The sequence below is a fragment of the Pyrgilauda ruficollis genome, unplaced genomic scaffold (assembly GCF_017590135.1).
Source record: "Pyrgilauda ruficollis isolate IOZ18807 unplaced genomic scaffold, ASM1759013v1 scaffold67, whole genome shotgun sequence".
Taxonomy (NCBI): domain Eukaryota; kingdom Metazoa; phylum Chordata; class Aves; order Passeriformes; family Passeridae; genus Pyrgilauda; species Pyrgilauda ruficollis.
The window spans coordinates 2,640,697-2,783,224 of NW_024528488.1; the positions used below are offsets into that span (position 1 = coordinate 2,640,697).

The window sequence follows — 142,528 nt, forward strand, 5'->3', positions numbered from 1 at the left end:
TCTTTGCATTTAAAGGCATCAGGAAAAATTTCTGCTTCTGGTGGTGAGAGATGTCATGAGAGGCAGGGAGACTTAGGGTTGTAATCTGGTTCCCACTGAACTCCATGGAAAAAGCAATTTTCTGGAACAAGGGGGTATCTTTGCAGAAGGAAGGGAATTGCAGAACGTTACAAAGTCGGTTATTTCCTCATACTGTGCTCAGCCAGGCATTGTTAGTAAATAAGATCTAGAGCACTTAAAAGAAGGATCCAATCACAAATTCAATTGGTCCATTAACTGCATGTAATATTATTTACCTAAGTGGCCCTTCTGGACTGTTTCATAGCTCAGGTTTATAACCTTTTTTAAAAAGATCAATAGTACTGAGCAGGCAGTGTGTGAGCACCATGAAAGTCAGGCCATTTTCACAGTTACAGGCCGTGATTTCCAGACCTGGAGTCCAGATTAGAATTGCAAAATGAGGAAAATGCTCTCCCTGAAACACTAAAAAGAAGAAAACATCCTTGGCAAGAAGGATGGGGGGAAGCAGTGAAGCAAGATGTGTTGTAGGAGATCAATTCTTTGATGGGGCTGATACAGCTGGAAAATGCAGGTGGCTTTTGCAGCACATAAACCCTGCTCAGGTCTGAGAGAAGGTGCAGTGGCATTTAACACGGAGTTTTGCTGGTGTGAGGGAACACCCGGCCGTGCTCTGAGCAGCCTGCCAGCTGGGGGGCTTTGCTGGCTGCTCCCAGGTGTGATACAGAGTCCCAGCAAGTGGGAAAGGTAACTGTTTGCTGTTGGTCTCGTGTCCAAAGTCAGTGTTTGATCAGTTCCTCAGGCTGTCAGATGTCAGCTGGCAGCCAAATTCAATACCCCCAGAGTCTCTGTGCCTCCGTTGCAGAGGCAGCTCAGCCATCAGGAGCAATGGTGCTTTTCCACCTCTGAATCAGCTTCATCATGATGATCAAAGCAAATAAAATCCAGGAAGGTCCTGTTTTATAATGGGCTTAGTGATACATGGCTGTAAACTGGCTCTGGCTGCCTCCCCTCCGGTTCTGCTCATCCCATTTCATCCAGGTCACCCTGACTCTCCTGAGACAGGGCTGTGTGGGAGTGTGTGGTGTGTGTAACATGGGAACTGAGGGATGGCTCAACTCCTAACAGACCCTAAAAGCTTTTTGTACTGACAGCTCATGGAATTCTTAGTGGCAAAAGGCCAGAAACTTTCCTTCCCCAAACCAGGCCAGCAGTTCCTGCCAGGTATGGCTGCTTTTCAGGGGCTAAAACTCTGATTTCTTCACCACAGAAGTGGTGTCAGGCTGAAAAGGCTTGGAGATTTGGACTAATAATTCAGGGAGAAGGGCATCTCTGCTGGAGAGAGGTGGTAGAGTCCAAACTGAGCGCTAAGTCCTGCCTGTATCTTGAGTAGTTTGTTATATTTCTCTCGTTATCGTTCTCCTGTTTCTCTCTGCCTGTTTGTGGTGCAGGTATCCCCACTGCTTTAGCCAGTCACTGCATATTGTCTGAGGCATCTGCAGTCAGGCATAGGCTGGAAGAATTTTCCTTGCCCCAAACAGTAACCCAAGTAGCAGAAAATTCCTCTCTGTGAGGAGAATTCATACGGAAAACACGTGTTTTCAGGCTCTCTCCACTGATTCCCAAATTTTAGTGTGAGTGTGTTCCTATTTTTGCTACCTTTCAGGAATATCCCTGCTGCTTCTCTCTAGGCAGCACCTGTGCATTTACTCTCCCTTCTCTTACCTGGATTGCATCAATATTTTTGTAATTTTGGAGTGTTAAACAGGAGACGGGACCAGTCTGGGAAACACAAGTGTGTAGGGCCTACCAGAATTGTCTGCTGCACCAAGAGATGCTCCCCTGGGAGCCTGGTGGTGCTGGGAGGTGGCAGCTGGAGCAGGGATCTTGTGCTCATTCATTCCACCCACAGGTGTGGCTGATGCTTTGTTAAATAAATTTGATTGACAAAGACATAGGGTCTGTAAATTGTGCTGAATCTCTGGCTGAGGGGAAACTCAACAGATAAAGGTTTTGCTGAAGTCTTCCATGAACTCCAGGCAGACATTTTTATTATTTTCTTTTAATCCTGTCTGCTGTTATTTCCAAACCCAGTCAGCAGCATGTGTTTGTCAGGCTATGCAGGTGTTGGCATGAGAGGAATTCAGGAAGATCATTAATTTTGTGAGTCCTTCCTGTTTGGTTTTATTGCAGCTTCCTATGTGCTTGAGGTATTAACATTATTACCTTTCTTTGGGCTGGAGTTCTACTGAGAGATGAGATCTCCCTGAGGAGTTAAGATATTTGAAGCTTTCTTTTCTTTCTACAAAACTGTTGGGAAGGAAAGGGATCCAGTGCTGGCATGATGCTTCATAAGGTGACATTTGTTATAACTCATTGCAAATGTTACTCACCATCTACAAAAGTCCAATTAAACTAAAGAGCAGTGAAAAATATCCAATTCCACTTTAGCAGCAGCACTTGTTGCCAGAATCCCTCATGTTTTTTGGAGCCAACAGATTCCCCCAGGAGACCTTTGCATGGTGACTACTGTCCTCTGGCACCAGTCCCACTGGTTGGTGTTCCCTGCTCCCATCAGCCAGACTGTCACACAAGGACAACATTTCCCTTCCCATTTGGGTTTCTCCTTACTTTCCCAAAGATCTCTTTGGTCCTTAGTTGATACCAGACCTGTGTGCATCCTTCTGTCTCCTGTCAGTGCTTCAGTGGGAAGTAGCTGGATCCCAGAGGAATAACGTTTTCAAAAACAAAAATTGAAAATGACCTGTGATCCTTGATGCCTTTCAAAATCAGAGTAGTTGGTTCTACAGGCAGTTTATTGAAGCTTCTGAGTCACTGAGAGTCTTCCTTAGTTCTAAAAGCTTTAGTGGCACAAAGTTCCTGTAGAAAATCAGCCAATATATTTATATTTTCTGTTCAGATTATGGGTCCTTTTGCCTCCCGTGCCTTTTTGTGTGTCTTGAGGTTGAACCACTGGATTCTGTGGTTCTGCCTGTGCAGAGAGACACATATGAGCGCTGTGCCAGCATCTCTGGCTATGTAACAAACACAAACTTCTCTGGCACTTGGAGGAGAGTGGGATCCTGAGCGAGCACATTCCCCGAGGTGCCAACGGGGCTGGTACAGATCCCTGGCTCCCCAGGAAGTTCTCAGATGCAGCTTTGCTGTCTGCTACAGCCACCCACTGTTCTGCAGTGTCAGCTGGGCTGGAGCTCAGTTCCACCCACTCTGGAAAGGCAGAAATGCAGCCGGGCTGCCCGGGGTGGCACCTGCAGAGCCCCGGGTCCCCCTGCAGCCACCACAGCCTCCTCCTCATCATCTTCCATCAGCACCTCCTTTTCCCCCAGGACAGGGCACTACAATGGACCAAAACTCCAGCTAATTGGCTGCAGGAAGGTGTTGGGCAAGGAGCTGGAATAAGTCACCCAATTAGCTACAGCTGATGGTGGCCCTGGTGCTGGCCTGGTGTCGTTTGTCAAAGCCAAGCAGAGGTAGAAAGCCTGGTTCCTTTTTTCCTTACCTGTGAATACCCAGCCCGTGTTTCCTGTGACTCCAGCCACCTGCTGGGATCTTTGAGGCGTGGGAAGGAACCTCAATTCATTCAGTTTGCTGCACTTTTTCAAAGGCAGGATTTACTTCTCGTTTTCCTAGACCACAAAACAACATCACTGCCTTTGGAGAGCAAGGGTGGGAGCTTTCTACATCAGCCTGTCTTTAGGTCCTATTTATAAATGAGGAGAGTGAGAAAAAATGTTTAAAAACATGCAAGCTTTAAAAATAAAACCATGACCTAGTAGAAGAGTAAACACTAAGGAAAAATAAAAGACTGTTTTAAGAGACGGGAGCAGAGAAGCAGCAGCAAAAATGCTCAAAATGAATCTATTACTGTAAAGAGGAGGGTGTAAATCAGCAGCTCCCATCACTGACAGTTCAGAGATGCTGAGGACCAGCTTAGCAGTGGGATAGGAGGAAATAAAAGGAACTTTGAGTGGGAAATAAAGCAAAGATGATAAATCCACCTATTTGCATGTGATAGATTACCCATAAACATCAAGATCACGCTTCTGACCAGACAAAAAACATCAATGGCATAGTGTTTAAACAAGATGAAAAATTATACTGAGTTTCTGTCATTGTGAGTGGTGGTGCCACCTTTATGCTTTCAGGTAGCCCTTTGAGGTGGGTTTGCTCGGGGGGTGTTACGAATACAGCATCTTAAAAAGGGACAGGGAGTGTCACTGTTAGGTCGGACGTGACAGACACACACGTGATCAGGGTCTAAGAAGAGAAAGTTTTTTATTCTGCATGTTCTCTAGCTTATATACTCTTAACAAAGCGTGATCTTAAGTCATTAACTACATCACAATAACTTATTATATTCATTGGTGCAAAGCAATTAGCATCAATATAACTGGCAAAAGTTTTACAGAAATTTAATAAGGCACGTGTACACATCTACTTATGCACATAGCCTAGCTTACAAAAATGTTCATGTATCTTTTCTAATCTGTTTCCATGCTGATGGCCTTGTCTTCTTCCTTGCTATGGATACACTCAAAAATCATCAATTGTTATTTCTTCTATTAACTCAGCTTTGCTTGCAGGCCAGCTGTCAAGCCCCTCCACACTTCCCCTTTTTCGTATTTGAGCGACAAACATAGCTGACAAGGATTTTTTTTTGCCGTGATGGCCCTTTGGATGTTTGTCCCCTGTGGGGCTGTGCTGTCACTGACGCGTGGTTCTCCTCCCTCACAGGTTGCCTGGTCACTATGAACCATGGCCCAGCTATACTACAAAAAGGTCAACTTCTCCCCGTACCGAGACCGGATCCCACTCCAGATCGTGCGAGCGGAGGCAGAGCTCTCGTCAGAAGAGAAAGCCTACCTCAGTGCTGTGGAGAAGGGGGACTATGCCAGCGTGAAACATGCCTTGCAGGAGGCAGAGATCTACTACAACATCAACATTAACTGCATGGATCCTCTGGGTCGCAGTGCCCTGCTAATAGCCATAGAGAATGAGAACCTGGAGATCATGGAGCTGCTGCTGAGCCACAGCGTCTACGTGGGGGATGCTCTGCTCTACGCCATACGGAAGGAGGTGGTGGGAGCTGTGGAGCTGCTGCTCAATTACAGGAAGCCCAGTGGTGAAAAACAGGTTGGTTGAGTGTTCCTGTTCGGTTTTGAGCTGTTATCCTGCCTCAGGAAAGTGCTGCTGCTCGGAGTCCTTGATGTTGGTCCATGGCTTCAAATGCCCAGAGCAAACGTGGGTATTGTAAACAAGGGATGCCCTGACAATGGCAGGAATGATGCAACTGACTCCATGTTCTCAGAAGGCTACCTGTTTGGATGGTAATCTCCAGCCTGAGTAAACATGTTCTGCCTGACTTAAACACTCAGTTTTTCCTCTTTCACTCAGTGTTCTTTCCAGCCCCACAGTGTTTGTGGACACACTGATTTATAGGTTGATTTATAGATGAGCACTTTCTAAAGGAATTTGTGGCTCTCTGAAATTATATTACAATCTGTAAATATGAACTATTGCCACGCTGTTGTGCTGATATTAAGTGCAATTGCTTTTCATAAGTAAATCCTGAAAGCACACAAGCTTATTTACAGCTGCAAGCAAGCAAACAGTCTGCTGGGTTTCAGTCCTTTGCTGTAGTGCAGACAGATCATCTTGGTCTCCCTCTCCAGAGAGCTCCAGTGCAGAAATGCTGAGGCAGGACATAACTTACAGCAGTGACTGGTAGGAAGGATCCTGAGCTGCAAATCCATCCCTGAGTTACATAAGGGTCTTGTGGAAAAACCACCAAATTTGAATCCTGTCACTTCAAGTGTCACCTATTGTCACCAGCTGGTGTTTTTTTTCTGGTTTTCTTCTCTTCTCATTTGCAAGCATTACTGCCAATATCTAGAATAACGTATGTACATTGCTGTCCACTGATAATTTTTTTGTATTCACTGCTTAGAAAGGAACATCCAAAACTTGGATAATCCTTATATATCCAGCCTCCTTTTGAAGGGAACATATCCCTCTGTGTGTGAAAGATATATTAAAGTCAGTCACAGAAGAAAATGTTTTCAGTGCATAGGCCCCTTGGCACATAGTTTTTCAACAGTAATTTCATGTAGCCAAACAAACAATAAGGATCAACCTTGGCAGAATTCAAGAGTGCTCAGCTTTATTATTTAGAAATGTCAGCATTGTGCATACTTGTAGCAATGTGATTCTAATGTGTGGTTTAAAAACTAGAGAGATAACTAAACTCTTCTATCTGACCTAAAAATTGAACTAGTTAGTATTGAGTTTTAGTCTGACAAAATGTAAGTAGCAAAGTACAGATCATCAATTAAGAATGAGCCATTTTTTCCTTGGTCTTCTAGAAATTTGAGCATCCTGCATCTCAACAGGACAGAAAGCAGAACAGAAAAGTTTTTTTCAGCAACATGAGGAATTGCCACTGATTATAGCAGGCTAATGACAAGTTTCTCCTGAAATGTCATGCAAAGCAAGTGATGGGATTCATGTGGATTTCTGTAACATTCCTTGAATACCAAAACTTGCGTCCACTCAAATCCCCAGCCCTGCTGGCTTAACTGGACAGAGACAGAGGTCCATGAAATGAGGTTGATACATTACAGCTGAAATTCAGCTCCAGTGTCTCCAGTTCAGTGATCCATTTCATAGTAGGCCTGTTCCATTTTTCGTTATCTCTGTGCCAGCTCTCCTTCTGTAGCTAGAATTGTATCTGCTGCAGGGTTTACAACTTGGAGGAGAGCTTGTGTGGGGGAGAAAAGATGCAGTGCCAGTTTCAGCTTTATTTACAAGGTTTGTTACAAGAGCAGATTTTGTCAGTGTATTTTAAACTAGCACTGGCTTGGTGCAAGATTCTATGAACAAACTTGGATTAACTTCCCTGGCTGGGGTTCAGGCTCTTCTGGAGACTGCAGGAAGAGTTTGCTGGTAGAGGGCTGTAGGACTGGACTTCCCTTTCAGCTCTTTCACTGACTGCTCATGCAGTGATGGTGATGAACATTTATTCCTTGTGTGGTGATAGGACAAGCTGGGCCAAAGTTGGTTATTTGGTCAAATCCCAAAGCTGTTACAGGGGGGGTTTCTGAACAGGAGCTCCTGATGCTAATTCCACAGCATTATCAATATACATTCATTAATTGTCCTTGCTGGACCCTTTCTCAGAAGGTCCTTTGGGAGCCCCACACCTAATTGCTTTCACAAAAAGCACCTGATAAAGCAGATTAGCACAGCTTTGTCCTCATCAGCTACTTAGATGTTCTAAAACACGTAGAAGCTGTTTTTTAGTTCCAGTAGTAACAAAAAAAATCACACCTCACAGGAAGGTTTCTGTCTGGCTGTGAAATTTGTAAGATGCTATCACTGCACTTCTTATATATTAGGTTTAGTATAATCTGTTAATTAAATATACAGAGGGTTCAGTTTGCCTGCACAAGCCTGTGTGGGGACAGCTTCTTGGCTCGTGTGGCAGCCTGTTTGCCATCAGGGACTGGCTGTCTCTGCTGCACTCTGGGCAGAGGTGCAGGAGCAGCATCCTCTGATTGCTCCGTAGTGAATGTTCATTCACCTGACCCCGGGCTCTGGGAGAACCTGCTGGTTCCCTTTTCCTGCTGCCTGCCTCTTCTGAGCAGGTTATTTGCCTCTCTCCCCGAGCCTGGTGTCTCTCTGGGCACGAAGAGCTGTTCCTATTTGCGTCTGTTCACGTCAGCCCGGTTAATTGTTGTCTTTGCATCTCAAAAGCAGCTGAGCAGCATCATTCAGCATAATCCATTTCATGGGTGTGTATCTTCAGCCTTATCACTGTGCCACAATTCTGACAGCAGCTCTTAGAGCTGCTTCATTCCAGCCTCTTGTGGAGTTGCAGTGGCTGGATGTGGTTAGGACAAGGGACACCCAAAACAAGGTGGAAAGCCGTGGCCTTTCTCAGGCTGGACCTGCAAAGGCAGGTTCACTCAGCAGCCCGAGTCTCCAAGAGGAGAGCTCCAGCCCCGGCTCTGAGAGCTGCCCGAGGGAAAGAGCTCCGCTTTTCCACCTGTAGGATGACCTTTTCAGGGAGCAGAAGTTAAAAACCTTTCAAACACACGTAGTGACCTTTGCTGTGCTCCTTATGTAAGAGAAGCAGGGTCTCATTGATGATGTAAGGCCCGGGGGGGATGGATGAAGGGGTTGGGCGGCGCAGAGGCTGGGATCCTGTTATTAAGTGGATTTTTATGAGTCATTATTCTGCAAACCTTTGCTAGACTGCTGTTTAAGCGCCATTTACTGCGAATGCCGTGACAATGGCAGGGGTAAGTCACAGCCAGTAACTATAACAACCCAGCGCAGGAGCAAATTGCTCTGTTTACATGGGGAGCCTGGAGAGCCACCTCGCTCCAGAGGATGCTGCAGAGCACAGCAGAGATTAGCAGTGATGTGCTCGAGTAGATGTGCTTCTTTTTAGGTTTATCTCCAAGCGAGGTTTGTGGGCTATTTTAAGATCTTAGCATTTCTACTCAAATCTGTGCTGCCCACTCCAGACAACAAGGAATGGTCAGCAGGAGCAGGGAGGTCACTCTGCCCCTGTCCCTGCACTGGCGGGTAGAGCTGTGGTTTTGGGTACTGAGCTGTGAGTCTGCTGGAGGAGCTGGGGAGGAGGCTTCGCCAGCTACAGGCAGGATAATGCTAATAAACTTAGAGCTGTCTGGAAAGATGCGGTGGGAGATGTTTGGGTCAGTGACAAAGTCATCATGTGCAACCATGGGAAGAGCATAGAGATCTTCTGATGTGCTTCACTCCCAGCAGAGAATAAAGCCCAGGCTTGAACGACCCATCCTCCTCTTCAGTAACCAAAGAGCTTTCCTAATTTTCTGATTTTTACAGGTTAACTTGTAATTTCCAAGGGTTACATAATTTACTCCAATTACTCCTCGAAGCTTTTTATAAACCATAGCTCTCTTTGACCAGTCACACAGCTGGGCACTTAAACCATAGCATAGCTTGTTTTTTCCCAAACTCATGGCAGGCATTTGGAAATCAAGCAAGCTATTCATGAATATTAAGAGGAACAACAAAACAAACTAATATTCCTGGAACCTGGAGGGTGTGCAAGTGTCGCTTTTCCTGCAGAGGATTGTAGTCAGCAAACATGCATTTTTCAGGAAATAAAAGTGAGCCTGATCTGGTGCTGTGATAGTTATTGTTTGATTTTCTGGGTTGATGTTGTACTGCATAGTGGCAGAGGAGGAATATAGGTGTACTTGTCATGGCAATCCATCCTGAGTGATGAGTGTCATGTTATTTAAATAAGACAACAAACCACTGAATAACCAAGAGAAAGAGCAGGGATAGGTTTGAAATAGAAAAACTGAGCACCTGCAGATGCAGTATCGACTCTGGGCCAGGCTTTTCTCTTTGGGGTGGAAATGTCAAAATGCAAAGTTGTCTGTGCATGGGACAGGTCCAGTAAATGCAATGGCAAAACGAGGCACGCAGCAAAAACAGAGATCTGGCTGGCATCCTATGGGGTTGAAATTAACAGGGAACTTCAAAATATTGGGTTTTTTCTTAATTCAGAACTACTGTACGAGCAAAGGAATGTATATATGAAGCCTGTGGAATGAATTCTCCTTCCCTGTAAAATCTTCGGTCTCTCAGCCTATTTGATATTTTTGAGTTTTGCTGGGTTTTTTTTCCCTAAAAGTGCTATCAGGTGTTTTTTTTTTTTTTTTTACTATACAAACATCGATACAGTGGGCTATGCTTTCAGTCAAGCTGGAGACTGCACCTAACCTTCTCCAGCAAAGAGCAGGAAATTCATGTCTGAAAACTCCCATTTCCCCCGTATTTGATTCGCCCTCAATTTACCAGTAATAGCTGTATTTCCTGACACTCGGAAACCTGTTGAAATCAGTACAAATTTTCCAGATGAGGTGTTCAGGGGCCCATTTTTTGGAGCTGCTTGTGTGAATGGTGTGGAGCGGTGGCAGCAGCCCCCTGAAGGTGCGTCACAGCTCTCAGATCTCGCCTGCCTCGCTGCCCTCCTGCCGGGCTGCGCTTGCAGCACGCCAGACACGGTCTGTGCTGCCTGCTGAGCCCTCCTTCCTTCTTTGAGGAGCTGTAATCAGCCATCTGAATTACTCCAGGTCCGTGAGCACCTCCACGGTGGCTGTTTTCTTCACAACAATCAGAGCTGACATCAGCTGTTTACATAAGGAGGGTACCAGCATCTCTCTGCTATCTGCCAAACTTAGCGATTTGCTCTCGTGGCAGATGGCTCCAAATTAAGCTGGTTCACAGATGGGACTACAAATGCAGTTCCTCAATAATGAAGATAAAAAGAAAAAGGGATCTTAGGGTTTGTGGCTGTGATTTGGTTTGTTCTGACGGTCCAAAGGCCTTCTGAATCCATGTAGTCCATATGTATTCCGAAAGAAGGAGTTTGCAGGTACAGCCTCTGGAAGAGTATGGCTGTGAAGAGGAAACTGTAGAGAATAAAAGGCAAGTTTTCAGTCTTAGTTGCTAATCATCAGATTGGTAGAAGATTGCTGCACTGGATAGTGTTAGTGAACCTAAAATTTGACCTCAAAAATCCTCTTTTATGTGAGCTGATGAGTGAAAATCCACTTTAATCTTTGTTCAGATCCCACAGATGAACAGCATAGAGACAGCCTTTTGTGAAACAGAAAATGAAGGTTGCATTAAACCATTTTAGTCTTACCCAAATGTAGTAATTTTCTTGAGACAATGTGATTTAGCTTAATTTCCCTACTCACACAGGGTTTTTGCCCTGTGTGCAGAAACCAGGGTAAAGTTTAGCCCTTACTGCTGGCAGCCCTTGATTTTGGACTTGCTGGTACAAGCTCATTGCCAGCCCTGTGCTACCACTGATGAGACCACTTCAGTCAAATAAACAGTTCAGTTCTCAAAAATCTCACAATATAAAATCCAGATTATGCAGTCAGTTGGAAACAGGAGACGTTTAGGAGCAGCATCTGTATGAAGGGATTCTGTGGCAGTTCTGAATGGTGGCTGTGGGGCACTGGAACACAGAGGGGAACAGGCTGATGGGTGTGACTCAAACCAGTCATTTCCACGTTAACAGGAGGGGGGACAAAGTGAAAAGGAAAGGCAGAACCTGGTTAGAAACACTCCTGAGCAAGAGGAGGTTCTGAAGCATAGAACCAGTTAAGAAAAGTATGGCCACAAGTTCTCAGTGTGGGAATATTTGAAAGTAACAATAAGGAAGAAGGATCATGTCTGAAAACAGAGAAGCAGCTTCAAAGCCTAATGGCTCCATTAGCACCCAAGCTTTTCATTATTTTTATTGATGCAGTAATAATTCACAGTTATAGTTAGCATGCCTTTGACACTGGTGGCTGCCTTCAAAATGAATTCCATCTAATTAAACTAAACAACAGAGAAATCAAAGATCACTTCAGCTAATGATTACATCTAACTGTGAAATTCTTTCTTCCCTCCCCATTGCCTCAGTCCCCAGATAATCTTAAATCTAGGTGAAAAAGAACTGAGTGAAACATCTCCTGGACTCAGTAAGTAGCATCAAGATGAAGGCAGTGACAGATACCAGATTTCTGACAGTGCCAATAAGGCTCCTTCTCCAGGATCAGCATAAAGTCTGTTATTATTTCCTAGGATGCTGGTGGGGGTCAAGCCAAGAACTGCATCATAGCATGCACAAACATGCCATGCTTGTAATTGAATGTATAGATAGGTGAGAAGTCAGGAATTATTCATGCTGCTTCCCAGAGAATTGTCTTTACTGGTCTGTAGGAGGGTTCTTAGCACTTGCCTGCTCTGGGCACACTGTACAGTGAATTTTCAGTCAGGTGTGATGGGTTCTCAGGATTCAGCTGGCTGGATGAACTATTATAGGGCAAAAAAAAATCCTGCTTGTGCTGCTACACAAGTCAACTTCAGAGCTCTCTGTAGATCTGTTGATTAAGGAGCTTAGTTTCAAAAAAACCATATTATCTACCCATCATCCATGGATGTGCCTACTGTACCCACCTCCCTTTGCTCCTAAGCCCCCATTGCAGCATCCCCTGACATCACCCAACACGTGTTTGCCTCTGGTCTGTCTGAAACCCCAAACCCAGAAGTTTGACATGGCTGTTTAGATTCCCTGGTACAGATTTGTGGGAGACTCTTCCTGGTGCAATAGTTATAAGACATTTTTTTCCAAGGGAAGCTTCTCTCTGTGGGAAAAGTGAATATAACAAATTACAAGCTCCTGCAAAACAAAGCTCTAGGATCTATAAAGATCTGTGAAGAACTGCAGGGCAGCTTAGCAGGAGTCCCTCAGCCTTACCTGGCTGTTGAATAGAGCTGTGCTGGGCTGGCAAAGTCACATTTATGGCTTGTTTATCCCTGTAGGAGCAGTATTTTGCTATCCCATGGCAAAATACAGCCTGGTGGGGCAGCACTTTGGTGGCAGTGGTGGTGGAATATCAAAGAGGCATTGACTGGGAGCAGTATTTCTTGTCTCTGAATTGCTGCAGTGAGGGAACGCTGTGATCCAAGGTCTTTGCTCTGTCATTGCCTTGGGAGGATGCTGGAAAACTGCTGAGAGGCTCAGGGCCATGTGAATTGTTGGTGTTTAGTTGATGGCAGTGAGAGAGGGCTGGTGTGCTCCAAGTGCTCCTCAGGCATTTGGAGATGATGAGGCAGTGCCAGGCTCTGCAGCATCAGGGGCACAGCATTACCTGCAGGCTTTCGACTTGCTAGCACTGGGGATATCAGAGGAAGTCACTGCCTGGGAGGGAATAAAGGAAGATCACAACCACACAGATCTTCTTTTCTTCTCTCTTGTGCAAGCCCCTGACACCTGTCTAGGTTGTCATTTCTTTGCTGTTGCAAACTCTGGGGTCTTTTCAGAAGCCACAGCATCTTCCTGAACAGTGCCAATGATGCCTTGAGCAGGCTGACCTAGAGCAGAGGCTGGACAGAGTTAAAGAATAAAGCAGGGATTTATTAGAAGCCCTCAGTGGCTCCACCTTGGGCAACACCAGAGCCCAGCCAGGGCTACACCCAAGATGAATGGTCACAAAAAATCCCCAAATGGTTACTAAAATCCCCAGCTGGTCATGGGGTCTCTCAGTTTTATAAGTTCTGCTCCATTTGCATATTGGAGTTAATTGTCCAATTCCAGCTCCAGCCCATGCAGTCCCATCCTTCTTGTTTTTCTCTCTTCAGCCCACATTGTTTGTGCTCTTGGGGCTGAGATTTGGATCATTTGTCCTTGGTCCCCAGTTAGAGCAGGAATTGTTTTGTCTCCCTGCTCTGTGCACAGAGCTCATCGTCCCCTAATATGAAGCTCAGACCCACACGCTAAAGCAGCACAGAATCTGAAAAATAGAAATGCTAAAGCCTGAGGCATCACCAAAAGCACAGCTTAGTAGTCAAAATGGGGAATAATGAACCTCCTGGTCTCTGAGCGTCAGGATGTTTTTTGCGCAGCATCAGGCAGTGCTGGGCTGGTGCCAGATGCAGTAACTCACTCCTCTCCATGACACTGTCTCATGATCTGATTTAATTTTTTTTGTAAAGGAATGTGATTGAATATGAATGCAACCCAAGGAAAAAGCTCTCCCTTATTGTATTTGCAGGGGATGTCCTGACGAAGGCAGGAATGATGAATCTGACTCCATGTTCTCAGAAGGCTAATTTACTACTTTATTATACTGTATGGTACTTAAGAATACTATACTGTAATAAACTAAAGAATGCAGAAAGGATACAGACAGAAGGCTAAAAAGATAATAATGAAAACTCGTGACTCTCTCCAGAGTCCTGACACAGCTTGGCACTGATTGACCAAAGAGTGAAAACAACTCACACCAGAAACCAATGGAACAATCACCTGTGGGTAAACAATCTCCAAACACATTCCAAAGGAGCAAAACACAGGAGAAGCACATGAGATAAGAATTGTTTTCCTTTTCTCTGAGGCTTCTCAGCTTCCCAGGAGAAAAATCCTGGGCAAAGGGAATTTTTCAGAGAATGTGAATGCCACACTCCCTCTTCAAGCCCTGTCAGCAACATAATACCTCACCTAAACTTAATGAAACATCTCTCATCCACACAAGGTGATAAATTACAGGAAGAAGGGATGTTTTATATACAAAGATGATATAAAAGGCTGTAGATAGCATGATTATTAACCTATATTAGCACATCTTGTCCTTGTTACCACTAAGAATGGATAATACAAAGACCAAGAAAAATGAATCAAAAAGCTGGACAGCTCTCTCTCCCAGAATAAAGCCTGAAAAATATTAGAAAAATAGTAACTGTAATAAAGAAAGATTACCTTGAAGACAGAGCCTGCAAATTTCCAGATAACCATGGGCTGTCTTTGTTTCAGTTGTTTTTGTGGTCAGGGGAAAGCTTATCCATAAAATGAAAAAATATCTCAGATGCAGCAACATTCCAAGGTTCTTAGAGTAGTTAAGAAATTTATAGGACTGCATTAAGCAAGCTCTTTAATAAAATTAATTACAAATCTTAAAAACAGCATTAAAAATAAAATATAAACCCTAATAACTTTTACTCAGAACAGCTGCTCCTGTCACAGAGTAACTCTTAAAATGGTAATGAAGAAGGGTGTAAAAAGCCCAAACAAACAGCATTTTGTGTTTCCAAATGAGGGGGAAAAACCCCAACCATCAGGAATAAGCCAGCTAGTCTGCCTGTCCAGTCTTGAGGAGATCATTCAGTTCACTCCCATGTCAGTAATTCTGGATTTACACCTGTTTTGGTGTCACAGTCTCAGGAAAAAGCTCCAGCAAGCAACCAGGGAACCTCTGCATTTTGGGAAGATCCAGATTATTGCATTTTTGGTAGACCCATAACACGCTGTGAGCCAGGTCCCCATGTCACTTGGGCCACTTCAGCAGCTTCATTATTGTCTGGATTTGTGACAGTCCTGAACTTTTGTGCCATGTTTGTTCTGCCTGGACAAGTGTCCCTGTCACCATTATATTTTCTGGAAAAATCCCTTCGCCAGGATTTCTTTCCTGGGAAGCTGAGAAGCCTCAGAGACAAAGGAAAACAATATTATCTCATTTGCTTCTCCTGTGTTTTGCTGCTTTGGAATGTGGTTTTTGAGATTGTTTATCCAACAGGTGATTGTTTCATTGGTTTAATGTGAATTGTTTTTATTCATTGGCCAATCAGGGGCAATCTGTGTTGAGACTCTGGAAAGAGTCACGAGTTTTCATTATTATCTTTTTAGCCTTCTGTCTGTATCCTTTCTGTATTCTTTAGTATAGTTTAGTTTCGTTTTCTTTAATATAATATAGATCATAAAATAATAAATTAGCCTTCTAAGAACATGGAGTCAGAATCATCATTCCTCCCTTCATCGAGGTCACAGCAAATACGAGATGTCTCCACTCAGTGAGCCCCAGACCATGCAGGGCTATGATGGAACCACGGTTCCCTGGAGATATAATCACATAATGTGAGATAAATTAGGACTACAACAGGCTTGTAAAGCCTTCCTGCACAGAGGAGAAGCCATGGCCAGGAGAGGCTGCAGCTCCTGGTGGCACAGCACCTCTCTGAGCAGGGGTGGGCACTCCCAGCCCATCTCCCTGCTGGACTCAGCGGCTCTGAAGTGCATCAAGGCACAGGAATTCAAGGCAAAGTGTGTTCAGGTTGCACTCCAGCTCAGCACAAGAGGTTCAAACGCGGGGTAACTCTTGTCAGCATCCCTCTGTGACTCGCAGAGTCAGCCACAGTGACTGCACTCTTCCTTCATTCCATCATCGAGTGCCTGATCTCATCTCCTGCACACGCAGGGAAAGGAGAGGGCTCGGGAGAGAGACACACACACAGAGAAGGGACTCTGGCTGCAGGAACTTGCCACAGGCCATTCAAATGCATATTTGCAAAATCCTTTCCTCCCAAAGGCTCCTCTCCAGAGTCCCTCTTTTTTTTTTAATCCCCAGCAGAAGTTATTACGTAGCATCAGCCACAAATGGTGACATCTTTTGACAATCTTTCTGGCTGTGCTGCATTTCCTGCACACATGGCTGAGCACAAGCTCTGATGCAGTTCTGCCACTGTCAAGTGCACTGGGTTTCAGTTCAGCTCTGAGAACTAATCCCTTGGGCCTACCTCCATTTTTAAACACATGGATAAGAAGCCAAATTAAAACTGGAAGGATCTAGACTGGGTCTATTGTATTTTACTTCTGTTTACTGGTTGTAGAGAAGGATATTTGGTTATACAGATATCACAGACCTACTTTTTCACCTTCTTTCATGCATTACATTAATTAACAATTATTAGCAGTTCCTTGATTCTATAGCATGCTTTTTTAAATTCAGAGATACCTATTTTTGTGTTAATGTGCACCATCTGGTAACCTTGTATCAGCATTTGGCTTGCTACAAGGCACTAAAAGGTACTAATTGTCACTGCTTTGCAGTATCAGTCTGAGGAGTAGAGATTTTATTTGGCTTTACAGGCACATTCGTAAGTCACTGAGGAGATTTTAGATCAGGAAGAGCCTTTTCTTCAGCTGGATATTCTGGGGCAGCTGTATTGGAACCAGTGGAACACTTCAATAACAGCAGAGTTTTCCCATAAATACATCTACAACAACGTGTGCCATATGCCAAAGTTACAAAGATTGTGAATAACCAGCACAAAAGCCCTTAAACTACATGACGTTTTTAGATAGCACTTTGTGTTGTTCATGATATTTCATTAACCAAATGACATCATTTCAGTCAATGAATTGCTCTTGAGAGAAAAACCACAAACTCCCTATTAATATAAATTCTGGCATCACTCTGATACCAGTCATCTCTCAAGGCATCTCTGGTTAAGATGCTGAGTCAGTGAAGCCCACAGCACTGAATCACCTAAAACAAATGCTGAAATTTGTACAGCCACGTACCACCTTCCCAGGGTCCCACATAAGGCTGCTTCCAGTGCCTAAAGGGAGCTTACAAGAAAGCTGTGTTATATTTGTAGCTTTCCAGTGAGGCTTGCACAAGTTTGTGTTGGCAATCAGAAAATCTTCTATAAAACACAGCTGAGTCAAAAAGTTGTACAAGCTGAAAATAATGCAGATTAATGTATTTACAGTTTGTCATGGTTATACTTACAATTTATTGCTCTGATCCAGGGGAGATGATGGTTTATGAAATGCAGATGGCTTGGAAACAGGGCAATTCCAAATGTTACAGGTAAAAGCACTGTGAGTTATTTACAGACAAAATATTATTATCCATAAAAGGCAAAAGGTACATTTCCATTCCTCTGTTAGTTTGGCTGAGGAGAATGTTTTTGAGCTGCATCTCCTTAGTTTTCCCATTTATTGCAGCGTGGTTCACATTGCTGAGCAGTCTTGGAGGCTGGGTTGCATTTACACAACACTAAACCAGAGGAGATGCTCCAGAGAGAGATACCAAACTAGTTAAATTCAAAGTAAAACTCCTAAAAGACCTACAACAGGGCCACCAGATCTTCAGTGCCAGCTTCTTTCTTTTTTTTTTTTCCCTTCTGTAGTTTGATTCCTCTTACACTGTGCTCCTGACTAAGAGCAGAGATTCCTGCTCTCTTTCTATCCAGAGCTCCTTTCCAGCAGTGCACTATTTTGCTGGAAAACTTATTTTTCCATTCAGAGGAGAGCTTAGCTGTACTGAACAGTGCTTTTATGTGAGCTAATCCTTCTCCTTTAATGAATTAAGCTTGTTTCTTCACCCTCCTTTTCAAATAAAGGGGATTTTTCACTCACTGCAACATCTTTTAGAGCAGCAGTGGTACAGGGGTAAGCAGGCCACCTTATGGGGATTAAATCTAGGCAGATGATAACAAGCATTCCGTCACTTGTTGTTAACAGTAGCATTAATTTCTCAAATGAAAAGAACCCAGATGAAATGCAGACAAGGTGTTTGCTCCTGTGCAGGTGGTGGCAGTGAGGTTCTGAAGGACTGGGGTTAACAGCTGGTGTCAGGTGATGAGGTTAATGGAAAAGAATTTTGTTTTTCAGGTCACTTAATGAAAGTAACCCTGGAAGAGCTCAGCAGAGCCCTTGGGGTAGAATAAATTATTCCTTTTCTGCTTCCATCACTGCAGGTTAACGCAAGACACAGCAGAAGCTGATCTAAACATGAACTCAAATGGGCAGAGCAGCGCAGGAGGAACATCAGTGCTGTTGTAATCTCTGCTGCCCTTCCAGTGACAGAACACAGCCCTTAAGCAAAGGCTTTGCATAGCCACAGCTTGAAAATAGACAGTTTATTATGCAGGTTATCAAAAAACACTGTGTGAGAAGACAACAAAAATATTTATCACAAGACAGGCAATTTTGGGCCAGTCCATGGCCTTTGGGTCAGGCAGACACAGAAAAGAGGTTACAGCAGCCCCTGGTCACACTGTCCCTGTTCTGTGTTGTGCTGGTTTGCTTTGCTGCTCAGAAATAGCTCCAGCTCCTGTGGCTGGACCCTCGCACTGATCTGCTCCTCGGAGCCTCTGTGTCCCTGTTCCACCACTTCCTTCTTTATCCCTTTATTTAAGTACTGTGAGGTGCCCAGGAGAACACACCTTCCCTACCCCTGCTCCAGTCCTCATGAGGCAGTGCTCTCTTTTGGGGGTGAGGGCTTGTGATCCCAGCCAGAACAAGGGATGAGAGATCACTTCATTCCATCCCCAACCTTGGGAAAGCCATTCTGAGTGCTCCAGATCCGTATTTAGACAGCCTCTGGAGCAGACAGGATTAGCACTATCCCCACCTGTAACATCACTGCCTTCTCCTCCAGTGCCCATTTCATATTCTGATCAACATGAATTCCTCATCTGTGTAAAGCTGAAAATCCTTCTCGCAGCCCTGGGTACAATAACTTCCATATAGAAAAACAAGATTAAACTTGACAGTAATAGAAGTGATAGAGGAGGAAAAGCGTTCTTCCTTTGAGGCACAGGCTCTGAACACAGCAGCCAGTCACTGATTGAAAAAGGGCAAGAAGAAAGATAAATGTAGTTATAGTCAAGCATCAGGTCTTAAAAAAAAACCCCAAAAAACAGCTTCTAAGAAAGAGGAAAAAGAAAACCCCACACCTTTCTCTTGACATTTAAGAAACTGCCTAAACAAGCTAAGCAAAGGGAAAGGAAGAGAGTGCAAGACCTTACACAGAGAGCTGCTTTCAGCCATTTGTTACTGGGTCTCTTAAACTGCATTTATCCAGCCTTGCTGAGAGCCACCAAGCCCTCCATGACCCACAGCAAATCCTCAGGACTGTTTTCCCTCTGTGGAGACCTGTTTAGCAAAGCCTCTCCACACCTGCGTGCCTGCAGGCTGCCAGGGATTTAACCCCTCACGTGCCACATCCAGGGGAGCAGATTTGCTCCCCAAGATGCCTGCAGGCTCCTGTGACTGACCCTGCTCCTCAGTATGGTGAGCACCTTCGGAGCGTGTTGTGTGCTGTGAACAGTCCCTGTCACGCTGTTATGTGTAAGGATTTATTGATCAGCTTTGGCTCTTTAGTGCTCTACAGGCTCTTAACTCCCAGGCAGCTGAGATTCCGAGGCTGGAGGTCTCATCACCAGCCTTAGGTGTGTCCTGCAGAGGGATTTCTTACCTCGCTCCTCCATCACTGCTTTGCTTTTGGCTTTAGGCAGGCTGAGGAACATTTCCTGCCATTAGGACTCCTTGGCAGCAGTTCCTCCAAGACATCTTTGATATCTGCAAAGGGAACAGACCCCCTGCTCCCCCAGCCCAGCCGTGCCCCCTGCAGCTGCAGGATGTGCCAGGGCAGGAGTGGTGGGCACGGGGAGAACAGTGTTGGGCACTGATGAACACACAACAAAGCGAGCTGCCTGCCTGCAAATGGAAGCACACTGGGTGCTTGCATGTAGCAGCATTCCATCTAATTTTACACTCTGCATATAGTAATAAGCCACAACAGGGTGTGCATTAAGCTCATCTTTGGAGAAGTGCAGTAGTAGCTGGATAATGCACACCCTGGAGTGGCTTATTTGTAGTGGACTATGGCTCATTAATTTTACATTCAATTTTTTTCAAATCCGTTTTTAAAAAAACCCCACAAGTCTATTCTGAGGGCAGTTATGTTATGCATTCTTACACTGAAAAATATTTTCAAATAAAAACAGTAGGCAAAAGCGAAAAAGAGTTTTGCCCAGGGTTTGGAGTGTGCAGGACCTGCTTCAAGCAGGTTCTTGGCCTGCTGATGCAGATATATAGTGCAGATAATGGTAGGTATGGAAATGTATTCAGTGCTCACTCTTTTCTAGACTTTTCTTTCTTTTTGTGTAATTACCTGGGCCTTTTTTCTTCCTTTTTTCCCCCCTCCTTTTTTTTTAATCATTTGATATATGAGCCAAAACCCGTTTCAGACCAGATTCACATATAAAGCATTTGGATGGGGATGACTTTTACACCAGACTGGGAAGGAGTGGTCAGGAGGCAGATTTGCAGGACGGGTTTTGCCAGAATAGCAGTGTGTGGCTAAGCCTGCCTTCAACAGCATTTACAGCACAGAGGGTGCCATAAAACCCGTTTTGTTATGATGTCAGTCCAAAAGTATGAATGAGGGACTGCTGAATTCTGCTGCTCCATGTGAGATGTGACTTTTCCCCTCATGGTGTGGCATTCATATTTTCTGAAAAATCCCTTCACGCAGGATTTTGCTCCTGGGAAACTGAGAAACCTCCAAGAAAAAGGAAAACAATACTATCTCATTGCTTCTCCTGTGTTTTGCTGCATTAGAATGTGTTTAAAAATTGTTTATCCAACAAGTAATTGTTTCATTAGTTTCTGCTGTAAATTGTTTTAACTTAACCAAAGTCGAGCTGTGTTGGGGCTCTAAAAAAAAGTCACAAATTTTTCATTAATATCTTTTTAACCTTCTGTAAATATCCTTTCTATATTCTTTAATATAATAAAATTAAGTATTCTTCAATATAATATAATGTCTTAAAATAATCAATTAACCTTCTCAAAACATAAATTCATCATTCCTTCCTTCATCAGGGCACCCTGCAAATACAGTATTGTGGTGTATCCCTCCTTGCAGGTTCCAACGCTGATGATGGACACGCAGTTTTCGGAGTTCACCCCGGATATCACGCCCATCATGCTGGCGGCTCACACCAACAACTATGAGATCATCAAACTGCTTGTCCAAAGACGGGTGACAATCCCACGCCCGCACCAGATCAGGTGCAACTGTGTGGAATGTGTCTCCAGCTCCGAGGTGGACAGCCTGAGGCACTCCAGGTCCAGGCTGAACATCTACAAAGCCTTAGCCAGCCCCTCGTTGATTGCCTTATCCAGCGAGGATCCCATCCTGACCGCCTTCCGGCTGGGCTGGGAGCTGAAGGAGCTGAGCAAGGTGGAAAATGAGTTCAAGGCTGAGTATGAAGAGCTTTCACAGCAGTGCAAGCGTTTTGCTAAGGACCTTTTGGACCAAGCACGGAGCTCCCGGGAGCTGGAGATCATTCTCAATCACAGGGATGATCAGAGTGAAGAGCTGGATCCCCAGAAGTGTCACGATTTGGCAAAGCTAAAGGTAGCAATAAAGTATCACCAGAAAGAGGTAAGAGTCACCTAAATGTGAAGGTATTGGGTAAAAGAATTAATTTCTTGAGTTGCTGTGGGTTTGTTCAGTGCTGGCTCTCAGGTGGGATTTTTTGATGTGCACAGGGATTAGTCACAAACCAGGTGGCTCAGGGCACCTTGGTGACAGCGTGAATCTGGTGACAGTTGAGGGGAACAGGACTGGGACTTGCTGCAGTGGGCTGTGGCTTCTACAGCAGCAATAATTTCTGTCTCAGAGTTACTTGAATCCCACCTCATTGTGCCCTTGCCAAGAACAGCCTTCAGACATTTTCTGATCTCTCTGTAAGCTTTTCCCAGTGGCTGCTTTTGTACAGGAACCCAAAGCTAGAAGGGGTTGCCTGGCTCCTGAAGACTGGCTCCCTCATGGAGTGCAGGAAATAGTACAGCACACAGTTCTCTTCCTGCAGCCACCAAGCACTTCCAGGCACCCATTCAGCTCTAACTCCAAAGGGCCAGAGATGTGACAGCAGCTAAAGAGAGCAGGAGAGGTTGGGAGCACTCCCAGAGTCCCAGGTCTGCAAGGTACCAGCAGTCTTGTGAAAACACTCATGTGGTGCAACTATTTCTTCACACCTGAGGCACCTCTTGATCCTCAGTCCTCGACCCATCTCTGTTTTAGGAGAAGCAATTCCCAGAAATTCAAACTCTCGCCCCAAGTTCCAGAGAGGGAAGCCATAGTACAGCTAAAGGGCCTTTCAGAAGCCCTCAGATCCACAGATTTATAAGTTGATTCAATAAAGGCCACAAACCCCGGGAGAATGCTGACAGCAGTTTCATTAGTTGGCTCTGGATTTCCTTTCTCTTTCCAAATCCAGACAGAATTTAGGAGATGATATATTGCTGTTGGCCAGCGATGTTCCAGGTTATCTGAAGGAGGAATTTTGTTGCTTGGTGGAGGAGCTGAATTTCAATGTGCATTACATTCTTCTGTGTCTGGAGGGTCACCTGAGTGGCAGAAGATCCTGTCACATTCCTCTTTTCACTGTCTTCCCCACATCCAGCACTGACCCAGCGTGGTGTGATCCATTTCACATCCTGAAGGGCTGCACGTGTCATCTGAGGTGCAAACAGCCAAGAGGTGAAAGATGCAGATTTCCTTTCATGTTGTGCCCCCCAGTGCCAGCCCCTCGATGCAATAAGCTGGAGCCAAAGTCTCAAACTTCCTGGGATCCAGCAATTGGCAGCTCCCTGCTCTTGCTGGGCTGCTCCAGGGGCATGTCAGCTCGCTGGTGTCATGTCAGGTTGTTTTTTGCTCTGTGACAGGGTTGGGTAACACCACAAGTGCTCTAGGGACATGGACAAGTAGTGAAGAGTTCCTCTGGAGAAGGGCAACCCAGGTAATCAGGCCAGTGTTCATTGGATCTAAGAAGGAGCAGAGATTCTACTTCTGGATTTCCCCCGGCCTGGCAGGCCCAGGCTCTGCAGCCACAAGCTCAGGTCACCAGCACTGCTGTGTGCAGGTCCCGCTGTGTCACTGGTGACATCCAGCTGTGAGCCTCTGCCTGGTCTTGTCTTGTGTTCAGGCTCAGAAGCTGCAAGTCTGAAGCAGCTCGCTGTGCTTGAAACGTGGTGCTGAACAGTGCTGGAGCTTTTTTAATTTTAAATTTTTTAATCGTTGCCTGCTTTCTTGACAGTTTTTATCTTTTTTTTTTTTAGGCGTATTTGACTGAATTCCAAGCATATGGACAAATTCCATGTTTTGTGACATATTCATGACAGTTCCAGCCTAAAAATGATAGCAAATATGCTCTGTGTTGCCAGCTAAAGTCAGTGCTGTTTTCAGGTGGAATACTGGTGGGCAGGGGCAGAATGAATGAGGCTGGGAAAGCAGCTGCTGAGCCCTACCATCCCACCTGGTTATTCACTAAACCCTGAAGCATCCTGCAGGCTGGCTGGCGTTTTCTTGCCATAATAATTAGGCCGTCTTACCGTGGTAATTAGCACAACACAAAACATCAAGCAAGATACAAACATCCTTGCCAGCTTCTGAAAAAATGAGTAGGAACCTTTGCCAGGGAGACACTGGGAAATGTTTTTTAATCCTGACTATCAGACTGAGAGGATTTTTGTGGGGACAGGAAGGAAAATAGAAGCGAGTTTGGTTTTCATGAAAGAAGGTTCTGCAGAGAAAAACAGCAGACTTTTAAAAGTAGATCATCTTGTTCTGCTGAAGCTTTTTGTGTCCTAACGTTAAATGGGATTGGATTGGATGGAGAAGATTTTTACACCTTAACATTGACAAAGATAAAAGTCAAATCTCTGGTAGCCTAAGAGAAGAATCCAATGTGGACTTTGTGTATTTTCTGGGGTGTCAATTGTTACTGCAGTTTTTAGTTCTCTATATTCTGCACAAGGAATGTGCAATTTCATATTGATTTCAGACAAATTTCCTGCAGCTTTTTTATTTTGAGTGAAATGAACCTGAACCTGAAAATTTCTCCCCAAAATATGAACTGGTCCCATTTCAGCTTAATCAGGCAGACAAGGTCAACTTCAAGATTCTTCTCAGAGAAGCTATCAAGGGGAGATGGGTGAAGAGATCGTGGGGTTTGTCTTTACAAAGGCTAGAAAAATCTCCCATTATGTTTTGTTGGGGTTTTTTTTCCCCAAGACCCCCTTGGAATGTACAAATTTTGATTACTCCCAAACATGACACATGCTAAATATTTTATAAACTGAGAAACATGTTGCTCATGAGGAAGAAGACCATTCTTCTTTGCAGGAGGGCCAAAACAATGGAGAATAAATTTGTTTCTTTTCCTGTTTGTTTTTAATAAGCCCGTAAATCCTAGAAGGTAAATTACTGTTTACACAGAAGGGGGAAAAAAAATCAATTACACAGGAAAGATTAGAATGTGCCCTAAGGTAGCTTTGTAGTTTATTTTATGGCAGTAAATGGTAAAAACATGCTGTGCAATGTTCTCAAGCTCCCTCTCCCTTCTCATGTGAAGTGTAGAATGTCTGTGTACTCAGTTCCAAATTACTGTGATAATTTCTCTAGAAGGTGGGAAGGACTTAATAGTTGTGATATCTGATTGCATGGCAGTCACAAAATCTGAGCCAAAAATGAGGACAGCACAAAACACTGTGGAACATGATGAGTTAAACCCATCATGGACACATCAGTTCTCTGAGTCTTCTGTTAAAGAAATTATTTTCCAAGGATCACAGTAATTAAGGTCTAAGAGACCAGCAGCTTTTCATAAACGCTCTGTAGTGTGTGGCATTTGTCTTCATATTATTCCTTTTCTAGTTCTTTTATTCATGACTAATTTTGGAAGGAGAAAGGGACTGAGGGCCTAATAGGAAAAGGCACAGCTCAGCTGTTGAGGATCAGTCTTCACTGTGCTCTCCTGGCACCAAATTAGCTCTGCATTTGTTAATGTGTTTGCATTTCTAAGAAAAGATAGGGAAAAGTCATCTCTTAGGATCTTGCCAGTCCTGCAAAGCACAGTTGTGTATTCAGGGTGTGTGGCTGGTTTAGGGGATCAGAGCAGAGGCAGCAGGCAAAGAAAATTTTGATGTCCTCCAAGTTTTTTTTTTCCTTTGGCAATAATGTAAAACATCCACAGTGTAGCAGTGAGTCAGGTCTAAAAGGGCAGATTTCTGCTCATATTTAACATTCTGCTGAGCCACAAGAACCGCAATACACATTCAGCTTATTCCTGCTCTCCTGCTCTCCATCACAGGTCATTCCCATCTCCAAAACGAAGTGAAACATCACAGTAGTGGGGGTTTTAATGCATTTTTCTGGTGCTGGCAAATAGCTGGGCAGGTTTAGTTTATGTGTCTGTAAGAGGTCTGCACAATGCAAGGCACTCAGAAAAAAACCATTATTTTATCTATGACTCTATTGCTTAGCACTTCCACAGAATTAGATCAAAGGAGTGCACAGAGAAATTCCTTCTCAAAAACCCTTAACCTCCATATCTCTTCCTCACTGTGCTCTAATCAATGGCAGGAAAGGACAGAAGCAAAATTGTTTGCTTTTCTAATTCAAAAACAGTGTTCTTTGCCATTTTTCTCTGAAGGATGAAGCTTCAACAGCTTCAGTCCTTTTTTTATTTTTTTTCCCAGGACATTTACATAGACAAGCACCTCCTGAGATGCAGTTCTGAAGTGAATGAATAATCATTCCTGCCATGCCGCATATTTTTCCGCTGTGTCTTGACTCTTGTCAGCTGTGTGGCTGCAGTCAGAAGCACAGCATCCCTCTCCAGGGAGCATGCATAAACCTGGGAAATTTCTGAGGGCACTTCACTTAGTGTATAAAAAGAGCTTATAAAAATATCAGAGATGCATGAAGAATGAAGTGTGAGGTCTGTGAAAATCAAAGCTCCTCGCCTGCACCTTGTTTACCCGATTTGAAAGCCATTCAGGTATCTTGATGGATGGCCACAGATCTTTCTTTGCTTGCAGGCAAAGCTCAGTTATTCTCCTGTGGGTTTGTCTGTTTTCTTGCCATGCTGCCTGGAGGAATAATGATAGAGGGCTGAATATTTGTATTGTGCTCTTTAAAGGCACAATGAAAAGTCTTGCTTGAGCCTGCACAGCTCAGAGGAGTAATAAAGAGGCTTTTACTTCCAGATTTCTAGAAGAAAATCAGGTCGTGAAAAGATCTTTATTAGGACTAGGTGAAGGAAGCAGAGCTGCTCCCTGTGGAAGCTTTTCTTGGTTTCTAGTGATCTGGAACATTCATATTTCGTAGTGTGTTCCATGGTGAGGGTGCTGTGGTCTGTCCTGTGCCACAAACCTGAATGTAAGCAAATTTAGAGATTTCAAAAGCACTGAGTGTCCAAATGTGACCTTCCCTTTTCCAACAGCCATCCTTTCATTTGTTCATTGTTGTCTGCAGCAATGTTCCCATCTGGTGTGTGAGCAGTGGCCTGTGCTAAATGAAGCTGTTTTCTCTCAAGCTCCATCCCAGCAGCACTTGACCACCTTGGAAAATCTTGTGTGAACGTGGCACTAGCTGAGCTGTTATCAGCAGCCTCAGAGGCAGAATTTGGGGTGGCAGGTGGGGAGATTTGTCTATATTTGCACCCTTAAAAGAGCCATCCCTGCTGATCACTGGTGGTGCATGACTCAGAGCCCCTCCTCTACGGGCTTGTGCAGTTGCCAAATCTCTTTGTTCAGTTTGGGAAATTGTCACAGAAATTGAACCTGTGCGGCTGCATCATCGTGTTACAAAAATCAGGACAAGTGGCACTTAAATCTTAACTCCTCTCTGAACTTGGAAGAAGAAATAATATTTGGAGGGCTGATGGTTCAGTGGTCTGACAAAGTGGACTGGAATGCTGATTGGAGGGAGCAGCATTATTTGGTACATCGTTCACGTAACGCCGAAACGTTCTCGCTTGATGAAGGCTAGCCACATATTGCAGCTGTCACAGAACAGAGCTGCAGAACACTGTCTTTTGACAGCAAAATCATCTCTGACTAATCTTGTCATGCACCAATTTGAAAAAGCACCCTAAGATTGGTATGTAGGTCAAGGACAAGGACTTGGATTGCATTATGGTGATGTGTAGTGGGCAGAAAATGCCAGGATCATTCTTTAAGTCATTTTTGGTGTCTTGTGCCTCTTACTTAATGATCTGCTGGATAAAGATGGGAAATATGTTGAAAGCTGAAGAGGTTGCCACTGTTTTAACAGCATTCAAGAATGATTTAGTGAGTTTGACAGTTCCCTAGACTTCATGTTTCCCATCAGTCTCCTTGCCAGCCAGAGATGAGGCTTGGGAAGCCAAAGCCAAAGTACAGGACATGATTGATGGGCTTTCTGTAGACAGCAGGAACTGGAGAGGACAAGTGATGCCTTGTGTGTGGTAACAGCCAAGTGTTTGGTGTGCCCACATCTGAAGGGCTGAAGTGTATTTAGAGTCAGCTTTATGTCAGTGGAGAAGAGTAAATCATGTTATTTCTTACTTTGAATGACACTCTGAATTAATAAACTCTGGGGGAAAACTGTGGGCCTGGATTCTCTCATTCGGATTTAGAAGTGATCATTGTTATTTACCTGATTTCTGAGAATTTCAACTTCACTCCGTGGCTAGAGAAGAGAGTTATGAAGCTCCTTTCAGAAAAGAGCTGACATTGCACACTCCTCTCACCTCGTGTACAAATCAGGTCCATCGCCATCTCAGTGGTGACTGCTCTCAGTCACCACCTCACAGGTGGCTCCAGGAGAAGTGAGATGAATCAATGGGTTTGTCATGACACCCCCCAAACTGAGCTCTTGTGCAGACTGACATTTAAAAGCTGTGACTGCAGTTTTTGTTCTTAATTCTCTCCAAACCCAGCTGGCTGAGCAAACTTCCCTCAGCAAAGTATGTTCTGCCAGGGTGGTACAGCTCAGGAGCAGGGGCAGCCTTTGGGGGTTCCCAAGGAGGTGAGGAGTGTTTGTAGTGTGCTACTCTGCTCTTTTGTAGATATTGGAATAAATTTACTCATTCAGGAGAAGGTAAGGCAGAAAGGAAAAGGAATCCAAAATTACACAGTTTCTGTGTAAATGTGTCTCAGGTCAGAAAGGAAGCCAAGGAAAATTAATTTTGGGACTTTTTATTAACACTAATCGGGTAAAGTAAGTATGTATTTTAAAATACTCGTAAATGGCTTTTAAAATTTTCATGTTTGCTTTGCTTATCACTCATTTAATGTAAATGTTAGTAATTCACTAGAGAATGAGCCCAGCCTTTTACTTAAAAGTCAATACCTTCCCCACTTCTGCTCTAGCCCCTGAGAGCTCCCAGTATTCACTGCCAAAATCTGTAACTCCTGAAGTGCTGCCTGAAAGAGCACTCAGGAAATGCTGATAGGTTTGTCTCTAAACACTTTTTAGTGTTTTTCCAGTGCTTCTGTGTCTGATATCCCCTGTTCAGCTCAGGTATGTGTTGGAATTAACTCCCTGTGGCTCCCATTCAGCACTTCGGCACTATGCCTTTGGGAACCCAGCCCAGACCTCCTGCGTCTTTGTAAGAGAGCTGGATCCTGGGATGTTTGCTGGGATACATCCCTCAGGAGCTTATTTATCAACTGCAGCTGTCTGCTTGAGTAACTGCTGGAAAGTTGTGGTTCTGTTGGGCTCTTGCTCAGCTCTGGCCCAGAGGAACCTGTTCTGCTGGGGTGTCTGCTCCAGGAGCAGCCTTCAGCACCTTGCCTTGGTTCAGAGCAGAATTAATGCACCTAAATCCTGCTGACACAGGCCACAAATACAAACCTACAGCTAAACACACATTTAAGCACTCGGGGTAGAGATGGATTTAATTTCAAGCTTAAAGACTTTATAATTGCTTCTTCCATGGGTTGGTATCCAGGATTTGCAAGCATCTGTCTTTGTCCTAGGATATGTGGGACCTTTTAATTTAAATATTGAAGCCAATCCAACTTGAAGGTGTTAAACCCATGAATTTTGATGGAACAGTGGCAGGATTTTAGAGGTTATTCACTCTTTCCTTTTGTCAGCATCCACCTCACTGCTGAATTTCCAGTTGCTACCACTTAAGCTGAGATCATGTCTGCTACCACCAGAGAGATCTGTTATGGATAGGAGACCTTTAGTTGAGATTCATGTGTCATCATAATTGAAAATATTTTAAGAACAGATTAAACTAAATTCTTGTCTAATTTGAGGCCATATGTTCATCTGTGGAGGATCTGGAGTTTGTTTTATTCACCAGCTGAGGGTTTGAGCAGTTTGGGTAGCACCTGGTTTTCTTGAAGGGCTGGTCCAGCTCAGCTGTGTGATCTCCTTCATGGCAGGAATGCTGCCATTTGAATTTTCATCAGTGCTTCACTGCTGCTACTCACAGCTGTGGTTTTGGTAGGATATTCATCCTGCAAAAAAACTGTTATCTCTTGGAAGTGTCTGATGAGGAATGTTGAGTTGTGTAGTCCCTTTCTCCCACATTTCACAGCCCCCCTCCAACTGCTTTGTCTCATTTCGCCTTATTTATTTTTTTTTCTGTTGCAGAAAGTACTTAATTAACAGGGTGAACAGCCATTAGGTGTTTACCCTCTGCAGCTCACACTTCGGCAGCAGAATGTAAATAACTTTGCAGCCATTAACAAGGTTGAACTTTAAAAAGAAATGTGCTACAAAAGAGGGTTTTCTTATTCATCTCACTGTTTGCAACACTGCAAACTTGAGGAGGCTGGCATTTCTTCTCTGGAATATGTGGTCTCACAGGGCTCACTGGCTCTCTGCTTCAGGCATCAAATTAGGCCACACAGAGTTTCTCTCTCCTGTCTTGGGCTAATTTAGAAATGAGGCTCTTTGACTGTTGCCCACTGGAATTTCCCTGAAGAGCAATCAGCCTGCTGCAACCACCACATTTCCGTTCTTCCTCAGAAGATCTTGTTGGTAAAAATGGAGGCAGAGGGCTTGGTGTGGCCCTGGAAGTGTGTGGTGCTGCTTGAGTGGAGAATGGCAGTGGCATTTCTCCTTTTCATGGGAAACAGGGATTCACAGGGAATCTGCATTCCTCACAGACCTCTCTGAGATTTGCTGCTGCATCAGACACTGCACACAGGCTGCAAAATCTAGCTCTCTTCTGGGAAAATCTGCCTTTCCAAAGCCTGAATAGCTTTAATTGTGGAGGGCAGCACCATGCAGTGTCACCCAGTAGCCTTGCAGGTTTGAGATGCTCTGGGCTACGGGGATGTTGGTGAGCTCTGACCTTTGAAAGGAGTGTCAGGCAGGAACCAAAGGGAATTTCATGGCTCCCAGGCCGTGTTTGGCTCTCACTGGTGACCTCTGTGGGAGCAGCCGGAGCTGACTGATAGAAGAACTCGGTCCTGCTGATTAAGACAGAGCTCTGCAGTTCCAAATTAGTGGTTATTCATCTATGAAGAGGATTCGCCCTCACCATCCGCAGCAAGAGCACAGACAGAACTCCAGCAAACTCCAAACAAGAGGCTGTTGGCAGCAGCCAGATAATCAGAATAAAGGCAGAGGGATGCTGTGCTCAGCCCCTGTGATGTCTATCAGGGAGCTATTTCAGTTGCTCCCTGAGGCATTCACATCTCAACCCATCTGTGTCTGATCCTAAATTACTTATGACTGCGAGAGATCAGGGATTTCCCCATAGATGAGGGGAGGGGGGTGGAACATAATTTCTGTGTTTGACAGCATGCAGAAAGCATTTAATTCCCAAGAAGTGGAATTTAGGTGACTTAAAAATATCAGTAAAGATTAGTTATTAAGGAAAAGACACTCCATCCAGCAGTTGCTTTTTTTCCCCTTAAAAATATCCCCCTTGGTATAGGATTAGGTGGCAATGAGCGTGATGAACATTGAAAATGAAATTCTCTAACAGCACAATCCACCTGCAAGCCAAATGTTGCACAAAGACCCTGGAAAGGCTGAGAGAAGAAGAAGAGAATATAAAAGACTTTGTACTGCAGTAATCTCTAGAGTGCTTCCCAACTGTGACTGGAGTTGCTGATCTCATTTCTTGGAAAGGAAAAGATATTTATCCCCATTTTCAAAAGCCAGGAGACTGAGCACCTTGCTCACAGGTATCACAGGGGTGTTGTGCTCACAAGGAGGGACTCCGAGTGGCATCTTATCTCCCTGTGAACTGTATCTTCAGCTAGGGACGTGTTTTGCTCAACAGCTAATGGACAAGGAGGTTGTTTTTGGGATTAGATCCTCCAGAAATGCGTCTGCAGGTGGGGACCCCCCTGGGCAGTGTTTTGTACAACCACAGGCTTCAGTGCTTCTGTGGTGACTTAACTCCAGCCAGCAGCTCAGCCCCAGGAGCCACTCGCCCACTCCTGCAGTGGGATGGGGGAGAGAACTGGAAGAGGAAAGTGAGAAAAGCCGTGGGCTGACATAAAGACAGTTTGAGCAGGTGCAGCAAAAGCCATGTGTGCAGGCAAAGCAAAACCAGGAATTCATTCACCATGTCCCTGGGCAGGCAGGAGCTCAGCCATCCCCAGGGCTCCATCACTGTCACAGTGACTGGGGAAGACAAACCCCGAATGTTCCCCCTTCCTCCTTCTCCCCCAGCTTTGTGTGCTGAGGGTGATGCCATAAGGTCGGGGATATCCCTGGGGTCAGCTGGGATCAGCTGTCCTGGCTGTGTCCCCCCAGCTCCTCCCTGGTGAGGGTGAGGAGCAGGACAGGCCCTGGCTGTGTGCAATCCCTGCTCAGGGAGAGCTCAAACACCCCTGGGTTATCAGCCCTGTTCCCAGCACAAAACCAAACCCAGCTGCTGGGAGGAAAATTAACTCTAGCCCAGCCAAGCCCTGCACAGCATCAGATGTTCAGTTCCTGCATGCACTGAACTGAGCATAAATGCCACCTCTTGGTGACATTTCTTTTCACTGATGCAGCTGTCAGAACATTCTCCATCCTGTCTGTGGGGTGATGCCTTGTGCTGCTGTTTGTGCTTGAGACTGGAGGCTCCTGTAATGCAGCAGTCTGGATAAAATGCTTGTCAAGCGTTGGAGAAATAGTGTTTGATAGTCATATGTTCTCTGAGCAGAGCTTCTGGTGCAGTGCATCTGCCTGTGACTCTGGCCCATCCACAAAACTGGGACAAAATGCAGGTTTTTCCCTGCTTTTTGTTGTGCAGAAACTTTAACCGGTGCCAAATCCTGTCACACACGGTACATTCATGTGCAATGATAAAAGGCTGTGATATACACAGGCACTGTTTCAGGCTGTGGCACATGAAAGGCTTTGCAAAAATGTGGAAAAAAAACACATTTGGGGTTACTTACGTGGAAAATTAACTTTTGCTCAGGAAAAACCTTGGTAAAAGTGATGTTGAAGATGTCAAGTTGCTTTTCCAGTTCTCTGCTCTGCTATTTGCAAAGTAGAAATTTCTTTAACATAATGGAGAAATTTAAAATTATGGAGGATAACAAAAATTCCACAATATTATCAGAATTTCAGGGTTCTTCACGCCTGAAAGAATATATTTTTGTATTTTGTGTGAATTGATTTAGCACTGTGACTCCTGGGCAATCTTTAATAAGTTGAGCATTCAATGGTTTAGTCTGGTCAATGAATTTGGGGATTTAGTTTAGTTAACAACACCTAGAAGCAAACTCACCAAAAACCAATAAATTCTTTAGGCAGCACACCAATGGCTTGGTTTCCTTCCTCATTATAATTCAGAATTCCAACGCTGGAAGTTTTGTTTTTCAGCCAACTGCACTACTGGAGATAAAAGCATCAGTGATGCTTACTGATTTCAAATCTGTGATTAATAAGTTGGACTAATACAAGTTAGCAAAAGTCAACTTTGGTAAGTGCTTGGCCTTACCTTTAATAAACACAGCATTTGGTGGTTTATGACATTAGGGAGTCTCTTTGTGTGGTGTGCTTAAATTTCCCTTGAGCAATTTTCATTGAGGTTGGGACCAGCTTGATTGGAAAATTTAATGGCTTTTTCCATTTCCATTCCTTTTTGCCAATCTGCTCTTTAAAGCTGCTCTTTCATGATGTGTGAATTTGTCTCCATTTGAAGAACTAACATCAGATACAACTGAGAAAGCAGATTTCAGAAATGAGCTATTAGGCAGAGAAGAGGCACTTTTAAGATGCTTGCAAGTTGCACAGCAACCAGAGGAACATACAGTCATTTGATTTCTCAAATGACTTTGACTTTGACTCAAGGGAAAAACAGTTTTATTCTCCCCTCAGAGCCTTCTATCATATGTGATAAAGAGAAAATGTGTTTATTACATTTTCTCCCTCAAAAAAAAAATTAAAAAAAGAAAAAGTTGTGCCTCATCTCAGAGAAGCAGCAGCATCTCTTGCCCTGTGAGTCACTGCAGAACAGATCCAGTAACAGCTCCTGAGCAGGATCTTGAGAAAACAGAGTAGTGTAACTTTCTGTTTCCTCCAGGTTTTAAACACAAAGCACTGACCCTTCTGAAATCAGAGTCAAAACACAGCCAAACACCAATCAGTGCTTGGAGGTTTTCCAGTTTCTGCGCAATTGTTTCTCTTACCTGCCCAGAGCAGCTGTGGCTGCCCCTGGATCCCTGGCAGTGCCCAAGGCCAGGCTGGACAGGGCTTGGAGCAGCCTGGGACAGTGGAAGGTGTCCCTGCCATGGCAGGGGGTGGGATGAGATGAGCTTTAAGGTCCCTCCCAGCCCAAACCATTCTGGGATTCTGTGACTCTATGATCATTCTCCCCATATATGGAATTTTACAATAATATTTTCTCATCACTACCAACAGCAGGTCTTGGCTTTTTCTGGAGACCATCACCCCATGAGCTATGGCCCATTTTCAGCTGCTGCATGTGCTGGTTGATTCCAAATCACACACTCTTCTGATAATATTTTCCCAAGCCCTCTGGAGCAGAATGTCTGCAGTTATGTGCCAATGCAGAAGTAATCAGAAGCTTATTGTTGTAATAACACATCAAAATCCAGCTTCATAAATGCCATATAGTTCCCTTGGAGAGCTTATTTTCTGTGCTAGTTTGGGTCATTCCATAGATTTGAACTACCCAGTCCAAAAATGGTCTGATTCTGATGTAAACAGCCTGTTAAGACATATAAAATATATTACCAAAATCTAAAAATACTTACAGAAGTGAATGACTTAATCAGAACAAGCAACTAATTTCTCCTTTTGTTGACCTTGGATTAGTCATTTTGAACATGGCAATGACAGTACTCTGCTTGTTTAGAGCACTCTGAGAACTGTGCTTAGAAGTCCTCCCAATACTGGGCAGTTTTTTCACTGTATTTAAAAGATTTGGGTGTGGGCTAAAGATTTTTTAAGAAAAACAGAGTTGTCTTGGTCTTGCACACATCTCTGGTTAGTTCTGGGTCGGGAAAGGCTTGAAAACCATGGGGCTGTCCAGGTATAATCAGGAGCATGAAGCCTTCTGGCACTGAGCAGAAATACCATGGCTTGGTTTGAAATCCCAAAGGTTGTTTGGGATGAGAGCAGCCTGAAGGAGTTGTTGCCCCCTGAGCACGTGTGGTGTGGTGTGGGTGAGATGCACTAAATCACCACCACAGTGCTGATTTTTACAGAGTGAAAGTGAACTGTCAGATGTCGCCTGGATTCCTTTTGGCCTCTCCTTAATCCCTTGTGTTTTACAGCTGCTCCCTTGCTGAGCAGCCAGGCAGGGTTCCAAATGTGCTGTCCTGCTTCCCACCAGGTGCCACCTGGCCACACCTGGTGCTGCTGCTGGCTGTCTCATGCCAGCCCAGCCCACACACACATTGCAGCGCTCCCCACACTGCGGGCGACCTTCTCCCTCTCACACACACTCTCAGAGCTTTGCACCTTTTCCCTCCTGCCTCATCCTTGACTCACTTCTTTAAGATGCTGACAGTGACTTGTTCCAGGCGGTCCAAACCTGAAACATTGTGAGAAGGAACGTGCTCCAGCACATGGGGAGAGAAACAGCTTGTAGTAATTCTCGTGGTGCTGCTTTGGCACGAGGCTGTGTGTGTGGTGAGTGGCTGATCTGCAGAAGGATGCTGCAAGTAGAAAAACATTTCTCCCATGAGAAGGAATCTTAAATCCTACATAGAAAAAGAAGAGTGAAACTTCCCTCGTTTTTTCCCTTTATCTCCAAATGCTTTTCCAGCCCATAGCTGGCCCCAGAAGTAATCTGAGGGGGCTCTAACACGTAAGTGAGGGGGAGTGCATGTGCAGTACCAGTCAGTAATAATTTAATAGTTTTTCTTTCTTTCTTCCTCTCCAGTTTGTTGCTCAGCCAAACTGCCAGCAGCTACTAGCAACGCTTTGGTACGATGGCTTTCCAGGATGGAGGAGGAAACACTGGGCAGTGAAACTCCTGACCTGTGTCACCATTGGACTGCTGTTCCCTGTGCTATCCGTGGCATACCTGATTGCACCCAAGAGCAGGCTGGGACTGTTCATTAAAAAGCCATTTATCAAGTTTATCTGCCACACTGGCTCCTACCTGACTTTCCTGTTCATGCTCCTGCTGGCGTCGCAGCACATCGTCAGGACTGACCTCCACATGCAGGGACCACCTCCCACCATCGTGGAGTGGATGATCTTGCCCTGGGTTCTAGGTAAATCCCACACCTGATCCTGTAAATCCCACACCTGGTCCTACACTGGGTTCTAGGTACATCCCATAAATCCCACACCCAATCCTGCCCTGTGTTCTAGGTAAATCCCACACCTGATCCTGTAAATCCCAGACCCAATCCTGCCCTGGGTTCTGGGCAAATCCCACACCCAGTCCTGCTCTGGGTTCTGGGCAAATCCCACACCCCAATCCCCTGGGGTTCTAGGCAAATCCCACACGCAGTCCTGCCCTGGGTTCTAGGTAGATCCCATAAATCCCACACCCAGGAGCGCTGAGCTACAGGGCCTGACTCACACCCACAGCAGCCATGTGGGGACTCATTCCCGGGCCAGCATGTGAAGAGGTTTGGCATCCAGCTGCAGAGGCTGCACAGAACAGCTGGGCTCCTTCTGGAGCAGCAGCTCCTGTTGGCCCAGGGCTGCTCTGCTCTTCTGTGCCATCTGATGTGCCTTTGGACATGAGCCAGGTGCGCCACGGCAGATGCATGGTGCTCTCCCTCCTGCCTCCCCATGCCGGGTGAGGTGAGAGGAGCAGGTTGGGAATGAGCTCCTGGGTCACACACAGTGTCCCTGCTGCTGCTGCTGCCTCTGTCCTGTGCCTGCTGCAGGGCCAGGCAGTGCCCAGAGCCTGGCTCTGCTCTCCCTGCTCCCTGACCTGCTCCCAGCCTGGTTTATTCCTCCCAGATAAGCTGCAGGAATGCAGGAGAGGGGAGAGAAGGCTCACTCTCTGCTGGTAATCACTGACCACATCAGCATCAAGTGCTCTGGTATCAGCAGGAGAAGGAGGAGTGTTGATTGTCTGAAGTTACATGTGAGGCTCTGATTCCACTCTGGCTTGGGCAGCCAGAGCTGGGAGAGGAGCAGCTGTCTGTGTGCTGAGGATGTTCAGGTGAGGCACTGTGGTGGCATGAGGTGGGAGGAGAACAGAGGAGCCAGATGGGTGTATTTTTGATGAGAGAGGACTATTTACCCTTCCAAACTGAGCTGCAGCACAGCAGCAGTGGAAGCCTGTGAGCTCCATCAGGATCCTGATCAGCTCCCATGTCCCTGGCTGTGTCACCAGCACGTGGTACCCCTGGGAGCTGGGAATGTCACAGGCACTTTGCTCATGGGCAGTGGTTTCCACACCTTCCTCCTGCTTTCCCACACCTTTCTGGCTCTCCTGCTTCCTCGCACCTGTCCTGGTGGCACCAGGACTCTGCTCCTTGTTTCTGTGGTGGCTCTGTGTCAGGCTGGCTCTGTGCTGACCAAACCCAGCTGTTCCTGTGCCAAACCCAAAACTGCTGATGGAAAATGAGGAAGGAAAGTAAGAGCTGCAAACATGTTCACAAATCACTTTGGATGGTGACCCAGGGCACTGTGCTCCTTGCACTGTTCCATCACCAGCCTCATTATCTGATGGAGCTGATTTATGCACTGAAATGCAAGTGTTGGAAGAAACTTCACAGTAAGCTCAGGGGGTTAAATGTCTTTTCTGAGCTTAGGTCATATCTTCACTTTATCTTTAAATTCATGTTAAAATTGAGGGAAATGGTAGGCATTTCAGTAAAATTGATTTGCAGATGAAAGAAGGATAATCCATTTTAAAAAACCTTTCAAAAGCACAATCCTTTCAAAAAACCTTTTTTACAGCTGTCTGTTCTTGAGTTCCTTTGTTTCAGATAAATAGAGATATTGTATGACTGTTTATTAAATAGAGAAATTAGAACAGTTTCACCAGATTAAAGGTTATTACTTACAAAATATTTTCCACTATAGAAGGAGAGAGAGCAGGCACACACAGCATTGCTGTAGCTATAGTAACCAGCAAGGATAACTCACTATAAATGCAGTGTGTGAGTTCTTCAACAGGCTCCTCTCCATTGATTTATTTTATTTTATGGGTTTGCATGCGTGCAGAGACGTGGAGGCAGCTGTAATGGGATTACCTGGCTGGCCTTGACATTGTGCTTGTGTGGCCATTGACCTGCAGGCTGGCAGCTGAGCAGCTCACATTGATGTTTGGGGACGTGCAGCAGTTCATTGCAGCTTTGCTGCTCTTCAGATTGAACATCCAGGTCCTTAAAGTTGAGTTGCAGGCAGCACATCAGTGGCCACTGCAATACCCTGTGGTTAGGCAGGGGTAGCAGTTTGGGTAATTACATTGATGCACCTGAAGGTGTACTTGCTTTTGTTTTGTTTTGTGTCATTTTGTTTTGTGTCCTCTTCACACATTTTCAGTTTTCATTCAAGGATAATGTCAAGTGAGTAATTCAAAATACCTGGGGCTCTAAAGACATTTTTCAGAAACATCCAGGGCATGAAGGAGCTGCCATTTGCTTTTTGATGGGACTTAGCCTTTCAGAAATACTTAAACAGTTCTGCAAGAAAGGACATAGAAGTTACTTGTAATTAGAACTGTGTCAGTTGGGTTTAGCAGTCTGGGGATGAATTTCAGAAGCTGCCCTTCACCCTTTCAGCTGCAAGGAGGCATAGTGAGCATTAGCAAGTGCCAAAAATGATCACCAGAAGGCATTTCAGGGTTGAGCTGATGGGCTCTGGCCGTATCCTTGGGAACAAACAGCTCACACACCCCACAGCCATATCTGACATGAGGTGAGTCACTGCCAGGCTGCAGTGCCCTGCTTCCTGCTGAGTCTTACCTTTCCTCACAAATAATCCCTGTGGGCTTTCTCTACGGTAAGATGCATCAATGCAGGGGCTGAGCAGAGAATGGATCTGTTCCTTCCTTCTTTGGGGTGATATTTCCAGGTCAGGGAGGAGCTGTGCTGGCATGCAGAAGCTGGTTCTGGTGCTGCTAGAGAAAGTCAGGGAAAATCAGTGCTGTCCAACAGAGCAATGAATTGCTCACAGTGTCTGTGAGAGCAGACAATCTATTAGAAACTATACCAAATACAGCTGCTTGAAGAGTTTATTCACGTAGAACAAATTTCAGCTGAGCCAATTCACTCGTCCTGGTTATAAATAACATGTGTTTCAGGCAGTCTCCTCATGTGCATATCTGGAGCCCTGGGTAGGAAACCAAGGTCTTTTTCAGCTCTCTCCAGACTGCATTCCCCACAAACTTGTAAAATGTCTCATAATCAGCAGCACTTTGTACTTTGTAGAAAGGAGGAGGGATGAGGTATTTTTTCCAAGCTGTTAATTTCAAATTGTCTGCTATTACATCATATGTATATACACAGACTTTTAATGGCAAATAATGCCTTGTCATGGTAATGAACTCCCTTTCTTTCTACAGGTTTCATCTGGGGAGAAATCAAGGAAATGTGGGATGGTGGATTCAATGAGTATGTACATGACTGGTGGAATCTGATGGATTTTGCAATGAACTCCCTCTATCTTGCAACTATCTCCCTTAAAATTGTTGCCTATGTCAAGGTACAGTAACTTGGGAGAGGGAATCTGTAATGTGCTGGTGAGAGCTGTGGTACACAGGGTACAAACTGTTCAAATCAAAATCACAAAGCAAAGAAAATAGCAGCTTTTCAAGCAGTCCAATTTTGAAAATTCACCTGGAAAGCTATTTTGTTTGGAGAATGAACATCCTGCTCATTCCAACTCTTTGATTAAAAGTTAAATAGATTGCTTGGGCACTGGGGAGAAATTCCTCCACTTTCTGTGCCTTTTGTAGCTACTCAGTTGCCGAGGCACTTTTTGTTTTCTGTGCTGGCACTGGACCTCCTTCAACAATGCATAGTGAAAATGTGGCTTTCAAATAAAATGGTAAAGGGAAAACAACAACAGAGTTACCTGCAAACTTCTAGAGCCAAGCTTTATAATCTGTATGATCCTACAGATCTGGAGATTAGTGATCAAAAGTTTGTGACAGGTCTAATGAGAAGAGCAAGACTGTTATTAGGAGGCTTCTCTCTGATAACCTGATATAAAAGGGTCAACTCACTCTTGAGTATGTAACCTGTGGGCAGGGAAGTGACAAAGGAGCAAGCTGGGGCTTTAACACCCTGTAGGTTCTTCCCTGTCATGTTCCATTTGTGGTGAGAGCCCACATCAGAGCTCATCCTCAAAAGCACCTTCCACATTTATAAACTTCTGATGCTCCAAATTAGCATATGCACAGGGTTTGAAGCCAGGGGATGGCCTGAAGCACTTTCCTTCTGTCTCCCTTTTTCAAAGACAAGACACAAAAGTAAAATTCCTTATGCAACAGCTCTCTTTGGCTTCGGCTGGAGCTTCGTGCTTGGCCTACTTCTTCCCTTGCTGTGAATCAGCAGCAGCTTCACTGCAGTCAGTGAAATTACTCAGGTGTAAATCAAGCAACTGGGATCTGCTCCTTGGCCACTCCTGCTCTTCCCAGCTTTGCAGGGTTTCCACTTCTGGCAGCCCAGCTCCCAATAACCAGGACAAGCCCTTCCCCAGAGCAGCCTTGTTTAGTCCTGCCCAGCAGGCAGAGGGGGAGAGAGGAGAAAATTTCACCAAGCCCATTGAGTCCAGAATGCAAACAGCCCTGCTATGGGGCCTTTGTTAAATCCTGAAGGCTGCAGTCGTGGTGAGTCAGATTTTCAAAGGGAAAAGCTTTTAAGCTGGTTGCTGCTCCCTGAAGAGGCAGCTCTGTAACAGCATCAAAGCAGGAACAGATTACGTCTTTTATTCTCCCAACATTCGGAACCAGGGAGGAAATTACAGACTTGAAAGGTTGGTCTTTAAACAGCAAGCAAAAAAAAAAAAAAAAAAAAAACCTGGAAATGGTAAAATGCGTGGACAAAACTTAAAATGTTACCAATCTGGTTCTTCCTGACACACAAATTACTAGAGGAGCTGTGCATCGCGGGTTTGTGCAGTCACACCCTGGGATTTGTGACTAAAGCCAAAGACAGGTCCAGAGAGGTGCAGCTCTTTGTGTTCCCTGTAAGAGCCACAGAAATGTGCAGGTCAGCCCCAAACCCCATGGGCCAGCACACAAAGGAGGTTTGGCTGGAACAGATCTCTTTGAGCCCAGATCAAACCCTCTTGGGTTAAACCTGGCCCATCTCAGGTCAGCTCCTGATGAGGGCCAGTGTCAGGCAATTCTGAGAGGTGCAGAAAATCTTCTGTGGGAAACACGTGGTCACAGAAGTTCCCTCTGCCCTGTGTCACTCCGGGGTTGCAGTGTGCTCTGAAATGTGGGGGTTTCTAACGTTGATAACGGCTTCAAAACATTTTGCAACAGATTTGTTATTTATAGAACAGCCCTGAGCTGGAAGAGGCTGGGATATATGCCAATATACCATATTCTAACACTTCTTAGAACTTCAAAGGATTACATGGACATTTAACTTTCTGCCAAATAGCACAAAAAAATAAATTGCATACTGACACTAAATGCTTTCCATCCTTGTTTTTATGTGTTTTTACATTTTTTTTCCTTGATTTGACTGGTTCCAAGACCTGGCTCTAATATTGTCTGATACCAATGGAATCTTCAGGCTAATTATAGGTAGAAATACTTTCTTAATAAGTTTTCATTTGCTGCATTGAATTATCATGTAATGAGGAAGGGTAAATGTGACAGCACGGTGTAATTTATTTGTACTATTCTATGTACATCTCTGCTGTGTTTCATCTTTTGAACAGACACCAAACCAAACTACTCCAGCCTTCCCAGATACCTCATTAGATAACTCTGAAATCTGCTGTTTTCTGTTACCTGTGATGCCAGGTTGCTCTGAAGATTCCATTTGCCAAGTGAGGAGATACCATCAGTTCATAAAGGACTAAAATATGACCTTAATGTCCTAAATATTGCTTTATTTATTGCTTTATTTATTTATTGCTTTAAATATTGCACAGAAGAGGGTCCCACACCTCTTTTTCAAGCAATATTTTAAAGTATTAAATACCTTTAAAAATATTAATACCTTTAAAAAAGGTATTTTCCCTGTACTTTTATGTGCAATCTGTGCTAAACCTTAGCAGAGAGCTCTGGGCTGCTGCGTCCAGCCAGCCTGCAGAAGAGAATTGGGAATAACTGAGCAAATCTGCTGTCCAGGCTTCCCAATTCCCACCCCCCCCATTGCTGGATATCCACAAAAAGTTCACCTCTCTGCCTGTTTGTAGGCATTTTAAGACCCATCTTCAGATCAAGTTAACAGGCTCAGGCCATGATGTCCATGCAATAAGGAACAGTTTGGAAATGTCAGAAGCAATCCGAGGTCATGCTGAAATGCCTTTGTATCATGTCTCATCTCCTTCATGCAGAGGCATAGTTTGAAATATCAACCTGCTTTTTGCTGAGCCCTTGAAAAAATAGGGAGCTTGTGTATTGGACCTTCAGGTTTAAATAGAAAGTCTCTGCAATCTCGTCTGTCAGTGTGATATTGGTACCATTTCCTTCTCAAAGGTACCAGAAATATTTTAGGAGCCCTAAACACGCTGGTTATAGTTTTAGCTGAGTGCAGTTCTGCCTTTTTATGCATGCTAAATGAGCGGAGACAAATGTTAAAAGGACAATTATTCCTTGATGTTAAATGTCTTTGACTCCATTCTCTGTGCCACTGTCGTTAAGCCAGAGCAGTTACATTTTTGCATTTCACAGAACCAGAGCAGTTACATTTTACAGAACCAATCTTTTGCGTTACCTGCTCGCATCTGGCCGCGCTTTGCTCAGAAAATGCTTCTGCTTTTACAGCTACATTACAAACCCAGTTAATGTTGTAATTGATGCACTCAACTGTACCCAGTGTTTCAGCTGTAATTAAGACCTCTGCTTTAGCAACTCTCCTAAAATTGCCATGACAAATTAACTAATAAGAAAATTAATACGAAAAAAGCCTTTTGGTTCTGGGCTGCCTGCTCTTTTTTTTGAGATTACATGGGAAGGAAAGCATGCAATAGTTCACTGCTTTTCTTCTTCCCTTCATTCTCCCTGCCTCCCATTGTTCCTGGAATGTGCAGTGTTTATAATGTGCAGTCATATTTAGGAGGAAGAAGAACAAAAGGAATTGGAAATTTATATCTGGAACCTGCTAAAATCTGAACCCCTTTAAATGTTGAAAGAGAAGCAGGTTGTGTGTGGACCCATGGACATAAGGAACCCACAGAGTGTGAACTCAAAAGTAAAACAAATTTTTTAAAATCCTAATTTTTCAGTTTAGGCTAAGAACAGCCAACACACCCAAAGCCTCTAAAGAAAACCTGGTCCCACATCTCTCACCATCAGGGGATCATAATGTAGTAGGGAGAATTCATAAAAAAGCATCATTAAACCTTCATCTCTGCTCTCATCAAGTCACCTCAGTCCTGAATCCTGACTGTGAGTCTGACTGCATGTGGGGTGTAAGGGGTTAAATGTGGCCTCAGAGAAGAAGAAAAAACAATTGTTATCTCTGTTCACTGCTCCTGGTTTTGCACATGTGGAATGTGTTATGGAGATTGTTTACCCAAAGTGATTAACCCATGTTAATTGGACATGGGTGAAAGTTGTTTTGAGTGATTTGCCAGTCACTCAAAGCTGTGCCCTGGCTGTCTCAGACAGTCATGGGTTTTTTTTTAGTATCTTCAGCACAGTATAGTATTTCTTTAGTATAGTTTTAATACAGTATTAGTGTAGTATAGTATAGTTTTAATACAGCAATTGTTCAGCCTTCTGAATCATGGAGTCAGAGCACATTATTCCCAGCATCAAGCCCTTTTTGTGCCGCAGTACCTGGTTAGGATTTAGCTGTGAAGGGTTGGATCAGTGGCTGTGACCTTGCAGTTACCCCAGAGTCATTACACCCCATCTCACTTTTGTACCCTTGTTCTTCCTTCCTTCCTCCCAGTACAACGGCTCTCGCCCGAGGGAGGAGTGGGAGATGTGGCACCCGACCCTGATTGCAGAAGCCCTCTTTGCAGAGAGCACATTATTCCCAGCATCGGGGGGTCCTTGCAAGGATAGCTAAAAGCCCTTTTTGTGCCGCAGTACCTGGTTAGGATTTAGCTGTGAAGGCTTGGATCAGTGGCTGTGACCTTGCAGTTACCCCAGAGTCATTACACCCCATCTCACTTTTGTACCCTTGTTCTTCCTTCCTTCCTCCCAGTACAACGGCTCTCGCCCGAGGGAGGAGTGGGAGATGTGGCACCCGACCCTGATTGCAGAAGCCCTCTTTGCAATATCCAACATCCTGAGTTCCCTGCGCCTCATCTCCCTGTTTACAGCCAACTCACACCTGGGACCCCTGCAGATTTCTCTGGGACGCATGCTGCTAGACATCCTCAAGTTCCTTTTTATCTACTGCCTGGTGCTTCTGGCTTTTGCCAATGGACTGAACCAGCTTTATTTTTATTATGAGACCAGTGCCTCGGAGGAACCCAACAACTGCAAGGGGATCCGATGTGAGAAACAGAACAATGCCTTCTCCACGTAAGACATCCTATCTTTCTGCTTCTGAGGCTGCTTCCCCTGTCCCTGCCTCCCCTGCTGCCTGTCACTGCCCTGACAGGGCCTTTATTTATTCATTTGCAAGTGCCAGGTGAGGTGGTTGGCTCTGCAGGACAGGTGGGAGTTAAGTGGGGCAGACATTGTGCTGAGCTCTGCTGTCACAAACACTCTCACTTAGGTCTGCCACTGGGAGACTTTTTAGTTCTGGACCAAGGAGTTTCCCTACATGATCCTACAACTTAAATCTTACTATGACTATGCACAGTTTCAGTAGATTTGAGAAAGGAAGTGTTCTTTTGCCACAGTAATTGTTTTGCCTAGTTATTGAAGAAAGGAGGAGAACCTGAATGAAATGAAGAAAATAAGGGATAAATCTGTTAAAAACAGGGATTAATAAATAATGTGCCTGCAGCAACAACAACAGTGTCACCTAGACCATTTTTGTGGATGCATGGTCTTGCAGGCTTCTCTGATTTCCTTGCAGACTAAAATCCCAGCAGAACCTTTTTTTTTGCTGGCAATTCTGGTACTTTACTGAGATGCTGGCATGGAAATTGCTGTGAGGACAGCTGGCGGAGCTGAAAGAGAGAGCACATGCTGAAAAATGACATGAATTGTCTTGCTGATGTATTTGTTTTAATTACTAATAGTAGAAATAATTATAATAATCAGCCCCCACCCGATTGTTCTTGCTGCTTGCACAGTACTTAACTCACAATGGCAGGAGAAATAAATAAAGCACGGTCTAGAAAAAGGCCCACACCCTGCAAACAAGCAAAACAAAACTGTTGTCCACCACTTTATGCTAAATTAAATAAAACTTGTCATGATGCCCAATAATTCTCCTCCCTCTGTCAGCTGAAGGTTTGGGGTTAAGAAAGGATTTGGGATGTATTTGCGCTGTTATCAAAAACAGATGATGGCTCAGGCCACATGACTTGGTTGGGAGTGGAGAGGTTCCAGCTTTGTCCTGTGGGCTCTCTCCTAAAAGAAATATGGAATTTTCATGGGATAGAGCCCGTCCTTCCAGAGCAGCATGACTGGGTAGACCAGACATGTGCCATTTCCCACCGCAGAGCAGGAACACCACGGGCTTGATTAATTTTCTCATGAAACCCATCTCTGTCTGAGGGAAGTGAATGGACCTGCACTGTGCTAATGAGAAACAGAATTAAAGATTTCAGACCTTTTTCTGTTTCAGTTGCCTCACATACCTCAGAAATGTGTCGTGCTGCCCTGGCAAAGGAATTAAATAACAAATTTATTCCTTGATCTGCGTCCATATTGATGCAGCAGCCAGAGGGAGGAAAGTTTGGCAAGCACGGTGTGTGTTAAGGGGTAAATTCTGCCTCAGGAAGGGTCAAGCCTTCAAAATCCAGTACCAAACCCTGCCTTTCTCTGGAGCTGTGGTGAGAACAGATGTGTTCAGTTCTAGTTTGGGCCTGCCAGCACTGCACACTGGTTTTTTTTTTACAGACTTGATTGTGTCAGGTAAGTGGAGAAAGGAATAGCAGGATTTGACTGAAGAAAAAGAATATTGGGCCAGCAGGAAAAAAAAAAAAAAAAAAACCCCAACAAAAACAACAAAACAAGCAAGCAAGCAAGCAACCATCCTGAAGTCTGTAAGAAGGTGTAATGTCTTGGGAGCTAAAAATTATACAAGAAGCACTTAGCAGAAAGTGTGTCGATCAGCTTAAATACAAACCACAATTTCTGCCACCCTAACATTCATTTAAACCCCCTGCCAAGGGAATGTAGCACAGAAAGGAAATTGAGGGGGCTCAGCCTTTGTGGCAGAGGTTTGTGTAAAACAAAATCCCAGTGGGAGGGGATCCATTAGGAGTGAGGTCTCCTGGCAGGGGACAGAACACTCTGCAGGTAGTTTTTGTTTGAGGCTCGCTTAAGAAATTTATTTAACGTGTTCTTAAAAGTTTAAATGGTCTTTATTAACACCCCCAGCACAAGCTGACATTTGGCTGGGGAGCAGATGCACAGCATGGGGCAGTGGCTGGGAAGGAGCAGCTGCAAATACAAATATTATTTTAGGGGGGAAGCGAAGGAGGCTGGAGCCAGTCCAGCCAGGGCTGGGGACCCTGACTTTGCTGATGGCTCATTCCTTATGAAGGAATAAATCTGCAAAGCTCTGAATCAGTGCACTTTGGTTCCCACCAGCATTCCTGGGCTCACACAATGAGCTCTGATTCTGCAAGGGGAGCAAAGAGGACGCCCCTCGTGCGTGTGCAGCTTGTGTCAAGTGTGACACCTATTTACTGGCACTTTATTTCCTATTACTCTCAGAGGGTGGGTTTAACGTTTTTCTTGGCGAGGAAATGTTCTGCATTGCACACAGATCATGGAAAAGTAATATTCCTTTGTGACAGCAACGAGGGGAAGTAATGAATAATTTAAGGTTTTCTGCTTTGGCCTTGCCATCCCTCAGAAAGCAGAGTGCCTGCTGCTTAGGCAGATGATTGGAAAATATGTTTGTAGCTGTGATGCTGGCAACTGAAGGAGGGAGAGGAGCATGAGGAAGAGGAGGAGGGGATGGAGGCAGTCACATCTCCCTGCCTGCTCTGTCCTTCTCTCTCGAGGGTCACACTGCCATTCCCCTGGGCACAGGTTCCTGTGGCAGAGGGGGCACTTGCTCTCTCTAAGCCACCATGGAGAGTGGTGGAGCTTTGAGAATTCTTCTGTTTGATTAGGATTCAAAATACACTCAGCAGGACATGAGAGCCTCTCAATCACAATTTCCAAAACTGTTTCTTTATTGCTGCTTCTTCAAAGTAGTGTGAGCCCCCCTGAAACATGGGCTGTGAAAAGAGGCTGTGGACCTGTCCTGGCATTAAACACTGAGGACACAGCCCCTGAGCCTCGCTGCTCTGACAGCTGCAGGAACCACTGGCTGTCTTTGTCATGCCCACATGTGAGTGTTTGCCTTAGTCTGGGCCCAGATTACACACCTGGGTAATTCTGTGCATCCAGAACAACACACTGATCACTTCTAAAACTGATTTCAGTTCAATTATTAGAATCCCTGTCTCTCTTGTACCTACAGCCCAAGTAGCATTTCTACTGTTAATAGTAAAAATATTATAAATATTTTAAAAGACAGCTAGCACTCCACCACTTCCAGTAAAGAAATGCTTGGCATTCTTTGGTTAATCTGTATTTTACTACCTTGGTTATTTAATAAGCCTAAGAAACAGCTTGAACTTTGGGAGAAAGGTTTTTTGCTTTAAAGTGTCCTTATGATTTTGTCCAGTGAAAAACATAAGCTACATTCCCAAAGTATAAACAAAATCCTCATATAAGGCATGGGGGTACATGTGAACAATGCCTGGAGGTGATGGGAGAACAGATTCCTGGTATGTCAAGTAAAGTATCTGAATTATTCATATTGATGTGTCTAGTAGTCACATTTGAAATCATCTGCTGACCTCAGGCCAAAATGGGAACTCTTAAACAGGCATATAAATGTCATTTTTGGATGATATAAATGCCACATTTTGGAAAGCCAAAACAAAGATGCCCAAATAGAGCAATTACTGAGATTGCTGATTACGCATCTGACGTGACTGTGAAAGGTCACTTGAAGCAGAGGGACCTGGGATGATCTCATCAGCTCAGAGGGGTCAGGTCTGGTTCCTCTGTGGAAGGAAGCCTTCCAAAGAAGAGAAACTCTTGAGCTGAATTAATGTGATTACTCTCTTTCATCTGAGTCATTACTGAGCAGTGGTTGCAGGGTTTGGCCAGGGACTCTGCCCGAGGTGGGTGGGAGCTGCTGCTCCAACCACTCAGAGCCACCAGCATTTTGGGCAGGTGCACTGCAAACAGAGCAGCGTTTTGGGCAGGTGTATTCCAAACAGAGCAGCATTTTGGGCAGGTGTATTGCAAACAGAGCAGCATTTTGAGCAGGTGCACTGCTAACAGAGAGTGTTTTTGGGCAGGTGTATTCCAAATACAGCAGCACTTTGGGCAGGTGCACTGCAAACAGAGCAGCATTTTAGACAGGTGTATTGCAAACACAGCAGTGTTTTGGGCAGGTGTATTGCAAACAGAGCACTGCAAATTAGAGCAAAAGGTGCAAGTGCTGTGATTTCTGCCGTCTCCCACCTCGTGGTGCCTTGTTGTTGTGCACTGTTAACTGCTGCAGTCACTCTGCATATGGGGATGGGTTCCCTGAGCATTTATCCTGCAGACATGTTAATGATGCAGGCACTGATTAAACAGGAGAGTTTATGGATAGCAGCAGCATCGCAGCGTGGCAATTTTAATTAAATGGAATATATTGTGGCTGTTCTGTGCAATGTACAGAGTGGGACAGAGAGCCTTGGGTTCCTCGGGGAAGTTGTGCTGGCTGCATCTCACAAGGATGTGGACTGGGCTCTTGGACAGACAGCAAATGCTGTTGGTGGGACAGCTCTCACACGCATTGGCTGGTGGGTCACTGTGGCTGAGCACAGGCTGTCCCCAGGGAGGGATAAAAGGCTGTGCTGAGTGGCTGCTCTGTGGTGTCTCCCAATATCTGTGTATTCCCTACCTGAAGATCATTTTCCACCCCCCAGCATCAGGTAGACTGCTAAAAATCCGTTTCCTTTGCAGACTTTTCGAGACCCTCCAGTCACTTTTCTGGTCTGTGTTTGGGCTGCTGAACCTCTACGTCACCAACGTGAAAGCCAGACACGAGTTCACAGAGTTTGTTGGGGCCACGATGTTTGGGACCTACAACGTCATCTCCCTCGTTGTGCTGCTGAACATGCTCATAGCCATGATGAACAACTCCTACCAGCTCATTGCTGTGAGTTACCCCTTCTCTTTTTGCTGGGATTTCTCCCTGGGTGCCTCATTTGTCTGACTTGCAGCAGTTGGGTCCCTTCTCGGCTGCTGGAGACTGCTGCCCCCAGTTTCTGCCAGCAGGTAGTTTGGATTTCTGCTCACCAGCCTGAATCATGCCTGTGGAGGAGGTTTTGCTCTGTTTGTAAAGCTTCTTAGCTGGAAAAGGCTCATGGGCTGTGATCTGCCCCTGTCTCCTCCTGTGGGATAACCTTGCTGACCACCTTGGGTGTATAAAGGGAAGCCTTCCCACTGCTTCCTGATGTTTGGTTAGAACTGGGGGGTGGGTGTTGTGGTATATTTTTTTATCCTATTTCTGTTTTCTCATGTGAAACCATGTGTGTCAGGAGCCCAGTCCTGCAATTTCTTTTTACACAGTCTTCCCACTTGAAATTAGATCATGTCCATCTGTAATACCAGAGTCTCCTGGCTGTATAACCATGTGAGATTCCTGAGTAATCCCAGTGCAGGATGGATCTGAGCTGAGGCAGCTCGGGGCTGTGGAGCCCTTATCAAACTGAACTTTCATTTGAATGTTCAAAACTGTTTTCTCCACTGTAATCTCATTCTGTGTACCCAAAAGCCAATCTGTACCTTGATGATTAAATTTGTCAACAGACTGAAAGCTAAAGCAGCATGGCTCTGCATTTTAAGGCTCTTTAGGTTAGGAACAGTATGGAAGGAAGCAAAATCTTGTCTGCACAGCACTTCAGATAAACCAGTGGGCACTTAGTCTCCATTCTGACCACTGGCATGATAGGTTTGGAGACAGTGAGGTGCTGAACTGCTGCAGCATCTGGGAGCAAAACAGGAGTGGGGGGAGCTGTTTGTGCCCCTGGCTTGTCACTCGGTACAGAGTAGAGGCTTCCTCTGCTTTGGGTGACTCTTGTTTTATTCTAGAAGATAAACCAGGGCAAAAACAGAACAGAAGCATTTTCTCCTACTATTTCCATTTCCAAACTCCTGGACAAGTCTCCGAGGATGTGTTTGGGTGAGTTCCTTTCCTGGTAAAGCACAGAGGGGAGTATTGAGTTGTTTTCTTGAACAGGTTCCGCAATTGTTGTTGATTATCTGCTGATTCAAGTGGCTGCTAAATTCACTTGGTCAAATTGCTGATTCTTTTGGACATCTGATCTTTATCATGGTAAAAAGTTTGAGAAAAACTGGACCACTGACCTTCCAGATGAGCAGAAAAGCAGTTTATCACAAAGGCATTTATCAGTCTGTTTCAATGCTTGAAGTGCTTTCTCTTTGTTCACTGCTACTCCTCACATTCCAGGGAGGCTGAAATGAGGGACAGAAAACAAAGATTCTCTCCTTGGCCATTTTCTCCAATTCCCTTTCCTTTATTGTCATCGAACAGGCTTGTCACTAAGACAAAGCCCAAGCCTAAGACTGGCACAAGAATAGCAGAATTTGCTATTCACTGGGCCACAAACCACTCATCATTCTTTCCCCTGAATAATTTGAGTGATGCAATGCCACATTACACACAATCCCGCATGAATTAGAGGGACCCATCATAACAATTAACTGAAGAGAAGGGTCCAGAGAGGGCTGTTGTGTTAATGGTTTTGTGTTTGGAGCAGCTGGCACCGGGCACTGGCCCCATCAGAAACTCTGCCCTTGACAGACCCGGGGCTGGAGGACTGAGCTCTCCAGATAACTGAGGTAAAGCATGGGCTTCAGCGAGCAGTATGAGCTCCTGCCTGGGAAAATGACACTGGAAATGCTACAGGGGACTTTGCTGTCACTGAAACTGTCTGGCTGCAGGTGATACCCAGAGCAGTGACAATTCCCGGGAAGGCAAGAGGCAGGAACTTCCCATCTCTGCCTGCCGTGCAGTGCATGCAGCTGGGCTCTGCAAGCTGCATTCCTGCATGCTTCCTCTCAGGGACAAGTTTCCTTCTCAGGGAATTTGTGTCTTCTCAGGGCAAACATGAATTAATCTCTCCCCCGAAGAAAACAAGTCGTTAATAAACGTTGACCTTTACAAATGTGGGGCATTAATTAACCTCCTGTAATCAGGTTCACCCCCTGCTGAATGACAGCAGGCTGGGTGTTAGACCGGGCATTTCTTCCTCCTGGTATTTCTGTTGCAGTGGATCCACATGGAATGACAGCATTCCCGGGGGAAGGAGGGGAAAGGAGTCCTTGGGGTGGGGTGGAGGTCTTCTGCATCAGCAGGAAATCCTGTGCCTGAGCATCACTGCAGAGCAATAAAACAGATGTGGGGGATGAGAGGAGAGTGCATCTCTGCCTGCTGACTCCCCTGCAGTGGAGTGCTGAGGACATCTTCATTAATCCCGTTTGTTAATGAGCCCCAGGCACTGCTGCAATGCAAACAGGCTTTCTCCTCTCCTCTCCTGCAGGGACAAATACACCTAATGCATTTGTTAGGAAAATCCACAAACACCAGAGGTTTATGTCCAAAAAGGAGACAGAGGAGTCCTTTGTGACTTTATTCGGATAAAGGGAGAGGCCATGGGGCATTCCCCTGGGATATCTCCAATTTTTGGAGGACACAGCCTCCTTTTTATCCCAATTTCCAGCCACATTTCCCTTCTCTCTTTCCCCATTGGCTGAGGTACTTGAGAAGTACAGACTTCCTGATACACCTGATACCGAAGAATTCCCTCTAATCTATAACCCTCCCTTTAATTTTTAATTATTACAGAATTTAGGGGTTTTTCTTCCCCATTGTTTCTTTCATCTTTCAGTGTCTAATTTCATTTATCAGCAAACCTAAAGTTTATTTGTAAAAGCAAATATCTTCTTCCATTCATCAATCAGTGGAATCCTTCCCATTGTTTCTTTTATCTCCCAGTGCTAGTTTTATCTACCAGCAGACCCACAGCTTGTTTGTAAAGACAAATCTGCTGTTCCTCTCACATTTGTAGCAGTTATTCTTCAGGTCAGCTTTTCTCCTGTACTCACATGTGAGTTTCTGCTGTGAGGTTTGAGAAAGGAGAACCTGGGCTGCTCCTCCTTGGCCCTTCCTTGTGTGTCCCCAGTCTGGGGATTAGGGCTTGGTGCTTAATTAGGCACTGCAGGCACACAGCATGAAAGCACCAGTGGCTGTGGAAGGCAGAGCAAGGCAGCAAAGAGTAAAACCTCTGCTTCAAGTGGATCCTGACTCAGAGAAGGAAGAACTTTTCTGCCATAATTTTGTTGGTTTTTTCCTCAGCTGTTTCAGACTTCAATAAATACATACTTCCAGGAGTGCCCTGAAGCAGTCTCAATATCGATTATTTCCAGACAGCCCATTTTTCTCCTTTGCCAGTCCATAGTTTGGTTGTGGCAGGCACCATCTTTCACCAAGAAAGCAAACAAAATCCAAATGCAATCCCCCAAATTTCCATACCTCTCGTGCTGTTTCAATATGGGGAGATCAGAATATTTTATACAAGCAACACAGGATGCAGTGGGATGTTATGCACTGCCAGCTCCCTCATCTCAATACCTTCCAGACCGTGGCAGAAATACCATCAGAGGATGGGAAGGGGAATTTGTCACAATCACAAGAGGAAGGACAAGGGAATGATGTGAGAGTGGCCAGGTGGCTGCATCATTTGAAAGTAACTGAGTGGGTGATGAGGACGCTTTGTGTGATGGGCTGTTTCTCATCAAGTCATACAATCCTCCTGCCAGATGCCAGTTTTTCAGAGTAAGGGGGATAGTTGGTGTTCCCGAGGGTGCAGTGCATTTTGGCCCTGGGGGTGCCCTCGGGTGCAGGGACACTTGCAGGGATTTCAGGTGTATTTTCTGACAGCCTGTTCCTTGTGGCCGCACCTGTGATTAGTCTGGGGAGTCAGGCAGGAATGAGTCACTGGAGCTGCACCAAGAGTTGTGACTCTGCGGCAGCAGGAGCAGTGTCAGTGGAAGAGCAGCAGCCAAGGGCTGAGCTGGGTGGAAACCACGGGCTGGGGCTGCTGGGCAGAGCTGCAGGTGAGTTAGGGTGGTAAATGGTGCACAACAGCTCTGCACCCACCAGCACAATAAAGAGAGATGTGAGCCCTCACTGCCTTCAGATGTTCTAGCATAAAAGCACAAAGATGCTTAAATACCTCAGGGATTACTGACACCAAAGTGAGCCTGAGAAAGATTCCCTCTAACTCCCAGGGGTGAAGGTGTTGCAGCCTCGAGTGTGTGATGCAGTGTCCTCGTGTGATGTTGCAATAATGACTTCAGCAGTGAGCATAAGGTTACAAAATTGTTCTGCCTATTGCATTTTGTATCCTCCTGTTGGTTGGTATGTCTGTTATTTCAAGCTAGCATATCTCAGACAGCTGTTCCTCCAAAAGGCTGAAGTCTTAAAAAAAAAAAAAAAGAAAAATCTAAGCGTGTCTCTGAGGGTAGTGTATGTTTAAATAGGAATAGTTGCCAGTGGGTTGCACAAGTCAGGGCATCGGGCACCAACCTCAGGATGCAGTTTTAGATGATGAAATTAAATGGAGTGGATTAATACAAGTAGTTAAGGATGAGAATGAAGAAAAGAAATATTTTGCATAGCAAAACAAAAGCTGTACACTAAACAGAAATGGCATGTGCAGCTAAAAAATAAATAAAACTTTGACTATAAGTATAGGGATATGAGATATGCAATTTTCTCAATTTTTGCAGGCTAGAGAGCAAATTGTTCTGCCTATTTTGTATCCTCCTGTTGGTTGGTATGTCTGTTATTTCAAGCTAGCATATCTCAGACAGCTGTTCCTCCAAAAGGCTGAAGTCTTAAAAAAAAAAATAAAAATCTAAGTGTGTCTCTGAGAGTAGTGTATGTTTAAATAGGAATAGTTGCCAGTGGGTTGCACAAGTCAGGGCATCGGGCACCAACCTCAGGATGCAGTTTTAGATGATGAAATTAAATGGAGTGGATTAATACAAGTAGTTAAGGATGAGAATGAAGAAAAGAAATATTTTGCATAGCAAAACAAAAGCTGTACACTAAACAGAAATGGCATGTGCAGCTAAAAAATAAATAAAACTTTGACTATAAGTATAGGGATATGAGATATGCAATTTTCTCAATTTTTGCAGGCTAGAGAGCTTAAAAATTAAGGCACAGAGAAACATAAAGATTTTTCAGCTCCCTATTACATGGCTTCCAAGATAAACTTGGATTTCTCCCAGGTGGCAGTTTCAAACTTTTCTTCTGCAAAACACACAGATTCCTCCACTTTTCTGCACCAGCCAAACTCCCTCAGCACCATGGCAGTAATTGCTACCCAGTTTAATTCACAACACCAGCAGATATTCTCTTCCCCACTGTGATTTGTGACCCTCAGGACTGTCAGAAAATGTTCCTCTGCTTGCACGACCTGCACAGTTATTACCTGGTGGTTTTGCTAAGGAGGAATTTTATGAATCAATAAACTTAGTTTAAAGTACAACAGCTGCCCAGTCCCTGCATTTGGCAGATTTTGGGGTGGTGGGTGTTCCCCTACAGAGGTAAGGCCAGCTCCTAAATCTGGTCTCAGAACTCAGCTCATTTAAAGCATCAGGAAATGTTCATCTCCCAGGCCCATTTCAGCACCATTAATTTGAATTTCTTAGAAATTAAGCCATTGGTTTTTAACTCCGTAATGCAGCAGGAAATGAAATTATGCTCTTGTTGTGTTGCCAGTACAAGCTGGGATCAATTTTTCTTGAAGCTTTTTATGGTGCAGTGAAACAAGGAGGTTCTGGGAAGAGGATGAAATGGCTCTTCTGTAGTTTGCCAGCTGGGTGAAGTACCCCTCTTTGTCCCTCAGTTTTGTGGCCCTCAGAGCCTCCTGCTGACCAACACACACATCTGCTGGTCGCTGCCCCCATGCAGATGTGTTTGAGGTGCAGGTGACACACTCACACCTTTGCTTTATTCTGCAGCACAGCTGTAATTACCCAGATCTCAATTACTGTGCTGCTCGAGCTCATCTGTGGGATAATTAATTAATTAATTGAAATGGGAAATTCTCCTGCACTTAGTCAGTGCCTTCAGTGACACCTGGACAGGCAGACAGGACAAGGGGAATGGCCTTGAGCTAAAGGAGGGTGGGTTTAGACCAGACATAAGGGAGGAATCCCTCCCTGTGAGGGTGGGCAGCCCTGGCACAGGGTGCCCAGAGCAGCTGTGGCTGCCCCTGGATCCCTGGCAGTGCCCAGGGCCAGGCTGGATGGGGCTTGGAGCACCCTGGAATGGTGGAAGGTGTCCCTGCCATGGCAGAGGGTTGGAATGAAATGAGCTTTAAGGTCCCTCCTAACCCAACCCATCCCAAGATTCCATGATTTCTGTTCCATTTCCCATGGAGTGCAATCCGTGTGAAGAAATGCTGGACCCCCGCACCCTGTTCCCTCCTGAGGAGCTGTAGCCCACCTCTGGAGCAGTGGGACTGATACCCAAGGCTGAGTACTCTCTCTGGACTTTGTGACTGGCTGTGGGGGGACTCCCAGCAGATTTTCATTGGAAAATGAAGGGAAATCTGCAGCAGTGGTGTGTTGGAATGCTCCCATACAGCCTGTGGGTGTGAAATTAGCCCTGGAGCCTTGCTCCACACTGGCAGGCAGCTTAATTGCTTTTTGTAAGCAAGCTAAAGGATTCATTTGAAGGTGTAGAACTGTTTGTCTTTTTGCTGGCTCTGGACTAATTACATGTAACCCATGGACTTGAATCACATTGTTAATATTCATCTGGTGTTTGCAGAGCCTCTAAATAGAGGCACTCGATGTGCTCCAGCTTCACATGCTGCATCTTCTGTTCTTAGACCAGACAAAGTTGGTGCTCCATCCTAGGATCCAATCCTGCCTCTCCTGTGTGTGCTGGCAGCAGAATCAGGAGGTTCAGCCTTTCTGTTGCCTTTAATCTTTGAAACCACAGGAGTTTATGTGTCCCTGGGAGCCACCATGGCCAAACCATCTCGGGGCTTATTCAGGGCAGAAAAGTTAACTCAAGTAAAAAAAAAATATGAGCTTGCAATCTGTAGATGAGCCCTGGATGATTTAAGATATTCCAGGGAGTTTGCTGGCATTTATTTTTGGAATTTTCAGGGCTGGGCTCTGGGGGTTTTTTGGTGTGGTTAACACCCCAGTGCCCTGCCTGACAGGTCAATAACTCTCTGCCCATTACGTGAGAGCAGCACAGCAAGGTTTGCTCTTGCTACGTGATAGAAGTTGAAGTATCCAGATGGAACCACATAGGTTGCAGCCCCTGCATTATCCCATCTTTTATTTAGGCCTGACAAGCTCAATTAGCATTATCTTGTGCTTCTGCATCGAGGGGACTCTTGTTAGAAAGGCAGGAGAAAAGACAAAAAGTGAAGGATAAAGGAAGAATATTACTGAGGAAAAAGCAGTGAAATACTAAAAGGGATTTATCTGGGAAGAGCTTTCCCCTGGTACTGAGCAATGGAAACAGCTATATTACTAAGAATTCTCTGAAATATGACTTTTTAGATGCCAGTGCTTCACATTTCCTTTTGCAACATGCTGCAATCTTGCAAATAAATGGATGCTGATCATACAGGTGAAAGAGGATACACACAACCACTCCTAATTAAATGGGGATAAGATTAATAACCTTTTTCTGTTTGCTGGTCCTGTTCCCTGTAGCCACTCAGCTACAACCCCTGCTTTTTGGGGGAGAAACCAGAGCCTTCTCTCCTGAGTCAGTGCTATCTGCACAGCTCAAGGTTCACTTACAGACTGGAGCAATCTCATACATTTATAATCTGTCCCTTCCCTTTGGCTCAAGGATGTATTTAAATGATCACACAGGATTTTTTTATTTTTTGAGCAATTACTCAATTTTTGGCAGCTAAGCTCAGGCACTGCATTTAAGTGGCTGTGCAAGCAGGCTGCCTTCCAGAGGTGCTGGGCACCTGCTGCTCCCTCTGGTGCTGTGACCTTTACAGGCTCAGTAAAACACATAATCCAGCCCCACTCCTGTGCTGAGGAAAGGCAGTTTATGGGCAGTCATAAAAGAGCAGAACACTGAAGCATTTGGTGCCTGAATACTTGCACAGAGTCGTGTTCCTGCAAGGAGCAGGGAGGGGACACGAGGAGCAGCAGCCTTGCCTTTGGTTTGAGGAGATGAGGGAATTCTGAGGAGATTTGGGGAGGAGAAGCCTGGCACCTCCAGCTCCCTCTGCAAGCCCCAGAGGCTGCTCCAGCCCAGTTTCACAGTGTTCTGCTCCATCCTCAGCAGGACACCGTGACTCACAGGCTGGTTTTGTGCTCTGCCCGTGGTTTGTCCTTCCCCTTTGAGGCACACCTGCAGCAGCCCAGCTGGAGAAGGCAAGGTCAGAGAAGTGCTCTGCACAGGGAGTGCAAGGTGGTGAATTCTGCAGTGCTCCTTCCTTCCAGGGCAAGTTTGTGCCAGGGAATCATCCTGGCTGTGTCCAGCAGAGAATCCAAGGTTCCCATCCACCTGCAGCAGGTGGCCTGGACTGACAGATTGAGCACCCTGAAGCCGGAAAAGAGAACTGAGTTTGGTTCCTAACCTTTGGGAATGGTTACTCAGAGAGGAACAGGAACTTTCTTGAGCCCAGCAGTATCTCCAAGTGTAATGCAGATATCACACCTTTAGCAATGGGAACTTTATGAACTCTTAGAGAGGCTTGGGTTGGAAAGGACCTTTGAAGATCAAATCCCAGCCTGACTGGCTATGCAGAAAAAAATCAAAGACAATCTTCTGGAAGTAGGGCAAGTAAAAATGAGGCTAAGTTTGTTTATTTTTTGCCTTAGCACTCACAGAATCATCAGCACTCAAACACTTTGGGTTATCCATACCTGCTCAGCCCTCCAGTTCTCCAGGACATGCGAGAGTTACTTGGTTTTGACCTGGCTGGAGGTAGTGAAGTTATCAGCACAGATGCCCCTTATCTCTCTGACCTTCAGCATGAAAAGAGGCTCTTATCAGGCAGTGATGGAGCAGAAAGAATAGACGGCAGGAAGAACAGAGCCTTGGTGATATCTTCCTGCTGAGGCTTTTAGAGAGCTGTTTCTCTGCATGACCTTCCCACTGCTCCGATTTATTTGACTATTAAAATAAAAACTGAACTTAACTGGAATATGACTGCAGAAACAAAAAGGTGTCAGTTCCCATAATTTAACTGCAATAAAACCAGCACAATCCCCAGTTCTCTGTGTTTTCTCCAATATAATATTCCCTGGCCTTCTCATTAGCTCTTGTTGCTTCCATCCAAGATGCTGCTGGGAGATGAAAAGTATTTGATATATATCTATATATGTACATATAACCTAAATACATTGTGGAATGCTGCAGCGCATTGCAAGCCATAATAAAAATTTTAATTATGAATATCTTCTGCACATGGAAGTTATAAATAGCAGAGATGCTAAAGCATGCATTTTCCAAGTACAAACTGATTCCCCAGGGCAGGGAGAAGCAGCCAAGGTTCTGGGCAGGTTCTGGGCAAGGTTCAGGGCACAGCTCCTGTGACAGGTCTGCTGGGCTGTCACCCAGGAGGGAATGTCCCTGCTCTCTGCCTGACCTGGCGTGTTCAGAAGCCACTTGTGGTTTTCTTTTCCATCACAACCAACCCCATTTCCATAATTCCTCAGCCTCTTTGGCTGTGCTCCAGAGGTGGAGTCCTTTATCCAACTTTTAACAAAATGCAGGTCCTGTGCTGTCTTGTTGACATTGCACTGGCCATTCCCAAGTGGAGGCCTTGGACACTGCAAAATTAATTTTTCCCAACTTCCTCCATTACAGTGTGTTCTTTCAGGGGCTCTGCCATGTGGGATCTTGCCCAGCTTTCAGGTTCTGAAGGCTCACAGTCCCAGTGATGGCTTATCTGCTATATAAAACTTTGGATTTGAGGTTTTTTCTTCCTTGCTTTCCTCACCTAAGAGCCTTGCTGCCTTTTGCCAGACAAGGCTAGCTCTTGCCTGAAGTCAGTTACCTTCATCCTGGTCCAAGAATTCACTTCCCTTGTTTCCCAGTGCTAGTATTTATTTGTGAGTATTTCCTCAGGACCTGCCTCTGCTCCTTTTCTGTGCTGGAGCCAAAATCCCCCTGTGTCCCCCTTGGAGCTGCATCCTGGGGAGCTGCTCTCCCTTTCCCCCCGCCTGCCCTGCCTGCTGCTGCAGGGGCTGCTCCAGGTGTGCTTCCCCTGATTTTGCTCTGCCTGGGCTGGTGTCCCAGGGCACTGCCACAGCTCCTCCTCGGAGCCACTGCGGCTGCCCAGGACCTGCCTTGTGCTCCTCGGTGCTTTCATCTCTTCTCTGGCTGTCTCACCCCCTAACTGTTGTAATTGCTTTTCCTAATGCTAGGTTGTCCTCCTTTAGTAATTTTTCTTGTATTATTTTGGAGATTGATCCTATTAAGTTCTTACCCCTCAGTGTGTCATCCCCAGCTTTGAAAGCAAAGTCATTTGTTGCCAGCTGCAGCTGAATTACCTATGCATTAATTGACTTTGTAGCTTCCTGATTTTCTCACAGGCTTTTTCTTTCTATGACATCCTTTCTTTTGAAAAATGTTAAGTACCACTTACGTCAAACAGCCTGCTTGGGATTTTGTTGCTTGCTTCTTTGAGCTTGTCACCAAACCCCTGAGCTCTGCTGATGTTATTTCCAGTTTGCCCGACACATATTACAAAATTAACAGCTTTAAAACAGCACAAGAGTTGCCTGTGTGGAGTTCTGTAAAGATTAAATTTCTCCTGACCCTCTTTCTGCAGTGTTTTCTGTTCAGGACACACAAGGGCATCTTTCTTGTGCCAGCCTGCTTGAAAGCCAGCCCTGAGATATTTTCTGTGCAGTTTCCTGCTCTGGGTTTAGCACAGAGCAATAAAGAGGCACGTGGAGAGAGAAGTATATTGAATAGAGTCTAATGACTTCTCCTAGGCTTTGCAGCACTGCTAATTACACAGCAAAAAAGGCACCTTTGAAGTTCCTGTGCCTCTCGGGCAGCCAGCCTCCCTTACTCAGGAGCCTGCAAGGCAAATGTTACATCTCCTCCTTCCTTCCTAGACCAAAGTACAGCTTGGGCACATCCTAATCCTGTGGGGCTGCTGGTGGCTCTTCCTGGGCTGGGGCAGCAGCAGAGAGCTGCTCCTGCTGCAGAAATCACTCCAGCTCCTGCCAGCACTCCTGGCACAACCTGAAAGCTTCCCTTCCCTCCTTCAGAGGCACTCAGCCACGGCCAGACAGCCTGGTCCCCAGGGCATTGTCAGAGCCATCTATATCTGCATCTGACAGGCAGCAGCCTGATTTCCAGCCTAGCCCACTGCCTGTTGTGTAATAAAACACACGAAAGGCACACACAGCCCTTTTCGTGCCAGCCAGTGATGCTGGGGATCTTTATGGGTTATTCCTTCCAAGTGGGTGTGGGGAGGATTTGCATCCCAGGAACTCCCAGAGGAAGGGCAGGAGCCCTTGGGCACCTCTGCGTGGCACAGAGGAGCTGGAGCATCATGGAGCTGATCATCCTGGCATTGTTTGACAGTGGAAAAGTTTGAGGATCTCAGCACGCCTGGCTGCTGAGCATCATCATCACCCCAGCATTAGATTTCATAGACTCATGGAATGATTTGGGTTGGAGATCCTTCAAGATCATCTCGTTCCACCCCCTGCCATGGGCAGGGACACCTCCCACTGTCCCAGGCTGCTCCAAGCCCTGTCCAGCCTGGCCTTGGACATTCCTAGGAATCCAGGGGCTGCCACAGCTGCTCTGGGCACCTGTGCCAGGGCCTGCCCACCCTCACAATAAAGGAATTGATCTTAATATCTAACCCTGCCCCTGGGAGCTGAGGGTTTGAACCACAGCTCTGCACCAGCCTGATCCAGAGTGCAGGGACACCTGTAAAATCCACAGGGTGGCCAGAATCCATCTCAGCCCTGAGCCAACCAAAACTCAGGGCTATCCCTGGGCTTCCAGGGGTGTTCAGCACTTAAGAGCCAGGAGATGGGTCTCCTGTGCCTTGATTTGCCACAGGCTTTCCAGGGATGAGCTTCAGCTCCTGTGTGGTAAGAGGAATTCACAGTGATCCCTGCACCAGCTTCCCAGGCATGAGGGAGCTGGAATAACTCATGGAGAGGTTTAGGAACCTGGAGCCTGTGGCAGAAGTATCCACCTCATGCAGAAAGCTGACAGCATCTTCCCAGACAGCTGGGTCTGTGTGGCTGGGTCAGGACTCACTGCTGTCATTGGCAAAGTATGATCCAACCTGCATGGCCCGAGCAGGAGAGGGTGATGGAAATCTTTATGGAAAACATCTCAGAAACTTTTTCACGTTTTCTACACAGAGATAAGGACAGAGATTAATGTCTGAATTACCCTGGATAATTAGTGTAGCAGGTAATCATTTAAAATCTGGCACATCTGTGAATACATCACTTTGACTGAATTAGAAAATATTTGCAACTGCTACAGTGAAATGGCTTCAGCCATCCCACAGGGAAATCTTTGTGGGAGATTAATTCTCACTTCAAATGGCAGAGATTTGCAAGAGGATTATGTGGCCAGGATGACACATTCACATTGTGATAGGAAGTGAGACAGTTTTTTTTTTCCTCACAGCAGAGCCGAGTGCTGGTTCCTTTGAGTTCATGAATTCTTTGAGCTTGAGGGCTCAGCCCTCTTAAGTGTGGAGTGTTTGATAGCTGAAACACTGAGCAGTGCTTGAAAGAAAATGGTGACAAGAACAAGGGCGAGAGAGACAGAAGCTCTCAAAGAGAGGACACTGAAATCCCAACTTAGATTAAAATTCCTGAAGCAACAAGGTCACGCTGGCAAAGCTAATGAATGTGGGGCTTTAGCTTATTAGAAATGTTACCAAAGAGCTGTCATCTAAGAACACTGCATGAGGCAGCACAGGTCTGGGAGGATCCTGTGCTCACTGCTCAGACTCAGGCAGCTCCCAAAAATGTGTCTCTTGCCCAGGGGCAGCAGTCACTGGGGAAACACCCCAAACCTGGAGCGCCCCTGGTGGGGCCACATTCCCAGCCAGTGCAGGGACTGATGTCCTGGCTGTTTGTCCCAGGTGCTCCAGCTTTGAACTGGGTGCAGAACAGATACTGAAGTGGTTTTTTGGTGCTCAGCACAGGGAGGAGAGTCTGGGGAGCTGTAGCTTTGTGTGAGGATTTTATTGCTTACAGCACTAAGGAGATCTCTAACCAAGAAAATGGTGGTTTCCTGGCACACAAAGACATTGTCAGTAAAATTGAAGTGTCTCTTTGCTGTATATTTCCAACACAAAACTGCTGCCAGGAGCTCTCATCTGATTTGCTCAGGTTCACAAAACATCAAGGTGAATAATTGAGACAGGCTGCGTTTGCAAACTCTGGGGAATTTGCAGCAGCAGAACAGAGAAGGGGAGAAAAGACACTTAGAGCTTTGTACAGGGGGTCTGGTCTATCTTTTCAGAGAGGTTATGGTGCACTTGTTGACTGAGACAGCACAAGAAGAAGTACAGGTGGGGTGAAGCCAGCATCCACAGACACACCCAGACCAGCAGGGATTTGTTCAGACCAGCCTCAAAACTTCCTAAGGGAAAAGCCTTGCTCAGCTTCACAGCTCTCAGCCCTAGGAAAGCTCGTGTAGTCACAGAATCCAGAATGGTTTGGGTTGAGATCACCTTTTCCAACCCTCTGCCATGGGCAGGGTCACCTTCCATGAGACCAGGCTGCTCCAAGCCCTGCCCAGCCTGGCCTGGGACACTTCCAGGGATGGAGTGTCCCATCCAGCTATTTTAAAAATGAAAAAACAAAAAGTAAAAAAAAAACCCCTCTGCTTTGTGCAGAAAAGCTTTTTAAGCCTTTTCCTTCCTTTCCCAGAAACCAATTTGCAATCCCCAAGGTAGAGATTTGCCTTACCTTCCTCTTCAAACAGCATCCAGCATCCAGTGCCAAACTGCATCTGCCCAGGATGGGCTCTTTGATGAAGTTTCTGAAGGAAACTGCTGCCAAGTCCCCACTCCTGATCCCACTCTGACACCCGGCCTTTGATGGACTCTGGTGGAGGGGAGGGCTGGACTTATCACAGAATATCACAGAATATGCCAGCTTGGAAAGCAGCACATTCACACCTACTCCTGTGTTGACAAAGAAGTTAAAAGATACATCTCTATCCAAAATAAGTCTTTGCACTGTCCTTCAGTCCCTGCCTTGCCCAGAGCTCCCCAGCTGCCCCAGGCAGGGCTGCCAGGTTCAGTTCCTGTCAGCCCCAGCAGGGCTGTGTCATTCAACCCTGGGCTCATGGAGATCTTCCCCTAAAAAATGCTGTAGATGCTCAGACCAGCAATGTGCAGCTGCCACTGGGCTTTTCCTGGGAAAGAGCAGGGGAGGATACCAGGAAAAATTAGCTTGGATACCAGAAAAATTAGCTTGGATACCAGGAAAAATTCATTTTCCTAAAGAATTGTCCAGCACTGTCACAGCTGCCCAGGGCAGTGGTGCAGTCCCCATCCCTTGGGGGATTTAAAAGGTGTGTGGATGTGGCACCTGGGGCCAGGGGTTAGTGGTAGCCTTGGGGAATGGTTGGAGTTGATGATCTTAGAGGGCTTTTCCATGATAAATGATTCTATATCCAGGTGAAGCACAGGAAGTGCAGCTCAGGCCCCTTCTCTCCCCCCTCCCTGGTCCCTCTGGGCTGCCCTGGCCTGCAGTGCCCATCGTTCCTCTTGTTTCAGCTCGAGCTGCCCAGACCTGGAAAGGCTCAGGTGGAAAGATGGGCATGAGGGAGCTTTCAGGTGTGGGCAGGGAGCAGCCAGCTCTGCTTCTGGAAGGGGCTGAGGCAGCTCTGCCTGGAACTGGGAGCAGTTGACAAGCAGGAGTTGTCCTGTGGGCTGGCAGGCTGGACAAATGAACTAAAAATGAGCAGGAGTTGTTATTTTTTTAAAATCTATTTTAATTTTTTTTTTCAAGTGGTGGCAATTGGTCCTACTGCTACAAACTGCTTTTTTTTTTTACTACCCAGGACTTCATTTCCAGCAGCATCAACTCGTGGTACTTCACAGCAATGCTGCAGCTCACCTGTTTGTGGGGTGTGATGGTGTTTGAGGAAAAAGGGGCATGACAGGCTGCACCTCTGAGCTTCCCTATGGTTTTCAAAGAGCCCCTGTGGTAAACTGGCAGGGGACAATGATGGTCTGGGCTGGTTCAGACCATCTGCAGAGATTAATGTGCTCCCAGGCCACTGAGACAGTCGATCTAAATCCAGGGCTGCACATAATTTGAATACATTACCAAAATGGAGTTCAGCTGCACCTCACTGTCAAAATGTGAGCATATTTTACCCGTGTCAGGGCGCTGGAGCATGGCCAGAGAGCCAGTGTAGTAATTTTTTGGGCATGATGTTCAGCAATATTTTATTAAACTCCCTGTCCTACACTTCAGTGCCTGCCTGCCAGAGCTGCAGCCCAGCACCCCTCTCTCAATAAGCTGCTTGTTCCAGCCTCACTGAAATCTCCTCAGAAAATTAAAGCCCTGCATTGTCCTTTTCTCCCACCTTGTGCTGTTCTTAGCCTGAATCACCGTGGCTTTGGTTTAATCTGGTGTCAGACACCGTTCACGCAAATGCTGAGCAGCTGAAATGTCACAACCGTCGGCTGAGCGCTGCTCTGCAGTGGTAACAACACACAGTACACCATTTCAGCTCAGGCTACTGGTGTCAGCTGTGTTCAGCACAAATTATTTCCCCCCCTTTTCTGCCTAATGTCAGAATTTCTGCAGAACCTACAAAACAGTGGCATTTTTTTCAACTTTAAAACTAGCACAAAGCAGCACGAGATCTGTTTTGGGTCTCTGCAGCATCTCTGGCTGCAGGGAGCTGCCTCTGCCCTGGTGTTGGAGGGAATATGCACTGTGTTACTGGGTTGGCTCCACCATCATTAAAAATTGACTAAATTTTGCTCCCCAAACCCAGCTATTCTGAAGTCTGTAAGGTCAGTCCCTTCCATAACTCAGCATTCCTTTCCTGGGGACTGTATGGACCCTGTGTCTATCCGTGCAGCTGTGAAATGATGGTGTTAACTTCCCACCTCCACTTTGTCGGGGTGAAAAACACCAGGGCACAGCAAGCCATCATGGTGATAATATAAATGCAAAAAACCCACCAACCCAAGAGTAAAATGTCTCCTGGCTTCTGTAAGGATAATGCAGAGGCAAGATGTAAAATACGACACACATAAAATGTGTCATTTCCTTATAAGAGCAGAATTAATGGAGGCTATAAAAAACAAATCAAAAACCACTATGGAAGACTTTTTTTCCCAGGGAAGAATATGAGAATTCATTGTATTTAGACATGAGGAACAGTGGTTTGTGATAATAAAAGTGCTAGCAAAGAGCAAAGTAAGAAATGTGTTTTCTTGCTTCTTGCATTGGTGAACTAATAAGCACAACATCTTGAGGACAAAGCTGGCCTCTAGCACATGGAATTCTCCTTGCTGGATATTGCTCTCCTCTGCTTTCTCAGTGGTTGGTGTTTTTTCACTCCAGCTACATTTCACACCAATTTTTTTACGCCCCCCCAGCGAGGGAGATGTAAGGAGTGACACTGCTCTGCCTGCAGCTGGAGAAATCCCTCACACCTCCCCTCCTCAGCCTGGCTCCAGGAACACCTGCCTGCAGCTGCTGATGGTCTCTGCCCTCCTCTCACAGGACCACGCGGACATCGAGTGGAAGTTTGCACGGACGAAGCTCTGGATGAGTTACTTCGACGAAGGCGCCACTCTGCCCCCTCCTTTTAACATTGTCCCCAGTCCCAAGTCGGTCTGGTACCTTTGCAAGTGGATCCACAACCAGCTGTGCCCAGGAGATGACTCTGACAACGAACAGAAGAGGCACGAAAACCTCAAAACGTTCACAGTAAGGAGCTGACGGGCTTGTGCTTGCTTTCTGGAGGGTGTTGGGGATATTCAGGGTTCTGAGGGATCAGCAGAAGGTTGCGGGATCATCACTTGCTCTCTGGGTTTCAAAAGCCAGGTGTCTGCTAAGGAAGGCAGGAGCCTCCTGTGAAATGGGAAATGTAAACCCCCTTCCTCCAAATTATTATAATTTTGAAAATAAGAAGCTGTCAGGCAAAGATATGGAAATAGGAATAACATTTCTTTACTAGGAAAACTGAAATACAAATGCAATAGTACAATCAAAAACCACTACTGCCAGAGTCAGAACATGCTCTGACCCCCTGTGTGTCAGGGTGGTGGCACAGTCCCATCCCATGGGGGCTCAGCCCTCCTGCAGTGCCAGCTGTGCTTCTGCTGGAGCAGGGATCCTGCACAAGGCTGGAGTTTTCCTCTGAAGCTCCAGGGCTGCTGGAGATGGGCCTGCTCTCCCTCTGGGAATGCAGGGCAGGAGAAAGCTGCTCCTCTGGGAATGCAGTGGGCAAAGGCTGCTGTGCTGTTCCAGGCTCAGATTGTATCCAGGTAGGAATGCTTGGCTCCTCCCCTGGGCAGAGCATCTCCCAGTGGGATGATGGAATTTCTTTAAAACTAGCACAAAGCAGCACGAGATCTGTTTTGGGTCTCTGCAGCATCTCTGGCTGCAGGGAGCTGCCTCTGCCCTGGTGTTGGAGGGAATATGCACTGTGTTACTGGGTTGGCTCCACCATCATTAAAAATTGACTAAATTTTGCTCCCCAAACCCAGCTATTCTGAAGTCTGTAAGGTCAGTCCCTTCCATAACTCAGCATTCCTTTCCTGGGGACTGTATGGACCCTGTGTCTATCCGTGCAGCTGTGAAATGATGGTGTTAACTTCCCACCTCCACTTTGTCGGGGTGAAAAACACCAGGGCACAGCAAGCCATCATGGTGATAATATAAATGCAAAAAACCCACCAACCCAAGAGTAAAATGTCTCCTGGCTTCTGTAAGGATAATGCAGAGGCAAGATGTAAAATACGACACACATAAAATGTGTCATTTCCTTATAAGAGCAGAATTAATGGAGGCTATAAAAAACAAATCAAAAACCACTATGGAAGACTTTTTTTCCCAGGGAAGAATATGAGAATTCATTGTATTTAGACATGAGGAACAGTGGTTTGTGATAATAAAAGTGCTAGCAAAGAGCAAAGTAAGAAATGTGTTTTCTTGCTTCTTGCATTGGTGAACTAATAAGCACAACATCTTGAGGACAAAGCTGGCCTCTAGCACATGGAATTCTCCTTGCTGGATATTGCTCTCCTCTGCTTTCTCAGTGGTTGGTGTTTTTTCACTCCAGCTACATTTCACACCAATTTTTTTACGCCCCCCCCAGCGAGGGAGATGTAAGGAGTGACACTGCTCTGCCTGCAGCTGGAGAAATCCCTCACACCTCCCCTCCTCAGCCTGGCTCCAGGAACACCTGCCTGCAGCTGCTGATGGTCTCTGCCCTCCTCTCACAGGACCACGCGGACATCGAGTGGAAGTTTGCACGGACGAAGCTCTGGATGAGTTACTTCGACGAAGGCGCCACTCTGCCCCCTCCTTTTAACATTGTCCCCAGTCCCAAGTCGGTCTGGTACCTTTGCAAGTGGATCCACAACCAGCTGTGCCCAGGAGATGACTCTGACAACGAACAGAAGAGGCACGAAAACCTCAAAACGTTCACAGTAAGGAGCTGACGGGCTTGTGCTTGCTTTCTGGAGGGTGTTGGGGATATTCAGGGTTCTGAGGGATCAGCAGAAGGTTGCGGGATCATCACTTGCTCTCTGGGTTTCAAAAGCCAGGTGTCTGCTAAGGAAGGCAGGAGCCTCCTGTGAAATGGGAAATGTAAACCCCCTTCCTCCAAATTATTATAATTTTGAAAATAAGAAGCTGTCAGGCAAAGATATGGAAATAGGAATAACATTTCTTTACTAGGAAAACTGAAATACAAATGCAATAGTACAATCAAAAACCACTACTGCCAGAGTCAGAACATGCTCTGACCCCCTGTGTGTCAGGGCGGTGGCACAGTCCCATCCCATGGGGGCTCAGCCCTCCTGCAGTGCCAGCTGTGCTTCTGCTGGAGCAGGGATCCTGCACAAGGCTGGAGTTTTCCTCTGAAGCTCCAGGGCTGTGGAGATGGGCCTGCTCTTCCTCTGGGAATGCAGGGCAGGAGAAAGCTGCTCCTCTGGGAATGCAGTGGGCAAAGGCTGCTGTGCTGCTCCAGGCTCAGATTGTATCCAGGTAGGAATGCCTGGCTCCTGCCCTGGGCGGAGCATCTCCCAATGGGATGCTGGAATTTGATCAGCCCTGCAGGGACACTCCCTGGCCATGGACAGCAGAGATCTCCTGGAGGGAGGATTGGCTGTGGGAGAGATAAAAACTGCGCAATGAACAGAAGAGAACTGCCCCACCTGAATAGATGACAAAAGAATGCACACCCAGCTAAGCCTGAGACACTTGCTCAGGGCCATGGGGAGCTCTAAAGACAGGACCAGACAGGTGACATCCCTGTGCCTTTCTCTTTCCAGGAACGTCACGCTGACAACCTGATTCAGAATCAACATTACCAGGTAAACTTCTGGCCACATAAAGTTTTTACTTGCTGTTTCTTTCTCCTCCTCATTTTCAGTTCTTGCTTGCTTCCAGAATATATTTTGGTAAGTGTAGGTCCTCTAAGAGGATTTAGCTTATCATGGATTAAAGCATTTCCTCATTGGAGGTGGATGGTTCAGTAAATCTGTCCTTGCCTTTCAGCCCCTCTGGAATAGTGGAAAACTTGCAGGTATCAGTGTGGCTGCTGAAGTCAAGGTCACATCCCCATTGCCATCAGGCTGTCAGGACATCCTGATTAAAACTATTTCTGCAGCATTTTTACACTCCTGAATTGTTCCTCTCTTGCTCTTTTTTGTAAAGCACCCCTTACTCAGACTGTGGTTGGGATATTCTTTTGTTTGGGACAGCTTGGGAAGGAGGAATGATTCCTTTATTGAATCTTGCTGGTTTGTTTATTCTCAGCCTGCCTGTCATCAAGTACTCATTAAACTCAATCTACAAAAGGATGAAACTTCATTTAAAACACCAGCTTCAGCCCTTGAATTCAGCGGGATGTATTATGCCAGCACGCTGGAAGGAAAAAAAATTCTCCGAAATGTTAGGTGGTACGTTAGGCTCCACTGCCAAAAGCCATTAGTAATTTGTCTTACTTAAGACATCTCCTGCTTTCTGAAGAGCACTTTTATCAGAAGTTGGTGGTTAACATAATTAGTCACCTTTGACAACTGGCATATGGTGTTTTCTGACTTCACAGCACAGCTTACGGCTGCGACATTGGGATCTCTTAAAAACCTCCCAGCAAAGCCTTGCTGCAGCCACCATCTTCAGCTTGGTGTTGCTCAGACTTGTTTGTGAAGGGGGGGAGATGCAGGGCAGGTTTGGAGTAGTCTTTTCCCTGCACACAGACAGCCTGGGTGTGTTTTGGCTGGCACAGATAAATGTGCAAGCTCAAAGCACCAGTTTGCTTCTGTGAAGCCATCAGGACATGAGCAGAGCAAAATGGAGCTTATCCAACCAAAAACATGGAGTGTAGCAGACAGGTGACACCGAGGAGTGAGAGTCCCTGGAGAAGTCACTGAGAGTGTGATTTGGCCCTCCCAGTGCTGCCCACGGATGGTGCAGCCAGCCTTAAAGGAGTTTCTGCCCCTAGGGAACACTCAGGCAGCTGCAGATGTGGTTTGAGGTGAATGTCCATTGACCCATGGGATCCTGGCTGCTCTTCACATTATTTATTGCTAACGTAGCCTCCTTGGCTTCAAAGACTTGATAAACCACCTTCAAATGCCAAATTTAGCCCATCAAAAAGCGCAGTGTGCACATGAGATTGGTAATTGTAAAACCTTTCAGCAGCTGAGATTAAAGAGCACATCCAAGAACTGCTTGGAGAGAGCACTCCAAGATTTTTTTTTCTCCATGACTTGCACATCTACAAGCCCCAGTACAAAACAACTGCTTTGCCTTTAGCTAAAAACTGAGCATCCATAAGGTGGAAGCTGTATCACCCCTTCCCAAGGTTTGCTCTGCTTAAAAGGAAGCATTTTGTTTCTGGTGGTGAGTGGTTTATAACCAGCAGAGTCAGGACAGCTGCTGTTGGCAAGAGCTCAGGGAAATGCAGCAAGAACAGAGTTTGGGCTGAGCTTGCAATTGAATCACTTGGACTGTTTCCTATTCCAGGAAGTGATAAGAAATCTTGTGAAAAGATACGTCGCTGCAATGATAAGAACTTCCAAAACCAACGAAGGTCTAACTGAAGAAAACTTCAAGGTAATTTATTATTCCTCAATAATAATTTGTTTTATTAATTCAAACAGCCACTTGCAGAGTTTGCACTAACTTGTTAAGGTGATTTGTGATGTGTGGAAATAAGATTATGACTGGAGCTGGGAATGTGTCTGATGGGCCTGTGGGGTTTTGTGGGCAGAGAGAGTTATTATTGAGTGTCTTCCTATATGACCACCTCCCATATTTTAATACACAATGTGCTGTGTAGACAAAAGTACTGGAAAAGAGAAGGAGTGAAATATGTGATTTGAATCAACATCACATTCCCAATCCTAATGCAGACAGAGCCAAAGAATTGGTTGGGGTTGGTGGTTATTAAGAACACTCACCAGAAAATGTAAAGGTGGGCCTATCAGCTAGACAGGATTCCTGCCATATTTCAGCAGTTTTCCCTCTTCTGTAGCTCTTTTATCTGACATTTTTTGGGGTGTGCAGGGGGGGTTGATCAACAGGGCCAGTCCCAAGCCGTTGGAGACAAAAGCCTTGTGAGGTCCCCAATTCTCAGCACTACCAACACATTTCTGTGTGACACTGGACATCGATTTGATATTCTTGTGTGATTTGGTACCAGCCACTGGCACAACTGAGCTCTCCAGAGGGAATGTGGTCATTCCTTCATGCCAGATAAGGCTGCTGGGAGTAACTCCTGTCTCCTCTTGCCCCAGGAATTAAAACAGGACATCTCGAGTTTTCGCTACGAAGTTCTTGACCTCTTAGGCAACAGGAAGCCCCAGAGGAGAAGTTACTCTACCAGCAGCACAGAGGTGTCCCAAAAGGAGGAGACAAACGAGGACGGTGCTGGAGAAAAGCCCAGAGCCAAGAGCGTGTCTTTCAATGTAGCCAACAAGAAAAAGGACTTCAATGTGTCTGCCCTGATTAAAACCATGTCTGGGATCAACATGGTGGAAGAGAAGCCAAAAAGCAACGGGATCAGCAAGCGCTCCTTCGTGCGGAACGGGAACAGAGTTCAGAGACTCTCCAGCTCCAAGAAGGAGTCCTTCAAGAGGCTGGGCCTGCTCTTCTCCAAGATGAACGGCCACGTCCCCGAGCCCAGCTCAGAACCCATGTACACCATTTCAGACGGCATCATCCAGCCACACTACATGTGGAAAGACATTAAATATTCTCCCATGGACAGAGAGAGAGAAGAGAATTGTTCCAAAAGTGAAATTAACCTCAATGAGGTGGCCTACAGTGGGAACACGAGACTTACAGGACAGAGCAAGGAGTGCCCTGTGGTTTGTACCAGTTCCCTTCACTGTGCTTCCAGTATTTGTTCCTCTAACTCCAAACTTATAGACTCGTCAGAGGATGTGTTTGATTCGTGGGGAGAGGCCTGTGACTTGTTTATAAACCAGTGGAAAGACGGGCAGGAGGATCATGTTACCACTCGGCTCTGAGCAAAGCTCTCTTAACTCTCACTGCAAAACTCAGCCAAGTATTGGTAATTGTTTGCTCTCATCTGGTTCAGCATCACTGTTTCCTTTCTGTCCACAGGTGAAAAAAAATGTAAACCTACTCATGTTATAGCCTATTTTATAGCCATCTGCACCTTTTTTAATTTACTTTTTGTACACTCACTAATACTAAACTAATGGTTTCACCATTTATAAGGTTGCCACAAACCACAGGAATCCCTTTGGATGCAGTCTTAGTCTCCAAACCCCACAGACTTCAGGCATGCAGGTGGCTGAGGAAAGGATTTCTCCAGTGCTCCCCTCATCATCCCACCCCAGCTGGGTTTCAGTGCTGCTGTCCAGCACCATTGGCTCTGCATCCTGCTCAGTTTTCCTCATCAATACAAACAGCTGTTCAGCAGGAGGCTGAGAATCACACTGAAAATGTTTTTAAAAGGGTTTTGACCTATAACTGGTGGGTTTTTGTTTCCTTTAAGCAATATAACTTCTGATTCTTTTGGTTGTGCTTGTTTTTTCAGGCCACTATATTAATATTGTAAATTATTACTGAATATGAAACCCCTTTGATCATCCACCTGGAACATGTTTTTGTTGCTAACATGTTTTCTTATTTACCTAATTTCCCTTTTGGGGAGCAGAAGGACCTTCCAATTAGGCTGACAGTGGGAGCCAGCACCTGGCCTTGCCTCCAACTCCTGTGTAGATGAACTGGAAAGAAAACAACCCAAAACAACCCTGGCTGCTTGAAATACAAACCTCAGAGTAGTTTCTAATAGGCTGAACCAAAACCCAGCTCTAAGCCTTGCCCTTATTTTGCAATTCCTAATTTTACTTCCAGTGCTGCATTCCCTTTTTGCTGCCTCTCTCATGGGTGTCAGGAGGAAATCCATCTCCTGCGGGAGAGCATCTTCCCTGGCCCCCTGAGCTGCAGGTCTGAAAAGCATCCAAAGCAAGAGCTGCAGCAGGAGTGGAACAGCTCTGCAGGTCCTTCTCTGAGCTGCAACAGAAAGGAGTGTGGCAGGAGCTGGTATCTTTTATTGTCTTTTACTATCTTTTATTATCTTTTATTTCCCATCTGTGGGGGTGTCTGGACAGAGCTTAGCACTGTCACTGCAGCTGTCCCAAGGAGCATCAGAGGGGGAGGAAAAAGCCCTGTCAAGGGCAAGGTGGTTGAATTCTTAACAGGGATTTTTAGGGGGTTTTATTTTAATTTTTTAACAATGGGATGCTTGAACTTCTGCAGTGTTGCTAAGAAGCACAGGTGATTGGGACTCAGGGCTGTTCTTGGTCAGCTGCTTCCTTGGAGGGAGCAGGTCCTGCCCAGGGGCTTGGGAAGGGGTTCATTCCTGCTCTCATTCCTGCTCTCGTTCCTGCTCTCGTTCCTGCTCTCCTGCAGGGCTCTGCTCCCAGGAGGGGCTGTGGAGCTCCAGCATCTCCCCACGGTGGCTGCCAGCCACCACCTCACCTGGGAACTGGGTTGTGAATTGCCTCTGGAGAAACATAATGCTGGAAAATCTGCAGCTGCCCCTGGGGGGGTCAGACCCAGCAGCGAGGGGCACGAGCAGCTCTGCCCTCGGAGGGGCAGGGGCTGAGAGATGCTGGAACACCTGCAGCTGGGTACTCTGCCCGAGTTTTAACCCTGCCTCCCCTTGTGGGGTTTTTCCTTTGGGCACTTGTGCAGTTTCACCCAGCAAGGGGAACACAGAGCAGAGCTGGGGTGCCAACACCCGAACCCGTGGGAGTGTTCAGTGCAGGGCTCTGTGGCTCCAGGGCAGCCCTGGGGTTGAGATAAATCAGCAGCAAGGAGCAGAGACTCCAAGCCATTTCTGTATTCCTTGCTTATAATGACAGCAGTCTTGTTATCAGCAGGCAGTGTAAAACCCCAAATATTTAAGCCTCTGGATGTGTTAGTTAAGGCAGAGTGAAAGGCATTTTTGTATCAACAGATTTTGGGCTTTCACACTAATTGCAGGGTTAGGGTTGTCTTTGAAAACTGCATTTCCTCTTCCCTCATGGAAGGCTGAGCAAACTGACATTGGTGGAACACAAGGAGACTTGCAAAACGCGAGGGGGGAGCAGCTTGCTGATCATTCCATCAGGAAATCAGGCACCCCTGGCTGGAGAGCAAATCCATGGACAGGGGAGAGCCACGGGCAGAAGCCACCAAGGCAAGGCTCACAACAAAAGCCCCACAGGTCAAGAAACCAAGCTGAGCACATTTCTGCAAAGATAAAGGTGAACAGGAGCTGCTGCAGGGGGGTGAATTTGAGTCCTCTGATGCCTCAGCTACCCCACACTGCAGTCTGGGAGCTCTGCTGGACAGGGGCCGGCGAATCTTTGTGGCATTTCCTGGGTAAGGAGGAAGAATGAAAACAATTCAAGTAGAGTTATGCAGATTACATCAGCTGGGCTTGAAATTGGGCCAGAAACTGGGTTTGTATCCTTGGACAGCAGAAGGGCTTTGAAGTGTTCCGTGAGAACAAGCACCCAGCTGCCGGTGACGCTCATGCTGTCACTCAAATGCATTACCAGGTACAAACAGCACAAAGAGAGGGAATTAACTCAGCAGTGCTGCCCCCAAAAATGCAAAAATCCCTTCCCTGCAGACTGTGTGAGTCACGTTCCCCTGCTGGTCCCGAAAGGGCAGGGCTGGGAGCTGCCACACGCAGTGCACAGCAGATCTGCAAGCCCCCAGTGCTGGGCTAGAGGAGGAGATGCTCTCCTGGCCCCGTGGCTGGGGCTCCCCTGGGCTTTCTTTCACGACTCAAATCCTTCCTTGCTCCCAGCTACCAGCGAGTCTGAGCTGACTCTGGAATTCAATACAAATATTTGATTCGGCTGTGATTAATACACGTGTCCAGGAGTTTGAAGAACTCAAATTGGTCCCCCCAAAAGGCAAAATTCTCTTTGATTGTATCTATGCATCCCTGTTGATAGCAATAGACTTTGGAGCAGCTGGTGAATTATTATTATGCTAAAACACGAGCTTCAGGGGAGCAAAATTGAAGTAGCTTCTGAAAAATACATTTGATTAAAAAAAACCCACCCAGGTTTTGCTTAATTCACTTGCAGCACAGTATTTGGGACTACACCAGTATTTTTCTGCTTTCAATTGCTCAAAAATGAAAGCATGTTTTAGTGAAAGTTCTTCTTTCCTTCAGAGAAATCAGTGGATGACCCCTGTGCTGTCTCTGCAAGGGCAGGAGCTGGTGGAACACTTGAGTTTCTCCTGTGAGGAGTTAAACCTTTCCTTGGCTCAGCTGGTTCACACCTGCCCTGTATCTGTGGGCTCCAAGAAGGACCCTTGTGTATATGCAAGGAGTTTGGAGCTGGGGATAACAGGGATCTCAACCATTTGCCCTTTCTTAGGTTTCTTGCTCTTGAAGTTGCATTTTTTTTCTCGCCTCCCATGCCAGTGTCATTTCACCTGGCTTTGTAAAGCAGCACACCTGCAAATGGTCATGGAATTATGGAATGGTTTGGGTTGGAAGGGACCTGAAAGGTCTTGTTCCAGCCTCCCTGCCATGGGCAGGGACACCTTCCACTAGGCCAGGTTGCTCCAAGCCCTGGCCTTGGACACTTCCAGGGATGGGGCATCATCACCAATTAAAAAATTAACAAATAACACCCAGGGTTAAGAATTTAATAGAGCTGGGAGGTGTTTGTACTCAGGTCAGAGATTACCTAAATTGCTTCAGAAACAAGAAATTAACTGAATTATCAGTGCAGGTTATTTGGATAACTGCATTTGTACATGGCTCACTTGCTGGTAAATCTGTAAATACTCCTGTGTTTGTAGCTGTGTCCCCTCAGAGGAAGCATGGGCAGGTTCAGAGCCAGGAGGGAGCTCAGCTCCACTCCCTGCTCTGCCTCTGCCTCCCCCGTGACCTTGGGCAAGTCACTCCGCCTCTGGAATGCCTCAGTTTCCCCATCTGTAAAATAGGGATAATAATACTCACCTACCTCGCAGGGGGGTTAGTTCATTATTGATAAGCACTTTCCAGTTTCAAGGCGCTATATACAGTACGTGGTTCATATTGGTAGCAGTAGTCTGTACTTTTATTTTCTTACAACTAATTCAGGTTAGGATTTAACTGTTATGCCTGTTATGATAATTTTCCATGTAGGAAACTCGCATGGTTTCCCCATGAAGGGAATTTAGGGGACTTCTGCAGTAGACTGAGAGCAGGAGCAGCATACCCTGGAAGCCTAAATTCTGATACCTTTGCTTTTGTGATTTATGCCTCACCCCAAATGTCACCTTCCTGTATTTGTGTTCCACCCCTTTCCCCACAGCCCATGTAACATGATTTTTAGCAGAAACAGCCACTGTAAATATTAAGAGTATTTAAATAAATATATTAATGTATGCATAGAAACCCTTACCTTTGAAAGAGGTTAAAATTGGTTGGTACCACAGGATTCCAAGCATGGGATGGGGGCTCCACAGGCAGCTCAGCACTGGAGCACACCAGGGTAGGGCTATAGGGAAATTTCACATCATCACCTCAGTGATCATCACTTCTCACCCCATCACTGGCAAGGACAGCTCACCTGGCTGTCACAGGAGGGCAAAGGGAGCCTGTGGCAGGGTGGCCCTGCTGCCTGTTCTGCCCCAGGAGAGGGGACAGCAGCTCTGGGCACCCACCCTGGCAGCAGAGAGTGGCCAACACTGGCTGCTGGAAGAGCTTGGACAGCTGGACACTGTGCCCTGCACCCCTGGAGGGGCTCCTCACCCAGATTTCTCTGTACAATGTGTTTTCTTTAGTGTTCACCCTGGATAAAGGTCTTTGGTTTGAGCAAGAGGAGCTCCAAGAGGGGACTGGCAGGGCAGGGGCACTCTGAGCTCCCTGCCAGGGACAGGAGCACGTGCAGCTCCCTGCACTGGACCTGGATGTTGTTGACAGGGATATCTGGGCAGTGAGCAGCAGTGTAAGCAAGCATCTGAATCACATCTGGGGTCTCCAGCAGCTGGAAACCACCCAAGCACTCACTGCCCTCACACCATGACGTGTTTGTCCCACTTCCCTTCGCTTTGGTGTTGTTCCTTTCCCTTCCAAAGGACCAAAACCCCAAAGAAAAGCATATTTCAGTTAACCAGGAGGAGTTCAGTGCTGGATGAACTCCTGGCTGAGCTCTCCTTTAACCAGTCAGCTCCTCCTGCAGTGTCCAGCCCTGTCCCACAGGCAGACAAAGCTCTGTGCAGCCCCTGAGGCTGATTCCCAAAGGATCAGGAGCCCCTCCCACCTCTGCTGCATTTCCACACACAGAATGGCAAAAATCCATCAAAATATCCCAGCCGCCAGGGCTGCCTGCATTTAATGAGAGTTGGTTTTTAACTGAGACCTCCAGAGCTGGTCACACCTTCCCAGGTGTGCTGGAAGCATCAGGCACTCTAATTAATGTCATGGTGAAATTAATTGGAATCAGCGAGACTGTGGTGGATAATGAATCCACTCTCTGGAGAAGCATCTAAAATAAACTGTCCCCCAACAGAATCTGCAGTTTTCAGTGAATGTGTGACTTGAAACAGCTGTAAAGTCACTTCCTCACTGGAATTTTGGAGGAGATAGAGAATACTCTGGGCTAGTCACATCAGCTTATTCCCTAAACATTTATAATTTGATTAAATTTCATTTTCACACTTCTTTCCCCATTTCAGGCCCTTTTTACAAAAGAGTAATTTCTATACTACTCCCTAACTGCCTCCACCCAGACCAACAACTGCTCTGGAGGCAATTCATGACCAAGAATTCATGACCATTGGTCTAAAAAGAAAACATGTTTCATCCAAAGAAGTACACTTAAAAAGCAAAAGTGTTTGATCCTCATCTTCCAAACCTTTGATAGCATTTTGTGCTTCAGGGAAAGACTTTGACCTGCTCTGGTTTTTTTACGGTGTGCAAAGCAAAACAAAGCCCCCAGGCAGAACAGCAATAGAGCTCAAACCACCCGCAATTTGCCATCGAGTTCATTCCTCCCGTACAGAATCCTGCTTTGGGTCGGAAGAGAGCCCTGGAGATCCAGTCCCCCCCTCTGCCAAGGGGGAGCTCCTGACAGCCCCTCCTCCATCAGTCCCACCCCTGGGACCCCAGGGCAGCCTGTCCCCATCCCCGCTCAGCACAGCCTGTTTCGGGGATCTTTTGGGGGATTTTTTTTCATTTCCCCTCCCATTGGAAGCATTCCCACATCAGCAGCACCCCTGAGGCAGCAGAGCTGCTGTGCCCAGGGCTCAGAGGTGCCCTGTGAGGAGCTGACAGAACACTGTGATACCTTTAGCCAGCAGAGCGAGAGGCCTTTGACTATAAATAGTTGTTTTTTCAGCAAGGGGGCACTTTTGGGTCTTAGCTATTTTTCTGGCTATTGTACAGTTATTTAAAAACTACTGAAGGTGTTTATAAGGCAGATCTGGGAGCTACAGGGCTAAGGATTTTGAGAAGCAAAAGACAGTAGCAGATGCTTGAGTATTCTATTTTCTATATGGGAGCCCTGGAGACCTGGGCTGACTGAAGTTTTTTTAGCAATCAACTTTTATTGTCAAATTAAATCTTCATTAATTAAAAAAGCAACCACAGAAACAGCCTTCACACCCAAGCATATTTTAAAATGCCATTTTATTTCATGGAATAAAAAAAAGTGAGGCTTTTTTTCTCATTCTCCCACCCCCTTCTTCTTTATTTTAGTTTTGCTCAAAAACTCAAAGGCCTTTTCAAGGCAAAAGAGCTTTTACTTGTTGTAAGAATTTTGTGTATGCAAAGACGGAATGGGGACCTCAGAATCTGCCAGCTGAGTGGTTATAGCCACCCCTGGAGACAAGGGCAAGAGCAAAAAGCAAAAACAGATGCTTAGTTTTATGTACTTTTCTACTTGCATCTCTTCCACCTGTAGTGCAGACTCCATGTCAGACCCTCGTATAACCTGTACAAAATGAAACAATGTACATAACAAATAAAATTATTTATTTTATGTGTATTTTTAGCTTAACTGTAAACTGAAAAAAAAAACAAATAAAAAGCATTTAATTTTTTTCCCAAAAAATGTAAGCCTATTGAAAAAATCAAGGTGTTTCTACCTTTTCAGATGTAACATTTCCAGCTGCCTATTGATAATAAACATTTATGAACTGCAACAGGTCTGACATTTTAGAGTTTTTAAAAAACAAGTTCAGCACGGACTTCTCAAGGGCTGTCAGAGGTCAGAGGAGCACTTCAGGGCTCTGATTGTATGGAGACTTTATTGGTATTTCAATAAAAAAATACATCTCACAGTCCTGCTTGCCTCCAGTGAAGCGGATCACCCAAATTTGAGCAAGAGCTGAACAACACCTGGCTGGGAAAAAAACCCAAACCAAAAAACAAAACAGCCCCAAAATAGTCATTATATCTTGGCTACAACAGAAAATAGCAACACACTAGAAGTGTTGGTAAATAAAATTCACCACATGAATGCAATTACTCCTGCACAGAAAAGTCTAAGTAAGTGTAATTTCATTTTAATTTACTTCCCAAAGATATCCTCAGACCAGCACAACTGCATTGGCCACACAATTAGCAATATAGCTAATAGTGTAAGGGAGTCATTAAGCAACAACCTACAACTGTATTAACATAATTTGCTTCTGGAAGGCTGTCCTCCAGCAAATGTCATTAAAGTCCTGGAGATACATTTCAGGAGGTTTCCATCTCTGACCAGAGGCTTTTGGTCAAGCTTCCAGGAAAACAAGAGTTTCCACAAGTTGAACCACAGCAATTCCCTTTCCTTGGAATGCAGAAGATTCCTGCACAAGGGAGGCAATGGGGACACACAAATTTACACTGACCATGGCAAAAACTGTACAAAATCCAGGACCACAGGGTCGCAGAAATTTAAATATTTGCATAAAACCAAAAGGCTACACCTTTTTTTTTTTTTTGTAATAGACAAGGAGTTTTTGCAGTTGGATATGCACTTTTCCACTCACATAAGAAAGGTAAAAGTTGAAAGTTAAGGCACTGTGAATCTCCTGTTGTGGTCCTTGTTCCAGAAACAGGGACTGAACTTCACCTGGCAGGGATTTCCACCCCCTCCTTGTCCCTGCAAAGCCAGGGAGTGGCTCAGCACACTCCTCTTACTTGCACTTCCTGAAAAGTTATACAAATCACACATTCACATAATCAAAATGCATCAAAATAAATATCTTTTGCTTTCAACTATGTTAAAAGTACTGGTTTAAACAGAGTTAGAAACCACCTGTCTGCAGTTGATTGGAAAATGAAAACAGGGAGGATAGGGAATAGAAAAAATACATAAAGGAAATTATAGAGGGAGTTGGATGGTCCATCAATTTTATCATTAGGGAATATTGCACTTTCTCTTAAAAGTCCATTTTCCCTAACCCAACAAAGTTAAGGCCTCATCAGAGCTGTGAGCACAGGCTGACCCTTACCTTGGGTCACAGGCACCCCAGAGCTTGTGGCAAAATGCTCAGCTGCTCCAGGGAAGGCAAGATTTAGCATCTGGAATAAAAGTGTTGCCATAAACAGAGCCTAAGAGATAAAAACACCCTGTAGGGCTCAGGCACCAGGGGCTGCAGATCACCCCACTGGAGGAGGGCTGGGCTGCAGGCAGTGCCTGGAACGTGCTCTGAGCCTGTGGCTGTTTCCTATGTGCTGCAGCCCAGCTGACTGTGAAATCTGGTAAGCTGCAGTGGCCAGGAGCTTCTAGATACAGACTTGCCCTGCAAAATTTAATTTCTGATCTTATTTCAAAGCTATAAAGTCCTGGTTCAATGGTTTTGTCTTCCTCCCTTATGAAAAAAGCAGTTACTTGGAATTCTGGGTCTGGATTTATATGTTGAGTATCTTCCATACATAATGCAGCTTTTGATGGTGTCACTTTATGAAAGAAAAGCTATCCCAGCAGCACTGCTGAGAGAAATGGAACCTAAGAGTGAAATAAAAAAAACAACAACAACTGAGCTAGAGAAACAAACTTTCTGTAGGGATTGGTTTGGTTATGTGAGCCAGGGGAAAAGAAGAGCATTAGCAGGGGACAGCCCAGTGGCCAGGGCTGCTGGAGGCAGAAGCAGCACGGGCTCTCTGCACAGGATTTATAATTTCTTCAATCACAGATGGAATTGCAGCCCCATCAGAGAGATGCCACCAGCAGTGGCTGGCAGTGCAGGACTGGTGCTGACCTAGGGAATGGCCCTGGGGGTGACACAGGTGACACCTCTGCAAGCACCAGGGGTGTTGACTGTGCAGTGAGGGGTGCTGAGATAACAGATGAGATAACAGAGATGACAGCCACTCTGGAGTCTGCTCCTCCCAGACTCAAACACTGAATCACAAGAGAAGCCACCCCCCAAAGCACCAGAGCAGGGCTGGTCACTGCTTTGTCCATCCTGCAGGCTCAGCAGAATCACAGAACCGTTCAGGGTGGAAAAGATCTCCAAGACTGAGCCCAGCCTGTGGGTGATCCCCACTCTGTCACCCAGCCCAGAGCACTGAGTGCCACATCCAGGTGTTCCCTGGACACCTCCCTGGGCAGTGCCTTCCAATGTTCACCAATGAACATTTCCCATGAGAAATTCTCCCTGGTGTGCAGCCTGAGCCTGCCCTGGCACAGCTGGAGCCCTGTCCTCGGTCAGCAGGGAGAAGCTTTGCTCTGGGGCTCACATGGAGGGACAGCATCCATGGTGCTGCCACTTCACAAAGCCTGCACAGCCTTCAGGTGTTAATTTAATTTGAGCCTCTGCCTTTTATCTGTAAAAACCCAGTGAAGGAAAAGAGGTGGCAAGCATGCCTAGTGAAAATTTGGCTGAATTCTTCTGTTCTCCCTTTTCAAGGCTGAAAAGCCTTGAAAATCCACAAAAAAATAAACAAAACAGAAACAACAGTTAAAAAAAAAAACCCACAAAAATTCCTATATTCCAGGATCAAATCTTTGCTTTAAAAAATTACTATTAGGCAACATGATTCAAGAAGTCCAATAACAACCAAAAAATTTAAAAACATTGATCTACAGAAAAAAATAATTCCAGGTAGAAATCAATACTCATGGATTTTTTCATTCTTCTAACTAAAGATAAAATATGATTATGGCTTCAAACCATATCCCAATATCCCCATTCACAGCAATTCTGCCAGGCATAAAAACCCCAGAGCATTGGTCTGGTACCAAGCTGTAACAGCAATCAAACTAAAATAATCACACTCAAACATGTGCCAAAGAGGTCTGGAAATGCACCAGGCTAACACTGGGTTCCCCACCAAAGAAAAGACCCTGAGCCCACATCCTGGAACGTGCATAAACCCCAACAAAAAAAATCCCAAACCCCTCAAAGCAAGCCCCAGCCCTTGGTGTAATTTGGATGTGAATTATCCCACAGCCCCTGAAAAGGCTGATTAGCCCCGAGCCAGGGATGTTGTCTGTTAGTCCAGGGATGCTGCAGCCAGAGCTGGCAAACCCCAGCTGAGGGCAGGGCTGGAGCACAAAGCAGGTCAGCTGTGGTTTAGGCAGAGCTGTGTGTGGCTTTTTTGGCAGCTGTTTCAGAAAAGTGCTGCAGAGCTGTTGTACTGCAACACAATTCTGGGAAACGGAATTGAAATAAAAGACTCCAGCAATCACTTAAATTTCTGTGCCATTCTAGTTCCTTTGCTGTTAATAAAGAGGTGGCATTTCCTATCCATGGACAGCATTCATCAGCTCCAGGACACACACCTACCTGCTCCCCACAGCCCTGCTTACTTGTTCAAAAAGCTGATTTTGAGGCTTAAAAGCCTTGGGAAAAACACATAAAATGAGCCACAGAGGTACCTCTGTATATCAAATCCATAAATAAGTTAACTGGCCACATATGACATGCTGTTATAGCAATTAAAGTCATTTTCATGTACATCAAAATGGCCAATAAGGCCAAAATAGCCATGGGTAATGGTGAATAATCCAGCCCCTAGATGGGTAAGCAAAACAAAAAATGCAGGAGAAAATTCTAGCAGAATTATCAGCCTTTCCAATTAAAAAAAAAAAAAAGTTGACTTCCAGGGACAGACTAATACCAGAAGACAAAACACCAACACTGTGCTGTGATAACCATGTGTGTAGAAAACAGCAAGGCTGTCTCAGTGAGAGAGGAAGAAAGGAGGCAGAATTCACAGCTGAAGCCTGGAAGGGGAAATATTCCATTCCCTTCAGTGCTTGACAGAAACTGCTTGGGATATGACAGATGGAAACACACTCCATGACTCCAGCATGGAGACTGTGCTTAGGTAAGTGCCACTTTAAATTCCTTAAAATAAATCACAGGATTTACTAGTTCCTTTAAGAGGGTAGGCCAGTGAATGCTATTTCAGAGAAAAAGAAAAAAACCCCTCATGGTATTTTCTGCAAAAAACATCTGTGCAAGTCAAGTGCTCCTCCAGAGGCAGAAACACAAAGGCCACCCATTATTTCATAAACAATTTTGTATAAATGTTTTGTTTTAAAAACAGCACAGCAGCTCAAAATGAAATTAGCTATTCAGGGGTCATTTTCATCTCGCTTTGACTTTTTACCTGGCTGCTCCATCTCGAAAAGCCATTATTAAATTGCCAAATTAAATGTACAGCAATTAGAAAATGCAGTAGACAAACTAAAAGCTGAGCTTGCAGCCCTGCCTCTACAGCATTACATTATCAACACCAACAGTGCTGCATGAATTTAAGACAAAAATGACACAAGTCACTTTTTCCTACTATGATTTTGCTTCCAGGGTTACTAAAAAGGGAAACAAAAGGAAATACAATTTTTTCCCTCTCCCAGTTCTGCACTTAATACCCTTTTCACCACTCCCTGGTTATCCAGAAAGGAAAAATTATGTTTAAAAAATCACCAAAAAGTAGAATGGGGCAATAGAGCTCATTTGAATTTTGTGTAGAAGGCTATCTGAGGGCCAAGCATGTTGTGCCTGAGTTTAGAGGGGAAAGGTGCAAGTACCAGGAATTATTCTGCTTCCACTTCTATGCTGAAAGCTTTTGCTGCTTCTCACAGCAGCTTAGAGCAGCCTTGTCCCACACAAGTGCATTTCTTCAGTCCAGGCTGTGGGACAGCTAATTGTCAGGAACATTACCTGCCAGTGATAAATGACCACTCATTTTTCAGGTGTTCAATGCTTTTATTTTGTGCTGTCAGTGCAACTTAACCACCACGGCCACCACCGTATGTGCAACAGCTTCCACAAAACAAATCTTACAAATATACAACAATATACAACAGATCAAAATTATTCTTACACTTTCCACAGCCATGAAACCTATGCACCATGAAGTCAGACAGAAGAAATACAGCTATGACAAATATGTGACCACTAGAGGCAAAGCAGCTTTGTCTTAAGAAATCTGAGAAAGTCAACTTATTTTAAACATTATTGTGCCCCTCTAATGACCCTGTGCCCAGTGTTTACCCGAGCTGTGATGGCAGTGGTTCAGTGCTTCAGCAGAACCAGGTGTTTAAGTGTTCAGTGCAAGCCCTCACAACATGTCTTTAGTCACAGCATGCTTTTTCACATACTTTCTCTACTCGTATCCAAGCTGTCCCCTGCACTACAGTACTTTTCTCCTATGCTTTCCTAATCAACTAAAGCAACATCTTGTCATAAACCTAAAGAGAAACATGAAATTTGAACACAGTTTGAGCAACTGACTCAACTCTCTAAGAGAGGATAACGTTCACAAAACAGTATTAACGAGAGCTGGCAAACAAGAAACGAGCAGCCAAGGAGGAGCCTCCAGCTGCCAGGTTTACATTCCCTGAGGTGCATCAGGAGGTGCAGGGTTAGGGGAGGCCATGTAGCCGACCTGGGGAGGTGCTCCTGAGCTCCCAGCCTTGGCCACAGGTGGGGAATTTCCATGGGGAGGATTTACTGGATGCCAGGTGCCAATGTAGCGGTAGGCAGGAACCACAGAGTCAAAGGCAGGCAGAGGCTGCTGGCTGAAGGGGTCTGACACCACTGGGTAATACACTGGCCCATAGGACACGGGTGGAGGCTCTGTGTTTTGGAAGTTACCTTAAAAAAAAACAGAACAAAAAGCACATTCACACACTTCAGCCACACTGATGGCCTTCTTATGCAGGCTTTCATGAGTATGAAGGCAGCATTACTCAAGTACAAACCATTTGCTGATGCCTCCAAGGGAACCTGGTGGACCTCAGCTTGCCCAGCATCAGGGAAGAGCTGGGGAACTGACTGATCCAGGACAGGAGCTGGCTCAGCATATGCTGGGTAAACTTCCACTGGAGATGGAGGCAGCACTGGCTGCACGTACATCATGGAAGGCCAGCAGCTCTGATGGCAATACTTGCAGGAAAAGGAAAAACATGGTCACAGCCACACACTCTCCAGCCCCTCTCCAAACCACTGCTACTTTCAGAGCTAAAGTTAGGAAAAAATGATTTTTTTTTCCTCCCTAGCCCTTTAAGACATATAAACAAACAGAAAAACCCATCAAACCAACACAGCCTACTAGGAAAGACACCTGCAGCAACAGCCACACTGCTGTTATGTCTGAAGTCTTTACAGAGAACAAAGATTCCCACTTAACTTTGTCATATTCAGAGATATTTCCCATTTCTTCACTTGAAGGAGCTCCTGTTGCTCTTTTTACTTCCCTGAGCAGCAGCACTGACACTGCACTTAACTACTGCTACAGAGAATGCTTCAGCAGAGCAGATTTCCAGGACACAGAGAAATGAAGGATGCTAACCAGTCTGAGCTCAGCTGCATCCTAGGAGACTCCATCCACACATCTCTAAGTGGCTTTGATGTCTTATCTAAGTACACAAATTCTCTTAAGAATGGCTCAGGTTCTTGCACTCTCTTAATTGAAAGAATATTTATCCACCATCAAAATACAAAAAAAAAACCAAAAAAAAAACCAAAAAAAAAAACCCCAAAAAACTAAAAGTAAAACTGAAAACCCACCACAGCCCACAGTAAAACAATTAATATGGTGTACTTCACATTTTGAGGCAGAACTTCACTTCCTGAGCCAGGCTTTAATCTCCACAAAGAAAGTCCATCCATATTAGTAGTCCAGTACACAAAATGCACATTTAGGACACTTGAAAGTTTCCAAAACATCAGTACATTTGTCAGGAAACCCAGCACTTTTTACAGACAATTGCTATACTCATTTTAAAAGCACTTACTTGTAATCCCATATTAAAATAATACCGCAAGACCTTTGTATCTGAAATTAAAGGACAGGACATTAAAGAGCAGAGGAATATAAACCAAGAAGCAAAAGCAACTTATATTAAGAGCACTTTATTTGAAGTTATTCTTACTTAATGAAAAACAGTATTTCAGCACTACCTTTTCTTTAAAATTTCAAGGGTAAAGAATGTATCTTTAAGTAGTTGTTCAACTAGTTTTATCTTTTAAACTAAATCCAGTTAGATGTTTGTGCAATGGCAGAGCATTTGTCTGGACAATTAATTATTTAATTCCATAACTACATCAGCTTTAGTTTTTGTTTATTCATCTTGATTACTCAAGTGGATAACTCAGGTTTTTTTACCAAAAAATCAAAAAAGTTGTCTAAGCAGCTGGGACTTAACACAGAGCTTCTCACCAAATTTTAGGTCCCCCCAACTGTTATATTAAGCTCAGTGAAGGGAGGAATAAGGAATATATTCCTTCCTCACAAGGGTACTCAGTTCCCTGCTTTCTTGCAGAGTCTTTTACTTCTCTCTTCCCTGTACTGAATAATTTGTCCCCAGCCAAGTAAGTGATATGCTGAGAAACAGTCCCAGGTGTGTGAAGGGACTTTGAAACCTCTCTCCAAAAGCAACAGGGTTTTGAACTTGGAAACACATTTCCAAGTGTCCAAAAGCTGTGAAGCAGCTTTAAACCTTTAAAGCTGACCCACTGAAAGGGGAAAAAAAAAAAAAAAAAGATGGTGTGTGTTTAATCCCATGATGCAGTTCTGGAACTGTGCATGAGAAAAATTGATTTCTTAGATTTAATACAGATTTGCTTTGAAGGCTTTGAAGGAAGAGCGAGTGACCTATTCCACAGCACAGCCTTTGAGCTCCCAGCTGTACTAAAGCCAAGGGAAAACAGGGAGACAACTCAAAAGGAGCCACTAAGGGATTCAACCCAGCAACACCTCCAGAGCTACCATATTCCATCTTCACAGGCACCCACACTGCCCTAGACCAGGCTCCACAGTGCTTCCCTGCCCACCCATCTCCCACACTTCCCCAGCCCTGTTTCTGTGGCACTTGGAGTTGTGCTTTGCTGCAGGAAGGCAAAAGCATCAGCAAAGCAAACCAAAACTTTAAAATGCACATGGATTTATTCCTCTGTCACTGCTGCCAAGTCTCAATTCTTTTACTGCTCAGCCCATCCATCAGGGCAACAATCCATGCAGCTGTTTTAGCAAATGCACACAGATCCTTCCTTAGTCCTGGAAGTACTGGTGGTCTGGCTGTAACACTGACCATGGTCAATAAAAAAGTAAAAATAACTCAAAGGCTTACACAAGTGCAAACCTTTTAGTATCTAGCTGAAATTCCATCTACATCTGGAAGAAGCTGGATGTTTTTTTAAAAACCCAATTTTGTTCTTCAATTGTTTATGCAAATCTATGCAAAGCAAGCATAAGAGCTGAATGAAACAGCTGCTTCCATAGCAGCAGCAACAGTACAAAGGAACTGCTGGGAGACTGAAGTGACAAACTGACACTGGAAATACTGACATCTGTGGAATGATGGAAAAGAAACCAGTACAGTAGGAGACCAGTTTTTGTTTAGATTCCTCTTTTAGATGTCTGCAAATCAAGTCCATCTTCAGTAAAACATGCTCTTATGAAGCAACAGCTAACCCAAAAAAAGGTTACCCATTCTGACATGAAAATATAAAGACCACATTGATGCCTGATAAAAATTTCATCTCGTGATAGAGTTTTCACTGTGCTGTGGGGAAGCTCTGGCCAGTACTGAACACTGTTTCTGGAACACAGCAATTTTAAGAATTTCAAGCAGGCTTTTATCAACAGCTCCTTCAACAAGGCACCATGCAAGGGCAGGACACCTGAGGTCACTGTGTTAATAAACACACTTGACAAATCCTAAATGCCATTAAAACAAGATAGAAGATGCTATGAAAACTGGAATAAATGCAGATGCAAGTAATGCTACAGCCCACTGCAGGATTTCATCCCAGGTCCAGGATTTCAGTCTGGTGACAAGTCCTGCTCCCCATCTATACCAGGCCTAGGGTCTTTAGCAAAGCACACAGAACTTCAGATCAAGCACACCCACATATTTCACCCTGCCCTACTGCAAACCTGCTGGGTTTCTTAACTGAAAAGCCACATAGATTACACTCCAGCAGTGTAACAAAGGCTACATGCAGCACTGTTAACTAGCAACCTTTAAAATTCCTAAAGCCCGTGCCAAGGACAGGACCAATATGATGTGGACTGACTCAGCTGAAGAGCTGCAGGCAGGGTCTGGAGAGGTTATTAATCCACATCCACTCCAGATTCTTGTCAGCACACTTCACACCCCATTCTCCCAAGTGGGGAAAGCCTCAGTTAAAGGCATTCAACTAAAGCTGGAAAGCAGGAACTCTGTGTTTGGGGTCAGAGTGATGCTACCACAGCAGGGAAGGGAACCAGAACAGCCAAGATGAACAAACCTTGGATTTGAGGGCACAGGAGAGGCAGCAGAGCAACTGCAGAGCATGGCAGCAGCAGTGTGAAAGCAGCAGGCTTGGTCTCTGCCCTCACTGCTCAACGTGGACCTGAGACACTGTCCCAGCTGATGGCAGCGTGTGACAAAGCTACACACCCAAGAATTAGCTGTGCCTACACTTCAGCCCTGGCCTGTAATACCACAGAATTACAGCCTGGAGCCATAAAAGAAAACTACCAAAATACCCCACTGAACTGTGCAAGAGCACAACTTATAAAGACACAGTTCTTATTTTAATCAGTTACCAGAAAAGTGATTACTTGGCCACAAACAAGTATGATACAGGCCAAGCACCCTCTCCCTGGGCTTTCATTTATTTACAGTGCTGTCTAGAGCTGCAATAATCACATTATTTGAGTCAGATACAAACTTTCTGTTCCAAAATGGGAATGAAAATGTTTTAGCGTAAGTATCTATAATATTATTTCTCATTCCCTGCAACTTACAGAGAGCAATTTCTTCTCACTACGTATTCTCACTTGGTGTTCTGCTAAGCTTCCAAGGAGAACACAAGTCAGAAGTGTGCTGGAGAGCAGCAGGAGTAAAAATACAAAATACCATCATTACCTCGAGGCAAATCACTGCCGCTGGGATCACAAGAGTAAGCTGGAAGAACAGCACTGGCTTCTCCCACCTCACTCACTGGGGGAAGAGGAGCTGAATAAATTGGGAATGGCACTGAAGAAACTGCTACAATTAGAAGGAAACAAATGTCACCCAAAAAGTCAACTTTGCCATGGTATGTCAAACGAGTAAGGTGTGAACTTACACAATTCAGCACGCAATTTGACACCTTGGTGCCCCTAAATGCAGGCTCTAACAAAGTTCTGTTCAGCAATCACTTTGAAAGGTGTACAGAAGAAATTTTAAAACTAGATGGGAAGGCTTCAATCTCTCAAGCCTTAATTGCACTTTTATCTGAAAGCTGTCTATCCCAGTTAAAGGAAAAAAAGTATTTTTCAATTATTTCTTCATATTATAAGGCAGGCCAGACTTCTAGGACAGACAGTTATGTAAGAAAACAACAGAGAACAGACTAATCACTTAAAATCCTCAGAAGAGTGACAGTAAGTCCACAAAAACAAGGGAAGGTTTGAGACTTATCAGGACAAAAATCTTCTGGACAGACAACTGTTAAATATTCATTTAGGTGGCCCACACCTCTAACACAGCAGCAGGTTGGCACCAGTGAGCAGACAGCTTTGAGAACTGTGCTGACTAAACTCTCATGCAGAGTAGGAACAAAAAAAAAAAAAAGATAAGTGAGACAGAACCGAGCAGAATGGAAGGTGAAGATTTTTTAGATGCTAAAAGAAAAGTTACAGAAGACAGAAGAAGTTCTCTTTGTAAAAAGGAAAACAGAATTTTTACATAACTGCCATTTTCCAAGAGCAAAACAGGTAGAGGACCTAAGGTGGAGAGTGCACCCTGTGACTACCCACAGACCTGATCTCCTTGCACAGAGGAAACTAAGGGTCATAAAAATAAACTGAAACACCCCAGCCAGTGACTCTCCTGAACTGACAGAATTCTAGATACTTGCTACCTCAACTCAAGAGGAAAATTTAGCTGTAGGAAAGGGGATGTGAAGGGAGTTGCACTGAGCTTCTGCCTTCTGGAAAGAATTTTCTAGTAAACACTTGGCATTAATGGTTAAAGGTGTCAAGGGGGGGAACCCAAAGCACAGACCTCCAATTCCCACAAAAATTCAGGGGCAACAGCCCCTTCAAAACAAGAAGCCAGCAGCCAAGTTACAACTATGCAATTTTAAACCAAAGCAAGTGACACTTTTTTTTAAAGCCTTTTAACACTTGTTTTGGATAGGGGGAAGGAAGGGAGGGGAAAATGTAACTGAAAACTTGGAATCCAAGTCCACAGCTGCAGTCTGTACACTCTACCTGGCCTCCCCACAGAAAAGGGAGATACTATGACAGGCTGCACTGCTGTTTGTGGGGGAGCTGCTGTTATGACACTGGCTGGAGTGGAGGCAGCAGAATTTGAAGAGAGACCTGTGGCTGGAGCAGTATAAACATCTGTGGAGGTGGAAACTGTTGCAGAGTTCACCAACACCTGGAAAAGAGTCAAGAGTATTCAACAGTCTGCCTCTGCAACTGGCTTTGACAAAGACTATGAAGACACCACACACTTCAAAAATTCTCACTTCTTGTAAATCCTAGCTGTAAAGGCACTAACCATCCAAACTCTCTAAAAATTGGCTTGAAAATACCAGTTTAGAGTTGCAGACACCTGCAAGGCATCTTCTGTTTTGCTTGTATTTGCAGGGAATTGCATTCTCTGCTGCCAGAGGCTGTGAGGGGTCCCCAGAAACTGTCACAGTCCAAGCAGAGTGGTTACCACCACAATGAAGTGTGAGATACAGTTCAGAGTACCAGACACTACCTTCTGGGGATAGCTGTAGGAAGCCACTTCATCTTGAGGTGACACCGAGACTGGCCCTTCTTCCTGAAGGGATTCCAAAGCAAAGCATGGTCCATTTCAGTGGCAAAGAAGCCACAAGGCACACACACCACACCCCTATTTTTTTGTTTTTATGGACTATACACCCAGAGTGTCTTTTGTAGCTCAATTAAACACAGTTTTATTCTGGCATGCTCAGGACTGCTTTCACATCCACTGTGGAGCAGCAGGTGATTAAAGATTTAGTTAAAAAAAAAAAAAAATTCCGAGGTAAGTTCTACCACAGATGAGATCTCTCCAGTCCCACAGAGGAGGGCTAAGATTAACTGGAATATAACCTGAAGGGTGGCTTGATAAAAGCAAGTGCTGTCTGGAGCAGAGAAAGAAAAGTAAACAGCACTCAAATACAGATTCTCTTTGCAGAGGGAAAGGTGGAAAATTATTACTGTATCCAGTGCATTTCAGACTGTACTTGCAGACTCAGATAAAAACCTCACCATTCAGGAAGGAAAAGGATGGTGAATATATAAAGGAATGCTGATTTCATTTCTTTTATTAAGTCTCTAGCCTACTATGCATCCAAGGACAGTTTCCATGAATTTCCATGAGATCGCAAAGATCTCTAATCTGAACAGTCTGTGAGTAAAACTTACCAAATTTGCTGTAGGCTCTGCTGAACTAAACACTGTTGCAGTTTCACAGTTGGGATCTGGAGGACATAGGCAACATTAATTGAAAAGAGCTGCACTAAATCTAATCCTTCAGAAACATATAAAAACTCACAATTGAGTGTATTACATTGACCAAATGTTCTGTCAGTAAAGACTAAACTTTTACTTACCTGGAGATACATAGATATATTCCTCATGAAATTTCCCTACAAGGGAAAGAACAGAAAGTTTTGATTCAGGGGGAAAAGAAGGGGAAGGCAAAAAAGCTCAAACCTAGAGTTACTGCAATTATACTTCAGTGCATCTATTAATAACCTGCTTTCAGTATCATCTCACTTTGTGTCCTTTAGGAGATGCAAGGAACCTACTTTTGACAATGAAAAGCATATTGAAAATCTCTTAAACATTTTTTTGCCTATTAATCCTTTAAGAACTCACCGTTTTCACTTGCTTCTTCCTCCTCCTCTAAGGCACTCAGGGTCTGCTTATTAGATGGAACAGAGTTTGGACCTCTCCTTGCTACCCAAAATGCCCCTGGACCATGGACAATGTGAGCATGGCTACTGTGGCTCTGAAAAGCAAAGTCATAAGCACACATTTAGAAATAATTTAGCACCTTTCCATGCTCTACAGACAGACACACAGAACCAGGCTGACAGACCCAGCTTGCTGCAACCAAAGCTTACAAGAAGCATCACCTGTGTGTCCATTCCAATGCAACAAACAGTTCTTTCCTTTTCCTTCTGTTCTGCCTTGCATACTTAAGGCAATTCAGAAGCTTTTTTATTGTCCTATGCCAGGCAGTCAAGCTGCTCCCTCCCATAACTCAGCCAGCTTTGTCCAAACTCTAACAAAGCTGCAAAGGAGGGAGCAGATCGCAGACAAGGCTGCATTAGTGCATTCCTCATTCTAGAGCATTCCCCCCACACCAGCAGCAGATCAGTTCATCCAAACACTGGTTTTGGATGGAGAACCATGGAGAAAGGTCATCTTCAGTCACAACTAGTGGAACCAGAAGGTGGCTGCTGGCATAGACAGCACTGTCTGCACTAGGTTGATCCACATGTGCAACCCTGACTATTTCAGAGCAGCACACCCCAAGGTTGCCCACAGCACTCCAGTTTTTTACATGCCCTTTACTGCTGCACTAAAATCAATCTTTAGCTGCACCCCAGTTTAAAAGATCAGTTCTCTGAAGGAGGAATGTAGGGTTGAGATGCTTAAGTAAAATAAGTTGATTCACTCTTGTGGTGGCTAAGGTGACACTCAAAGCTCTCCTCAGAAGCCACTGGTGACTACGAGATCGATAAAGTGCTCAGAGAGGCTTGGAAGATTTCCAAGGTTGAAGCAGAGGTGGTAAGTCAGAAGATTCTCCCACCAGGCCTCTGGCAGCATGGCAGAGTCCTCTGTGAGATGCATCTTTCCCCAGGAAATGTCACATTCCTTTACTAAACAAGACAAGGAAGAGACAGAGAAAAAGCTTTGGCATTGACAATAACAAAGTCACTGAATGAACATGAAAACCTATTCATTAGGAGCTGCAGGCAAGTCTAGCAAAGGGGGAGAAAAAGCCACTGAGCTGTATTGATTTCATGTTGGAAAAAAGAAATTACAGGATAATCTGTCCTTATTCCTTGGCACTCTGGAGGAAAAATCAGAGCAAAGATTACAGATCTAGTACATCAGAGCAAAGAAAAAAATGACTGGTGCTGAAACAGCCCTAAGCATATTCTCTCTTCCTCATTTAAATATGAGTCTAACAATAGTTCACTGCTTCAACACAGCAAAAAAATTCCAACATACCAGGTTCACTTTTTTTTTTTTTAATCGGTTTTACTATTCAGATACCTATGTATAAATTGATTTTTTTTAGCACTCCCAGCTTTGGACTAGGTTTAGACTACAAATAAAGAAAAAAAAAAAAGCATTTTAAAGTTTAAGAATACACTTTGCCACTTTATCTACAATTCAACAAAAAGACTGCTTTAAGAAAAGTCTAGGTTTGCAATTTTTTCCTGTTTTGGTAGCAGAAGAAACTGCATCAGGACCAACATGTTAATCCAAAACATCACAACTACAAATTCAGAGGGAAAAAAACCCAGGCTATCACTATCCAGTTTCTGAATCTTGCTCCCCAAACGATAAAATTATAGTGTGGCAAACAAGTGAAAAGCTTTCTCCCACAATGTTTAGAGCTAGACAGACATGCACAGGAGGAAAAGATTTTGTTTTCAAACTGCAATAGAGAGGAGATACATGATTATGTTTATGAAAATATGCTTAAAAGAAAACAAGTGTTGCTACTGACGATACAGAGAAGGGAATATCTAGAAAAACTGAGGTTTCAAGCAGGTTTTACAGGAACTAGACTAATTTCAGTCTTCCATTGTCAAAAATGCACTCACTGCCAAACCTTACTCCAAGAATACTTAAATATACAGCAGGGTTTTTTTGGTTAAGAATCACTGTGCATTTAGTTTCCCCCTCCTCCTCTCTCAGAGAGGTTTCAGCTTACCCTTTGTTCATAACTCACAGGCAGAGCAGGGAAAGCAGTGTCATCTCCTTCAATTTCACAGAAAGTTACAGTTTCCTCCGGCCCCTGGGGCTCCTCGGCAGCCCCTGGCACGAAGCCGTACTGGCACTCCTTGTTCACACACGGCAGCGGGCGGCGGCTGCGGCTGTACGAGCTGGGGAACAGGAGAGGAGTGAGCAGTCACCGCCACCTGCACTTCCACCTGCCTTTGGCTGCTCAGTTTTAACTCAGCTCTTTCTGCAGAGCCACCAAGAAACCTGCTTTTTCACACTCTGCTGCAAACAGGCAATTCATGCCCCAGCGTCCTACGCAATGCCTGCTAGAGCAATTTTTGGTGGAAGAGGTTTGTTGTCACTCAGCAGGACAACTCTGACAGCCTCTCTTCCCTGGGCTGGGGTAGAATGCTATCTGAGAGCCAAGCATGTCTATAAAACAGGCAGAACCCCCGAGTTTAAAGGGGAAAAGGTGCAACTACCAGAAGTGCCTTCCAGCTGTAGTTTTACCTGAACAGCACAAACTCTCTCCCAACAGCAAGAGTTAGCAAACTCTCTCTGCAGCAAGAGTGAACAGAAACAAGCGGCCAACTCATGTTTCCAAAGCTTCCTACCTCGGCATCCCAGAGTCACGGTGCTGTCTGGGAGGATTCTGCTGGTGATAGGGCTTGTAGTGTGCCATGCCTGCACCTCCCTGGGAGCAGTGGATGGGAGGGAAGCGCCCTGAGGGAGCACTGTGCTGCAGCCGGGGTGGCAGCACTGGCTGTCCCCTGCTGTAAGCCACAGCCATGAACACTTCCTTCCCACGGACCTTCTTGAGCATCCTCTTCCGTGTTTTCATATCCATTTCTGCAGTTTCCATTGAGGACAGAAAAGAGATTTACACCTTAAACCTGAGCTATAGCCTCAAATGATAAAGTGAAGAATTAATATTTGAACCCATAGTGAAGAAAGCCAGTGGCCTGTTCCATAAAAAGTGTATTGTAAATATGGACACTACAGACCCCTCTTTAAAAGGATCAAACAGGAATTCTACATGATACAAGCATCTGACATGGGAGTACCTTCCCAGCCTCAGCTGATCCAACCACTACTCAGTGTTAAAACCTCTCTATGCAGGCTGCATTTATTCATAAAAGTAAAAAACCTCACAACTCCTCCTCCAAATTAAATTGAACCCATATTTAAGCGGGTCCCTGGTCCATCCATGCATCTCTGCTAATGCCAGGTCAGACAAGCTCTCTGGTTCACTGACATGTCTTTTAGATGGCTCTCAAGTGGCAAATTTGTTCTGGGCAATTCTGAGCAATACCAAATTTGCTCTGCATTTCAATAAATGTGCTCATTTGCAAAGGCAAATTCATCCTCGTCTGAAAGACAGCTTTCCATCAAACCCCCCCAGTGGCCAAATTTTACATCACAGGGTGAATTGAACCCATTCCAATATCCAAATGCTACAGTTACAACTCTCATGAGCAACTCCCCTACTTCCCCAGGGAAGAAATGCTTCTGAAAGCCTTGTACAAACCTATTCCTGAGAAGTGTCCACCTGTTACTTTCTGATAAGCTCCTCTTCTGTTGTGAGCCATATTCCAAGCAAGGACAGGAGCCACCTGTGACACTGGCTTTAAGTTTGCCAAAGGAACTGTGTGCCTGCAGGAAGGACACCCGTGTTAGCAGTGCCCCAGGGATAGACTCTGCACATTAACATAAGCTGAAGCAATACCAAGACAGAGGAAATAGCTTGTGAAAATAAATAATCTGTTTCTCTGGCACCAAGCACACATTACTGCTACTTGTTTAATAAGAAAAGACAAGCTAGGCTTTAGTTTAAACACCATTATTTCTTGGGTCAAGTCTGTCTCCCCCACCTGCATTTGGGTGCCTCCAGAGGTACACTTAAAAGCAGGGGACAACACAGAATTTTTGCAGGATGTTGTCAATCCCAGCTTTGAAAAAGGGTGAACGATTGAACAGCAAGGGGGAGAAAGTGATTAGATTCACCAGAAGTGCCAATTATTTCGTTGCTTGGGTACAGAATAAAAACTCCAGAGAAACCCAACAGCAGAGGGCAATTTTCTCTCTATGAATTAAGCCCAAACTGTAATGAACACTTTTACATTCCAGTGAAGGAAGAGCAGCAAGATTTCACAGAAAGCATTACAATAATGATTTTAGTCATTAGAATTCCAAGGAAAAAAAACCCAAAGCCCTCAAGCAGAAAGAGTTTAAACTTGAAGTCATCACCAGACTCCTTACTTTTCTGCCAGCTCCTCAACAAATACAGTCAATGTGTTGCTATCCTGTCCAACTTCCTGGATGTGAGCATTGTAATACTTCTCTCCTGGTTCCAGACGCACCTGGAGAAAGAACAAGGGAAGCTCTAAAAAACTTAAACTGCATCAGAATATTGTCCACAAACCACTAATAGCACAGGCTGCTCCCAGCCAGTCCCATGTTAGTGAGCTGGCCCAGGAGTCTTAAATACTTCTTCAAAACAGCAACCAAAATAAAGAGTGCTGTACTAACTTCAGGGAGGATAAAAAGAAATAAAATCAGTCTTGTGAGCAACTGAGAGGCAAGATACCAGCTCCCTAACTTATTTTTATCCCCTGTGCCCAGCAGATAAGTGCCAAGGAAGACTGCTGTTTAAGAGCTCAAGGAGAACAGAAGATAAAGTAGGAAAAGGAAAGCTCTGCTCAGTAAGAAACAAATCACCGAGTCAATCATTAGCACTACCTTAAAGATTGGTAAAAAAAAATGCCATCACTACATATGACATCAGAATACAAAGAAAACTGACTTTTCTTTCAGCATCTCCTGTCCAGATCATTCTACTCCTCCCTTTTTAGATCTTCCCTTTTTATTTTATAAAAATATTTTGCTACTTCATTGTTGAGAAAGATAAAAGAACTACCCAGAATTGTTGCTTAGCCCAAGTGAAAAATCCAAAGACAACTACATCAAAAGCACCCCCTGTGCATTTTGAGCTCTGCTTGGAACTTCCACACTCAGAATGTGCATGACTGGTTTACATTGAATCCCCAAACTGCTTTTCTATCAGACTACCAAGTTTAAAGGTAGATTTTAGAAAGAAATTACATTTAAAAGAACATCTACAGGGAAGAGAATGAGAAAAGTGTTAGACAAGTCTAGGAAATCAAATGATTTCTTGGTTTATCATAGTCCATTTAAAGTAGTTTTAACAGTTGATCATAACTGAGTCTCCTTTGAGTACTAACCTGACACTTATCTCCTAAATAGTACTGTCTCCCAGCAAACACCATGTAGTCAGTTTTTTGAAGCTCTGAAAAGAAATGAATAAATAAATAAATGGGGGGGAAAAGCCTTTAAGCTACTGTTCTTTCTTCACATAACCTGCAAGTACTTCATGACAGCAGCCAACTACAATTTATAGGCCAATTGAGTTAAATACTTCCTCTGCATACCTGAATATTCCCCACAGTAACAGTGGAGTAACTCTAGGTGTTCTTACAATAGACCATAACCAGGCTAAGTCACATGAGACCAGCAACAGCCAGATAATGCAGCAAGCAGCACTACAACACTGCAGCTTCTGTGGTGGCACAGAGCTAATCCTGCATTTAATATAAATCCTGGAATTAAAAATGTTGGACATCTCTTATCTTGCCAGAGTCCCGGTGGCACTTGGCAAACATGAAATGTCATCCAGGAAAAGCTAACGTTGCCTAAAGTATTCTTGCTGTTAGATTTCAGCTTTTTTTACTCTGTTCCTTGCCTGGCTTTTCTGCACGTCAGTATTCTACACAGATAATTGGTTACCACACTCTGTTCCAAGAATTTTAATGATCCTCATTACTGATTACACCGTGGTGAAATGCTGGAGTTCTTCAGCATGCAAAGCACTTTGGGTCAGACATCAAGTATCACTTAAAAACTTATCTTTCTTGGTAACTTCTTGCTTTACAGATCAGCCACAGTGAATGCCAAAAAGCAGCCAACCTTTCCCAAGCCACGAGAACCACAAAATCTCTGCAGAATGTTCAAGCCCAGGAGGGCTGGGAGGCAGGAGAAAAACTCATCTGACAGATCCCAATGCTAAATTTGAGATCTTCATTATTATACAATTCTGAGGCCAAAATCGTGCTCTAAAAAGAAGTTTTTGCACACATGCTCTAACAAAAAAACTCTCACATTTGAATGCTTTCCAATACAACAGAATGGCAACAAGAGTTCTGTGCTCTGCTTTGAATCCTCCTATTTCCTGTGTACAGTCAGTGAGTAGCAGAGATCAGATTTTTAGCAACCTTGTACCATTATACAGTATCAAAAGCTGGGTTTTTTGTACTTTGAATGCCAGACAGGAAACCAAGAGCATGTCCTACCTACAGCTATCTGCTGGGTTCACCTGTGCCCTTCACATTTCAGCTGTGAAGAAACAGGTGACAGGACTCAAGATTCATAAATTTAATGCTAACCCTACTACAGGAAAAGTTTTTTGGCTTTTTCCCTTTTCAAAAGATACCTTTTCTACTGTCCAGCCAAACATCAAACTCCACATTTCGATAGATGGTAGAGTCCAGTGCCTTTAGCACTTTATAAGGAACAGGCATCTTTGGAGGATTTTCTGGAGGCTAAAAACAGAATTTGAATGGAGCATTAAAAAGTGCATTTCACGTGTTCAGCACAGTCTCCGTTCTGCCAGCATCTGTGTACCATTTTAAAAAGTACAGATGCTATTTTCCAAAATTTTCACTTCCACTGCATTTCCCTAAAAACCAAAACTCAAGAGTATGAAAACAAATCCAGGCACTCAGGTGCTGAGGAAACTGACTCTGGAAAGAAGAAAGGCTCAAGAGTAAGGCTGGGCATTGTTCTGTACTGAAAATGAACCAAAGGAAGCCAACCAGACCAATGAAGCCACAGCTTCAAAACTAAGTGACAATTTCAGTTTTTGTATCTGAAAACTCTGAACTCTGAAAACAGAACAAAATTCTGAAGCAATTTATACTATGTTCAAGACAAAAAAATGAACTACTTTAAACCATGTTCTGGGAAAAACAAATCGGGAAACACCTGCTAAGCTCCATCTTTTGGGGGAAATAAAAATCAGCTAGAGAAGGACTAGAGAATTTTAGAAAGTAAAAGGGCCATTTCCAGTTTAAGAGAAACTCAAGAACACAACCAAAAGACAAGCAGATGGAAGAAATAAGCCACCTACTAACCAAAAATACATTTTTACAAAGTGGTAAAGAGGATTTAGCCCTAACAAGGGTAACAGGGAAAAAAAACCCCAAAAGCAAACCATAAGGATTTTCCCCCAAACTGCCAAACCTTTTGTTCTTCAATGCCTTGTTTGAACTTGGTTTCCTGTGGATTCTCAGTATCATTGCCCTCCCAGTCGTCCAGTCTAAAAAATTGAAAATAAGATTACAAAAGCTACAACACACAATTTCTAGCCAGGATTAACTGTTCAGACCTGAAAAAGCACCATGGTGCCATCAAGTGGCACATGTTGCCTTAAACACCAGCCAGGTGCAATGCAGTGCAGGACCAGCCTTTTCCAAGCTTTAAGAACTTGACCTTTGCTTGTTCCAATACCCACCCCTAATGAGGGCTACTGCTTGCATTAGGAAAGGATGATGGGGATCCCACTGACTGAATTCTTGCACTGTCAAGGACAAAATGACACTCTGTGCCAGGTATCATCAAACCAACGTTGTCTGCAAGCATTCAGAGGCAGCTCTCAAGCCTTTCAGAGCTATGGAGGCTTAGAAGAGTAATAAGTCTCTCATTAAAAAAAGTAAGAAAGCTCTAATGAATAAGGAGCAATTTTACTTACAAATAAGCTGTCATTTTACAGAGTAACACCCAGCTATAACACAGCCTGCAGCAGAGGACAGTCAATTATGTGGCACTTCCCAGCTCCAAGAAAAGCACACGCTCTTCCACAATATACTCGAGCTTTGTGTTTGTGTTGTAACACAGGAAAAGAAGAGTTAATACTCCATAAAAATTCATAGAAACTTGGAAAAGTTGTCCTCTGCAAGGTTTTAAAGTTGGTTTGTTTTTGTTTTTTTGCTTTCCTCTTACCAGATCCCCTTCCCAACATACTACCTCTTTTCTGATGGATTTCGGGGCACTTTTTCATGGAGACAACCAAAGTTTGCATCCTCACTTCCTACAGGAGCACTGTTTCTGTTCTTCTTGGATCCACTTCGAAACACCTCAACTGCAGACCTTAATTCTTCCTCATCCATGCCAAACACATCTTTGTAGAGGATCTCATATAACACAGCTGAACAAACCAACACAAAGCTCGATAATATGAGATCCGTAAGAACTCCTGCAGTTTAGGGCAGGCAGATCTTCAGATATTATCTACTGTTACAAGGCAGTAGTGACATCAAATGCAGTTAAGGACAGGATCATAAAGTAACTGGGAATTAGGGACCAAATTGGGAATAAGTGACCTTTGGAAGTCATTTGGTCCAAAACCCATTTAACAGGTTAAAAAATTAATCTATGCATAAAAATATACCAGAAGTCAGCTTCCATCTCTCTTCTCCCCACCCCTGAAAACTGAAACAAACCCTGCCTCTAAACATATGAAAACACACAATTCTCTTCCACAGAAAAATTATTTCAAGTTTACCCTGGCAAATGGCAGCATTTTCCTGAAATTGTTTTGTATACACAGAGTCATAATGGCCGTTACCGGAACAACACAGTAAAATCTGGGAAAATTAAAAAAAAAACAACAGTTTTAAGGCTGAAATGATGTAATCCAATCAATTATGATGAATTCAGTAAATTCTGATATTCTTTTATTATACAGTTGACACCAACTCACCAAGAAAACAGTAAATATTCTCAATATAAATGTGAAAAAACTGACCATTTTTTGAGCTGTAGCATCAGCTCAAAACCAAAATTAGGTAAAGTCTCTAAGTAACTTTGTATCATAGAAAGAAAAAAACCCATCCCTACATCCTGCTGTACTGAACATGAAATAGGAGTTTGTTTCCAAGACCACCATTTGCTCAGGAGGTAAAATAAATACAACCCACTGAATGCAGCACCTCGAGACTCACTATCCCAAATGTCAAAGTCACATTTCATCCTTCTCTGCCTGCAAGACTAGAAGAGCATTTACTTCTCTAGCCCTTAAAAACTTGCTTTTAAGAAGCAGAATAGATGCTTTCTGCAACACATGCATTGACACATCGTGTAAACACGTGCCACCAAACTTCTTGGCACACAACCACAGCCAACTGCATCGGGCAGAAGCCCTGAGGCAGCTGTCAGCACACTGCCAGTGAGGATGCTTCCCAGAAAACCAGCTCCCAGAAGGAACCCAGATGCCAGGACTCTTAATTCTGGGTGCTCTGTTGATTCTGCCAACACAAGCTCTCCTCTTGTGGTGAGGAGGAGCAACACCAGAAGGAGCTGCTGCCTGAACTCAACAGTGTAATGCCTGACAGCTGCCAACACTTAATGAGAGTTCTGGTGGGAAAGCCTTGAGCACTTAGACCGTGCTGTTTGATTTTTAAACTCAGCTCATTTTGGAATTAAGCTACACAGGAAACAGTGTAGATGAAGAAAGAAGCACATGTAATGAAGACAAGCAATGCTCATCAACAGATCAGTAACAGCTGCAGCAGCACAGGTTCAGAGCAGACTGACCACCTTGGCAAATCTAGCAGCCCACACTGAAATCCACACCACAGCAGCTTCATTGGCATCTTGCCTGAAGCAGCCACATCTACACAGCTCCAGAAAGCACCAGAGGGGTCAGATCCAAGGTAATACACAGTATTTGTCCTTTATGCTCCTTCCTTTTGCCCCCAGCAGTAGTTCTGATGTAGATAACCTGTTCCAATAATTCCCATTCTGAACTGGGATCAGTCTGTGGGTCACAAAAACCAATCAGTTTGTTACAGTCATCTCTTCCCATTAATTTCCCCTTTTCAGGAAAAAAATTGCACAACTCATCCAGCTTCAGGAAAAGTAAGGAAACAGACTGGCACGGGACCAGAAGGAAATTGCCCTCACTTCTACTGACCTTGTCTTCAAAGCCATTGTCTGTAGCACGTGTGGGCGGCTTCCCGGGGTACCGGTACACAATGAAGTCTCGCCTAGGTAAGCAGAGGGAAAACAAAGCTTGCAAGAGCACACTGTCAGTAAAACCACGTCATGAAGAAGTTTCCAGGGATCAGTTTAGAGCTGTTGGTTTACAGAAAAATCAAGCAAAGCACTTTCCCTGATAAATGAATGCTACCATAAAGCAATAGCCACATGAGCAAACCTATCTTGAGGGAAAAACCAAAATTAGCTGTGAAAGACCACAATCTGTGTTTACTCACAGATTAAGTCAAGTACTTATACTTACAGAAGGGTGCTCAGACACTGAGACTATTCACTCTAAGTGATTTAGGCACCCTGCAAAAGGACTAGAACCTCAGTGCTGGGAGCTAGTAATTCCTGCCAAGCTTCAGTCATTCTTTTAGTACTGGGACAGTGAGCCTGCAAAAGGAGGCTTCTATTTCCCACCACTAGAGAGCCAGACTGCTTTTTACAGATAGCAGCATTTGATTAGCTTAATTCAGCAAGACAGCAGCACCTGCACAGTTCTGTGTTACCTCTGAAATAAATAGCAGTGTTTACACACCAGGCAGGGCAGGTACTCCTCACTCCTGGAGCTTTCAAGAACACCTACATGAGTTTTAGTCATGCTTGTAACTACCACACAGTGTTTCCACTGCACAGAGCTCCTTGGTTTTCCCCATTTTCCAGTCTTCAGCCACTAGAAGCAAACACTTGACATTCAAGTTTAATATCAGCAAAAAGACAACAAGCAAGCATCTCTGGAAACTGACCCTGCCCGTAATCCCCACTAGAATAGGGGCTGTGATGGCACCATTTACATGCCAGTTAATTAAGTTTTAGAGAAACATTTCTCATCCTGTTTCACACATTCACCTCAGTGGCAAACACACAGAAAGTTCTGGGGCCAGAACCCTCACACCAAGGGCAAAACAAAGTAAACCTTAAGAAGGAGGTACTTACTTGTACATCACTGATAAAGCACTTATTTCCAGCTGGCCAGCACTTTCCTATGCAATATTAGGAGATTATGTGAGATAGCAGAAGAATCTAAACATCAACAACTATACACTACACTTCTGTGGTACTAAAATCCTGTACTATTAAAATACCTGTTCAAAATCATCAGTCTGTTAAAGCAATAATGCACTGAAAGTTGAGATATAAGGATTTGGGGGAGAGTGAGGTAAAAGGAGTCTGCTACAGGGGTGGCCACAATTACCAAAATTTGTAAGACTGAGTTGCTGTAGAGTTGCTCCAACATATCACTTTAGATACTTTTTTTTTAAATCCACATTTGTTTCAGAAACTGCTGCATTCACCAAGGTTACTGGTCAAAGAATAAAGAAATAGAACTCTGAACACTAAAGGAAGAAGGAGAGGATTGTAAATCCTGACAGACATTTCATTTAAGGCATGCTCCATATAGTTTACTTTTTTCTTCTTGAAGAGCTACAGTTATGAATAAGTTTTTTACTGTCCAGCCTGCAGAAATTGCTCCTTTGCACCCATGCAAATTCCCTACTGAAACTGGTATTGTTTATACATGTACACTTTATTTACATTTATCAGTAAAAGCCCCAAGTGTTACTTATGCAATTAATTCCCCAAGATTTGGGTCTATCTAAAAAAACCCACAAACTCAAATAACCACATTTTTAAATAACTACCTAAACCCCTTACTGTTCTAGTCTCTTCAAATTTAAATCTCTTAATAAGTCTTAGATCAGGCTTACCTTTGGATCTCCTAGTCGTTCTAGGTATTTCTCAAACGAACCTTCCACATACTTTTGACAAAACAAAGAAGAAAACAGATGTAAAAACTTTGGCAGTTAGAAAGCAAAAATTAAATCTAAAGACTACTTAACAGCTACCAGCTGTTGATTTGGAGGGGGCAAAGCATGCAGAACATAATAATTATTTGGGGTATCAATAAATATCAAGAAATCCTGAAAAAATATTAAGGATATGAGTCCAAGTAATATTCAAGTCCCTCCAAGATAAGATGAAGCAATTAAATGTGATTACAGGGAAAACAAAGAAAAATCCCAAAACACATCAAAACCCTACAATACCACACCACACACACAAACTGCCACAGACAAAACCAGCCAAAAACCACACCTCAAAACTCCACAACTTTACATAATTATTCCAGAATTTCCCAGCATCTTTGGTTATTAATTTCTTGCTCCAAAGAACCTACACATTTCCCACCTACTAAATTCTGCAATGGTCACCCCACAGAGAATATACTACACAAATAACTTGCCCCACTCACTACTTAGGTTTTAGTAACTTGTTTCCAGAACCTCAGAACCAAAGTCAGAACTTGTGCAACTGCAACTCAGCACAAGGAAGCAGTCACCCTGCCACTTCTGTCTTTCAAGCAGCAAGCGTGACAAACCATTCTGCTCTCGGTGCTAAACCACGGACCCCCTCCCACAGCACCTCCCAAGTGCACGCACCCAGCTTAGACACAGAACGCACGGCACTTACGGATTCAAACCTCGACTGGTGCTGCCTCATAAACGAGACACAAGCTTTCCTAACTTCTGCGTGATGAATTTGAGATGAAAACAGCTGGAAAAATAACGGTAACAAAGGAGAAAACGTCAAGAGTTTGACTTGCGCCTCGCGTTAGGCATGAGCTCTCCAGTCTAACGCCACCACAACAGGAGGCGGTGCAGAGGCTGGGGACACCTGGGGACACCTGAGGGGAGCCCAAGCGCCGGAGCCGGTCGCAACCATCCCCACACACATTCCCAGCCATTCCCACCCAACCCCGCTACCGCCACCTCGCTCTGGTGACCCGCCCGGGTCTCCAGGAGCTCTCTGGGGGCACCCCCGGCCCGCCCCGGGCCTGAGGCGCCCCGGCTGCCCCCAGCCCGGCCGGCTGCGCACCTGCTCCGAGACGGCTCGGAAGAGGCAGGAGGCGTCCTTGGCCGTCATCTTGCGGTACAGCCCTAGGCTGCCCAGGTACTCGTCCATGGCCACCTCGCTGAAGGACTTCTGCCCGAAGTACTTTTTGGAGCCTTTGTGCATCTTCCCGGCCGGGGCGGCTGAGGCAGGCGCGGAGACGCGGGCGAGGCGCGAGGCGCCGGGCGCGCGGCCGCGGCTAATGAGGCGCCGCTAATGAGGCACCGCGCCCACCTGCGGGACGGGACAGCCGGCCCCGGCCCCGGCCCCTCGGATCCCGCTGGAGCTGCCCCCGCCGGGGCCATTTTAGGTTGTTTTAGGACAGTTTTTAGAGTGCCCGGCTCCCGGAGTGGGTGCGCATCCCCAGCCGCGGGAAGCGGCTCGTCCCGCACCTGCCTTGGCTAAGCTCGCTCCTTCAACTTCATCGCTCGGCTGCGGAGAACCAGCGCGAACATCATTCCGGTGGTTATCCAGGATTCCCTCTGTGCTCCCGGGCTAGCAGTGGGTTGGAAATAACTCCATAGAAATTGTTAAGGGAATGAAAAATGTTAGTGGCTCCTAATCAAGTATTTGGGGCAAACTTTGGGGGATTGGCAAAACTGAGCCTTGCACAGCTGTGCGGCCTGATTTATTCCACCTGTAGCCCTTTGTGCTTGATTTGAATGCTTCTGTGTACATTTAACTTCCTCGTGAAAATTGTACTTCGACATCAGATGGGCCAATTCAGGAGTTTTATTTTCTCGTTTTAAAAAACAAAAGCAACACCGCCTACCCCCCCCCCCCCCCCCAAGAATACTGTCCTTGTAGGAAGGGCAGTTAGCACCAGTTATGCACTTCTAAAGTTCTAGAGCATTAGAAGCCCTTGAACATTTTAAAGTTTAAGCCCGCTTTGGTTTTCAAAATATTTACTTGAAGAAATTGATGTAACACATCATTGTCAAATTCAATACTCTAAATGGGAAGCTGTGATCAGCATCAAAGAATCCTAGAATGGCTTGGGTTTGCAGGCACCCTGAAGTCCATCCAGTTTCAACCCCCCCGCCATGGGCAGGGACATCTTCTAATATTCCAGGTTGCTTCAAGCCCCAGTGTCCAGCTGGCCTTGGGCACTTCCAGGGATCCAGGAGCAGCCACAGCTGCTCTGGGAACCTGTGCCAGGGCCTGCCTCCCTCACAGGGGAAAATTTCTTCCTTACATATAATCTAAATAGGAAACACTGGGTGTGCAGAGGTCCAAACGGATGGGTTATGATGGGGTAACACCATGCAAAAGGAATGATTGTATTGCCAAGCCCATTCCTGTCCTGTGTTTTGTGGGTAAATCACCCAAACAAAGGGCAGCAGTTTGGCAGCAGGTTTGCAGCTTGTGACTTTTTTTCACCCGGGTTCACCACATGCCTTTATCCCTTTTGAGGCTTAAATATCTCAGTTTTAAGCTCTCTCTTCAGTGCTTCTGTAAACACATGAACCAAGAGCTGAAGTCATCTGCAGAACATCACAAGAACATCAAAAAAGACAATTTATTTCCACCTGTACTTGGCAAAAAAGGTCAAGAGACGACAATGCATATGCCACGCTTGTAAAGTAGTTTAAAGCTTGTCCTCACCACTGGAATGACCATCCCAGTGCAGCTTTTATGATAGAAATATGTCTGTCCATGCCACTAGACAGTACATACTCCCTCCTTATTGGCATTGTACTCTTTTATGCATAAAGCTGAATGAGTTTGACACTAAACTGGAAGCCATTTAATATCAGTTAATAGTAAATGGTATTTTCTTTGAGTGTTTGGCCCAGTTGCAGATCTTAAGTGGAGCAGATGAGACATTTTATTCCAACCTTTTTATTTCTGTTTTGTTTATTGTAACCCAAAAACTGTATCCAAGAATGAAGCAAACTTTTCTGGCTGTCCAGGAGGAAAAGGTTTCAAAGCTGACAAGTCCATTGACTGCAGTGTCTCCACAAGAGTGCTGTAAAAACACACCAAAAGCAAAAATTAAAGAAGAAAAATTCCTATGGGATGGCTCTTTTTTATACAGTTTTCTTTCTATGCATCCATATGTAATTCTTTAGCATGGAAATATTAAATAAGGATATGTATGGAAAGGGAGAGAATTCCCAGAGCAGCAGGCCCCAGACAGCTCTGGCTTGTAGGCAGCATTGCTGAGAACAACTTCCACCAGCTTTCAGAGACAAACTCAACTTTTACACTTTTTAATCTTCTGTGGCTGCAGTGCTGGGAGACTGAACAAGATCTGAGGCTTTGCTCCATAAACCATAGGAGGAAATCCATCCTATTTGAACACATGGCAGAGTTCTCCCCTGATCAGAGCCAGAAAGAACAGCTACATCAATCTGTTACTTGCTATTATCAGGCTGCAAATAAAGCTGAAATGCTTGGCACTGCCCAACACAAAGAAATAAAAATTCCAAAGCTGACAGAAGCACCAAGATAATGAGTTTAAGAAACTTGCTCAATTTAAATGCCAGCCTGGTCTGTTCAGAAAGCTCTTTTGAAACATATGAAACTCTGCTTGCAAGGCAAAGGAACAAGACGCAGACTAAGTAATGGGAGTTACATTTTTTCTGCCTTCAGTTTAAAAGTAATCTGTTATTTTTAGACTGGAGTCAATCACAAGTAAAGAGCAAATAGTAAGATACAGTCAAAACCAGGAGAAGAAATGAACCCAACAGGAGTCAGGATGAACTCTAAAAAAGTGAGATTTTTTTCATGTGTTGTTTGCTTCTGGGATGGGGTTCTTTTTCTTGTGTTTTTGTTTGGTTTGGGTTTTTCTCCTGAAGTGACAGGCAGTAGGTCTGTACCACTCCTTGTCAGAGTGTATGATGGATTCAGGAAGTTTGGTTAAAAGGGCAGCCTGAATGAGTATTTGAAAGAACAGGGGTACCTAAAATTACTAACCAGATAATATCTGCTTTATTAATCCCCTGAATCCAAGTGTTTTTCTTTTTTAAATCTAAATACATGTACCCTCAAATGGAAAAAAACAATTAGAAGAGGTTGTGATCAAAAGGCTTGGTAAGTGTGGTCAATTACTACCTAGTGTTATTCTATTCACTCTGGAAAATGTAATATCCAGATGGAGATTACAGAGAAGGATGTACAGTCCTCGTTACAGTCTCAGTTCTGCAGTCACATGGACTGAATGCTCTTGCCCAGCAGGAACAGCTGCAGCAGCTCCATACCTGCAGTTACAGTAGAGGACATAGCCATCTCTGTGGAGCTGTTTGGCCAGCTCAAGCTGATGGTTGTCCATCAGCTTGTCATTTATTACTACTATTAGTGGTTTTCCTTTCTCTAGAGTCTCCAGGCAGCTACCAGCACCTACGAGAGAAACAAAAAACATGGTGAGAGATGAAATATCCCCCTACTTGCTGCTGAAACAGGGGATCCTCTTGAACAACCCAGCTTTAGCTGTGCACCTCAGCACTCCCAGCCAGCCCACCCCTGCCCGCAGAGACTCCATCCCACCGAGCTCCCGCAGCCTCAGGAAGCAGCCGGGCTGTACCTGCGTGGCTGATGACCAGGTCTGCGCTCTGCAGCTCCTCAGCCAGCGAGTCCTTGAAGCGGAACGCTTCCACCGCCACGGCCGAGCTGCTGCTGGGCTGCGGCTGCGGCAGCGAGCCCCGGCCCCGGTGCAGCACCAGCTTCTGGTACCCGCGGCTCTGCAGCGCCTGCGGGGCACGGGACGGGTGAATGCGGGGGACAGCGGGGGGATAACGCGGTGGGGAAGATGGTGGGGAGGGGGGATGTTGGGGAGATGCAGGGTGGGGGGATGCATAGAGAGCTGGAGAGGAAAGGGATGACGGGGAGGGATGATGGGGGTGGAATGAAGGGGATGAGGCGGGGATAGAGAGGGTGTGTGAGGGGTGTGCCCAGCTCCCTACTACCCCGGCCGCGATACCGCTGCCCCCTCCCCGTCCCTCCCTTTCCTCCACCAACACTTCACGCTTCTCCCGCGGGAACCCCCGAAACGCCCCGGCGCCCTCAGGCACCCCGGCACGGCAGCCGGGACGCGGCAGGGAGGGCGGGGCAGCTCGTGGCGCGCAGGCGCCAGCCCCGGGAGGGCAGGCCTGGCCCGGGGCCGGTGTCGGTGTGCCGGCCGGCTGACCTGCAGCGCGGGCGGGGAGCGGGCGGTGGAGATCAGCTCGTCGAAGCTGGTGGTGCCCACGGTGACGAACACGGACTTCATGGCCGCCGGACGGGACGGGACGGGCCGGCCGCGGGGCCGCCAGGGGGCGCCGCGCGCCCGCGCACAGCTCCCGAAATGGCGGCCGGGCTGAGGGGAGGGACGGGGCGGGCGGGAACGCCCCCTTCCCTCACGGGCCCGGCCCTCCCTGTCCCTTATCGTGGCTTCGCTTCCCGGGTTTTGCCCCGTTCGGTCGTTTCGGCGAGGTTGGTGCCGCTGCGGTGTGGAGTTCTCCCCCACGGTGCCACACCGGCCGGGATGGTGGCCGCTCTAACGAGGCCGCTGTTCGGCAGCGTTTAGGGGCTGTTTCAGGTCTTTAGGCTTTAAAGGAGAAGAGGGAAAATTTAATTTGGAAAAGGGATTCTGAAAGTTTTGGCCTGCACATGTTATTTCAGCGTTGGGGACCCACATAACTCGCGGCCAGCCTGTCTGGGTGTGTTCAGAAGTGCCATTGCCAGAGTAGGGCCACAGCCACCTTCCCTTTACAGACTGATATTGGCCCAAGCCTCCCACAACACTTATTGGGGGAGGAACACTAACTTCTACCCCAAAATCATGAATATTAAATGTGTTAACACAGTTATGAATATTAAATGTGTTAAATGTGTTCACTGAAGAGTAAGAATGACCCCTGAACAGTTGCACAAACAGAGCTGGCAGTTTTATTTCTTAATAGTAAGTGTAACACAATGCACAATTTGCTACAAAGATAAACCAAAGTTAGACATCTAAATCTATTTATTCCCTGAATTAACTTCAACAGATGAGGTCACAACTGTATACACAGTTGTGTCTACATGGTGTTTGAAGAAGGTTGCGGCTGTCTTGAGGAAACCTCTGATTGCCATGTTAATGCCTTGTTCACAATGCTCATTAGCCCCCTGTTGTTTTCATTTAGCATAATGAGCCACGTTGAAATGTATTTATTTTTGTATTAAAGCAAGTAGTGCTGACAGCAGACACTGTCTGGGGGAAAAATGCAGTAGAACAAAACATTAATGGTGTCCTGAGTGCACAGGGACTTAGTGGCTCTGCCCAGCCTCATCCAGCTCTTGCTGTTGTACCTCAGGAAAAGGAATCTGGGAACTGAGGGTGGCCACAACACCAGCCAGGTAAAGACATCACCAACAGGGCATGGTCCAGTGACATGTCCAAGGACATGGACACAATGTCAGCCCAGGAAACCCAAACAGCAGTTCAGGAATAGAATTAGCAGCAAAGACACCCACAAGTCACCTCTGTCATCGCAGCATGAGCAGGACGTGGTTAGGTAGGTTCAGAGGAGGGCCACAAAGAGGCTCAGGGGCTGGAATACCTCTGCTGGGAAGACAGACTGGGAGAGCTCAGTGTTCAGCCTGGAGAAGAGAAGGCTCCAGGGAGACCTTGGAATCCCTTCCGGTGCTTAAAGGGGCTCCAAGAGAGAGCTGGAGGGACTTTGGACAGGGGCCTGGAGTGACAGGACACAGGGGAATGGCTTTAAACTGAAAAGGGGCAGATTTAGATTGGATATTGAGAATTAATTCTTTCCTGTGAGAGAGGTGAGGCCCTGGCACAGGTGCCCAGAGAAGCTGTGTCTGCCCCTGGATCCCTGGAAATGTCCAAGGCCAGGTTGGATGGGGCTTGGAGCAACCTGGGATAGTGGAAAGTGTCCCTAACCATGGCAGAGAGTTAAAACTGGGTGAACTTAAGGTCCCTGCAAACCAAACCATTCTATGGTTCTATTTAAACCCCAAGGTTAAATAAAGTCCCTGTCCAAGAGTGTGAGTGGAAGCCCCAGCTGAGACTGGCCAGACAATTAGTGCAGTTAGGGCCCTGACAGCTGTGGGAGAAGAAGATAGATTTGGGATGAAAAGGAAAATGCTAAATTTTTCAGGTGTTGGAGGTGAGGTTCAGCACCTGGTAAAGGACAGGATAATTAAATGTTAGTGGTTTTGGTTGTTTTTTTCATGTGTCACTGAAAGTCAGTGTCCTCTGCAGCTAGCACTTCCAGCTTCATGCTGTATAGGGGCTAGAAGAAAAAATATTCACATGTAAAATTGCAGTGACTTAAATTTGTGTTGGAGTTTCCACTGGAGGATACATCCCACTTGCACATTGAATCAGGCTTGTTAGGGTGATTTTAAATGGAAGAGAAAAGAGAAAACCATCCATTAAGGGACTCAATTTCGTGCTAATTTGTACCTGCTGTTTTAATTAGAAGTTGTGTAGAGCATAAGTAGAATTTTGCCCATGAGTGCTTATGCGGAGGTCTGTGAGAACTACAGATCACTCTCAAAATGAGGTACTTGGAGCTGAGCCTTGCAGTTTTAAGGCAGGTAGAGGTCATTTAATCCAGGCTTGGTGCTGTGCCTTGTTTCATTGCTGCCTCTGTGATAAACCACACAGTGGCCACAGAACTGACCTGCCAGTGGCTTGTTTGCAGTTAGATCAGCTCACTGGGCTGCACAGCAGCACTACCAGCACAAGGGAGGTGGCAGAGCTGTGGTACACCGGATTTAGTCTGTTTTAAACACTGGGTTTGCACATCCTTTTGTTGTCATGCTGCAGGCAGGTTCTCTGAGCCCTGTGGCTCAGGCAGCTGAGTGCCTGGAGCTTTGGGCAAACCTTGTGTGAACCTAGCCCTGCTTGGGCTGGGCAGTCTCTCTTTGCAGTGCCAGTTGTCTATCTCCAGTCTGTATGTGTGTGATATTAGCAGGGACAGTCCAGAACTAGGGGCTCAATCTGACATCAGGTGGTCCTGGACCCCAGGGAGGGCTAGGACAGGGCTGAAATGGGAAATAGGTTCTTGTGAGAGCTTGCTCCCATCTGTGCTTATATTCTGATACTTTCTTCCTGTGACAACATCTGGGCAAGAAAGTGAAGATGTGATGAGTGCAAGCTGGTTTTTGTTGGGAAAGGAATGACATATCCCTCCTCTCTTCTCCTTAGCTGGTGTTTGAAATGTTTCTGGATGGCTCAGTTTTGAGTGCTGTCCCTTTGTATTCAGTTGAGCTTGCCACAATTTGCCCACAAAGCTCTATAATTTTATTATTCAGGGGTAAGATGCAAATGAAAATAAACTAGTCAGCTCACATCTTTGTTTCTGAAAACTACATCCTGCCTTTAGTTTGCTCTTGAAGTCTAAAGGCTGAACCCCAATTGTGGAGATAAAACTCTGATGACCCTTGAAATGTGTGGGCCACGGTGTACCAAATAATGAATCATTAAAAAATATACACCAACAGGAAGGCAGGAAACCTGGATGAGTCTACAAACTTTGATTTTATTTGAAGGAAAAAAAGCCAATGACTGGCTAGTTATTGACTTTCCTTTGCCTTGTATTTTGTGCACAGATTGATTCTCCATATGGCTTGTGATATAATGCTGCAGCGGATGACATGAAGCACAGGAGAGCAATTAGACTTCTCCACACTAAATTTATGTTTTTTCTATGTTTATAAATGTGCAGAAAGAGTAAAGGTGGTCTTACTTCTGTTTCCGATTTGCTTTATATAAATTTGAACTGAAAAAATATTTGCTTCCTTTTCCTCTCTCATTGAGATGTAGTGCTGTACCTTTGAGGGTTGATGTTTTTGTTACTGTGGGGAGATTTGAGAATCAGATGGAGAATCTTTTGGGGAATAATTCCTTCATATTACTGTGATTCAGAGATGCTTGGCCTGGGAAAATAACAGAGTAGCATTTGTCAGGCAAATGTCAGTTTGAAATATTTCATCACATTTTTACATCCTTTGAATTGTGTCTTTGTGGGCTTGTTATTTAGCAGCTGGATTGACACAAAGGCATCTCCCTGACTGGAGACAGGGAGATGTTGGATCACCTCCTCCTCGGGGCTGATGGCAGAAGACAGACACCGAAGGACATGAGGAGCTCTTCTGACTGAATATCTCATGTGTGGAGTGGAACAGGAGGCTGTGCCTCAGCCAGAATGAGTGTCCACCATCTGACAGCTCTCATGGATTTTTCTGAATTTTGCCACATCTGATGGTGTGCCTTGAAGCCCCTGCTTCTGGAATTATGGAATCATAATTCTTAAGGCCTTATGTTTCTGAAGAGGAGAGAGAAAACCACTCAGTGACTCTGAAGACACAAACAATATTTGTTAGAGATCTATAACTATGTATCTGTTTGTTACTCCTGTTGTGCTTCGTATTTAAACAATGTAATGATTCCTGGAGACCTGAGCTTCAGGAAGCTGAGTGTTTGCTCATTTATGAAAGTAAATGGCCTTTGCTCTCCCATGAAGCAGGAGGGCATCTCTGCCTTGGCATACAGCACATGCTGTGTTTCAATCCTTGTTACAGGGACTGTGGCTGGGCTGATTGGTACCAGCCCTGGAGCTGGATCCTTCCTGATGCTCAAGGCCTCTGCTAGTTTTCTGTCATAAATGAAACGCTCACATTAAAGAACCAGAAAATGGACTTCATATCAAATAAATGAAATTTCTCAAAGCTGGCAATTTTCAGTAGTGTTTGGGTTATTGGGAGATGAAAGAAAATAATTTGAAGAGTGGTGGCAAACCAGGCTAGTGTGCAGAGGTAAGAGGGAGTCTGAGGTCTGTTGCAAGGAGGACTCAGTGTTGTGATGTCTCCTGGCAACTGGTCCCCTCAGCTCCCCTGAGATCCTGCTCTTGCTGTCTGTGGAAAACACTCACCACCATTCCTGCCTGCTGGCCACCAGCACACACCTCCACAGCAGTCCACTGTGTGAACACCCTGCCACTTCATATTCCTGCATAATCCCTCTGACAACCAAATCTATTAAAAATTCATTTTCATCCAGGCAAATCAGACTCCCTCAAATCAATTGAGCTTTGTTCTCTGAGGGCAGCTTGTGCTGGTGCAAATATAATCAAATCCTGAGGTGCCTTGCATGCATTTTTACAAGCACTGAGATGGAATTCATGTTTCAATTATTCTTTTTGATGTGCATTTTTAAAGGAAATTAGAATATTATGCTCAAGTAAACCAACAGTTTTAGATCTTTAGGAAGGAACTCCAAGTGAGCCAAATTCCTTTTCCCAGACAGTCCCAATTATGCAAGTACACACAAATATCTCTGTTTGCCACGCAGCATAAAAATAGGTAAGGAGGTGAACCCAGTGTGAACTCAGACTAAATTTCACTTCTGTCCATTTGTCTGTTGTTCTCCAGAAGCTGGCTCGAGACAGCAGCAGTTTATGTAGACAGTTTGAATTGTTCTCCAGAAGTATCCAGGGACTCCTAAGTCAGTCCACTGATGAAGTAAATGGATTTTGGAAATACGCAGACTTGCTGAAAATGCCCTACAATGAATGAAGATCTGCTCTGATTCTGCCAGAAAAGCAAAGGGCTGTTGGGCAGACGTGAGCAGTGGTGTTTACACCAGGAGAGGGCTGCCTGCCTTCGCTGCAGTGAGGGCACCCAGCCTGCAGGCTCCATTTTGCTCCGCACAGCATTAGCATCTTCCCATTTGCAATGCCTGTTTTTAATTGCCAATCTGCCTCTCAGAACCAAAGAGAAACGCTGAAAACATTTGAGGTTCACTTCCCAGCTGACCAACAGCCACAGCCAACAAAGATCTGCTCAAGGTCTGAAAATCCAGTGATGTTTCATGGACTGAACCTGCCTGTTTGCAGCCAGTCCTGTTCAGAGGGTCTGTGCCCTCTGCATCATCCCCTGCTGCTTTGCAACAGCAGCAGGGGTGCTAAAAGCAGTGACAGTCATGATTAATTTCTCTCTGCTGTTTGTTTGTGCTAACAAGATGATAGCTTATTATTTACAAGCAGTCTAGTTTCCATTAGACATTAGGAATCACAGCAGCCACAAGATACTCGGCAAAACCACTGAGCTCAATTTGGAGATTCTTTAACAGCTCTGGGCCACCAGGTTTTTTGTGTGCATGATATACAGCATATACTGAGAATACCAGAAACATATTTGCATGCATTTCCTGTTTATGGCCTTCTTTTTATCACCAGAAATGCTAGAAATGTTTTATGCAGAGACAAACCAGGAGGTTAATGGTATGCAGTGAATTTCACAAGGATGAAAAATCGTGGCTCTTATTTTTTAATGTTCTAAGGATATATGCAGAGAGACATGTAACAGAGATCTAAAGTCATATTTACACCGGGAAAACTGTTTTGAGTGTGTGTGCATGTGTACTTTAAAAATAAATTCTCTTATTTAGGTATCTTCTATTTAGGTGGATCTTCTTTCAGGGTTTCTTGTGTCATAATTCCAGGATAACATTAAGCTGTTTAAAATAAATCATCATTCTACAACTCACTGGGAGATATTGGACCAGATTCATCCCAGGTGTGACTGAGCTGGCTTCGATTTAAATCAGAGCTTGGTGTTACATTTGGGAGAGCCATTATTACTGCATGCACTAATGTCAAAACAAGAATATTTTTCATTATCTTGCCTCTAGAGAAAGCTTCTGAACTCAAATTAGTTCTGTTTGCTTCACCCTGTAGCACACTTATGCATGGCCACCTGTACTTTATCCACAGTAATTTTCCTTTTTTTCCTTTTCCTTTTCCCTTTTTTCCTTTTTTTTTTTCCCTGCTGAAACCAAGAGCTGTTCAGCTGCTGAATGTTTGTGTTCATGAAACAAGGTTTTGTGTACCAACGTTTCCTGTGCCATCTTAAAATTGTGATTCATGGTTAAATGTGTCCAAAAGAAGGGCCTTGGTTTTGTTTTTTTGATTTGTAAGTGTATCATCACAGATTGGGCTGATGGCTGAGGGTAGTCTGAAGCCCTAAATCTATTCAAAAGTGGGGTGAAGCACAGCAGATCTGCAGACAGCTCAGCTTTATGTGCCTGGCTTGGAAGGTAGAACTATTAAAGCTGAAAAATTCTTCCCACTTCACAGCACGGTCCATGTTTAATCCTTTTGGTCATGGCTCTGAGGTTTCAGTGTGGGTGTGGGCAGCTGGCCATCAGAAATTGGACTGGAGACCCTTGCAGGCTGCTGTGCCACCCTTGTGTAGAGCAGCAGCAGCATCAGGTTGCTGTCAGACAGTGCTGAACTTGACCCAATGCCTTTGCCATGAAGTAAATTATGTTATTTTCTGTCCCCTATCAAGGGGATGGAATTGCCTGGCAGCACCCACACTTGTTGACACTTGTGGCATAACTAGTAAAATAAATTAATTTTTCCAAAGGTAATGAGCTTGATATTAAAGGAATAATTCGTGCCTAAGATCAAAAGGAAATGTCTTCTGAAGGAGTGTCCCATATCCCTCCACGGCCTTAGATTTCTGTCATCATAGGCAAAATCATTCCCTTTGGTGTCTCTGAACCTGAAATTTTATTTTTTTATTTTGTGAGGCAGTGACTTGGTGAGGATTCAGGTAAAATTTTAATTGATTCTGAGACTGGTATTACACAAGGTACTGCTGGGATGTAGTGGTCCCTTACTGTTTTCTGTTTATGAACAGCCTACCCCAAGGTGCTAATTAGCTGGAGGAGTTGCATGTACACAGAGCACTGGTTTGTTCCTCTCTAAAAATACAATTGGGGTTGATGTGACTTGGCTTAATTGTGAACATCCTGTGTTTTCTGAAATCAGCAAGGCAATAGCAAAAATTTTTGAGACAGGTATTTTTCACCCAAAACCAACTTACAAATATTTGATTAATTCTTAGTAACAGCTATCCTCAATAAGGGTTTGTTAGATACAATAAACACATTTAAATATTTTTGTTTACCTTCCACAAAATCTGGCCACATCTTGTTTGCACTCAATAAGATCTGTTCTTGGGGGTTGGTACCTTTGTTCTGTGGTTGTCACCAGCTATTTTCTTGTCCCAGGTGCTGTGCAGGCTGGAAGAAATTCTTCTGTGTGCCTTACTTTGACATACAAATATCATTTGTGCCGTGCCAGGTGTTTGTGTTCTGACTTCAAGGATGCCTGAACAAACAAAGCAAAGCATGGCTGGTGGTAATCTGTGGCTTCTGAGACTGGATAATGCAGATGCCTTAAACTGATCTTAAGTTTTATTTTGCTCAGAGGGAGAAGGTTCACATTATACTCAGATGAAAGTCTTGAAGATATTTGTGGTTCTAGATAATAATGACACATCAGTTTTAAATGGAACTCTCTGCTTCAGAAGTGGCTGCAAGAGGAGGAACCAGCATGATCTCCATGGGTTTATGTAACAAAAATGAACACCAATTACAGTGCATTTTTTCCACTGGGACTTAGCCTATCATTTTGTCTAATTATGGTATGAATCCCACAATGGAGAAACCCTTCCTCTGTAAAGAACTAATTCCCCCTAGAAATGCTAAAAATCTTAAAGAACTCCAATTATAATGAATTTTGCAATAGATAAAGAGCGCCTGTGCCAGCCACAGGGGAAAAAAAAAAAAAAAGAAACAGACCAAAACAAACCAAAACAAATCAAGGAACAAAACAAAAGAAAAACACCCAGAAAAACATGAAGGACTAGCCTAGAGACAAAGAAGGAATGTGTAACAGTTTGTATAAACTCCTCTCATACTTTATCTAGGCTTGTATTAAATAAAGTGACTGATCTATGAAATGTTACTGTCAATGGATTGCTGATGGATTTATTGACATACAATCCAGGAATATTGTTGGATTAGCGAAATTTGGGAAGCAAATGGCTGAAAACATGTTCTACACCACTAAGAAATTCTGAGACAATGAGACCAGTATTCTGTCAGCAGGCATGTTACATCCCAGAATGGGTTGCCTGTGGTCAAGAAGGGAAAAAACTCTGATTTCCTCACTCACAGCCCTATTCTTCAGGCCAAGTTCCAGCATTGATTTGACTGGATCTCTGCAGATCTGAGATGGTTCACTAAGCTGCAAAGCTCTGCTGAGGGTTGTTCAAGAGACTGCTGAGTGACAAAAAAGTCAGCAGGGAGAAGAGCTGCAAGGCTTCTTTGGCACAACAGAGGGTGAAAATGACAAAGATTAGGCTGTGGTCACTCGGGGATGAAAACTCCACATATACATATTTTGTTTTGCTTGATGTTCTCTTATGAGTTTAAAACCAGCAGTATTAAATAAAGAGGCAATGTTTAATATTGAAATTGCTTTCCCCAGCTGTCTGGTGAAATTGAATCCAAACTCGTATTTTCCTTCAATGGAATGCAATATATGGTCATACTTCATAACACTGACTCACTTACAAGAAAGAATAAATGGCCTTCCCCAGAGCAAGACTGCATTTATTTACAGATTGATCTGCTAAAAAAACCCAAACCAAATGATGATTACTGCTGAAAGATGATACCTTGGGATGTGAAAACCTGGTACAGCTGGATCTAATCACGTGAGAGAATGACAACAGCTCTCAGGCTTCCTGGCTGTAGGGATGTTTGTCATGTTTGTCTTTCCTTCAAGGAAACCATTGAGAGAATTTATACACCCGGAAAGACAAAACCTTGCAATTCTCAGGTCTTCCTGCTTCAATAACACTGAACTCAAACCATGTAGGAGCAGTCCAGGGAGAGCTGGTTGTTTTCTCCTTATTTTACCTTTAAATTATATTCAAAGATTTTATCTAGAGGATTCCTTGCTCTCAGCTTCCTGTGTTCTTCTGGGAGTGGTTGTCACAGTGATGTGGCAAGGTAAATGGAAGGAGCAGCACATGGAACGTGCAGAGGGGCAAACTGGGCACAGCCAAGCAGCATTTGCTGAACCTGACCTCAGTGGAAGGGGCTGCTTGTCCAAATAGATTTTCAAAGCAGGGCATAGCTAGAAAAAGCAGACTCGTGGTCTGTCTGCACTCCCATCTTCTAGGCTGGCAGTGCAGCTTGGACTCCTGCATTTGCTTTGGCTGTTTCTGGTTTCTCAGCATCTGCTGCCTGCTGAGGGGGAGAGCACACTGCCCTAAAGTGAGAAATGACTGGGCTTTTTGTCTGATGTATCCTAACGTGCATTTTTACTTTCTATGAACATCACTGGCACTCTGCTGTGATTCCTGCCTGTGATTTACTGTGTGGCTGTTGTGTTTGGATTCAGCTGGATCATGAGTAAAACAGCAGGAAAAAGCTACAGTCACACATCCATCCACAACAGACCTTCCTTGGCCTTGAACACCTCCTCTATGGATTAATATTCTCTTTGTCATGGGTACTTATGTGCCTGCATAAACTGGACACTCTGACCTAAAGTTTTCATGATAAATATCTTGCTCTGTCCCCTGCTCTTGAGGTGTGAATAATTCTTGTGTTCTCAAGTTTCTTCAGGAGGATAAAAAAAAAAAAAAAAAAAAGAGGCAACAATGCTGAACTAATCAGTATTCATAAGATGGAAAAGCTTATCTGAACTTTTAGGTGGCAGAAGTGACACCAAATGCAGAGGTGTTGTCTGCAAGCTTTATGGCTGAACTGTGACTTGCTCATGGATATGGAAAGCAGCTTTCTAGAGAAGGGCCTTCAAGACACCCCACTACCTCAAAGTGTGATAAACTTTTCCTAATCTCTTTGTAACTGCTGTTGTACAGCACGGACCTTCACCTTCAGTGCATGAAAGCACTGAATTTCCACAAAAACATTTTCCTTTTGGGGATATTTTTAGAATTCTAAGCCAGAAAAATTAATTGAAAAAGTAAAAATAGGAAAAAATCTCACCTAGGCTAAGTATACACTCAGTCTGTCAGCATTTATTTTCCAAATTGCTTTGCAGCAAATTATTATTCATCTGAGCAGTGTGAGTGGAGGGAAGCAGGTCAGCAGAACGATGATGTATCTATAGTAAATTGATGGATAGTTGCCAGCAGAAGTCAAACAAAGGAAAAGCAGCCTCAGCACTCTGATCCCAGCAGTTTTTTCTTCCTGAGAAGCTTGCAGAAGTGCATGTGGAGAATACTGCTGTGCTGTGGTTATCTGTTACCCATCCCTTCAGTGTTGGTCATGCCCTGAACAATAAACAGCTGAGAAATTCAGCCCAGCATTAGCCCAGACCAGGCACATTCAGGGTGCTTCCCGCTTTCCTCTGTTTTGTTGGACACAAACAAGGAGAAGAAGGAGAAGAGGAAGAAGAGGAAGAGGAAGAGGAAGAAGAAGACGAGGAAGAAGAAGAAGAAGAAGAAGAAGAGGAAGAAGAGGAAGAAGAGGAAGAAGAAGAAGAAGTCGTCACATTTCTTCCCCTCTAGGTGCCAACATGAAGTGCAAACGGGTGTGGTGTTCCCATCGTGACGGAGTCAGTGCTGAAAGGGCTGTTGGGAGCTTTCCCAGGGTGTGAAAGCATGAAAAATTTGTGAACAAGAGCAAGCCCACGTCAGTTTGATTCTGCAGTGACAAGCTGTAAGATTTGCCACCAAGTCCACTGCAGCAACCTCACCCCAGCCCAGATCTGAGCTTGCCGGGGTGTTTCTGCTGCTCCTGCCACAGCAACCTGGGCAGGTCCTTGTCACCTAAAGACTATGGAATAACAGGACAAAAAGTGCTGCATGTTAACTGCTGTGAGCATGAATTAGTTTGAATTAGGGTTGCTAAGGCTTAAGGAGTAAACTGGAAACACCCACGTGTGAGGTCTGGGCCAAGGACAGAATTCTGATCTGGGAAGAAGACTGGGACGCTGGAGGATGCCAAAGCCTGTGGTACACTCAAATCCAGCCCATGGCTCAGTGCTGTCCTGTGGAGTTTCCCAGTGCAGCACTTGCTTGCCCACACATTCAAAGGGTAGCCCAGGGCCAGTTTGCTTCCAAACCTCCCCTGCACTGCAAGGGAGAGCTTCTCTGCCTGTTGTTTGCTCACACATGTGAGCAAAATATCACACAGAAATATCCCAGACAGGTCCTACTTGGTCCTTCAGCATTGTTGGTAGGATGTGGTTTGGGGTTTTTTTTTTTTTTTTTTTTTGGTGTGTGGGGTTTGTTTTTTTGTTTTGTTTTGTTTTTGTTTTCTTTTGTTTGTTTTGGTTTTTTGTTTTGTTTTGTTCTTTTGGTTTTGTGGTGTTTTTGTTTTTAATAAAACCACATAAATAACTTCATCCAGTAATTAAGTGTTTGAGGACTTATAGAGGAACTGACTTCAGGACAACAGCCCAAATTAAATAAGATAAATTTCTTGCTTGCAGAGAAGAACAGACTTCAAGCATCAAAGAATGTTGCTGAGCTCTCATTTGGCTTTCAGGTGTCTTTTGTTGTCTTGTAATTGATTTTCATTAGATGGTACTGTGGGAGTAGGACTATGGCCATGCAGAGAGAATTAATGCAGAGAGAGTCAGCTTAGGAAGTCTGTGGCTATTAGCTTGATCAAATTATACTTTGAAAATGGGTTAATAAATCTAGAGGAGAAGGGAGGGAGGAGAAGGTATTTTGAATTATTCATCATCTGTTTGACAAGTTTACATAGCCATGAAATGCAGGTGGGAGTATAAGGAGTGGGTTATTTATTAATTGCATATGAATTGCACAGACCTTCCTCTCTTGCAGCCAGATCTGCTTTCACAACTTAGCTTTGACTACAGCTGGGCAAATTCTTTTTGCCTTCAGCTGAAGAAATTCTAAGTACCTTTGAAAAATCCAATCCATCAAAATTCAAATCCATTTTCTTTTTTCATTCTTAACATCAATCATCTTAGATGATATTTCAACTATTCTTGATAATGAAAGGACTGAGGAGGAAATGTTCATATATCACATTCTGGAGAGCAAGTGTACAAGAAATCAAATTATCATTGTGGGTTTTTTAGGCTTTATTTTGATATCTGTGCCCCCAGAATGAACACTGGGAGTTGAAGACTGCTCTTACCCTTTCTGAAACTTCACAACCTTCTGGAAAAGCCTGAGGAAGGTGAAGATCTGAGAGGCCTTTATGGGGTAAGGTTTTTGGCAGATGGAATGCATAACACGCAGTTCCTTTTTGTGAACAAATGTGAAATCTCTGTCAGGAAACATAACTGAAAATACCTTCCCCAGTCCAGAAGTATTTATATTTTTTCCTTAGCATTCTGTGTAGCCTTTTCTGGAGCCCATGACAAAGATCAAGCAGACTTCACCATCTCCAGCTTTAGTTTTCTACCAAAATGTCAACATTTGAGTCTGCAGCTCACGTACCAACAAAACACTGGTTGGGATTTCCCCTTTCCAGATATATCTGCATCTGAATTTGTAGTTATGAATGTTATTGCCCATTTTTTGCAGGGCACATGAACCGACTTTCTTTCCATACCAGAACTAAGCTGAAGCATAGACACAACACAAAGAAGCATTTTCTTTGAAAAAAGTGCAGCCATTCCACGATTTCACCTCCCTTGCTGCCTAACCTGTGCAAAAGCAGGCTTGTGGCATCACCTGCCAGCAGAGGAGTTGTCTGCATGTCTCCTGCTCTCCAGCCTGCCCTAAAGCTGGAGCTGTCTGCACTTCCCTCCTAGTTACCTCATCAGTGACTGCAGGGTAGGGATATGTAAGGATACGTCAATTCCTAGTGAGGACAAGTCACACATTGAAGATTCTATTAGTGCTGTCAGTTAAATGGATGGGTGACTTCACATGATTTTGGGGTTTTGAACATTTTTTATTTATTTTTCAAGTAAAATCCAAAAAGGTCCTTTGGGGAGGATCAAGGATCAGGGTTGATCCTCTGCTCAGTTATGTTGTTTGCAAAATCAAGTTTTTCTCTGCAGCTCTGAGAGGGTATGAAAATATTTATGTTTATTCTGACATAGAGAAGGAACAGATTCTACATCTCCACCCTTGGGGGTCTGGTAATACAGAAAATTCATGCTTGTGGATGAAAACCACGTGGGTGAGATTGCTCAATGATTAATGCTGTATGGTCTGGGGAGTCACGCCACTCTCCTGACAGCTCCCAGGCCAAGAGCTCTGGGAGATTTGGGAGCACTGTGGTTTTCTGGCGAGAGGAGCTCGCTCTGGCCGCGCAGCCCCACCCAGCAGGGGCGGTGATGCTCGGTGTTTTCTGCTCCTTCACAACAACAGGTGGCTGTCTTCCCCCGCAGGCAGGGCATGGAGGAGGTGAGGAATTTACTCAATACTCGATTTATTTACAGTGTCTGATGGGAGTAAGGGTGGGGGCAAACTGTGCTGGTTCAAGTAATACTCACACAGACTGGCAGAGGGTTTTCTTGCCCAGACGCTCCCTGTGACCAGCAGTTGGTTTGGAATAGTGGCACCACCTGAGCCTTCTTCTGAGTTGTTCCTTCAGACCCACAGGTGGGAATGTACAGAGCAGTCAGTGACTCAGCATTGGTAGCACTGTGTCTCTTTATTTTTGTAAAAAAAACCCCATTTTCTATAGCACATGGACAGGTGGGAAGGGAACAGCCTGCAGGAGGGGAAGGGTATGGCTGTGAGACCTGCAGTGCTCCAAGATGCAGCAAAAGTTCCAAAAGATGCTCCAAAACTGTGCAAAAGTTCCAATAACCACTTCTGAAAGCCAAAGAATGCCAAACTCCACTAGAGGCCACTCACCAAACACAGGCCAACACATCCCAAAAGTCTCTTTGCCCTCACGTCTGGGACACTGCAAATGATAAAGAAAAGAGGGGAAAGGCATTCTTCTATTTCTCAGTGAGAAATGTTTTAAAATATACTGGCATTTTACAGACAAATGAGGCACCCTCAGTGCAACTGTAGATGTGTCAAGTGGGACAGAAACTTTATGTGAAATCAAGCTTTGGAAAGGAAAACTTGTCATTTTCCTGTGAGAAGATAGGGCAGCCTTCCATAAGAGTACTCTATAAAAATACCCAGTCTGCCCAAAGATACCATCTGATATATAAAGAGATTACTCATTTATTTAAAGGACAGTTACTGAATAAGTTTTAAAGTGTTGTGGGACTCTTCTGAATTAACATTCCTCAGTGTGATAGAAAGAAGCTCAGTCCTGACCTGTACCTCAGGGGCAATTTTGGCTGAGATCAGAGGGTGGCTGAGAGCACTCAGAATTTGATACTGTCATTTTCCATCTGTAGGTCTGATATTTTATATCAATAAAAGTCTGTCAATAAAAGCTGAGTCTGTCCTGCAGACTCTTGGATACAAGGCTTTTCTGCAGATAGTTGTGCTGGGAAGCTGATGTGGTCGAGTTGCTGATTCAGTAAGTTAGAACAGAGTCTAGGTAAGTGGTAGATTTTGAATGGAGAAGTTTTCCAGGGTGAGTCAGATGTTGAGCCTGGGCTAGGCTGCCTCATGATGGCTCAATGAATGACACATACCAAACCAATTTGAGCAGCATAGATTTTTGTTAATTTTAAATGTCATGGAGTAACTCAGTAGCCATCTGTCTTAGTCGGATTAATATCCTGATCATCACACAAAATTGTGGCTCTTGTGCAGTACTGAGAGTCGAGGAGCCAATCTTCAGATGCTGTGTGAAGCCACCATCCTGTCTGGAGCTGTCCCCATAGAGGATAACCTGCATCCTGCCATTTTTCTAGGGAAACACAGCCAAGCACAGCATGGAGAGACACTGCTGAGGGTGAATTTTTTGCTGTATCCCCTCACACAATCACTGTTCTGGTTCACTGTCCCCAGCCAGGCTGGACAGGGCTTGGAGCAACCTGGGATAGTGGAAGGTGTTCCTGCCCATGACATGTGAACAAGGACATGACAGGAACAAGGTGATCTTTAAGGTCCTTTCTAACCCAAACCATTCTGGGATTCTAAGATTCACAGGGGTTAATGAAGTAAAAACGAATTATTCTAAATGCTTTTGTACTCAATACATCAGTGAGAAGTTGCACTAGTCCTGCCCATGGATCCAGTGTATCCAGTGGGGATGTTGCCTGTCATTCTGCTTCCCCCTGCCAATCATCTGTAAAAGCCCAGATATTCCCAGTCTAAACAGCTTACCCAGACCTTCAAAGGTAAGCAAAAAAACCTGCTGTACACAGAGCATTTGAAGAAAAATTTTGTGCTACTATCACAGGTCCATGTGACAGTGTCTTCTCTAATTTTGCACTGGGTTTGTGTGAGGACTTTACACTTTCCAAGCCCTTGGAGAGAGGAGAATTGGCAAATAAGAGTGTATGTACATGTGGAAAACATCCAGGGGATTTTATTGCTGAGCTAGAGTTAGACTGTAATAAAGTGGATAAGCTGTGTAAAATACCGGCCCTTTAGAGATGTGGCTGAAACAATTCACTGAAGGTTTTTCTGCGAGAGGCAGTGGCTCTCCCAGGAGTGCTTTGCCATATTTGGTTCCAACTTTTCCATCCACAGAAGCAAAGGCTACCTCTGTACGTCACTCATAGGACTGGGTCAGATTGTTGTTCCATAAATTCAAATAAACATTTCTTTCCCCCAAGAGATTCCATCAGGACATTTGAATCCAATCATATTTTTCAGTGCTCAGTGAGTTTATTTTCCATCTGCATGTTCCCTATTAGTCTGTGTCCAAAGCTGTTCCCACTATTCCTTACTGCAGTGCCAGGCCTGGGCATTTCCTCAGCTTTCTTTGGAGGAAACCAAATGGAAAATCTTTGGAAGAACTCGTATGTCTTTTGAGGAAGAAAACCCAATATGGATATGACAGAAGATGTTGTTATGAAGTGGAGTCTGTTAGGAGAGCAATGTCAATTGGGCTCCCAAAACTTACATTGCATTTTAATTACTGAGTGATACTGGGGAGCCTAAAAGCGTGGGAGCACAAAATGTTTGTATTCAGCTCAGTTAATATAAAGGAGGACTAAGGAAGAGGTAGAGTGTCTTATAAGTTTTTTAATCTCATTTTCTGCTGCTGCTTCTTTGTATTTTAAATCTTGCTTAAATTTTGGCTTTATTATTTTTCCTCTTTAAAGATCTGTCTCTTTTTGATATTTGGTGTGCAACTATTCACCAAATGGGTTCTAATGTCAGAAAGACGTAGTCCAGCAGGTGATGAAACATTTCTATATTTGTGAAGATTTTTTTAAATTTGTTTAATTGCCATTCAAATGAAAGAGAACAATTTAATTTTTCCTTCTTGAATGGGAGAAATGCCTGAGAATTTTCAAGCCACCCACAATTTCTGTGTGTGTCCTGTGGGCTCTTCCCACTTACACCACTTCAACTTTGTTGATTGAGAGCGAGAGGTCAGCAAACACAGGCTCCAGGACATATTCTGCTACGTTTCTCTGGGGTTTTGGCTGTCATTAATGTGGCTTTTCCCATTTTCTGCAAAGTTTTCAGAGGGGTGTGAGCTGTCCCTGGCAGCAGCAGGTTTCTGTGATGTCCATTTCATGGAGGCTGCTGCACACGTGCTGCCCTTGGTGCCAACAGCCAGCGACACTCTCCAGATGCTGCTGAGGCTTCTGCAAGAAGTCTTGAGGCTCAACAGCCAGCCAGAGCTTCTTTCCACCACCTTTGCTGAACAAAACACCTTTGCCAAGCACGGAGACCTCTTTGCTGAGGGCTCCCTACGTGGTGGGGATCCTGCTGTGCATTTCCACGTCTGTGAACTGCTGCACGTTCTCAGTGCTCTCTGGGGAGGTGATGGGGGACACAACGTGCTTCAGGCGCAGGAGCATGGAGAAGAGCAGGATCAGGAGGAGAGCCAGGAGGGTTAGGAACAGCCCCACGTACACATAGAGGCTGGAATATTTGTCTGCTGACGTGTCTACTTCAGTAGCCAGAGTTGGAAGGTGGACACGGCCAGTCAGATTTCCGCGGAACTTGAAATAAATCTCAGTCATTGCTCTCTGTCAGCTTTGGTCCATTTTCTGTATTTACCTTCAGATCTCCTGTTTCCCCTCACCAGACTCACAAAGGAGGTCAGGAGAGGAAACTCAGCACAGATGGCGTGATGGCTTCAGCAAGAGCTGCTCCATCCTCTCGGTGTCAAGGCTGCTGCTCACACAATTGAGCAAACTGCGAGGGACAAGCCTGTGCAGACCATTTTGCACATTGCTGTCATAATGACAACGAGCATCACACTTGTGCTTTACACTTCCTTCTGGCTTTTATTTAATCCTAAAAATACTTTGGGCCTCCTTTTGGTAGGTCACCTCCTTTGGATGGTGAAAAGCTTTGGTCCTTCTCTCAAGCTGAGATGGTTGGCACAGCTTTGGTCTTTGCAAATGCTGTTTTTCCAGACAGAATGAGCAATCAGCTTTCTGCCAGCTTCTCTCTCCCACAGCAGGTGGTTTATCCTTGGGTGAGCTGGGGAAGGTTGTTTTCTGCTTTGCCAAACATCTGGGGGATCTCTTCTCTCCTAATTCAGGGCTTAAGGAGTATGGAGTTCTGAGTTTCTCATTAGGAACGGTCAAAAAGTCAGATTTCTAAAGGGAAAAAAGTGTGAGAGAGAAATGACACCAGATACCAAAACAGCCTAGCCTGGATGTGGTATCTTTAGAGCAAATAGATAAGAAAACCCCTGTCATGCTCCTGAGAGACACTCTGAGATGAGGAGAAGCACTGAGTATTTAACTTTAGAAAAACACTGTGCAAATCTAATTGCTGATGTCCTCTCTGGTAACACATTATTAAGGGCACAAGAAGACCCCACAAGCTGTGCAGTCAGATGTCACAGAGGAAGGGGAGATATGAATAAAATCAGTGTTTTTCACCATGGGTCTCATTTATTGTGTATCAGTTACCCTCTTTTTCTCAGGCTGGATGCACCTGGCAGCTGTCCAGAGCCCTCCCTGTCCCCCTGGAGCAACTCAGCTCAGGATGTGACACTTCCCTCTCCTCCTGGCAGGAGAACTTACTAGAAATTGGGGGAATCAATGTTTTAGTAGTTTCTGTTCTTCCAGCTGGAAACAGAAATGAAAATTCTGAAATTTCACTGTCAATGGTGCCTTCAAAATCATAATGTTCTGCTCTGATAAGACCAGAATTTTGGTTTTAGCTGAAACAAAAATGAAAGCACTAAACAAACTGATGCAATGATTTATAATGTTCACTGCCTATAAACCTACACGAGATGTAAATAGAGTAATATTAACATGGTAATATACTATGATAATCAGAATAAATGAAACATTAGGTCAATATGATAAAAGCTCTGACACATTTCACCTAAATGACAAATTGCTGCAAAACATTTTGACTTTCAAGGGACTCAGGCTTTCACTACAAGCAAGAAAGACCAGCTTTGGCTCATGTGATGAGGAAAGATCTGATTTGCTGAGGTTTTGGAGAAGGGGCATGAGGGCTTGGATACCCTTTGCCTCCCAGCTCCTTCTTCAGCACCAAAGCATTTGAGATAACAGCGATCCAGTTCAGGGAATACTGGACCAGATCCTGCCCAGTAATAAACTGGCCCAAATTGCTGATGGAAAAAAATGACCAGGGGGTTTGACTTCTGCAGTCCCTGTGCGGGCAGGGGACTCTGAGCTGTGTGAGGGAGGCTGTGGGCAAGCTCAGTGTTCTTCCAGGGGCTGACCCAGCCCCTCTGGAGCCAGATACTCCGGCAGAGGGTGTGCTGCCGATGCAGAGGTATGGGCAGGGCAGCCAGGCTCTTTTGCTCTCAATTACAGGGCAATAACTGTGATTTTCACACTTGGAATCTATAAATGGAAATTCTTCCCCCGTGAAGAATATTCTCATGTTACACAGCAGGTGGGAAATAGAGGGTGTGAAGGTAACTGTATTAAATTCTGTTCTTACAATATGATTTCTCTGCTGATAATGAAGTGCAACCAGCCTGGAATCTGACACTTGTGTGAGTTAAAGTACAGAGCAATGTCTTTGCCCGTCCCATCTGCTCTGTTACTGAGAGAAAAAGCCAGAGCTGGTTTCTCTCCTTAATGAGCAGAGAGCCTAATGGCTTTATGTCCTTCATAAAATTAGACTGCAGAATGCTAAGGACATTAGTCTGAAGTTCAATAATTAACTACAAACCAAGATGCTGAATTAGTAAAGCTCAGCTGGGTATTTATTGATAAAAGGAGCAGATTAATAGTAAGAAGTATCAGCAATGGAGAGCTGGCACTGTTTGGGGTTTTTTAGGCTCAACCATAGATTTGTCAGGAGCAATCAACTATTCAGACTATTGAAAGCTGCAACATTAACTGCATCTTCTCCAGAAATGAGCCAGAAATAATTCAATAGCTCCAGGCAACCCCAAAGATTTTTTGCTTTTCAATTTACCAATTATCCCATTGAGCACATCTCTTTGGATACCAGTAGATTCAGATTTTGTACACTTCCCTTTAAGGAAGAGAAGCTGAATGACTGTAGAGACCAACGTGATGTGAAAATAGGTGGTAGACAATAATTCTGTGTGTAAAGCAGCTCAGACTATAGCTGTGTATGACTCAGATTAGAGGAGGCAGAACCTCACTGGTTACCATGAGGAGCCCTCAAGTTCATGGACACAGGAGCATTCCCTGTGATCTCAGTTTCCAAGATTTAGTCATTCTCTGGCTGAACAATGCTCCAGTTCTGAGTGCTCACTGGTGCTCAGTGGGTGCAGACTGATTCCAAGCAGACACTCGGGGTTTTTTTATCAGTTTGTGGCTTTTTTAAATCAGGGATTAAAAAAACCAAACCCAAACCCAACACATTTCATTTAATAAAAATCTGCAATGAAAATAGAAGCCTTCATACACAACAAGAGAAGGATTTTTTTTCCCCACAGTGTGTCGCTGAGCCAGGAAATTCATCAGCCAAAACTTCATGGGCACTGACATTAGCAGCCTCCCACTGCAGCTCTCAGGGTGTGGGGAGCTTCAGCTCTGGGGAGTGTTTATGAAGCCTGCATTGCTCTACTCTGCATGTTTGGAGGTCACAGGGAAGCAGAAAAAAAAAAAGATTTTCTCCAAACAGTGCACACAGGCAGTACTAATTGATCCTGCAGCTGCAGTAAATGTTTTTGTCTTGCCCACCTGCTTCCTTCTACTCCCACACTCAGTGTGAGCACCACTTGCCAGCACAGCATCTCTGAAAGTGCAGGCAACTTTCCTGAGTCCTCCCTGGCCTCTCCTCCCACTCTGGCTCTTACAAACAGGTAAGTGGGACAAAATAGAACAATTACTTGTGTAGCTTCTTCAAGTGCACCCAGCTGGCTGGCAAGTACAGGATGGTTTGGGGTTGAACACACAGCACCAGGTGTGTTCTGTCCAGGTCACCTTTACAGAAAAATATCAGCACTGAAGAAATGCAAAAAAAACCCCCATCAAAACTATCAATTCCATCCATGGCTTGCATTTTCTCCCTCAGATCCAGAGAGGGTCTGGAGGGGAGAACAGGGGCAGGGCTGTCTTGTGTCTCCTCTTTTCGTGGCAGAGGAGATGTTTTGTTCTCATGCTGACCACGTGTGAGAGTGCTGGCCGTGGTGGTGCACAGGGAGAGAAGAGAATAAAGCACAGTTACCTTTCAGAGCAGGCAGCAGAGCTGGGATGAGGCACCAGAGTCCCTGCTTCAGACCACGAGCTTGCAGCTGATGTCCCGGGGACATCTCCTCCTCCCGGGCGGTGGGATCTGTGCAGAGGGCTCTGCTGTCCTGTCCCTGGAGCCAGGACAGGGCCCTTCCAGCCGAGTGCACTTTCCTCCTCTGCTATCGATCTCCGAGGCAGGGACAGCTCTTCCTCCCGACCCTGGGGTGCCAGCGGAGCAGCGTGGCACCGCTGATGGGAGGAGGGCACCGCTGGGTCCCGGCAGGGGCAGGGCCGAGGAGCTTCCCTGGCTGAGCAGCTCTACCCCTGGCTGAGCAGCTCTGAGGGATGGATGGATGGAGGGATGGATGGAGGCAGGCAAACCCTCCCGCCCTGCCTGCCTGCCTCCCCCGGCAGCACCAGGAGGGGATGAGCCGAGCTCCGGCTCCGAGAGAAGGGAGGGACGCTCTGAGCTCAGCTCACTGCAAAGTTTGTGCGAGGCTCGGTTTAACTCCTTCTCTCTCGGTTTAACTCCTTCTCTCTCGGTTTAACTCTTTCCTGCTTGCAAGGCTGCGCTGCCTGTGGCTGAGGAGTGAGACATCACCCTGGAGGGCAGCTTAGGGCTCCTCTCTTTTTCTGGAAGGCTCAAATGGCTTTTTGTTTTGTTTTGTGCCTCCTGGTGAGGGCTCCTATTGGGTTCCTGTCACCTTCCAGCCCTCAGGACAGTCCCCAAGCATTGCTCTTTGGCCATGGAGCTTTTAGTACATTTTTGTCCCTGGTTGGTGGTTTGGGAAGGGCTGTGTTGAGTTTACAGGTCCTGCTGCCCCCGAGTAGCTTGGAACTGCAAGAATAAACATAACCCCAACCCTGCAGTGTTGTGGGCAAAAATGATTTTTGCCAGTTTACGAATGTGTGAAGCACAAATTTACAGACACAGAAATGAGGCAGAGGGAGCCTGGGCTGGGTGAGAGCCCAAAGCAGTGGATCCCTCTGACTGCCACACCTCTCGACCTGCATTTCTTCACCCTCCCGGGCTGACAGAATGGGGATGTTTCGTGACAGATGCCAGCTTGGGATGCACTGCAGCTGTCCCCAAGGTGTCACCAGCACACGAGATGCAGTTTGCAGCTCTGAGCACTGAGCTTGGGCAGCTGTGTGCAGCTGTATTTTGTGTGCCCGTGTCCCTGTGCCCCAGCAAGGACTGGAGGCACCTTCATGGGGTGAACCCGACCCACAGCCCCTCTGGGCTTGTGGAAGTTCCCAGATTGTCATTCATGGCCTGTGTTTGGGGTACTGGAAACAAGCTTCCCCTCTGAAAAGTAGGTCCTGCACAGGGGTTTGGAAAGGACCTGTTAGTTCTTTCTCTCTGCAGCTTTCTGTGTGACAAAATAGAGATATTTCATCTCCAAACTGTCTCCTAGAATAGCTTTCCCTCTCTGGTTCCCCATGGCCACAGCCTGAGCAGAGGGGCCAAAGGGTAATGAAAGCCAGAGCTGCACACACTTTCATCCTCCTGGGATGCATTATAAATCCATCTCTCTAAAGGCTCTTCAGTCTCTGGAGCTCACAAGCACAGTGTATTATTACAATGCAGCACTCTTTAGATAAATAAAACATAGTCCCTTAAAAGAAACCCCAATTCCTCCATGCTTCTGTGCAGACGAACTCTGTAAACTAAGACATAAAAGGCAGCTTTGACTGCAGGTTTTAGTTCATATTTCCTTTGTTGCAATATCAAGTGCTGTTCCCAATATTGCAGTCTATGCCACCATTCCCTGCTAGGCACATAGGAATGAAAGTACAGTGATAAAGCAGAAGGAAGATTGTGTATTTTTCCCCTGGAATTGCTACAATTGCTGCTTTACCAACAAACCATCTGACAGCACCTCCAAACCCTTGGTACACGTCCTTGTATTTAAGAAGAAACAAGTGAGAGGTCTGTTTAAGCAGGAATTATGTTGCTGGTTGAATTTATGAGACCCAGAAGAGACAGATATGTTGAAACCTTGCATCCTTGCTTGCTATATAATGCTAATGAGCAGTGCTGAAATGAAAGGCTCTCTCCCTGTCCATGCCATCCAGCTTCTCTGCTCAGCTTTTTTCTCCCTTTGTTGATTTTGCAGTAAATTATCTCTCCCTTTTGTAGGACCAAGCTACTGCTTGCTGGGTGGGTGCATTTGGATTTCTTGTTTACTTTGTAGCAGGGTATAATAATGGCAGATGAATTTTAAATACTGCCACAATTTATACCAGCTGAGGCTGATGAACACTGACTGAATGATTGCTGAATTCCCAAATTGTTGAGAAATATGTAAATTTCTGGGACAATCAGTGACAAATTTGTGTTACATAAAATAAAGGTGTACAAGTTCCCTTGGAGCTACCCAGAGATATGACCCCAGGGAATGTATATTTTTAAACAGCCTTTGGGAATTTGGGGGCAAAAACCCAGGGAGCTTGTTGAACTCTTTCCTTTGCACCATTTGGCCTGTGTCTCAAGTTTTTAATCAGGTAATTTTACATATCTTTCTCATAATAATCCCCACCAGTCTTAGAGTGAAATTTGGATATTAGAAACAAACGAGATCTCTGCTTGATTGTTAGTGAGTATAACCTGTGTGTTCCTATAGGGATTCTTATGTTACCCTCGCTCATGAATCCTATCAACACAGTAAATGCATAATTTGGGTCTTTAAAATTTCCTTTCAGTGCAGCTGCAGTGAATGGGGGCATGCTGAAGCAAGGGGTAGCTGTTTGTCTTGGCAGACTGGGGTCTGTTTTTGTTCTAATATGTTTTGTTCTGTACCACAAACAGGCTTGTAGAACATATAAAAAGACATGTTTTGGTAGACTTTGAATCAGGAGTCTCTAATGGATGGAATTTAAAATATGATAAATATTCAGGTTCCTGTGAAATGGCTCCAGCTGCCACCAGCTTTGAGGGAGAGCCCCACAGAGCAAGGGGTGCCAACCTTGAAAGCAAAGAGTTGCCTCAGGCTTGTTCCTTACTTGGGCCCCAATCAAATGTACTGACTTCTCTCTGTCTCATTTCTTTTTCATGAAAAAGGAAAAATTGTTGGTCCCTCCCCGCCAAGGGCTACGCAGATGCAGTGGTCACGTGTCCCCTGCTCCAGCAGCACCCGCTGCCTTTCCCTCCGTGCATTCCCACAAAATCTCCTTTTCTCCAGCACACCGAGTCTGAAAATGCTCATGGGTTTGCACTGAAAGAGTTTTGTTGCTTTGAAAGGCTCTGGGGCTGTTTTGACAATTTGGCTTTGTTTGGAACTTCATCATGGCAATGCTTCAGTTTATTTATAGAAACTTAGTCTCCCACAGATGACTGAAGAAATTCAGTGTTGTCTGATGTTGCTGCTAATTTTGAGGAACATTTCTAATTTGATTTACAGTTGTCAGTGAAGGGCTGCATTGTTCTGCACAGAATTCTGTCTGGAACAGCCCTGAGCTTCATTTTTGTGAGTGAGCTTGTGGGGAAGGCATTGCACGTCCCCGGAATGGCATTAGCATCACTTGCAGAAGGGACTGGCAGTGCTCAGGATAAGTCAGTGAGGGCTGGCTCAGGTAGGGCCAGCTGGCAGTGAACAGGGTCCTGGGAACACCCTTTGGAGCAGGGGGAATTTGGGAAGCATATTCCAGCAAGATCCAAGCCACAAGTTCATGTCAGCCACCCTCCATCAAGATCCCACATGGATCACGTGAGCTTTGGCAAAAATTTATTGAAAAATAAACAGATCTTGTGTTCTCCAGCCCACAGTCTGGAATATTATTGTTTCTCCTGAAGCAGGATAGTTCTTGCAGCAGTGCCTATTTTTAAGGGAGTTCAGCACAAACTCTAGACCCAGGAGCTTCATGCAGGTCTGGAGGAACTTTGAGATGTGCTGATCCTTTGGTTTTGGCTGGCCAGTTGCTAAAATACAACCTGAGAGACAACGGTGAGCCACTGTGCCTCAGTCACTGAAAATGGATGTGGCATTCACATTCTCTGAAAAATTCCCTTCGCCCAGGATTTTTCTCCTGGGAAGCTGAGAAGCCTCAGAGAAAAGGAAAACTATTCTTATCTCATGTGCTTCTCCTGTGTTTTGCTCCTTTGGAATGTGTTTGGAGATTGTTTACCCACAGGTGATTGTTCCATTGGATTCTGCTGTGAGTTGTTTTCACTCTTTGGCCAATCAGGGCCAAGCTGTGTTGGGACTCTGAAGAGAGTCACGAGTTTCATTATTATCTTTTTAGCCTTCTGTCTGTATCCTTTCTGTATTCTTTAGTGTAGTTAGTATAGTATTCTTTAATATAATATAATATCATAAAGTAATAAATTAGCCTTCTGAGAACACGGAGTCAGATGCATCATTCCTGCCTTCGCTGGGATACAATACAAATACAATAAATGGGCTCTTGTTTTTCACCCTCCCAGCCCAGCTTGTCCCAGAGCTCACCAGGGCTGCACAGTGGTGTTCACACCTGGGTCTGGCTGCAGCCACAGGAAAGCGTCCAGGAGATGAGGCTGTGTCCCTGCCTGATGGACAAATCATCCATGAGGACAATGCAGAGCTTGTTGAGTCACTCATGGAATTTTCTCCTTCCCATCTGCATGGCAGGGCTGGTGCCCCAGGGGACACCTGGCACGGGCCTCAGCATCAAGCCAACACCTGAGGTGTGTGAATGTGTGAAATTTGCATGTTTTGTGCTCTCTCCATTCCTCTGGGCATTCTGGGTGGAGCCTGGAAATGTATTTTGTATTCCCAGCTCACTTTGCCCCTGCCAGCTCCATGCTCTGGCTGAGGACACCTTGGTGTCAGCCCATGGTGACTCTAGAGGCACTGGACACCTCATCAGCACAGAGCCCCTCCCAGCCCAGCCAGAGCTGGGTGCTGAGAGCCCTTGGACTCCTGGGGGCTTCTCTGATGTCTGCCTGCAGGAACAGCTTGCAGGGTTGATGCTCAGGTAGGATTCCCTGAAAGGTGCTTTTCACAGCACAGGTGATGTCGGAGGGTCTCAGATAAGGTCACACAGGTTAAAACAAAGGCACCCCCTGGGCTTGCCAGGCAGCACTTGTGAGCACAGCACTGATCAGTAATTCCTGAGCAGAGCCATCCTGAAGCTGGAGCTCCCTGTTGGGCAGGATGGCATTTTGGACTGAGCCCAGAGCTCAGAGACTCAGGTATTGACCAACTCACTTCTGCCAAGGGACCCACGAGGCAAATCTTTAAAATATGAACAGATAATTCCTGGATTGTGACCAAATCCCCCCAGCCAGGCCATGGAGCTGAGTGCAGGGTGGGTAGAGCATGGGGAATGTGAGCTGCAAAACAGTTAAACCCTCCTCTGAAGCCTCTGATGCCACATTATTTGCATGATTCACAGTTAACAGATGGGCTTCTGCCTATACTGAGGGGGGACTAGTTCTTCAATTACCATCATTAAATAATAATCATGACCATTTATACTGAAAGGAAAACAATTTTGTGATGACCTCATTACACCAATTTTTATTTCCTTGGTTTGTTTGTTTTAATTCCAGTCATAGGGAAGAAAGTCTCTTTTCTCAATTCTCATTTACAGAATATGCAGCTGAGAGAGCTCTGCCCACCCACACACTTTAACATTTCAGATATCAGCATTTCCAAGCAGGCCTGGATGAACTCTTTCTAAACCTGTTTGGAGGAAACATGGTTGAAATCTTCACAGCACAAGAGTGAAAACAGTGATAGATGCATCATTGCCATCTCTGCTCTGCCACCCATTTCCACTGTGTTTTTGAGGAAATCCTCTGTTTGGATGCATCTGTTCTGTACAGGAGAGCACAGCACAGGAATCCTGAGCTGCTGCCACTTGTACTGAAAGAATTATCATAGTTTAACCTTAAAAAATATAATCTTCCAAGTGATACAAAATCCATTCAGGTGTTTCTCTTTAATCCCTTCTCAACAGCAGGGATCTCTCTCTTGCCATGGCTCCCTTGGCTTCCACCCCAAAGCACCTCAGTATCTGCCATTTACTGACACAGCCCATGTGTTGCTCTGTGCAATGTTATCCCACTTTATTCTGCTGCACCCAGGCATTGAGCAGAGAGTTAAGTCATATAAACCAATCCTGAAATCCTTTTTGATTCATGGGGAGCCCAGTTGTGTCATAGTTGGGACTGTCACAATACAAAGCAACACTCCATTTTCAGAAGGCTTCAAACCCTGTTTTATTATAGCATGCATGCTTTTTACACATTCTTACAAAACTCATAACTTTACACTTTACTCATTGGTTAGAAGAGACAAACAAAGTTCTCATTGGAACAGGCAGTTGCAGGTTTCTCTTATTTATCCTTCTTTCCTTCTTGGTTTCTATGTCAACGACCTTGGTAGAGAATTCTTTCAGGGGTAAACACGGATCTTTTCTCAAACTTCTCTCTGGCTCACAGAAGTTGCTGTAAAACCTCTTCCACACTGTTGGAGCTTGGGCAGTGCTGAAGAGGAGGGCAGGCAGGATGGAGATGTGAGTAACAACTGCACGGTGTCTGAGTTCCATTTTGTTTCACATGGGGCATCTTTATACAACAATTTTTAACTTGTTCTGTTTTCATGAGAGAGTGGAGACAGGGTGTCAGCCCAGAGAGCCCCTCAGTCTGAGCTGTGTTAGCAATTCCTACACATTTCTAGTCAATCTAAATGGGGGGATGTTTCCATTTGATGCCTTTGTTTGTCTAATAGCAGTCACAAGTTCCCTCTTCCCCAGCCTCTGGGTCAGTAGCAGAACAAGCTCACTGGCCAGTTCCACTTAATTATTGTTCATTTTTGGTGAAGAAAAGAATAAACATCCCTGTGTGATTCTGCTTAACTGATGTGCCTGGTTATTAATAGCCAGTTTTGGTCCCCCTTCCAGCCTATGTGCCACAAAATACATTTCCCTTCTGTCTCCAGGATCAAGCTGTCTGGGAAGAAACTGTTCTGTGAAAACACTGGACAAAAAGCTTATTGAACAACCCTTCCTTTTGAACAGAAGACTGATTTCTCTTTTTATTTTTAGCCTATTAACAACAAGTGTTGCTTTATTGCCTCACTTTTCATAGCTGAAGATGTGTTTTCAATTTGGACAAAGATCTCTACCCAGAAAGATTCACCACATGGTTCTGCATGGCCACTTGGTCCTTTTCCTCTGCCTTGCTCTACACAACCTCTCTGAGCTCTCACTGGAAGCAGGTTTTATCCATGCTCCAGACTGACTTTGCAGCAAGTCTCAGCTTCTAAAACCCCAAAAAACTTCTAAACTTCTAAAACTTCTCCAGTGCCTGGGCATCAGCTCCGATCTCTGACCATTCTGCCACGTGGATCTTGTGCTGGAGGCAGGTGATGCTCTGGAGAGGAGAGAGGGGCTTTTGTCCTCCCTGCTGGGCAGCAGGGGCCAGCTGAGCTGTCCCTGCTGCAGGAGGACACTGGAAAGAGGCAGGGTGTGGATGCCAGGCTGCTGCTGAAGATGGGCTTTTGTCCCTCTGGTATTTAAAGAGCAGTTCCCTGTGCCCAGGTTAAGGGACATTTAAACATTCCAGGTCAGCTCTCCACACATGACTCCCCCTGGAATTGTAAAGGCATTCAGCCCTTCTCTGGCAATGGCTTTAGGGAACGTGAGGTGTGTGTCAGTGCCTATTCAGTGCCAGTGCTGTTCTCTGTAAAGCTTTCAAATTCTCTGTTTCCATTTCTGGAAGCTTCTGGAGCTTTCTGTCTTACCCACTAATGCCAGCAAAATCCCTGTTCCCATTCCCAAGGATTTTAGTCCTGTGCTACAGGGAGGACATGGCACATTATCTGCTCCTGCATGCAATTTATTACCAACATTTCTTCCTGCTTCAGCTCTGCCTCTGATGACAGAGCTCAAAATAACAAAGAAAAAGAGGAGCAAGCACAGGAATAATGTGCTGGACTGCACATTAAGTGTCTTTCTTAAGCTGCACCAGGAGCATGTAGAACCTGTGTGTGATGGTCTGGGGCTCTCAGCAGAGGCCAGTCCTGAAAAGATTATCCTGGGAATAAATATATGCATTAAAATGGGATCAGAATGTAAGAGAAGAGACCTCTGCTCTAAAGGACCACTGCTTTAGAATGAGGGAATCTCCACAGCCATGAGCTTGGAGTAATCTCAGAACCATCAGCTATGAGATCTCTATAGAAATTCCTGTAGAAATTTCCATGTGTGGAGACCCCACCAGACTGCAGGAGTGCCCTGCCTGGTTTAATGCAAACAGTTGAATGAATCATACAGATAACTGTGAGAGTGCAGCCTGAATTCCACTGGGGATCAGTAAAATCCAGTCACTGAAGAAGAACTTTACAACACCCTGCAGTGTAATCAACTCTGCTGATGTAAATATAAGTCCTCTGAAGGGAATTTAAATCTCTGACTCTTCCTGAACCAGCTGATCTCCTTTCAAGAAGAAGGAAGATTTGAACCACTCCTTTTTGTACTCATAAAATGCCTCTTGTCCTTTGACATTTTGAGATATTTCATTTTCAGTGCCTATAATTCCACAAGGTGCCTTCGTGTTGTGTAAAATACACAGACACTTTGCAGTGCATGACCTGTGGTATAGAAGCTGCCTTCTCCCATCAAATATTTCCTGTAGGCAGGAAAACACTTTTTAAAAGAAAATAAAGCAATCTGGAATTCTTTCCTGATCTTTGTCCCAGGAAAGCACAATATTCAGACCTGATGGTAAGACAAGGTCCACAATAGAATAACTCTTTTCAAAGGAATCCAAGACAAGGTCCACAAAAGAATAACTGTTTTCAAAGGAATCCTGTGTTAATGGAACCTGGCACATCAGTCTCTGCCCTCACACGTTCCTGTGTGAGGAAATTGTGGCTGTCACTTTCAGAGACACATCCTGTTCTTTCTGGTGGTGGGAGATTGAGGTCTTGCTCAGATCTGCTGACATGTGAGGATTCTCTTTGTTGCCCTGCTTGTGGCTGTCACAGCACATCAGGTTCATTACAGCTGAGGTAAGATTTGTTTTATGAGCCTGACAAGAAATGTTGAAGTGTCTGAGGTGCTTGGGATTATTCATCTGAGAAAGAGGGTGAGTTCCTTGCACTGGAAAATCCTTGTGTGCTGGAAAGAGCTACAGCTGAAGGGAGAGCAGATGTACAGAAGAATTCCATCACAAATGATTTCACCATGTCACCTTCCCTTAATAACCTTGGCCTGACACAGCCAGGTGAGGGATGCAGCTGCCAAGCTGACATTTCCCTCAGGAAATGCTCTGTCCCTCGTCTGGTTCCCCCCTCCCTTCACTTGCAAAATCTTTGATAATTAAATCACTGTGAAGGCAAATGATCTGTTGGTATAATTCATTTGATAATTCAGCCTAAGCCCCACATTTCTCTTTGCACAAATGAAATTAGCTCTGCTCACAAAAGATCTGCTCCTGAGCTACCTGCTCACTCACACAATCCCTTTCCTAATTAGATGGCTGATACCAGCATGGCTTTCTTCCCAGCACAGGGAAACCAAAAAGGTGCTTTTCACTGGAGAGGTCCTGGAGACCCTGATGTAAAGGACAGAGAGAGATTAATTTCTAATTTCTTTCTCTTTTTCTCCCATCACTCAGCTATGCTTCCTTTTCTTTAGTGTGTGTTTCTAAGAAAACTGAATGAAGTTTATATAAATGCCTATAGAAGAAGAGAGAGAATTCCAAGAGAAGAAGAGTAGCATCCACATTTGGCCTGGAGAGCACAGAGAGAGAATTCCAAGAGAAGAAGAGTAGCATCCAGATTTGGCCTTTTCCCTGCTCTGGAAGTGCCAGCAGACACTTTTTTTCCCATTGTATCCCAGTCCAACTGCTCCAGAGGGATGCAGCACCTGCAGGGAGGGTTGCACTTGAAACAAACCCCTTGGTTTTCTGCTGTTGTCCATGGATGAAGCTTGAATGTTTTTTCCATCAGAAATCAGAAGGGTGTAATGTCCTTGGCTCTGCACCCTTCCCCCAGGGCAGGTGGTATCAAACTGCACTCTCCAACCATGAATCCCCAAACCTCTCTGGGACTGCAGAGATAAAAGCAATCGTCTCTGTAATTAATATGTTTGATAAGTAATGGGCAGCCAGTTAAAACCCAGGAGATGCAAGTAAAGGCAGGGGTGGCTGAGGATGGCAGTGAGAGAGGGGTCAGAGCAGGAGCCAAGCAGGCTCTGGGCTGGGATAGGAACTGCTTGTAGCTCAGTGCAGCTTCACCGGGACTCCAGAAGAAAGGGGCAGCTGAAAATCAACACCCCAAAAGCTGTAGCTGACATAAAAGGGTCCTGCTGCAGCATCAGCACTGCCAGAGCTTTACAGCATGGACAACCAGCACCCACCTGGGGCTGACCAAGGGCCCCAGGATGAGCTGTTGTCCCAGCCTCACTGCTCAGATTTCACAGCAGCTTCAGAAGCAGCTGTCATGCTTTGTCCCTGACCAACAAAACCAGATGAACCCTGATCTGATCTAGCTTCTGGTTCGTGGCTGGCTAAATCAGTGTTAACTGCTGGCCTCCTGACCATCTGGTGTCACATTTCCCCCTAGAATCAGCCCATTTTAATTTGAGGGAAAAGGCAAATCTCTTTGTTGGGTTTGACCTAAAACTCCAGCGTGCCTGTAATTCACAGGGAAGGCTTTGCTGTCCCGTGCTTCCAGAGCAAGGCCCCAGCTCAGCAGCACAGCCCTGCTGCAGCAGCTCTCTCTGCAGGCATGACCCTCACGTGTGATCCAACACTGGAACAGTTTTCTTTAGGGAGCCCGAGGGAACCAGGGAGGAGAAATGGGGGAAGCATCCATTCCAAGCCTTCACTTCTGAAGAGAAGAGCACCACAGGCTGACTGACATCCTCACACCAACAGAAGGCAAACCCAGCTTTCCTGGCTTCTCTATTCAGATTTTGCCTGTAACCCATTGAAACACAAAGGGCTTAGACTTCAGGAGCCCATAATGACTCAAGAGAGAAATAAACACATTGTACAGCATGGTACTACAAACTTACTTGCATTTGAAGTGTTACAATTTCTCTACTACACCCTACCAGTATCAGCAAACACTAGGAAAAGAACAAGGAAATCATCCTTTTATTTAAAGTACTCTGAATGGCCAGACCTGGCCTTTATTTAAGAATCATTGAAAAGACCTTCACATTCATCAAGTCCAACCCTTGACTGAATACCACCACAGTACTGAATTTTTAACCTGAAAAGGAAAAAAAAAAAAAAAAAAAAAGAAAGAAAAAAAAAAGTGCTTTGCACTGTACAAAAGGCCTGTACAAGGTTTCACTTGAGTGCTTTTTGTGCTGTAGTATCAGAATAAGGCAAGGGAAGTCTGTGTGCTGACTTGTGCCAAAGATGGCAGGCAGTCCCATAGAAGTCTGTGTGCTAAACTTTACAGACTCTGGACTCCCTTAGCAGTGAGGCAATCTTTGTTTCTGCTAGCATGGCAGAGAACAGTGTGTTGTGGTGTCTCTGCTGTCATTTTGGTGTTCATATCTTCTATTTTCACTGCTGGGGGATTTCCTGACTCAGTGGGGTTAGGAACTCCCCTGAAAGACTGTTTCTCTTATTTTTTCCCCCTAATGTTGCTCTCAGGTTAACTCTCCTTTCCCTTTCTTCATGTGAGCAAACAGACTGAAAATATTTCCTACAGCTTCCAACGGTGCTTGCTCTTAGTGAAACATCAATTCCAGGCTCTTTAAGAGCAGTTCTCCCTAAGTTTGCTCCTTCCCTTGCTCTCCCTTCTCCCCAGGCTGTGCATGTGCTCCCTGCTCGAAGTGGCCCAGCCCCGAGCGCTGCTGGCACGGGGCCACCTCACACTCCAGATGGTGCCACTTGCTGCTCCTGCCAGGGCTCAGGCGACCAGCTCCTCATTCCAGACACAAACCCAACGCTCCTTGTTGGGGAAGATGAAACAGGAAAGCCTTATAAATATGATTGCCTGGCAAAAGATTTTAAGAATATGGAAACTATAAGCAAGACTGAAATGAAAGCAAGCTTTGAGATACCTTAGTTATTGAACAACTGGAAAACAATGGTATGGCTGGCTGAAGGTAATCCCCTTTTGATGAAACAATCCCCTCTGCTTGCAGACAGGCCCAAGGGTCAGAGCAGACCCTACTAGCTTGGCAGAAGGGGTCCAAAGAGCAGTTTTTAGGGTTTAAAATGTAACACAGTATGGTAATGTAATGATTATTATAGGCTGTATGTAAATGCTATAGGATTTGTATCTTGTACTAGATTTGTTAGTGAGAA

At 45.0% G+C, this 142,528-nt stretch overlaps 4 protein-coding genes across 5 annotated transcripts; 1 reads left to right on the forward strand and 3 right to left on the reverse strand.

The window, feature by feature from the left end:
* Positions 1 to 4,794: 4,794 nt before the first annotated feature.
* TRPC5 (transient receptor potential cation channel subfamily C member 5) lies at positions 4,795 to 71,465 on the forward strand. Its single transcript, XM_041484712.1, has 10 exons — positions 4,795 to 5,172; positions 21,099 to 21,620; positions 35,332 to 35,668; positions 38,929 to 39,068; positions 43,706 to 44,028; positions 48,649 to 48,844; positions 65,479 to 65,685; positions 68,259 to 68,300; positions 69,958 to 70,047; positions 70,731 to 71,465. Exons 1-10 carry the CDS (start codon positions 4,795 to 4,797, stop codon positions 71,463 to 71,465), a joined length of 2,970 nt encoding a protein of 989 aa, XP_041340646.1.
* Positions 71,466 to 84,241: 12,776 nt separating this feature from the next.
* LOC121362823 (putative bifunctional UDP-N-acetylglucosamine transferase and deubiquitinase ALG13) lies at positions 84,242 to 104,950 on the reverse strand. The gene is made up of 22 exons (XM_041484672.1): positions 104,810 to 104,950; positions 104,405 to 104,488; positions 103,642 to 103,692; positions 102,869 to 102,915; positions 101,865 to 101,937; positions 100,455 to 100,536; positions 99,917 to 100,097; positions 99,134 to 99,209; positions 98,325 to 98,433; positions 97,060 to 97,124; positions 96,077 to 96,177; positions 95,346 to 95,470; positions 94,432 to 94,666; positions 93,807 to 93,978; positions 91,730 to 91,862; positions 91,462 to 91,497; positions 91,274 to 91,329; positions 90,101 to 90,272; positions 88,770 to 88,892; positions 85,650 to 85,690; positions 84,615 to 84,798; positions 84,242 to 84,507 (listed from the first exon to the last, which is right to left on the reverse strand). Exons 1-22 carry the CDS (start codon positions 104,948 to 104,950, stop codon positions 84,242 to 84,244), a joined length of 2,553 nt encoding a protein of 850 aa, XP_041340606.1.
* Positions 104,951 to 106,650: 1,700 nt separating this feature from the next.
* LOC121362824 (UDP-N-acetylglucosamine transferase subunit ALG13 homolog) lies at positions 106,651 to 109,140 on the reverse strand. Of its 2 annotated transcripts, none has more exons than XM_041484673.1 (4): positions 108,954 to 109,140; positions 108,351 to 108,516; positions 108,028 to 108,166; positions 106,651 to 106,793 (listed from the first exon to the last, which is right to left on the reverse strand). In XM_041484673.1, exons 1-4 carry the CDS (start codon positions 109,032 to 109,034, stop codon positions 106,682 to 106,684), a joined length of 498 nt encoding a protein of 165 aa, XP_041340607.1. In that variant the 5' UTR covers positions 109,035 to 109,140; the 3' UTR covers positions 106,651 to 106,681. The 2 variants fall into 2 exon arrangements, with proteins under 2 accessions (XP_041340607.1, XP_041340608.1); XM_041484674.1 differs by lacking the exon at positions 108,954 to 109,140 and adding an exon at positions 108,785 to 108,872.
* A 17,075-nt stretch (positions 109,141 to 126,215) lies between these two features.
* On the reverse strand, positions 126,216 to 126,636 carry SERTM2 (serine rich and transmembrane domain containing 2). Its single transcript, XM_041484798.1, has one exon. It carries the CDS (start codon positions 126,634 to 126,636, stop codon positions 126,361 to 126,363), a length of 276 nt encoding a protein of 91 aa, XP_041340732.1. The 3' UTR covers positions 126,216 to 126,360.
* Positions 126,637 to 142,528: the final 15,892 nt, after the last annotated feature.

Coding starts and splice junctions, on each gene's coding strand:
- TRPC5 (XM_041484712.1), top strand. CDS start 4,795: ATGGCCCAGCTATACTACAAAAAGGTCAACTTCTCCCCGTACCGAGAC. Junction 68,301..69,957: donor TTCAGAATCAACATTACCAG/GTAAACTTCTGG, acceptor TTCCTATTCCAG/GAAGTGATAAGAAATCTTGT. Junction 70,048..70,730: donor TAACTGAAGAAAACTTCAAG/GTAATTTATTAT, acceptor CTCTTGCCCCAG/GAATTAAAACAGGACATCTC.
- LOC121362823 (XM_041484672.1), bottom strand. CDS start 104,950: ATGCACAAAGGCTCCAAAAAGTACTTCGGGCAGAAGTCCTTCAGCGAG. Junction 100,098..100,454: donor AAATGCTGCCATTTGCCAGG/GTAAACTTGAAA, acceptor TGGTTTGTTCAG/CTGTGTTATATGAGATCCTC. Junction 94,667..95,345: donor TGGACACTTCTCAGGAATAG/GTTTGTACAAGG, acceptor TGGAAACTGCAG/AAATGGATATGAAAACACGG.
- LOC121362824 (XM_041484673.1), bottom strand. CDS start 109,034: ATGAAGTCCGTGTTCGTCACCGTGGGCACCACCAGCTTCGACGAGCTG. Junction 108,167..108,350: donor CCTGGTCATCAGCCACGCAG/GTACAGCCCGGC, acceptor TTTCTCTCGTAG/GTGCTGGTAGCTGCCTGGAG. Junction 106,794..108,027: donor GTCCTCTACTGTAACTGCAG/GTATGGAGCTGC, acceptor GTGTTTTTACAG/CACTCTTGTGGAGACACTGC.
- SERTM2 (XM_041484798.1), bottom strand. CDS start 126,636: ATGACTGAGATTTATTTCAAGTTCCGCGGAAATCTGACTGGCCGTGTC.